A 144,179-nucleotide genomic window follows, 5' to 3' on the forward strand; every position below is an offset into this window, starting at 1 on the left:
AATATATCCTATGTAAGTAGTATAGGGTCAGTCAGTCTTCTTCCAGTACACACATAGTCTCACAAACAAAAACAAACACAAAATTCTATATTATTGTGAAAAAGGATGGTGCAACTAAAATACAGCAGGCACTGAATGAAAACTTCCTGCTATGTGACCTGCAAAATCAGTCTTTTTTGTCCTGTATCTAATGCACCCATGCAATCAAAAGTTCCTGAGTTCAGTTAAAAACCTCAGGTGCAAGCCAGCCAATTTCTTCAAGGCAGCTCAGCCAAGACATACAAAAAATGCCCAGCTCTCCGCACTGAAATAGAGCCTGCCTCACCTCTGACTCAGAGGAATTCCGGTTTCCCTAAAAAGTCTTCTGTCTGAGCTTGTAGAGCAAGCTGGAGAAGTTATCTAACATTTAATTATCAGTATACTTTGCATAAGGGTCTAAAACGGGTCTTAAAATTATTTTTTGCAGTTCAGTTGAGCCCTATGACAAAATATTTCTGTAAATGTCTTGGAGGGAAGCCTTCATATGAGAGCCAGTGAAGAAGAAAAATCCAAAAGGCAAGTGTGAACAAAAATAATAGCATGTAAAACTTCAGACGAAAGGGGTTCAGTCTTTTTGTGTAAGCACCAGGTACAACAAGCATAATTTCAGGATTCAGAGATTCAGGGGATTTTTACGCCCACAGCATACATGAACGTAGATCTACATATTATTCTAAGACGATAGGCTTCTCCCATACAGGCTAACTTAGACATAAAGGGGAGCATGTGCAACTGATGAGCAAGTGTCATTGGCCACTCTGAAGGGACTGCCCAGAAGGGTCCCAAGGTTGTGAACACAATGGCTGGGATCCATGGAAGCTGTGAGCTGAAGGACTGTGGTGGAAATCTTTCTGAACTGTTTCTCTACATCTGCCTTCCACCTGAGTGATTTTAGACTTTTAACCCCATGCATTGGTACGGTTGTCCTTTCTTCCTCCATGTGGTCTTCCTGCCCCTTTTCATTTAGGATGTATGACGAAGCATGTACATGCTCCCTAATTTCTGTGCTCTCACTCAAGGAAGTTAGAGAATATGCTCAGCTTTCCAGGGCCATGCATGGGTTATGTTGCTATGCTTTCTACAGCATGGGCAAGAGAAATATTACCCAGACAGGCACCGTTACCCAATATGGCACTAAGGAATATATCGGTGTGATGTACAGAACTGAGACACTAAGGAACATTCTGTGTAGGAGAAGCCATGCCATGCCAAAAAAGATTGGCAAGCCTGCTTGCTGGTGTGGCAATAGCAAAGCAGCTGCAGGTCCATTGGAATCTGCGGAATTACAAGCAGATTGTTAATTTTAATGAGATTACTCTAAGAATTAAAAACTTGAAGGGCTTTGGTGACCATTACTGAGAGCACTACTTAAGTCGGTAGGCCTACAACATGCAAACACAATTTAAATATAGGTGCTGCACAGTTAGACATACCGACCTTAAGTCCTTCGAGTATTTACAGAGCACTTACTTTACAAACGCGATGTTCTTACAGGCACTTGAGGCTGTGAAGTGTCAACAAATATTTATACTGCTGTGGAAAGAGCTCCTTCACACAAGTCGGGGCGTGGGAAAGCTTTGGAGTGCAAAGTAAATTAAAAACCCACTGTGTGTGTGTTGTGTTGCTTCTGTGCTCTACACTCTCTTTGCTTTGGCTGAAATCCAGGATGAAATCCCAACACTCTCCTCGAAGGTGGGAAAAAGCTGTTTATGGGACTTAGTCTTTTATCTCCTAGACTAGAGCTGAATAGAAAACAGGAAAGTTTTTCCATTTATCAACAGAAAACTGTTTTGCAAACAAAATCATATTAGTAAAAAGCTCTGTTTGCTGTCTGGAGAAATGAATTATAAAGAATGACTCCCTGTCACCTGGATGGAAATCCCATTAGCTGCAACAATTCACCAAATATGGTGAAAACGGTAATTTCACACACTGCTTGTTATTGATCCATAACTATCTGCTAAAATACAAGACAAAGGAGAGTTGCTGTCAGTGTGGAAAACAAAGAACCAGTAAGAAAGGAAAGCATGATCCAAGAAAGCTGAAATGACATGGAGTGGCTGTACCTACCAGGGAATCTGCTAAAATAAACCCCCCAAAAAACCAAACCAGCACCCTCACCTCAAGAAAATTAAAACCAAAATCAAGAAAAGTGGAGGCTGGTGGTTTCCGAAATGCTGTCACAGTGCTCTGTACACTGGGCTGCATATGTAAAGCATGAACACAACATGCTGTCTAGACTGAATCTGCGCTGTGATCTCCATGAGATGGTAAACCATGGCAATGTCATATCATGATTCATCGGGGAGTTGCATTTTTCCCTGCAGTGCACAGCCCACTAAGATAAATAAAACAACAGAAATATAATCCCCATGAGTCTCTGAGGCAATATAGGCAAATAAATAAGTCTTGGTTTTCAGAAATTTCATTTTTCAACCCCAAGAAACAAAAATTTCCACAGAAAACAGATGCTTTTTTAGTGAAAAATCACGTTTCATCCACAATCCAACTTTTCATCAACGTAGTTTAGATGAAAACTCTGACTGGCTGATGAATTTCAGGCTCATTTTCTCGAGAGGCCAGATCCACTCATGGTGTAAATCATCACAGTCCTATTGAGCTCATCACTGAGCTTACACCAGCTCTGACCTTACACCCAATTATAACTGAGTACATACAAACATTAGTTTTAATTGTCTGTGGTAGAAGAGAGATCCCTGCTGCTGAAGCGTAGCTATTTAGCAATAGTTCATTTCACAGTAGTTTAAAAGATGCAGACTTGGCTTTTCTCTGTGCCAACAGGCACAAAATAATAATAACTATATTCCTTATGGGAGTTAAAAAAAAGAATAAAAAGACTAAAAATCCAAGCTTAAGTGGAGTATTTCTTAATTTTAACAACAAACTTCTGAAATCTTAAAGTGTTTCTTCTTCAGGTGCTTTCAAGGGAGAAGAAAAAGAAAGAGCAAATGAAAGGGAAAGAATAAAACAGCCTCAGAGAGTGCAGCCTGAGGCTGTAATCCTGCTTTCAAGGGGAGACATTAAAAAGAAACCTCAGAAAAGCCTTCAAATATCAGGTGAAAGAGTATAAAAGTCATTTGTGCTGTTTTTGATGTGGTGCCCTGACGTGGATCTTGGAATTGGTTTTATCAGCTGTAATTGAATTGAGATGAAGGAGACCATTCACACCCCCTCCCCATCTCAGGCTGGAGAGCATCAACGCAAGGCAGCACACAGTCAATAGTCAATCCACTATCGACAGGGGAGAAGCCTGATTAACAGCCCCTGGCTTGTGCAGTTTTGCCGCTCTCATAGAGTGCCCATAAACATATGTATCTTTGGAAAACTGTCATATGTTTTCAACTTCCTGAAGAATTCTTGTAAAATATAACTGAACCACATTACCCTTTGTCCTGTGCTTTTATTCCACTAATGGACAAATTGGGAGGAGGCTGAGAACAAATGTGCTATTAATTACCCAGATGGCTTTTTAATAGAACCTTGGATGATTGCGCAGCCACTAAACATTGTCCAGAAATTTCTTAATAACGCTGGTGAACGAAGCATTCCTTGGGAGAGAATAAAGATACCATTGACCGAGAGGCTAAGTTATGTCAGGTTAGTTTAAGAGATAGCAGACAAAGGGTGTGTATTGTATGGAAGGAATGACAGGCCATATCCTAGCTGTTCGGCTCCTCCAGCAATGACAGATTTTCTAATTCGCTGCAGATTCTCATAAAAGTGGGTGGTCAGTTCTGGGGAACCAAACAGTGGACCTATTGATAGTGGGTGGGAGAGACATAATTCGGAATTAACCTAGGTTGATTTAATACAGCAGAGAGTCTTAGTATCAGCATAAAATTAGGATTAATACATTAAATGTTAGGTCAGAATGTTAAATCCCATTGTTGAAAGACTTACATGTAGTCAGTCCAGGCTCAATATGAGTATTTCAGTCAATCAGGGTTACTGGCTGGAGCGTGCCACTCTTCCACGGCAGGAATGATGCATGTAGAAATTAGAAACTGAAGACACTTTCATGCTTTCTCTGCAAACAGTAACTTTAAACATTCACATTTTTAATGTATTTATGTTCATGCTAGTCTTCCTTTCACCTGACATCAAAATGGATAAGACACTAACTGGCTCAGGCTTGTCTTAGCTTTCTTGGAATGATCTCACATAAAGAAGAGCAGTTCCTCATGTTTGCTGTGTATACTGCAGTTCACTTCTGCATTCACTTTCACAGAAGATTTTTGATACACCAAAAGCTGGATGGTAAATTATCCTATCTAGTATCATTGTAGTTCTTCGGGCAATAGGATTTGAACTCAGAAGGAAGAGAATTGGTTTGGCTTAGAGTTTTTCCTGCCAGTAACAGATATTAGAAAAAAAAAAAAAAGAAACCTAAACAGTTGTGAAAATTCTGATAACTGCAATGAGGAAGAGGTAGCAGTAAACAAACCAGATTTGATACTGCCAAACAAAATGCAATAAGTGAGTTGTCTGGTGTTGAGAATAAGACAGAATGCAACACGGTCACATAAAAAGAAAAGCACTGTATAAGAACAGATTATCTATGAGTTTTCTCAGAGTCCTGAAAACGGGGATCTTCACCTACTGTAACATTTAATAATGTTTGCCTTTTTGCTTCAAAAATTAGGATTAGTGGGAACTCCATGCATATTTTACAAAGACATGATATGGAGTCAGAGAAGCAGGAATTTCAGCAGCGTTCCCACTCTTTTGGGGCAGCTGACGGTCCATGAGCTCTCAGCATATTTCACAGACCACCAAGATAAGGTTAGAGACCAACAACCGTAAATCCGGCATGCTGGAGTCAATATACTGTTGTGTAAGTGTGTATTCTCTAAGCTAGCCCATGTCTCATGTGCTGCAATTGCTCTCCCACCTGAACTTTTGACTGCACAGGTTGCTTCTGCCTTGACTACACCATCCTCTGCTCACCACTCTTAGTTTTGTCGTCTCCTGCATGTCTGCCTTACTGTGCTTACGCTTGTGGGTGATGACGGCATGATCTCATTCTAAAGAAAAAAAGTTCCTGTTCACATAATTTCATTGCGGAAAACTGGCAGTAGGAAAAGTGGCTAACCCAGCTAGGAGCAATGGCAGGTTTTTATAAGGCCATCATATGTAGGAATTATTATTGGTCAAAATAATTGGTTTATAACTAGGGTCAAAATGGTGGTTCAATTTTCACATATTTCAGCATTTATAAGGACTTTCCCCCCCCCTTTTCTCATTATTTTAATTTCATTGTCATTTATTCTTTTTGCCTTGTTTCGGTCTGTCACTTTCAGCAGTGTACAATAGTCCTCCTGGTTAAGCCAGTTCTTCTGCTTTAGGCAGGTTTAATAGTATAAGTTAAGCTGTCACTTACTTGTAAAAATAGATTTATGCTTTTTTCTTTCTTTTTTTTTTAACATGCAGTGAGCCCATCCAATGTAGCCTTCACAGGTGAGGAGAAAATCTCATAAGAAGTTCTTGATGAAGTATAAATATCCTCTTGTGACCATAGCAGAGTAGCTATTACTTCTTTTGGATTTAAGAAGCTGATGTATCCCCATGCGTCTGCTGTATTTTCAAAGATATGTACCCTTCAGTCTCAGATTTTAGCAGGGCAATTGGCTGAAACAAAAAACTCATCCATTGAAACAAAAGATAGTTTTACTACCAATGCTGCTTGTTCCTCTAGAGTACATTAAGTGAAGGTTATGTTTTTACTTAAGGAACTCTAGTTGAATAAAAATGAATAACGCATTTTTGCTTGTACTGCTTTTGCTCATCTTGGTTTGTTACGCTGGTATTACAAAAGCGATCATAGCACACCTTTACTCTCTTCTGAGTAACAGCCTTTTCACATCTGGTCCACTCACTACTAAAACTGCTTTGATGTCAAAATAGACTGCACTATACTGGTCCTATATAAACAGCATATTCTTATACATTTACAAAAAAGAGTTTGTGTAGGCTGTATTACACTCATCTGCAGGTATGAAATAGCACCTTCTTCAAAGGAGCCATTTTATAGTACAGTTCACTGAAGAATCTCAGACTTAATGAAACGTGGGTCCCCAAGGAATGTGTTCGCCCAGGTTCCCAGCTGAGCTCTCAGAATCTGTAAATCCTGATTTACTGGCTTACTGCGAAAAGGATGAAATGCAGTGATTTTAGGCAGATTAGCCATCTATGCTAAAATAACCATAATGTTGAGGATCTAGACAGGGAAACCAAATGCGTCATGGCTAAACCCAGTCAACTCCCACATTTTTAGGCAGGCTGTAGGATCACTCTTTAGCTTTCGGAAGTAGGTCTGGTGTCATTACAAGCTGACCCTCCAGCAGGGATTTTACAGGAGTCCGTACAGTCCACCAGTTCCAACAAAGCAAGACACAAAGGCTATGCACACTAAACGCTTTACCTGGTGGTCACAGAGGTGATCCCATGGGCATCAGCACTGCCCTTCCCAAGATGGCTGGCCAAGGTCAGAATGTGGTAAAGAACCTCCACTCTGCTGGCTTTTATACATTTAAGTCTGATCCTTCACAATATTTTGTCATCGGTATTTCCATTTAATTGCAACATACCAGTGGGATAAACAGAGAAGCTGCGATCAGTCCACGCTGCAGTGTTGGTACTCTTCTTAGAGAAATGAGAGGCTCTTTGGTTTCCAGCCTCTCAAAGGCTGTGACAGAAAGCCTATCAAATGATGATTGTTCACTTCAGTAGTTAGAGCATTAGAGTAGAGACTATTTAAGATTTAGGTAATCTTAAAGATTCTTGCCTTAACTGTCTTTGTGAGCCCAAAGCAAACTTTATGAAAAATCCCTCCACAAGGAAAAAAAAGAAAAAGATAGGAAAGAAAACAAGAATGGCTAAGCGTGAAATAGCTTCTGAAAAAATATATATTTTGTTCTCAGTCCTTAAGTATCGGTTTTGAGCAGACAGCTACCTCTCAGAAACAGGTACTAGCACATAAACGGGAACTTAAGTACAACGAAGCATCAAGGAAAATACCTGCAGAGTGTCAGTTTTTCTTGCAAGGACAACATTGCTACTAATGTACAAAACAAAATATGATACGTGGGGTCAAGACAGAAGTTGCCTTAGCTCTAAATATGCTGGCAGTGTAACAAGCTAAGCTTGCTGTCTGCCAAGAAATACCTGGCCAATACAGTCTAATATCCTTTCTTGTTTTCTTTTGGACATATTTTTGTAATTGCTTGTCCTCAGGTACAAAGATGCTTACGGGAAGTCATTAATCTTTCATGAGACTATTCTACCATTTCTTAATTCAGAACAATAAAAGCTTGGAAAGGCATGCATTCTCATGTCACTGTCTACTTCAAGGGAAAGGAAGTTTTAATGGAAGATAAATCTGATCAAATGATAGCAAGAGATAATGAAATAACTGTGTTAAAGAGAGTAGTGTAACAGTGCAAAAGAAAAAGCCCTTGAACTTCACTCTTTTTTCTCTGGTACAAGACCAGATGGGCTCTGCAAACATCACGAAATATTACAGCTGAAAGTGGTGTGATTGGTCCAGGATTTTTCATCCTCCTCCCCCCCTCCCCACCTCATCTCATCTCACATAACCCCCCTCTTTTCCTCCAGATACAGAAGATAAAAACACTTCTTGTTTGCTATCTGAAGCAGGTGTGGTTGAACTAAATGTAGAGAAGATGTCCAGCTGGAGGGACCCATCAGCCAGCTGCCCAGTGCAGCCTGCTTAGATAAATACCACCTGTTTCTAAAGAGCAGGGGGAGAGAGGGGAGGAAAAACAAACCAAACTGTCACAGAGCTGAAACCTGCTGATCTTCTGGTGGTTGTGGAGATGCTTTTGTAGCTGGTTAGTCCCCAAACTCAACATGAGTCTCACAGAAATGAGTGTATGCAATATGCTTAATTTGATTCTGGACTGTGGTGAGATGCTTTCAGGCAATCAGGGGAAATAATTCAACCGATGCTCACAGCACACATATGCAGAATGATAAACATCAGCAGGAGGCACAGGGAAGGATCCACAAAAGGCACAAACAGCTTTACAGGTGCTTTATAAATCAAAGACCATGTTGAAGGAAGGCTTAACTAAGAAGATTACAGTCACGAGAGCACTGAGATGATTTATATTCCTTTTGTGCTTAAAATGTAGATTCTGCCTTGCTGTGCATCAGTAATATAACACAAACTTGCTGTCCCTATAAATAACAGCCTGCTTTTCTAAATCAGTCTGTACAAAATGTCCTGTACTTTTATTTAGAGAGTCTTACAGATGTGGTAATCTTTTGAACATTATTTGATCTGAAAGCAATTATTAAGCAGTGATTACAACACATCTGTACTGCTTATGGCCGTATATGAGTGATTCATTTGACTAAGATAGACTGTTCCCTAACACTGTGAGACATTTCTCTTTCTGCTCAAATAGCCCTGAGGCAAAAAACATTTTTTTCCTCAGAAGCAGGGGAGCACTGTGAATGTTCACAAGCACAAGATTGTACTCACAAAGCTAATTTGAATAGGACCGGAGAGAAATAATCACCCTTTTGAAATGTCTTTGTCCCCTCTGTTACCGATATTGTCGATGAAATTAGCCCTAACTTGGGGAAGCAGCATGGTCCTGTGCTCAGCATTAACCTGAGCCTGAAAATGTGAACTCTCTTCCACGCCTGCTGCTCTGCATGGCCTGTGTGACCTTTAGTAAATCATCTGCTCTTTTTCTGCCTCAGTTCCCCACGTATGAAATAGATATCCAGCTATAGCAAGGGAAACTTCATTCATATAGTCTGGATCTCATTTTAGGAAACTTACAGAAAATAGATGGAAACAAATATAAAGTGCAAGGGTTTAGGGGTTCAAAAGGAAAGTACAGATTTTGCAGGACCGTGGTTTCAGTTACACTTCCACAACTACTTGTAACACATGGGTTTTGTAGACCTGGATGACATTTTTTTCATATATGCTTTAGATAGTATGCATATATAAACAAATGTGTGTGAGTTACAACTGCTATATATCTAAAGTGTAATTTATATAAAATAAATGTCTTTATACAGTCAACTGGGCAACAGCCATTTTTTTGAAAATTTGTCTTCTTACATTTCTTTCAAGCCTTACCTTCTGCGGAGAGCTAAAACCCATCTCCAGCTTTGCCTGTTTAAGATGCAAATGTTCTGCATCTGGGCCAGGATGCTTCTGGGCACGTTCCTGAGAGGTGTCACCTACCGCTTTCTGTGCTCAGTCAGCAAATCATCAGAAAATCCTGGAAGAGAGGTACCAGAAAAGAGTGAGCACAGTTTTTGTAAAGGGAAGTCATGGCTCGGAAAACTATGACAGTACTTCAAATCAGGGACCAAGCAAGAGTAATAGAAGGAGAAGTTGGGATTAAAAAGTCACTTTTACAGCAAAGAAGGTCACCAGGGGCGTTCCCAGGGCTCTGTACCCTGTCACTCAGTGTACTCATAGATGAAGGGCAGCAAGGTCTGCTCATCATCATACAACTGCACGGAGAGTCTACCCACATCTTCAACGTTGTGCAACTCAGATCCCCCTTCTCACAAAGGATACAGCAGAATGGAAAAAGATTCAGAGAAAAGCAACAGGGATGATCAAAGGGACAGGAAAGTGCTCAGGCAGGAAACAGCAAGGACTTTTCAGCCTGGAAAATACATCTGAGGGAGGCTGTGATAGAGGTCTGCAAAATGAAGAGTGGCACGACAGATACAGATCAACTGCTTGTTGTCTCTTCCTAACCACAGTCTAAGAGGCATCAAATGAAATTACTAGGTGGCAGGTTTAAAGCAGACAAAAGGTGTATAGGTGTACATGCACAGCAAATAGCTAAACTTTGGAACTCCCTCCTACCCCATGTAATGAATGGTAAGAGTTTACCCAGGATTTAAGTGCGGTCCTTGAACCCCAGGGTGTTTTGCACAGATCTCACAACATATTTGTAATGGTTTCTTGGTTTTCTTTTCCCTTTCTGCTCGTTTTTATGTAATCATGCTAGATTATGCTTTAGCTACTAGCTGCACTGCTGAGCTGTAGCAGTTTGCTAGCATGTTGTCATACCTTCTGTTTCACCTTAGAAATTAAATTAATGGGGAAGATTAATGGGCACCATTCTGTGACCATCTGCACAGGTCAAGGGCACTCATCCTACCCGACCCTCAAGGCAGAATGGTGGGCACTCATCTGAGAGCAAAGGCTGCGGCTCTGGCTGGGCAGTCTGCACCATCTACCCCAGCAGTGGCTGATGTCTCCACTCAGACAGAGCTGCTGAAGGGAGAAGCTGCAGAGCAGACCTCAGGCCACGGCAAGTGCCTAGACCTTTCTCCTGGGGCAGGGACAGGGACAGGCGGCAGACCTGCCTGCAAAAGGTGTGCCCAGGTGGAGGACCTCCTGCAGCAGGTGGCTGAGCTGCAGGAGGCGGTGATGAGGCTGTGTAACATCAGGGAGGCTGAGAAGGAGTTAGATAGCTGGTTCCAAGTGCAGTCTGCAATGGACCCACAGCCCACGGCCAAACAGCCGGCACACACAGAAGGGAGAAGGGGCCAATAATGCAGAAGAATGGATGGTTGAGGACCATCGGTGAGGACCAGCAGAAGGAAGAGATTTCCCCAAAGCCTGAGGTGCCCTTGCAGAACTGTTTCACTGCTCTGCAGACTGAAGAGGAAAGATCCATCACACCAGGAGAGATGCTGGAGCTGAGTAAGGCAGCCCGATCCGCTCCTGTATAACAACCAGTGCAACTAAGAAAAGGCGACGGGTGATAGGCGACTCTCTTCTGAGAGGTATGGAGGCACCCATTTGCCAACCTGATGCACTCTCTAGAGAGGTGTGCTGCTTACTGGGGGCTCATATCAGGGATGTCACCGAGACACTACCAAGCCTCATAACAGTCCACTAACCATTATCTGCTGCTGTTGTTTCATGTGGGTACCAGTGATACAGCCAGGAGCAGTCTGAGGAGTACCAAGAAGGATTACAGAGCCCTGGGAGTGGCGGTAAGGGACTCTGGAGTGCAGGTAGTTTTTCATCAATCCTGCCAGTCAAAGGGAAGGGGTTTGAAAGGGCCAGTTGAATCCGGCAAATCAACAAATGGTTACAGGACTGGTGCCACAGCCAGGGGTTCAGCTACTTAGATTATGGGGCTCACTTTGAGAAACCTGGTCTCCTGGGGGCTGATGGGGTCCATCTGTCAGAGAAGGGGAAAAGCATCTTTGGTCATAGGCTTGCCAAGCTGGTGAAGAGGGCTTTAAGTTAAAGTTGTTGGGGGAGGGGAATCTCAATCCACCCAACTCCTACCAGTTTGATGCCAGTGCCAACAATAGTTTTCCAGAGCCTAGAGAAGGTTCACAGGTCAGCAGGAGAGCACCTGAAGAGCAGCACAAAGGAATTCCAGCCACCCCAGCCAGTAAGTCAGCCTCATCGGGGGCCCAACTTAAACACCTCTATGCAAACGCAGGTAGCAAGGGGAATAAACAAGAGGAGTCAGAGACATTTGCACGTCTGCAAGGCTATGATCTTATTGGCATCATGGACACATGTTGGGATGGAAGGATATAGGATCTTAGGAAAGACAGGCAGGGGAGATGAGGAGGGGGTGTCACCCTCTATGTCAATGACCAGCTGGAGTGCATGGAGCTTCGCCTGGGGATGGATGAGGAGCTGACCAAGAGCTTATGGGTCAGGATTAAAGGGAGGGCAGGGACAGGTGACATTATAGTGGGGGTCTGCTACAGGCCACCCAACCAGGAAGACTGAGAGGATGAGGCCCTCTATAGACAAGCAGGAGCAGCCTCACATTCACAAGCTCTGGTCCTCATGGGGGACTTCAACCACCCCGACATCTGTTGGAGGGACAACACAGCAGGGCATAAGCAATCCAGGAGGTTCCTGGAATGCACTGGTGATAACTTCCTTCTCCAAGTGACAGAGGAACCAACAAGGAGAGGTGCTATGCTGGACCTTCTTCTCACCAACAAGGATGGACTGGTGGGGAATGTGAAGGGCAGCCTTGGCTGCAGTGACCATGAAATGGTGGAGTTCAAGGTCCTTAGGGCACTGAGGAGGGTGCACAGCAAGCTCACTACCCTGGACTTCAGGAGAGCAGACTTTGGCCTCTTGAGGGATCTGCTTGGTAGAGTACCATGGGATAAAGCCCTGGAGGGAAGAGGGGCCCAAGAAAGCTGGTTAATATTCAAGGATCACCTCCTCCAAGCTCAGGAGTGATGCATCCCAACAAAGGAAGTTAGGCAAAATAGCCAGGAGGCCTGCATGGATGAACAAGGAGCTTCTGGACAAACTCAAACACAAAAAGGAAGTCTGCAGAGGGTGGAAGCAAGGACAAGTAGCCTGGGAGGAATACAGAGAAATTGTCTGAGCAGTCAGGGATCAGGTTAGGAAACCTAAAGCCCTGATTAAATTAAATCTGGCCAGGGATGTCAAAGACAAGACGAAAAGCTTCTATAGGTATGTTGGTGATAAAAGGAAGACTAGGGAAAATGTGGACCCTTTCTAGAAGGAAACAGGAGACCCAGTTACCTGGGATGCAGAGAAGGCTGGGGTACTCAATGACTTTTTTGCCTCAGTCCTCACCAACAAGTGCTCAAGCCACGCCGCCCAAGTCGCAGAAGGCAAAGGCAGGGACTGGGAGAATGAAGAACCACCCACTGTAGAAGATCAGGTTCGAGACCATCTAAGGAAACTGAAGGTGCACAAGTCCATGGGATCTGATGAGATGCATCCATGGGTCCTGAGGGAACTGGTGGATGAAGTTGCTGAGCCACTATCCATCATATTTGAGAAGTCATGGCTGTCCATTGAAGTTCCCACTGACTGGAAAAAGGGAAATATAACCCCCATTTTTAAAAAGGGAAAAAAGGAAGACCCAGGGAACTACAGGCCCATCAGTCTCACCTCTGTGCCTGGCAAGATCATGGAGCAGATCCTCCTGGAAACCATGCTAAGGTACATGGAAAATAAGGAGGTGATTGGTGACATCCAACGTGGCTTCACTAAGGGCAAATCATCCTGACAAATTTGGTGGCCTCCTATGGTGGGGTTACAGCATTAGTGGATAAAGGAAGAGCAGCTGACATCGTCTACCTGGACTTGTGCAAAGCATTTGACACTGTCCCACATGACATCCTTGTCTCTAAATTGGAGAGACATGGATTCAACAGACGGACCACTCGGTGGATAAGGAATCGGCTGGATGGTTGCACTCAAAGAGTTGCAGTCAATGGCTTGATGTCCAAGTGGAGACCAGTGATGAGTGGCGTTCCTCAGGGGTCAGTATTGGGACCAGCGCTGTTTAACATCTTTGTCAGCAACATGGACAGTGGGACTGAGGGCACCCTCAGCAGGCTGGTCGATGACACCAAGCTGTGTGGTGCGGTCGACACACTGGAGGGTAGGGATGCCATCCAGAGGGACCTTGATAGGCTTGAGAGTTGGGCCCATGTGAATCTCATGAAATTTAACAAGGCCAAATACAAGGTCCTGCACATGGGTTGGGGCAATCCTAAGCACAAATATAGGCTAGGTGAAGAATGGATTGAGAGCAGCCCTGAGGAGAAGGACTTGGGGGTGTTCATTGATGAAAAGCTCAACATGACCTGGCAATGTGCGCTTGCAGCCCGGAAAGCCAACCGTATCCTGGGCTGCATCAAAAGAAGTGTGACCAGCAGGTCGAGGGAGGTGATTTTCCCCCTCTACTCCATTCTTGTGAGACCCCACCTGGAGTACTGCATTCTGGTCTGGGGCCCCCAACATAAGAAGGACATGGACCTGTTGGAACTAGATGATCTGTAAGGTCCCTTCCAACCCGAAACATTATATGATTCTATGATTCTATGATCCTGATCCTGCTGATTATTAGTAATAATGATAGTGAATGGCATGTAATTTCTGAATATAAAGGACCAATAAATGCTTTATGCAGTGCAAATACTTTGATCTGCTAAACCGTCCACATCAGCTCTTAAAAAAAAAAATTGTTCTTGTCAGATCTGCATTATTCCCTTCCCCTATCACTGTAAGAAAATGTTCTGTAAGACACATTTGTAAGGGAGACTATTAATGATTTCCTTTCTCTGATGCTGTACAATGCGTTTCTCTGTGAGGAGGGTCATCCATTTTCCATTATCTTTTTTAATATATATGTATATGCAATTAAAAAAAGAATAAAAATCATATATACAGTTTTAATTTTGGACAGCTTTTACTCTCTTAAATCTCTTTAAAGTCATTGACTTAACCACTAATTTTGCCTGTACGAAAGTCAGTGGTCCAGATTCTAGTCTAATACTTAACATACAAATAAATGTACTTCAGCTTGGATAGTGTATTTTTCTTTCTGTTTTACCTGTGGCATGGTATAAAGGGAATTCTTTATACACTAATAGTGGGTTCATCTTTCTAAATTGTAAAAAAATATTTCCTAGAACTATGGCCCAATAGTCTGGGGCCTTCTTACATGTCACTTTATCTCTGTAATCTGACCATGTACTTCAGTTAATGTCTGTCCCATTTCTGTGACCCACTTACTTTACTAATGTTTGTGAAATAATGACTTTAGGTAACCATCAGCAGCAGCTGCATATAAATGACTTTTCTAAAATAAAGAAAACCCTATAGAAGTTTCCTATTGGCTTATTTTATTCCTAAGGGCCAAGGGCTAGATGTTGTGATACCTTATATGCTAAGAGTTTGTTTTGGATTTGAGAGATCTTTAAATGACATCTTTGAAATGATGTCCTTTAAAAGATGAGCTTTGTTTTCATACACACAAAAATAAATAGGTCAGAAAAAATACACCAAAAAAATTATCTGATTTGATTATAAAATGCAGAAATGCAAAAAGGCTCCTATACTACTTTGCTGCTTTCTAATTACTGTAATTCTGATGCTTTTACCGAGGAGAACATTCTCCAGTTTTCCATGTGGCATTCTTGGTTGCTCTAAACCACATATGCCTGGAACAAACAGCTCAAAGCTCTGAACACATGGTTGACTTTCTTGGTAATCTCCATTGCAGTCCAGCTGTTGTCTGTCTTTCAGACAACCCTGGCTCTGGCCAGTATCTTATAGGTTAAACAGAAAAAAAAAAAAAAAAAAAAAAAAAACAAATAAAAACAAAATCATGGGAAATGCTGAATATTTAATGCTTATTAGTAGTATTTAAAAGCTATCCAAATGACTTGCCTTAAAGGGAGACTAAGCTAAGTTGATCTGTTTCATGATTTTTACACATGCCAGAGAATCTTGTAAAATACCTCTTGCTCACTCAGACACAGTAGCTGATTTCACAAGATGGCATGTGCAGACTTCTGCATTTGGAGACATCAGAATTAAGCCTCTCCGGTCCAGAAACAGCTTACAACACAAAATGGGTATTTTTTTGTTCCTTAAGGTGCCTCTTTCTAATTCATGGTGATTTCTAATCTAAAATAAAGGAATATAATTTTAACAAAATAAACTCAGGGGCACGTTAGATTATCAACATGAGCTACAAAATATGTTTTGACCTTAATTAGCTATTGCTCTATTCCCCCCAAAATTCAGTGCTCCACTGACTACAGAGGGTTACCTTAATGACTCTCATGTCTGAGGAATAATTTCTGAGAAAATACTGTGACAAGTATGTCTGCATAGTGATTTACACAAAGAATACTCCTAAATTTTTGATTTGTTGCTAATTTGTTTAAACTTCCATTATATGGAACAGAAAAGAACTCTTGCTTTCATTTTGAAAAAGATCAATAAGTAGTAAAACACAAAAATTAACTAATAACCAGATGTCACCACTCAGAGGGACCCTGACAAGCTGGACAATTGTCCAGAGAGGAATCTCATGCAGTCCAACAAGGAGAAGTGCAAAGTCCTGCACCTGGGGAGGAACAACCCCAGGCACCAGTACATGCTGGGGGCTGACTGGCTGGAAAGCAGCTTTGCAGAAAAGGACCTAGGGGTCCTGGTGGACACCAAATTCAACATGAGGCAGTAGCATACCCTCATGGAAAAGGCAGTCAAAAGCCTCCTGAGATGCATTAGGCAGAAAGTTCCCAGCAGGTCAAGTGAGGTGACCCTTCCTCTCTAATCAGCACTGGCAGGACTCCTCTGGCATGCTGGCTCCAGTTGTGGGCTCACCAGTGCAAGAAAGATATGGACTGACTGGAGGGAGTCCAGCACAAGGTCACAAAAATCAAGAAGGGGCTGGAGCATCTCTCCTATGAGAAGACAGAGAGCTGGATCTGTTCAGCTTGGAGAAGTGAAGGCTCTGGAGGATTTTATCAATGTACATAAATACCTGAGGAGAGGGTGCAAAGAGGACAGAGCCAGGCTTTTTCCAGTGGTGCCCAGTGACAGGACCAGGGGCAATGGGCACAAACTGAAACACAGGAGGTTGCCTCTGAATATCAGGAAACACTTCTTCGCTGTGAGGGTGACCAAGCACTGGCACAGGTTGCCCAGAGAGGATGTGGAGTCTCCATCCTTGGAGATATTCAAAAGCTGTCTGGACATGGTCCCAGACAGCCGGCTCTAGGTGGCCCTGCTTGAGCAGGGGCATTGGACCGGATCATCTCCAGAGGTCACTTCCAACCTCAGCCATTCTGTGATTCTGTAAATGCTGACAGAAGTAATTACAGACCTTTGTAAGGCTTTTCGTCAGTTCTTCCCCTCTTATGTAGTAGACTAATAGTTTTATCTTCAATGTATACGTTGGAAAACAGTGATCTACAGTGATAAAATACCAGCCAGTCTCCAGAAAAGATAGGAATAGCACCCAGATCCTCTGTGTCCAAGGGTAGTGCCTTGTCCATCAAGCCAAACTGATGTGAACACCAGCCAGAGCAATGGACAATGGTGTTTGCTAACCATGGTATTTATAGCATGCATGATGAAAAAAAACCCAGCCTAACAAGAGATAAAGCTCAGTCTAAAAAGAGCTGAACTGTTTTCAAAGCTGATTTTGTGTTCCCCATGTGTTCAAAGAATGCCTGTGTTGATATTTATGCACTAGAAACCCACAAGAGCACAAGTGAAGAATAGTTTGTTTTTCATTTGAATGTCCTGTCATTTGGATGTCCCATCCCTCTCTTGTGGGATCTACAATTTTCCATGTAACAGGATGAAGTTCTGACTGCAAATGCTTCTTCAGAAAATGTCAGATTCAATGTTGGATTTTAACCATCAGCTGTTGAAAGTATTTGTTTATTTAGTTCTTTCAGCTTCTTTGCAAAATTAACACAATGAAACTAACCCAATGGGCTGAAATATGCTACCCATATTTCTAAGATTATTCTTGAACACTTGCATATTATCTATAGTTTTTACATGTTTGTAATTTTAGTCTTCAGTAACAGTGTGATATCTATAATAATATATTTTATATAATATATATAATAGATATCACATTATTAGAAATCATTATGCCCAAATGACCTAACTTATACAGACTTTTCTCATTTTGGGAAGAGGTCTATATTGTCCTATCATGTTTTACTGAGAATCTGCATTAGTTTACAGGGAAAATGAAGACAAAATATTGCAAAATAAAGAAACAGAATGTGTGTGTTAATCACAGTCAGCTAAATGTATTGATAAAGCAAAATCTAAAATGCCCTAAGGTTGGAATTTTATTTCATTCTGGTAAATCATACCTCCTAAAATGAAGCAATAACTAACTACACACATGTACAAGTCTGTGATAGGTAGGAACATCATTCAGTAGAAAAAATGGAAATTATTAAAAATTCCATCGTTATTTGCTTTGGTGGTATACAGGAAAATAATGTGACACGTTCCATTACTTGTGAGATGCTTTGGGCTTGGTTTATGTCTTTTCATTGCTGAATTCATGCAAGAGCTACAGAATCATTAAGGTTGGAAAAGACCCTTAAGATAATCGAGTCTAACCATTAACCTATCACTGCCAAGTCCACCACTAAACCATGTCCCCTAAGCACCACATCTACAAGTCTCAAATACCTCCAGCAATGGGGACTCAACCACTTCCCTGGGCAGCCTGTTCCAATGCTTGACTACCCTTTCAGTGAAGAAATTTTTCCTAATATCTGACCTAAACTTCCCCTGGCGCAGCTTGAGGCTGTTTCCTCTCGTCCTATCACTCGTTACTTGGGACAAGAGACCGACCCCTACCTCGCTACAACCTCCTCTCAGGTAGCTGTAGAGGGCGATAAGGTCTCCCCTCAGCCTCCTCTTCTCCAGACTAAACAACCCCAGCTCCCTCAGCTGTTCCTCAGAAGACTTGTGCTCTAGACCCTTCACCAGGTTTGTTGCCCTTCTTTGGACATGCTCTAGTACCTCAATGTCCTTCTTGTAGCGAGGGGCCCAAAACTGAACACGGTACTCGAGGTGCGGCCTCACCAGTACCAATTCTATGATTACTAACTGGCACATGTCAGCCCCTACATTTGGTACATGACACACACCTGGACTATTTGTTCCGAATGTTCTTTATAAATTCATCCTGTTTTCACAGAAAACCATTTCTGAATTGACCTTGGGTTTCTCCGACGATTTCTTCCTGGTTTCTGAATGGTTTTAACAATAATTTACACCACCAAACCCAGTCATCTCACCAGCTCTCTACCAAAAATGTACTTGTGATATGAACTTCTGGACAAACCAGCCACTATTCCTGACTGATAATCCCACTCTATAATTCCTAAAAAAAATCTGTGCACGCTTCCAGCTGCCTGATCCTAGCAGTTTGCCCGCAGTCCCATATGAAACCTGCACCTATATCACAATAGGGGGCAGATGCCAGCATGGCCAGACGTACCCCTGGCAGCTTATATTTAATTAGTTTGGGCAGCCATGGAAGCCAAGTCCAGGGAAACTGTGATGCTGTGAAATTTCTGGGGCTCTGGGCTCCCTTGAGGAGAAGATCTGGGCTGCTGTATCTTTACTTCTATCGGTACTAGAGTTAGTTTGATCAAAAGTGGTTGATCAGAAGCTCCCTTGTGCTACACATCTGACCACAAAGTATTCAGAGTTCCTTTACAAATACTATGGTAAAAGAAGAGGTAATTTTAAGGCATGGGAGACCAAGCCCAGGTCTGTTTCTGGATTTAAGTGGTCAGGATGATGTCTGACTATATGGCTTTCAGTCAGTATCTGAATGATGCAGAGGAGAAGCAATAAGTTCTTGTTTAAGCCAATAAGTTCTTGTTAAATCCCTGTAGCAATTGAAATCTTTCACCAAAGAGAAAACAAGCAGCAAATTGTCTCATTCTTTTTCCTGGTCTTTATGGTAAAGTGAGTTGCATGATCTTTAGCGGAGATGTTGCTGGAGTACATCATGGTGTGGAAAGGTGAAATGTGTCTAGCACAAGGCAGGGTAATCCATTCCAGACTCATGTGTAATGCAGGGGAAACAGGTGCAAACAATTGAGCTTGCTGTCAGTAAGCTACGGTGATCGCTTTTGATATCTTAATCGTTAGTTGATCTATGTGCAACATTGGCAACATCACTGTCATAGCTGACTGCCTTCCGCACATCTGTAAACCTTTTCTGGGTGCTTCTTGATGTGTGTGTGAGTCCACGAAGTCCTGACATCATGAGAAACTAAATTGGGCATGATTGCTGCCATTTCCGTTTTCCTGCTAGAAAACCAGAGAGTTGACAAATGTCAATAACTGCTAATAGCTCACTACTGTTTGTCAGATGCCACACAGGACAGGTGTGAAGAGAAAGCGGTGTGTACCTCTGAGCACCACTCAGCAACCAATTCATTTGTGAGACTGCTATCTAATTGCTTTTGCAGATAAAGAAGTTGGTGTTGCTTTACTCCATGACACCCTGGTAACCGTTCAGCATTAAACATGTTCCCGCTGTGTCTACTGAGGTCCAGCAAACCGTGCTGCAGATTTCCTTACAGATAATAACAATAGTTCGGAAATAATTTTTAGGCCATAGCATAACTTTATGTATAACACTATCAGCTAACAAATCAGCGACCTCCTCTCACTTTTCCTGCAGAAAACATTAAGACAATTATATACACCTAATTTACGACCTCCCCACAAAACATGACACTGAAACTGATGACACAGGCTGCTGTGGTGGGTGTTTCTAGTTCTAGTTCTGCCAGGTTACACCAGCAGGAGGACAGCAGGTTTCCATGGATTTGTGTGTTCTGCTTATTTAATTTCAGCTTATTCTTACAACAATAAAATGGGGTTTGTATCTCTACAGCCAGTTTGTGTTCACAGCAGAATTTCAGGTGCAAATTGTGTCTTCTCAAAGGTAGGCTTGTTCATGCAAAAATATAGCCAATGCTTTATATGTTTCATTAATTTCTTCAAGAATTGTTTTGGATCCCTATCTATTTTATATTATGATAGTGAATATTTTGACTAGCTATGAGACACATTTCAGTCACCGTTCAACTACTTCTTAACTGATTTTGAAGCATTTCTTGAGAATAATATCATCACAGGGCTGACATGCAAGTGGCTGATCTTTTATTTCATACTTTTATCAGTATCTGACTGCAACATGTTCGGCTAAGGATCTCATCCATTCACTGCATATTTCTTCTAACACATTCATTAACTTCCCCAAGAAACCAGACAAAAGAAGTTAATCAAGGCATTCTATTGTCACCGCTGTTTGATCCACTCTATTTTGTCTCACTGATCTAATTTAGGCAGGTATTCCCAGGCATCTATTTTCAAAACAGCCCCACAGAGAAGTGTTTCATGAAGATCTTGTATTTTCTGCCAGGGAATCCTTTCAGAAGACTTAGTTTTCAGAAAATGCCTACAGAATTTCTGTACCCTGGCTGGTATAACATAGTTATGGGGAGTATGCTTTGTGGGTTAGATCAGACTCAAAAAAAAAATTCCTTCTCTAACTATTCATCAATGAAAGAAGCAGATGGGTAGATAAAATCTACAATGCTTTTCCCATGTCATCAAAAGTAATCAGAAAACACAGATAAATAGTCTAGTCCAGTCCCTTATTAAAACTGGCAAAATCAAAACAGGAGTAATTTCAGGTTGTCATGCCTTCACTCATCTGACTACCCACTACATCCTCATTTCAAGGGCGGCATGTGAGTTGATTCTGTTGATGACTATGTAGGACACTTCATTTCAGTTGTTTCAGGACCAATGCACACTGATGATAAGAAATCTGTTGGCTCCAAGTATTAAGGAATAATAGAACAAACAATAACTCTAATTACACTGATGGTGAGCAAAACTCAACTTGCTTTGATGCATTACCTTCTCCATTAGTGTAATACCATAGCAAAGAATGACAGAAATTCCTACAACTGTACATAACCTATCTATCACCTTCTCTGTACTGTTTTATCAGTTTGGGGGAGGAGCAGCCAGACTTTATGGAAGAGTATCCAACACAGTATTGCTGTTCTTCTCATGGAGTTAGAAATGAGAGCTGGATCTGACTATGAGCCATTATTTAGTCTGCCTCCTTCCTCCCTCTCAAAGGAGGAACATTTGTATCTAAACAAGCCCTGAGACATGTTTTCTAGCTTGTCCTAAAGCCTTCCCATAGAGAAGATGTCTCCCATTTCTTTTCCTTCCAGAGTCTGTTTAGAAAGATACCTACCCCATGTCAGGACTCAAAGATTCAAGTGGAGGATTAACTATAGCCCCTCTGTTAGACTGTGTCATTTCCTAACCTATAAAACCAAATGGGATACCTTTGATTTTTAGAATTCATAACCCTTAGAATTTAGGGTTGGGGGTGGTGGAGATATAAGTTTCTATATATTTTATACATACATATATGTAGACATAATAAATAAATTAATTTAATATATGTATATTTACAGGTATATCTCATCAAACTTATTTAGAGGTAATCATAAGTGGCCTCCAATGCCTTCCTAATGTCAATCTCCTTGTAAACACCTACAGTTAGTACTCCTGCTTCCCCCATCTGCTACCTTAGAGAGGTAACTCCTTAGGACTGAGGATATATGTAATGTTTATGACTGCTAAGTGACTAGTGCTTTTCCATGTGCTGAAAAATAGCAAGTTATATCTCTGGGATGAGAAATGACGGTACTTATTTGCATCCAGATTTCACACCAACAAAATTTAGTAGTGTTGTAGGTGAGTGCAGCTGCACCCACATTGACACCTGTGGTGACCAGATGACCTCACTAATGAATTCAATTTTACCACTGTCATTCAAAAATATGCTCTTCCATTTCTTTTTTTCTTATTTTCTTTCCAGGAAGCTTTCAGAAATCCTCTGTCTTGACTAAGAAGCTGCAAAGTGATCTCTGCAGTCCCAGGAAGCTCATAGCTTACAGTTCATTAGAAAAGCGCTAACCCTGGTTTTGTTTGACACGTTTTCAAAGGCACAAAATTTTACCTATTCTCTCTTTCTGCGAGTTACACGTTTTTATGTCCTGCTATTTTTCTCTATTGGAAAGATTTAACTTCTAGTGGTAACCGTTTGGAGCACCTGGCTCAGAAGAGTAAAAGAAAGGAAAGCTTTATTTATAGAGGATGCCAGTGACTTTCTTCTGGCTGTGAAACTTAGCTCTGTCCATCTGATGCCTTTTAAAGCACAACCATGTGTGAAAAATAATGAATCTTTATAACTTCCTTTACCTTTTAAAACAAAAAGGTAATGTATTTATTTAAAAAGCTGTTTGCTTTTTTTAGACTTATATTTCATTTCAAAATATATTGCTTTATAGAATATGGGTCATTTAGGATGGATGCTGATAGGTAATCCAGTAGTATACCCCTCATAGTTCTATAGTATCATAATTTAATATTAAAGCATTAGAAAAACATATCTGGACAACATGATTGACCTTTGAAAGAAAAGCCTCATAAGACCAGAAAGAATTAATGTCATTATATGCAAAATTATGGCCATGTAGCAAGTCAAGCCCAGCTGTACTCAGTGACATAACGCCACGTGTGTGTTCCCCCATCCAGTCACGTCCGTCCTCTACGAAGTGTGCTGCAGTTTGTACCTAACCACATCTGCACTTTGGATTACCCACGGCACCCCAGTCTGGGTCTGCCAGCAGCCCACTGGCTCTCACCAGTGTGGAAATGATTCAAGAGGAGCCACAAGGCAAGACAGCTGACGGAGCCCTGGCCTGCTACTGAACAGGGGGTTTCTCCGCAGCAAGTGGTCAGGGAATGCTGCCAGAGCCCACGCTCTCTGCCAGCCCAGCGGCTGCCAGGACAGGGCAGGAGAGGGGTCAGAGATGGTTAAAAGAATTTACGTACTGCAGACAGGCAGGTGCAATGTTATGTTTGGCTCCCACTTTGGCTGAAAATGCAGTGGAGTGAATGAAGAGAGGTAAATGAGCAAGCAGGAGAGTGCCAGTACAATGTGTGTGACCATTAAGAGCCCGGTGCAGAGGGAACCAGCCCGGGCTGCATCGCAGCACTCTGCTGCTGCAGAGAGGCTGGGAGTGTTGCAGTCTTGGGGATCCACAGGCAGATCCAGAAATCTGGCAAGTAAGTTTTTGGTTTGGCAGCCAGCTTTATCAGATAGTCCCAATAACTCAAACTTACAGAGAGTAATGTCTTTTGGCACATTCAGCTACATGCGCCAGTAATGAGACATAATGTCTATATTAGAATTTGAGATGGAAAGATATATATGACTGATCAGATGTCTTCAGCGTAGACTAAAATACTTAGTCTGAAGAAGAGGCAATCAAGGCAGTAAAGACGGCAATCTGTAAAATCTTGTGTGGTATGAAGTTGAATAGGGAGCGACTGTTTTCTGTCACACAGTATACTAAAAGTAGGTGGCATCAAGTAAAATTATCTGGAATCATGTTCAAAACGAATAGAAGAAGCTTAACCCTATCCCTAGTAAAACCCTAGAACATAATGGATGCTGAGTGGTTACATGGGTTTAAGAACTGACTGTACAAACTCAGAGAAAAAAACTCCATTGAGGGCTCTCAGAAAACCAGACAGCTTGTCTAGGTGAGGAAGACCCTGAGCTGAAAACAGGCACTGGACTTATCACTATCTCTTTATTCTTTTACATTTCCGTAAGCATTCGCCATTGGACATTAGTGAAAACCGAATACTGGACTAAACTAACCTCTAATCTCCTGCTGTACAGCTTGCTATCTATATATTTTTAATTACATTGCAGGGAAAATGGGGGGACCAACTAGTTTAGCGGTTACTTGGCATTTCCACCTTTCTACAACAAGACCTGGCATCTACTCAGAACAACAAAAGATTTTCTAACATAACCAAATGTGGAGAAAGTAATTTCCAGTCCTCTTCCAGTCAAATCCAATCCTTTGGCCAACTTTTTGATCACAGCCTCAGCATTTGGCCTGTTTACGTGAAGAACTTTCTCTCTACTTTATCAGCTTGCTCAGCCAGGATCACCACAACTCTTCAGAAACTCCTGTATAGACAGAAAATGCCGAACACTTCAAAATTAAGGGGGCTCCACTGTTGAACTGATAGAAAGAGTAAGGAAAAGTCTTGACATTTATCCCCAAGACAGGTTACCATAGCCAGATATGCTTGTGCCAACATATAAGGAACCAGAAATGATCCAAAAAACCTGCAAAAAGGTTGTCCTTGACAGCTATAGCCAGGCTAGCCTTTACATCTGTAACTCGCATTGAGGAGACTCTGGAAAGAATGAATTGTTCTGGAAGAAACTGGATAAATCATGTTTTAAATTATTTTTGTGGGAAGGGAGCCCTTTAGTCTATTAACAAATGGCTTGCAAACTGACCCTGTATTCTATTTATGTATTAGCTGAATAGTTTAATACATTTCAGCTTTTTGTGAGTTGTTCCAAAACAGTCTGTCAATGGTTACATGAGTCATAGGTCATTGTTTCTGAGAGCTGATTGGATGACTGCAGTTTTTAATAAGGAGATAAAATGTGAAAAATAGCACCCAGAGAATAAAGCACTTAAAAAGGTCTGTGCCAAAAGATTAATCAATTATGGTGAAATGCTTTAGTTTGGAGAGTTACAGCCTTTTACGCTGTCTGAGCATTCGAAACACATGGGTGACATGACCTGCAAATAAGAGTTTTAGCTGGATTCACTGGTTCAGCTTGGACTGTTTTATATTCTACAGCCATATTTGGTTTATATGACTTGGATCAAAACATAAAGCATGTTTCTTACAAAACCAATTTTTCATTTACTCTAAGCCATTAATGGCAGACAGTAAATGCATGGCCTTGACTGCAGTTGATCTGAGCTGTTTCTTCTTGCTTCTTATCCAATGAAGAGAGGCTGCACAAGCAGCCTAAGTTTAAGAAAGACGAAAGTCCTGTTGCAAAACCGCACTCCCCTGACGGCTGGTGTATGAGTGTTAATGGTGCATCACTCCTGCCCCAGGCAGTATCTGCTGCTGTGCCTTGGATTTCCCTCCGAGGAGCCCCAGAGGTACTCACACACCACACAACGGGTGACTCAATGCAGGGATCTCCCTCCTGGGGCCAGCTTTATGAAACCAGTGCAAACCAAAGTATTCTTTTTCACCCCAGCAGGTACAAAATAGCTCTTCAGGAGCCCCAGTTCCTTTGCATTACAGCATCCAGCTTGGAGTTGCCAGTCCTTTCCCCATCCTTGCCAGCTTTGGTTCTTCCTGCCTTTGACTCAAAGGACACAGCTTTGCAACGTTTCGAGGGCTTGTTCCCCAGAGCAGTTTTGCTCTCAGTGCAGGCAGTGAGTCTCCTAGATCATCTGCAAGCACCGCTATAGCCTGCCCTCGGGATCACAGCCACACCACTTAGCATCAGTGATGGCCACAGCTGGCCCCCAGGATGCCCCTGTGAGCCATGTGCCCACCTTGGAAGTTTGTAGCCACAGTGCCCAAGCCGTTCATCCTCACAGCCCTATTGACCCTATTCCTTGAGCATCCTGTCTTAACTGCTTTCTGTCCTTGTGCCAGGGTTTTAGCTCGCATGTACGTGGTTGTTACGAGCCCTTTCCTCTTGTACACCATGAGGTCACTTTTCCAACAGCTCTTCCCACCTGGCAGTAGTCTGCAGTCACTCAGTAATGATTCGGGTTGACTACTACAATGGGGGCATCTATGTTAGACATAGACATCTATCTAATCACCGAAGTCAGATGAGATGAAGCCCTTCCCAGTCTCTACTCTTGGGTAAAACCGTGTTTTCTGAAGGCCAAAGCAAGCACAGAGGATATGCAGCCTGAGGGCCCTGGGTTTTGTTCAGCATCACCAAAGCAATCACTCATAAACCGTTATCTTAAAGCCAGCAATGGGTTTTAAATCCTCATTCAAATGCTAAATATTCAGGTTTTTGGCTTAAAGATTTGGTTCTTTGACTTCTAAGCCATTAAAAAGTCTCTCTTTTAACATGTCCTTCACAATTTTTGAGGACCTATAAACTTGGTGTTTATTTTAAATTTAAAGTAACTGGATTCTCATGAAACTCTCCCTGGGACTTTTAAGAAAAACACCCAACATCGCAACAGCAATCAGTCTTGAGAAGCAGTTACTCTGCCTTTCTGTGGCATTTAACTCTCACATAAATCACAACATTTGAACTGAATCTTTGACTCACTATTAGTGATTCCAGAACAAAAACCAGAAATGTAGTTGAAATTTAGGCCAAATCCACCACAGACTGAAGGAAATGGTTGTGAGATCACTTGCACCGCAGCGAGGATCCCTGGAGCAGGCGGTGGAAAGGATGCTTGTAAGTGCAGTTAGAAACAAAGTCAGTTATACTGACTGTCAAATTTATCACTTTATTTACAACCATACCTAGACTAAATAGATTTTTTTTTTAAGTGGCTGGTTGATTTTTAGTACCTGTATTGTTGGGAGCTGAATTTGAAGCACAAGGAAAGAAAAGTGGTCAACACTTCCTGAAATAAGGCTATTTTTCTATAAGAGCAGGAGGAAACAACCTCATCACCTGTCCAGGTCGTTTGTCTTGCACAGATCCTGGGGTCTTGTCTCATTCCTGCCAGTTGTATATCATACCTTTGGGACAAACCTCCCCTTTTGATTTGGAAAAAACCCCGCTGAGAAAGACTCTCCTACAATCTCTTCCCATGCCATTTCACACTGTAAGACTTCACATTGTTTTACATTAACTGGGATGTGTGCGCACACGTGAGAGAAAATTCTGTGTGACTTTTTGTGTTCATTGGTTTCAGAATATTCTGCAGCTCTCCAAAATATGTGCACCAAAGTGATTTTAACTTTTAAAGGGCCTTTTATTTAGGACCATTAAGTCACCTGGTGTCTGAATGAAGGAGCAGACCACCCAGTCCTTCAAACAGTTGATATCTAATTAGACAGCGGTTGTCCACATGAATTGGACAGAGGGAGAATTTGAATCTCCATTTGCCCTGAAAGCATCTGCTAGGTGCAAGAGCTGAGAGCAGGACCTGCCCTGACTTCCTGCTCCTCAGATCATGAGCTACGCACAGGCCAAAAAGACAGAACCTCAGAGCAAGTTATTTGAAGGAATCCATAGCTGCTCCCTTAGAGCAGTTTTCCAGCTGTTTTGCATTGGCACAGAAAGACAAGACAGCTAGAGCTAATGCCAGCTCAGATGCAGTATCCTGGTGAACACTGGGAGTTGTTCATCGACACTTTGTTTCTGGGAACGGACGGTGACAGGACAAAGTGGAGGATGAGCCAGCTACATGTAGGGTGTACGGTCAAACACCACATCTAGCAAATCTGTGGGTTGTAAAAATTAAGCCAACCATCCAAACCACTTCTTTTTACATGGACTTGCACCTATTCCTCTTTAAGCCTATCAGTGGATGGACTTATTTAACAGGCGAACACATGGGCTCTCTTCCTAGGTCATATCACCGCAGTGAAAGTGTTATGGTGCTGGGCACAGCAGGCATATCTAAGGAGAACATCACAGGGAAGTTATACTACTTGGAGGATTCCTAAATCCAATATACCACAGATCAGTGCTCCTTGGGATTTATGGGGCACACACAAAAAGAGCTGATGATCCCTACATTGGAGAATTTTCCCCCAGAAATCCTCCAAGGTTATGCTGAAACCTGCTTTGGGCCACCAGAATAGCTTTATAAGGACTTGGGGTCACATCACTGTGCACTTCACCTTTTGCTCTGTATTTAAGTAGAAGAAATGTGTGGCTTAGTTTAGCCACCTTTGTAGGAATGCTTGGAAATTTCCATGTTTTCTCCTTAAATCCATTTTCCTATTGTACCTTTGTACTCATTTTTATTAAGATCTTTGTTTTATTTTTGAGTCAAGAGATCGTATCCCTGGAGGTAGATTGCATAATTGTGAAATCATAGAGACCAGAGAAACAATCCCATAAGTACTCCCCAGGGCATAACCAACACGGAAACTGAAAAAAATGTTCTCCCAAGGCTGGTGCCTCCCAGACAGTTATAGCCTTCAGTGTTCTGACAGCTTCTGTCTTGTACATAAACCATAAGACACATGGCCTCTTTGCATCATTATTGCATTGCAGCAGCTTTTATTGCTCCATCATTGACACTAGAACTTGAAATGCAGGTTGGAAGTAAAAACTTTCACTGCTGCTGAAGAAACATGATGGTTGACCTGCCTTTCTCAGGTTCATAATTTTTTCTTTATTCTACAACTGCTCTTCAACCTGTTCAAAATTACCAAAAAGTAAAAACTTATCTGCCATGACCCAGGGAGAGCAAGAACAGCTTGAACAATGCCAAGGAGTTGGGTAATCTTTTGTTTTCAGAAAGATTCCATCTTTTCTATAGTGTGGTCCAGTATAACAGATGCATGAAAAAGCAGGGGTGGCACCTCTATTACCTGCCTAAAAAGATCATTACACCTCACCCAGTCACCTCCCTCCCCCTCAAATAATTTTATTTAACCTGACATGTCCCATATATGTAGCGGAGAGCAGCTGGATGACTCTGCCCAGACTTCTTTGTCCTGAGTCTGTTAGTGGTGAATACTCAGGGGGAAGTGAGAAGGCTCAGGTGGTGCAGGTCAGGTCAGGTGAGCCATTAGAAATAAGTCTATAAGTAGGAAGAGGCTTTCCTGCCCCAGAGCCTGCAGGATCAGCACAGGTTGAGTTGGTTTTCTTCACTACAGCGTCCTTCTGCCATGCCTTGTGCTGGGGAGAGACCCGAGGGCTGGTCAGGGCAACTGGTGGCACCTGCCTTGGCGGGAGGCACACCGTGAGAATTACTCTGGCTGCTGTGCAAAAATCCCTGAGACATAAACACCTTTCTCCCTGCAGCAAAGCCCCTTTTCAAAAAAAAAAAAAAAAAAAAAAACCAACCAAAAAAGCTGTTTGCATAATTTTTGACAGGCTAATTTTTTTTAATAATTCTACATAGCATGATTTATTTCTTTTACTCCAGCTTCAGATTGGAATTACGCTTTTAGTTCATGTTTCTCTATGCTTCTAGTGGCCTTTGGCCATGTACTCCACAGCCAAAGTTGTAATGATGGCTATAAATACCTAACAGAGAATAATTTGGCTTTCCATGCCAGAAGCCAGAGCCTGCCCCTGAGGTACCTTTGCTAAGGTGAAAAACCCTGCTCCCTTCCCAACCCAAGCTGCTCGATTTCAAAACCTTCCCAAACATGAGTGGGGGCAGCTCTTTGATACATCCCATCTATTTGCCACAGCAATCCGTCTTGTAACAAAGTAAACACAAGAAGATGTCAAGATGTCCTGCTTTCTCTGGTTAGCATTATTCACAGTAGATACGGTGTTTTCGTGAGGGGGTGAAAAGACTTTAAAACAAAAGGTAAAGTCTAATTGCGGCAGGTTGGAGGGTTATTTAGATATATATCAGTTTAAAGCTTTTGATATAACATTGTGATGTCAGCTTGGGTTAAACCTTTAAGATTTGACACTGGATATAATAGGGATAGTCCATCATGAGGAATGGGGTTTCCAGAGATCTGTAAGGTTAATCTAAATTATCCAGGAGATTAGCCCTGAGACAGTGAATGGTTCCACAAACATCACCACTGCTGTCCCAAGCAGCCATGTGATACCTTCAAACCTCAGTTAGCGTTTTCAAGGAGACTAATCCTGAGCTCGCCAGTGAGGAGAGGACATAATTTTATAGGTGAGGCTGTCACTCTCTCTCGGGGTGAGTTATGGGACTGGGCTGGCAGTGGAACAGGAGCATACAAGTTACAGGTCAAGCTCTTCAAAGACTGTCAGCTCAAGCAAATCCACTCTGCAAATTTAAAGCTCTTCACCCTGAAGCATCAAGCAATTTATTTTGTTTTAGCAGAGAAATAAGCTGTGACCCTGTTTCTTATGTTTCTAGCTACTATCTTTGGCTTACTGTAGTCATCATTCAACCACTTTCTGAGAGGTGTGTAGCATCGCTAACATGGAAAAGTTCCCAGAAACCTTTTCGGCACTTACTCTGCAAGTCCAAAAGAAAGATGCTAAGCTACCTGCTCTTCGACATCAGAAAGTGCAGTTTGCTATCTGTGGAGATTTGCTATACCGATTTCATTCAGGGAGGCTTTTTTAAAATTAACATTGTATGCCACTATTGAACATACGTACCTGAAAAACGACTGAGCATCATGACTGTGAGTAACATCTGTGTACGTCATTGCCCCCCTGCATGTGCCCACGTCCTATACACCCACCTGACACATACAGGTTTCTTAGTACCATATAAACATCTAGTTTTTACTTTTTGTCCCTAACTTGTTTTACAAATTACATAAGGAAAACCTGCATATTCTTCAGGTTCCAGTTGTGCAAATATTTGCTTCAGTGCAATTTCGAAGGAGCTCAATGGATTCCCACTGTTAGAAAGCAGGTTTAAATAGAGCTGCGGACACAAATAGGCTTGTAATAAATTAGGACAACTCAAAGCATGACAAGGACAACGTGAAATCATATAGTAAATACAGCTAAATTTTAATTAAGCATTCAAATAATACCAGATCCCCAGTTACTTTCAAAATCGTGTTTTGTTGATTATGAGCACTATTTCAGTAGGAAAACTAACACGGAGTAATAATTCAAATAAAAATAATGTATAGTTATGGAAAGATTCTGAAGCCAAGGACCGGTGCAGATGCTCTGATTATTTTTACTTAATTGCATTTTTAAAGTGGTGGAACAGGAATAAACAATGCGTTAAAATTGAGGTAATATTAAACGTAAGAAGATTAAAAACTTCTCTGAAGCCAGTGTTTTTTTATTTCAAGTGCCTACAACCGCAGAAAACTAGAGGCACACATAACAAAAGCCATTTTCTGTTTTGTTAAGACTCATCAAACTTTCTTGTTCAAAATGGAAATGATGTGCAAATCAAGGAGTAGGAAAGTCTGTTTCTTACTGAAGCATCTATGGGGATGTGCTGTCTTAACATTGCCCCTTCTAAAATAATTTTTCATATGAGAACATTTCACACTACTGGTACTCTGAGCGTAAAAAAGAAGGAGCAGGGAGACACCCATAACCATTCAGGCACGCTCGCATCTGCACCTCTTTGTCCTTGCTAGAAGTTTTGAAACATGCCAGTTTCAGCTGAGAATTGAAATTGTCAAATACCACAAAAAAAAAGGCAGTTGGTCACATTTCCAGCTCAGTTTTCCAAATTCAAAAAAATGTGGACAGGTTGGACAAGCTTCAAGTAAACACCCAAACAGTTCAAAGCAGAGAGGTAGATCCAAACCAAACCAAGAGCCTGGATCTGAAAGTTCCTGCATTTCATAGACACTTGGATCCAGATCCAAAAATCTCTGTGGGCCCCATATGTATAAAGGGATGAATCACAACCATGTCCAAACCACCTTTCTTTTCTTCTTCCTCCTTGAGCTCTGAAGATGTTTGAATCTGAAACCAAGTCTGAACACCGCTTCTTACGTCGTTCTCCAGTTGGGTGGTTGTTCACACTTGAACCTAAACACAGATCTTTTGAGGCTTGGCCAGCAAAAAACAAAGGTTTGAAAAAATACTGCTGACTTGGCTACGATCTCATGAGACAGCATAACTGTGTCTGCTCTGAAGGCCAAAATATTTCAGATGGCAATATGAGCTACTTTATTTTTATCAGTGAATGCAGTGGCACTAAGAGGTTCAGCACTTGTAGGCTTAGTTTTCCAAAAGTAACGAGTCATCTGGGGTTCTCAATTTGAGTCACCATACACTTAATTTTGAGAAAATGCTGAATAACTTAATTCTGAAAATTGGAATACCTCAGAATTACTGGTCTTTTTTTTTTTTTTTTAGCTTTAAAGTGTCAATTAACCATTTCCAGCAATATGAAAATGTTGCCACACTAGACGTTATTTCTGTAAAGAATAAGCCGTCTGCTGTTATTTTCTCACTTCTACGTAGTGAGCATTTTTGTAAATGATGTCTATACATTCTTTGAAAGAAAAAAAACTTTGTTGCACCAACTTTGTCAGATTCTGTCTGATATGTGAACAGCTGTATTAACTGCTAAAGCATGAAATATATTTAAAAAAAAAAAAAAAAATCAGCCTAACGCCTGGCTGCGGGCCCAGGTGAGGTGCGTAGGGAAACGGGCTGTACTAAACGCTGAGAGGGACAGCAAAGGCAGGTGCCCCGGCTGGTGCCACCGAGGGGCCGTGGGGGAGCAGCGCCCGCAGCCCCCGCCGCGCCCGGCGCCGCCGCCCGCCGCCGCCGCTTCCGCGGGGGGGCAGCGCCACCTGCCGGCCGGGGGGGGGGCGCAGAAACACCCCAACTCCAAAGCGTCACCTTCGTTCAAAACGTAACGAGAGTAGACTGTAAAGGATAAAACGGGCCCCTGTAACATTCTGGACGTTGCTGCAGGGCTGGCAGCTCCGGCATCGCTGAATCAGCTCTCAAAGCTGAATAGCAAACTGGTTGAGAAAAGCCCCAAGCGTTTAGGCAGCTCCCGATCAGGAGATGCCCACAGCGGGTGGGCTGGAGGGCTCCGCGGATTTGGGGCTTTAGTATGGCTGTGGGGCTTAGTATAGCCATGTACTGGCTTGGAGTGTAAATAAAAGTGGTTGTCTCTCCATCCCTGGAGGTATTTAGAAGACGGGTAGACGCGGTGCTCGAGGACATGGTTTAGTGGTGGACTTGGCAGTGCTAGGTTAACGGTTGGACACGATGATCTTAAGGGTCTTTTCCAACCTTAACGATTCTATGATTCGATGATTCTAAAGGGTATACATGGGGTACACTGAGGGTGCTATCTGGCCTCCGAGAAAGAAATACGTAAGACCAAATCAGCTGGATCAGCAGAGAACTTAAGATAGGGCTGGTTTATGAACTGAGACTCCAATTGTCTAGCAGGGATGAATTTACAGAGTGGACTCAGAAAATAAGGTAAATACCTGGTTTTACATGCTTTTGTCACCTATGTGTAACATACTGAGGAGACATCTTTAACTTCAGTGTTGGTCGATTTACAGTTTTCATCTTTGTTATTTTTTTGTTATTCTCCCTTTTTAAAATGTCTTTTCAGTACTCCAAGCAGTCATACAGTCCTTGCAGAAATACACAATGACAAAAAAATTGGTTACTACCCCAAAAAAGAACAAAACCTAAAACCTTCCCATATTTCTTTCATCATTCTCCTCCTGCAAAAAGAATGCTGTGAGAAACTTTCCTATGCTTCAACTGATGATCAGCTAACTTGGATTCCAGCAAATAAGAAATCAGGAGATATTTAGGATAGATAACACTTAGTGATATTTAATGATCACTGTAGATTAATCAGAAAACAATGTTGGGGCTTGACCGCATGTTTATCCACAGTGGAGTCCTGTTGCTGTATTAGTGGGTTGGCTCCTTCGGCAGCAGTGAAATATAACTTTCTTCAGAAGGTATTCATTTCAAGTGTGGGAACAAACTGAATGCAGGGACTGACTCAGTCTTTGATGTTACATGTGAGGATATTGTAGATCTCATCAAATGTAAACAGCTAACAAAGAATCAGGCATTTTTTTAACAGTAAACCGTTGCAGCCTTCTCTGGGAATGCCTGTCTGGAAGTAAAGTTCTTCAGAAGAAAAAATAAGTGAATCTAGACATGATTTTTAAATTATTTTTACTCTTCCTTTTTATTTTTTCTGCCTTCGTATTCTCAGCCATAATTATTTGTGTTGGTTATAAATACATACGACTGCCTGTCCACGGATTAAGCCAATTGGGGTGCAGCACTGGAAAACTGCAGTATCGTATCTGAAATAAATTGTGAGCTGAAAGCTTGATATAAAAAAAAGTTAGTTGTGGCTTTAAAAATTATCTGGATTTGGCATGAAAGCTAAAATTGTTGTGTCTGTGTTGTCTCCAGTTACTTCAGTTACATAGTTGGTTTCATGGACTCTCCAGAAGAAAACCAGCCATTGGGGTCTGCTCTGCTGCCAGTCACAGGGAGATGAGCAAAATGGTTACATGTTCATTTGTATTTTTTACTTGGGAGGACGTAATATGGCATTTATCTTTTTTGGCACTTCAGGTGTTGCTGATAGTGGACTGTCAAGAGAGGTCAATATTTTCATTATTAGACTGGTTGGTAGAATTGGCAAATGAAGCAACAAACTTACAGGCATGTAAGCCCTTCTTCAGAGATGAAAAAAGAATTTGTGGACCTCATTTTCCCTCTTCTTGGTATCATGAAGAGATATATCAAGTTATTGCCTCTCTCTACATAGCTGGCCTCACTGACATCCTTAGTCTATCATGCTATGGAGTAACCATAGTCCAGTTCCACCACCAGCTCGGTGCCTGGAGGATGCACTGCGACACTGGTGGGTGACCAGACTTTCCTTTTGTTCCTTTGCTGGAGAATAGCTTTGGGATACTGATCACAGAGAAGTCTAGCAGAGAAGTAATAGAGAAACAGAGCAATAAAGTGGTATTTGGCATATTTGGCTGGAGAGAGAGATTTTCCAGAAGTCCTTCCTCCTTTCTTCCTTGCAGCACTGCTTCTCTTCCCCAGTAAATTTCCCTGCTCCCTTGAACTCCTTCCAGCCACTTTAAGCCACCACCGCTATGACAGCCCTTTTCTGGGTGGCAGCACTAGCAATGACAGCAGATGAAGTGTCTGGGATACACTTACTCCTATTTGGCATGTCCCTCTTCCCTCCCCCTCGCTCTCTCTGCTGGATAACCTCAGATTCTGGTGTAAGGCTGCAACCAGATTTGTCCTCAATCTGTTCATTCCCAATTTCTCTCCCCAACCCAACTCATCTTGCTGGGGAACAGCAACACCATGGCAGTGGTCACAACCACTCCCTCCACTGCTCCACGCAGGGCACCCTCCAAGCTGTGGTCATGAAGCCAGGGTCACGCCAGAGGGAATGCCATTTGCTTCATGTGTAAGGTTAGGAAGATGCATATCATTTTGTAAGGCAGAAGCCTAGGAAGGAATTTAAAAGAAAAGAATGTGGGCAAGGGATCAGGAATTGCTATGCAAGATATATTGCAACTTGAAAACAAAGAAGCCTAAATAATAACCAGTGACATGCTGAATGCAGTTTTTAAATGACCAGGATGGTGCAAGTCGCCACTGCTAATACTGTCCTTTCACCCCTGTCCCCCCCGTCCATATGCACATGTACATACCTACGTGTAAAATCTCATCTGATTTACAACTATGCCCTCTGTTGAGAAGGATCTTCCCCGAAAAAGCTCAAGATCTGGTGCTATGTATTTTTGAAAGAGTACAAGCTCCAAAACACTATGTTACACGAGCAAGTCACTTTGCCCTAGAATAACGTTATGAACTCGATACCCCATCCAGAAATGAGACCGCGGTGAAATGAGGTGATGTGTTTTTTATGTGAAAGAATATTTGTACTAGATACCTGATTTTTTTTTTTAATTTTATAATCAGTCCTACTAGATCATTATCAAACTAAAGTAAACCTCTTAAATGCTCAATTTGTGTGCGTGTAAATGAAGCTATGCAGAAAGGCCTCGGGATAGAATGAAGTTTATGAGATCGTAAGTGAGCTCTATTTATAAAACTGTTTGGAAATGAAACAAAGAGTTGTTCATGGCTCGCTCTACACACACCATCATCCCTAACAAGCAGGCTGGGACACCGTACATTTGGGATTTCCTAGTTCAGAAGGATGAAAATATACAATTCCTGTGTTTCAATACAAACAGGGCTTTTTCTAGCAAATAGTCTGATTTTGCAATATACTGGAATATGCTGCAAGTGTAAAAGAATAGTGGATCAAGTTCAGTTTGTGTCAGGGAGTAAAATGTTGATGAGAAAATCCATATTGTGTTTTAACAGGCCTGATTTGTGCCTCTTTTTGTTAGGACATAATGTTTCATTGATATCAGAAATTGCTGGGACTATTTTGCAGTCTCCTTCAGATTTACAGACTTGACTCCACTATAGTTACCATGCACTAAAACACTATATATTTATTACTCCATGTCCTTGCACATGTGCATAATTGCTTGATAGAGAATTTATGTCATAAATTAACTATCTGAAGATGAAAGATTCGTTTTAAAATCTCAATAGGTGTGTGCTATGGTTACTGTTTCCTTTGGTTTTTTTATACAGAGTGGATCATATGATATTTAAAATAAAGTAATTGTACTAGATTTTTACCTGTGGTCTTGAGGAGCAGCGTGCAAACCCTTCCAGGCACTAATCTGTCTTTTTATGACCCAGTCTTTCAGCCCTAGGAAATGACTTTTTACCTTACTTCATATTCATAAGCTGAGCATCTCTACAGTGCCTCTATTACAGTAGGATCTGATGAGGGAAATTATCAAAATAAACCATTCTGGTGACACAGTTATTTTTGTCTTTAGAGCTTGCACCTGTTGAACTGCTAGCAAAAATTCAGTTAAGATTCAGACTAGGAAAAAATGTATGCCACAAATGCAGGTTTTTTGGGGTTGGGACCAGGGGGTTGGAACAAAGACAACTGGTATTTACCCTTTAGAAAGTTTACCCCAGCCTAGATAAAATATCCTTTAGCCTCCAATTTAATTTTCACAGATCTGTCTTTATTAGCAGGCATGCTTTTTGAAAAGATCTTTAAAATATATGTATGTATATACACAAGCTCAAACGCACATGCACATGTACAAATACGAAGTACTTGAATCATAGGTTAAAATGGTTGAAAATGTCTACTTTTTCTTTCTCCTTCTCAATGAGCAAAGCACAGTCTATGGAGGGGAAATTTTAAATTGTCTATATTTATTACAAGTGAATCATCAAAAAATGTTGTTTCAACCATTTTTAAGTTGTAAGTTTAGGAATTTTGAACAAAGAAATGCAGATTTAACAGTGAGTGTTCAGCAAAACTCATTAGAATCATAGAATCGTAGGATGTCCTGAGTTGGAAGGGACCCACCAGGATCATCGAGTCCAACTCCTGTCCCTGCATAGGACAACCCCAAAATTCACACCATCTGTCTGAGGGCGTTGTCCAAATGCTTCTTGAATATTGTCAGGCTTGGTGCCGTGACTACCTCCCGGGGGAGCCTGTTCCAGTGCTCCACCACCCTCTGGGTGAAGAACCTTTTCCTAATGTCCGACCTAAGCCTCCCCTGGCATATCTTCCTGCCGTTCTCTCAGGTCCTATCATTGGTCATCAGGGAGAAGAGATCAGCGCCTGCCCCTCCTCTTCCCCTTGTGAGGAAGCTATAGACCACGATGAGGTCTCCCCTCAGTCTCCTCTTCTCCAGGCTGAACAGACCAAGTGACTTCAGCTGCTCCTTGTACGGCTTCCCCTCTAAACCCTTCACCATCTTCGTGGCTCAAATTTGAAGCCGGCTTCCCAAAGAGAGAGCACAGCAGCACAGCCGTGGGCAATGGGGTCTGTGGCTTCCCAGTGCCTCTCAGTCACCCGCCATGCGTGGGCCCCCCCAGGCTGGTCCCTCAGCATCACCACAGCTCCTCCATGGCTCCGTGTAAGGAGTGGGGCACACCCTCACTTCCCAATGGGAATTACTATATCGCATCGCAGTGGTTCGGAAACTTCCCTGGGCACCAGAAGGTGCAGGTCCAGAGCTGTGGGAGCAGAGGGGGGTCTGGGCTCCAGTCCTCTGCAACTGCAAATGCTCTGTTGCAGAGGGAAAAGCAGGAGCGATGTCCTGACAGCCTCTTTCACGTACGGTCTAAAACATTTCCTTCTGTACAAAAATGCAGACAAACTGAACATGAAGCAAGAGACTTGTTTCAGGACAAATGAAGCTTTCCGTATATCCTAAAAATGATTTTTTTTTTTCATTTTGGTGAACAAAATGAGAGCACTTCATTAGAAGCTGAATTCATTTTTCTTTAAAAAATGAAAACCTTTTCAGCTGGGGTGATAAATTGCATCTCATGTCTGAAAAATGCATTTTCTGGCTTAGGAAAGTGTTTTTTTTCTCTCTCACTAGCTGGCATGTTCCACCATGCAAACAGCTTGAGCTAATATTTAATTAGGTAAATAGAACATTAGTGTTAGAGCAAGGGGGCTGGTCAAGCATTCCTGACTCAAGACAACCTCTTAGACACTCTGACCAGAAAGGAAATACCGTTACATGTGGGCGAATGAAAAATGAGATGTTTTATATGCAATATTATTTATTGTTCTATTTGAAGTTTGGATAACAATTGTAAACCGTGCGTGCGCATACATGTGCATGCACTTAAAATAAATCGTTAATGAAATCTGGATACAAATGCCGCTGCTGCTCTCCTTCTCTATGTATAGTGGACCTAGCCAAAACACAGTCCTCAGGTTTTCCAGGCCTGGATTGAGATCCAAATGTCATGGCTCGTGCCCACCCCTACTTCTTTTCAAGGAACTCATTCATCAGTGGTGTGGACATTTCCCTGGACTTTATTTTAGCTGCCAGAGATTTTTTGGCATTTTATAATAAGACTAATTGCAGTGCATGTGAGCCCCAAGGAATGAAGATGCTTCTCTGCTTTAAAATTAGTAGCTGTGACTGCCAAAGTGACAAGCAGAAATATCCTGGAGGGCAGATAGAAAGCTCAATGAGAGTTTCCACACAACCGAGTGCTGACTTTTTCAACTTAGCAAATATGGTTTTCCAAAATACTTGTCTGTCTTTTATTCCTACGGGGTGCTGCAGCTAAAAGAAGTAGAGCGAGCAATTCTTGGACTTAACCACTTGATTTCCTCTCTGATGAGCTTTCATCTCTCTCTTACTGCACAGCACAAGTCTTTTCTTGACTGTTTCAAATATTGGCTCCTTGGCTAATAAAATTTTACAAGTGATTTTGAAAACAAACAATACTATATTATCCTTTTTTTTTAAACTCATGAAATAAATATTCCATCAAAGAGACTTTTATGTTTCACAGTGGCAGTTCTCAAATGACCAGCATGGTATCATGTTCAAAACAGGGCACGGTCCATTTTTACAGTAGATTTACTCAATCACAGTTACTAATCGGATTAGTACTGCTTTTATGTCTGACAAATTTTTAAAAGTTGGGGGTCATTAAAGCACTTGCACATAGAGAGCCTGTGGTGCTGGGCTGTGTTTTTCCAGTTAACCATTTCTGCTTTGAAACAAATCAGATGATTTTTTTTTTAATGCGTGTAGAATCCAAGTTGCTCTTTTAGGTTGCGGTGCCGTTGAGTATTTAAATCCATTGCTCAACTTAGCAAAGCACATGCTTATGTATGGAGTTAAGAAAGAACATCAGTTTAAAAGGTAGGAGAGGCTGAGCGCTAGGGACTTTTGCATGCTATTATCTAAAAGGAAAACATTTACTTACGCCTTGCTCTTCCCTTTCAACCATACGCAAGAACTAACCCTTACCATCTGAATCACAGCTTTTGATATTATTCCTTCACAACTGCTGTCTAAAATTCTGATAAAAAATATTAGGGTTAGAATTAGCTGTCATGAGCTTGCAAGTGGTTTCTCTAAGAAGTTAAGAAGAAACTACCTGTACCTCCAAAGGGAGAATCTGGCCACCAAAAGGCCAAGTTTTGCTCAAGAGGCTGAACTCCAGTGAAGTCAGGGGGTTATTCCAGATCTTGTAGAAGTATAATACAGGCCTTGTTTGGATGCTAGGTGTGTATCTCCTACTTCAGCTGTTCTCGTGAATAGCACAGGAAAACAACTAGAAACCTTTTACTCATAAAACTATAGGAAGGTCCAATATCCTCTATCAGACAGCTGGCTTAAAGCTCAAGCAGAACTAGTCCTTTGTCAAAAAGAAAGCAGGCAAAGCAGACAAAAAGGGTAGAAAATGAAGCCTGATCCTTCATTTCTACTGGAAATTCCCTCCTGGAGCTGGAGGAGGGAGCAGAGGGCATACAATAACCGTTCCAATAGCTATTGAAGCATTAAAATGTAAGAGTGGTGCTGACTGGCTCGTTGCTGAACAGGCAGAAATGGGATGTAACATTGGTAAAAAACATGCAAAACATTCCAGGTGTAATACAGCACCAAAAGCAACTAACAGACTCAGTCTTTCCTTGAAAGTCAAGTCTATTTTAGTTTTAAAAGACTGTTACCAAAAGGCTGTCTTGCTAAAATCACCACAGATGCTAATATGGTTCCACTGCTGCCTCCCCCAATTGCATGCAGCTTTCATACAGCCATTGAAATGCCTTTATTTGCTCTAGTTTAGTAAGCCTGGAGGGTATAAGCAAAGATTAGATTTCTTAATGGATGAAGAAGACAACAATATTTAATTTTTTTTTAACATGAATCAATTATGCCAAAAGGATTTCAGTAGAAACAGATGCACTAGAATACGAAATGACTAAAACAAAAAATTGGATGAAATATAGTCTATGTTTGTATATGCTCTCTATAAATACTAACTTTATGAGAAAGCAAATGGGTTAGCATCAGCCAAGCGCAAGTCAGGAAATGATCAAATTAAATTTACACACCGAAGCCTAGACTCTGTCCCGTGGGTACGCTCATTGCTGTGAGATCTTTGATATTGATATCATATGCCATTTTCCAAACAATAAAGTGAAGTAGCATACATTTTTTTTAAAAAACTTAATTCACATATATAAATCCATATACAATGGAGTCTTGCTGCCTGTGTGTCAACTCTCTTCTTTGGAAAGGAAAAACGAAGTAAAGATAAAACCTAAAAGCTAAGGTCTCCTCTGCAAGAGTGCAAAGCTCTGTTGATTTCTAGAGTAACAACAGTATATAAATATAAGTCTAGCTTGCTATTCATTAACAGAGCTATTAGCTAGTCTGAGGAGGAGATTATTAATGCAATTCTGTCACCTTTTCGTGGTCAGGGAGCAGTTTCATGTTTTCTCAGTGGAAAGCAGGAGACGAGTCTCTCCTTTGTTCTACCCAAAATCATTAACTCCTCAAGAGCCTCAGAGCTGAACACCATCTGATACCTACAGAGATTATTTAGCTACCACTAATTCCTCAGCACTTCACAAATTAGCACAAATAAACTATACAGAGCAACACATTGACAGAGTTATACAGCTTCGAAGGAGTAATGATGTCTATTAACATAAGGCTGCTACTGTGAAGACACTGCAAAATACTGTATAAGATATGAATAATATTATATTAGCTGTTATAATATCATAATATCGTATTGTAATAGAAAGGTCTTCTAGCAAAAGTAAGGTTCAATGAGGTTTTGGCATTTGTAAGCAAAGGCAATGATTGAATTAACAGATAATCCCAATTAGAAAAAAATATTTTCTTCTGTGGCACAGCAGGTCTTCCAAAGGCTACTATTGAGCAAGTTGCCAAATGCATGAACAAAACCTCCTGGATCAGTAAGTTTTGTTTAAAGGAAAACTCACAAGATATGAAATTGATCTTTATTGTTTTGTCAGTGCAAGTTCCTCCACATCTTAAATCCCTTTTACGGCACCGTGTGAGAACACCATCACCACCATATACTGTGATTAGAGGGGCAAACTGACCCAAATAAGTAGTCCTTAAGCCGGGGCATGTTGAGAAATACTAACCCTGAAGATCCAGGAGCTCTTATGTAGGGGTACAAGGAGTAGGTTTCAGACAGAAAGTCACCAGAATTTAAATGTGTACTGTGATCCAAGGTCATCTTAAACTTCCAGAGTAATCAATGGAGACCTAGTCAATACAGTCAATGAAGCCAAGAGAGAAAATCACCTTATCCTAAGATAGATAAACAAAAGAGGCATTCGGTGTCCTAAAGAGAGATGTCTAGAGCTGTTTGAGATGCTCTAGGATACTTGGGACAGAACCAGGGGAGGCTGGGCACAAGACCTACAGAAAATCTTTGCCCTTCAGGAGCAGCAAATAGTTGCCAGGTGAAATATCCTGGGGCATCAAAAAGGTCACTAGACATACATGATTAGGCGACTGAATCCCATCTGTACTGGATAGTCAGTTGAAGAGCTCCCTAAGAAGCTCTAAGTTTATCGACTAGACAGCCAGTGCACATAGGCATTCACTGCCAAATTTAGGTAGACACCTAAATCCCACGTGTTGTGTCAGCTCCATAGTTTCTAGCTACAAGATGGATGGCCACATACTTCTTACTGCCTGAGTACACGGGACACAGAGCAGAGCAGAGGATAATCTTAGGAGCAATTACTTGCTGAACACTGGACAATGATGACCCTCAGAGAAGAAAAACTTTGAAAGCACTAACAACTTATGCATTTCACGTGTTTAAACTCTTAGCATGTTACTAGTCACACTGTCCCTGTTTATTTATTCTTTCCAAGCAAAAATAAACATCCACAAATCCCCAGGTCTATGACAAGAAGACACTAATAATATTCATCCATTTCCAGAAACAGGTGGGGTAAAAGTATTGGCAGTAAAAGTTTGTGGTAAAGATGGTCAAACCATTTGGGCATAAAGAATTACCATAGGAAGGACCCCACTCCTGGTTCATTTGCTAGGCTGTCTTTAACTCAGACCAGCAAGCCCTACAGTAGCACAACATTTTTCCATCAGCAGGTCAGGAAGAAAGGCATATTTCATGCTCACGTCGCTGACCCAGACCTCTGGCCGAAAAGGAGTGATATTGATGCGCTCTGGAGCAGGTTTATCTGACTTTTAATCAGAAAGCCATTAGCCTGACACAAGGGTCAAAGCAGGGAGTATAAAATGCACTGATATAGGAGGGATCCACGTGATTTCCAGAAAAGGCTTGGAAAAAGAGAGTCTGTGGCACTTCCTCTAATTATTTTTATTACCATGTTGGACTTCAAAACAGCAGCTCAGGAAGAGAAACAGCGAGGTAAAGCCTTGACCCCACTGAAATCAATGGGAATTTTATTACTGACCTCAGTAGAACAAAACTTGACTTTTTTCTAAGTTTAAAAAAGTGCCTGCTTGTTTTGAGCATATAAATATTGCAAGATGGGCAGTGATTTCAGTGAGACTGAGAAATCTCCCTCTGATCTCCTGTGCAAACCAGAGGCTGTCAGATCCAAAACATTGGCTTAGCTCGTTCCTGCTGGGCACACTTCCCTCGTGTCGGTCAGGGCCCTGACTGCACAAATTGGCTTTAATTGCCCTGACCAGCCTCACCTGGGGCCCCCTCTGCACCTTCTGCCCATGGCCTCAGGAGCCCCATTTAAGTTTGGCCCTGGGCTATTGACTAGTTTTCCTGGATAGATACTGGGCTTGTGTGGTGGGTAGGTTTCTCTCTCAACCTTATTTTTAGCTGCAGCTACTGGATGGACATCAGACCTGGGCAGTAGCCTTGTTTCTGGTCCTGTCTCCAGTGTTCCTGACTGGTGTCCCTGCTTGGACTTTGGACCTGAATCATTACTTTGGCTTGTCAGAGTCTGTCAGTTGAAGCTATCAAGCAGCAGGAGGACCCTGTTCAGGTACTGCGGGACTGTGGCGTGGTTATACGTGTAATGAATGACAATCATGGCCTGTTTTCTAGAGACAGCAAGATTAGTCATCATTGCTCCTCTGCTGCTCTGTTTAATTTCTGTTTCCCTAATAGGATACCAAGAAAGTTAGATTCAGCAATTGGAACTGAAATGTTCGAACCCCTGAGTTCCCCATTTGTTTTTTGTTTTGTCATTTTTACACTGACAGGGTGGTAGGTGGTTACTCATCTGTCCTTAATGTAGCTAGGGTGCTGCTAGCAATCCATTTTAATTAGAAGTTTAAAGTAATCATTAACAAATTAGACTTGGATGCTCGTTAAGATGTGGATCTCTGCATATGCAGTTTCCTGTCACACTACAACATTAACAGCACATCAAAGATTCTGGATGATAAATTCCAATAGCTGCATTATATGAAAAACCCACTACCAGTGGCAGTACTCCATCTACAGGCGCTGTTCTTCCATCCCTTATGCTTGTACTGGACTGGAGGTAAGCATCTTTTAGACTGGTGGTGAGGAACTGGGACAAGCTTGTGATAAAATTGTGTCTGTATTGAATAGCCCTCAAATAATTTTTATTCTGTGGTTTTTTTGTTTATTTGTTCCCCCCCGTTCCCCCAGTGGCTGAGTAAACTCACACAATCTCTTAACATCCACTATATCTATGACAAGAGCTTTCATAGCATACAAAACTGTCTCCTTTTGTTTTGAAAATGGCATATCTGTTTTATTTGATGCTACCTTCTTATATCACTACAGATAAGTAAATAGGGAGTGATTAATTCCTTTTCTGTATCAATAGCACTTTTGTAGACCTGTGGTATATCACCTTTCAGTTCACTTCAGTCTGAAGAGTTTTGATATAATTTGTTCTTTTCTGTGAAAGTTGTGAAATAGATTTGATCGTGCTTGTCTCCCTCTAGGTATCTTTTGTAATCATACTATATTCTTCTTCTGAGATGAGGAAACAAGAACTGCAATACAGTATTTGAGGTCAGCACACTGTGGAGTTGTAGAATGGCATAATATTGCTGTAAAAACAATCCCTTCACAAAAGTGTTGAGAAACAAAATGTTATCTGAGTTTGGAGTTCAGCTGGAGCTCTTCTAGCTTAAAAAGAGACCAGGCCTATGGTTCATCTACAAAGGCAAGTGATTTACTCAGTAACACAAAGAATTTTAAACAACTTGAACTGCCATCACTTAAATTATTATCCCATTCAATCAAACAACTCATCAGCCCTTGATCTGTTGGACCAAGTCTTGAGTGATAGGGGATTGAAATAGTCTTCTCTAATAATCCAGAGATTCCTACATAATCCTAGGGTAATTATAATTATTCAGGTCAGTCCAAACCCTCAGCCTGTATTTATGTGCCTAACCTTCACTGCTTAGCTACAGGTGTGCTGAAGCCCATGAGTTGAGTACCTCACTAGAACTTCTCTGGCTACTTGCTAGCTCCACTGAAGTCCTCATCTGGGGGAACTGGGGCAATTTAACCACAGAATCAAAACTAAAGAAGCTAACAATTCTTTATCCCACACTCTAACTGACATAAGTAGTATTGATGCCACTTTTTCCACATGGCAACTTTTCTAAAAAATTTTAATCTTCAAGTTCCTGCTACCTGACCTTTTTCAGGCTGACACTGGTTAAACAAAGAGCCTGACTTGATAGGAGAGGGTGGGTTGAAAACATGCCATTACCTGTGTTGTAAATTTTTGTGGATAAAAAGAGAAATTCTACCACTGGCACTGTCAACCTCCCATCTTTGTAAGCTGAGGGAAAAAGAAAACCTTGACAGTTAGAGGGGGAGTAGAGAGTAGAATGGAGTGATACGAAATGTTGCTAAAAAAATTTAGTCTGTGAAATTATTTTTGTCCCTGTATTACATTCCTTTCTTTAATAATCACTTAGCCAATTAAATCTCCAAAATGGAGAATGCTTTCTTCACAAACTGAACTTCTGACACTATTACCATGCAAGGAAATCATCATACCATGCCCTGATGCCTATTTGAAAGATTGCAAAGTCTTTTTAGTAATTCTGCTAAGAATGTGTTTCTAATGGAAACTGTTTTCCAAATGAAAATAGTGCCTAGATAAAGACAATCAACTGTGTGATGAATGCTAGAGCTGCTGATTAATAGTTTATGCATGAAGTAGATTAGTTGGTAGGCAACAGACCAAGGATGTCAAGGAAGGATTAGGAAAATGAAAAGCAGCCCCCATGCTTATGGTTGTTTATATAGTAAACAATAGCACCCCTCCCAGCACAGCAACAACCATCTGTTTTCATTATATACATGAATATTTTGTGGTGCTTCTTGCTATTTTTGTTAGTATTGTGTTTGCTCTGTTCGTTACACCAGAAAGCATCACTGGTAGAGATGCTCTTTTTGCAGTCAGCTATATTGCCTAGAGTAATAGGGGTAAAATACTTAAGATGAAACAAATACAGATTATACAGACATACATAAGCCAGGCTATAGGAACATATAGTTAAGTTAAAAAGAAGAGGTGCCAGAGACTCTGAAGTCCTGGAGTTACTGACCCAAACCAGTCCATCCGCGTCGATCAGCGAAGCACTGTGTGGATATTTTGGCTGAAGCACAGAGGCCCTTACTCACTTTTACGCAGCACCAGATCCGCACTAACAAATTCTCTGGGCCCAAGGTGCTCACTAAGCAGCTCTCTGCACTACGCTTCTTAATGCCTCCCTTCACAAGAGGTTTAGAGCCAGACCCCGTGCCCCTGCCTTCACAGCATGGTCAGTCTGTAGCATGTGTGGACACCAACAACCAATGAAGATGTGACTATTCAACCACACTCTATAGGAAGCTATGGGAATAGCAATCTTAGGAAGGGTCCTGCAGTACCTCCAACTGGAACTATGGAGGCTGAGATTTTTCACAAACCATATAAATAAGGAAGACTTCATCAGGCTTTTCTATTAATATTTAGGTGTTGAAAGCCTTGTAAAAGCTACAGCTCCTTCTGGCAATTGGGTCCATGTTATGTCTCCCAGTTTCACCTAGAAATGCTAAGTACTGTGGCCTGCTTGTGTGTCGCAATGCTATTTCAGGATCTGGGGGCTTTTCATGGTGTGCTTCCTTTTTCAGGCTCTCCCAGCCCAAAATTCCAAACTATAACTATATTTATCCTGTGATAACCTCTAGCAATAATGAAATATAGACAAGCATTGCATTTCTTACCTCATTTTCACTGCTTATTCAAGATATTATGTGATAGGAACAATTATTTTTTTTCAAAGACTTTTGATTGCTGCTTTCCTATAGTTACAGAAATTCCCCAAACGCAGTCCTGTTACAGCCACAACATAGAGCAATGTTCCTGGCTTGGAAGCCCTGTTGCCATCTGAAAACACTTCCTCTTTGCTTATTACCAGTACCCTTTCAAGATTATCACTGTCAAAATTAGGCGTTTTTAAATGTTCCTATTTTTGTCTTGTTTGCTGACCTGCAGATGACTTGACACCACTTCTGTCTGTCCAGATGTAGTACACTAACTTCTGAATGTTGCAGCTGACTGTTCCCTGAAGCTCAGATGACAGAGGACAACCCTTTTAGCTGGGGGAAATTTGGATGGATATGAAAGAAGGTGGAAGGGCAAAAGAAGACCTTTGCATCTGTTCGGATAAGCCACTAATTCAAACACATTTGCAATTGATTATAGATCAAAGAATGGTCAGCAGAACTAACCAGCATGTTCCAACACAGTATGTCTTCTTATCTCATCTTACACCCCAGTTGGCTCTAGGTGGCCCTGCTTCACCAGATGACCTCCAGAGGTCCCTTCCAGCCTCAGCTGTTCTGTGATTGTGACACAGCTGGACAGAAAGAGAAGTCATAAGTGAGTAATGAAATTGTTAGGGCCAGAAGTACAGCAATGGCATTGGTGTAGGCATGGGAGGATTAAGAAAGCACATAAAAGCAGGACAAGACCTGGGAAAATGAAGATGAGTGCACAGAAGCAGTAAAATGGCTGAAATGGGAGGTTGACAGACCTGAAGGATGGGTGGAAAAGACACTGGAAAAAAAGTTCCTGAAAAAGGTGTTACAGAGTCTCTGGTATAGACAGAGGTGGACTATACAACATTCCTTATCTGAAAGAAGAGGGGAGGCTGCATGGAATCATAACGTGTGGATGGGACACTGACACACACAGGGAAAAGATGTGGAAAAGTAGTTCATGTATGTACAACAATCAGGCCTGCAGAAGCAAGGGAACCATGCAACAATCAAATTATCTTTAGACAAGCGGCAGGGGTGAAGTGCAGCAGAAAAGCCCCAGTTCAGGGCACTTCTCTGACTGCACAGCCAGGCTATGCCCCTTTCCTCCTGTGCAGGAGCTGGGCTCCTGCCTTCTCCACAGGCATAAGCAGGGGACTAGTGGAGACTGAGCTGAAAAAGGGGCTGTATGCTGGAAGAGGGCAGGGACTAACCTGCTTCTTCCTCTCTCTCCCACACCTTGGTCCCACTTAGGTTGTATCCACAATCCTGTTGCCACTTGACTGCCCATGCATAGATTGCCTGGGCATCATGCAAAGGTGCTTATCAGTGAACAGCAGCAGCAGAGCTAACTCCTAAGAAGCACCAGATAGGCCTTAATAGAAAACGAAGGAGTGAGAGGGACAAAGTATGGGCAAGTCTCTTCTGAAATTATTTTCTAACTGCTTGTGATTTAAAGATATACCATGTTAGAAAATGGATGTTGTATGGGCTGTTTTCTCAAGCTGTGCTCTGACTGCCAGATGATAGAGCAATGGTGAATTGCACTTGCCGAGAACCTGCTTCTAGACCTCAGTAGGTGGTAGGAGAATCCAGTCTTCTAAAATTTATGAAACAGGCTTTTTTTTTTTTGGCATCGTACCATATTGAATTGATCAATTTATTCCCCTGAGCAACACCCATCAACTTCCTGAGATGAGCTACAGTAAACTGTATCAGTAACCACAGATTCTCTCTAATCTACTGCTGAGAAAACCCTTTTTTAAAACAAAAATTCAGATGGAGGTCTTAAATCATGTAGAAGTCCTGGCTTGGTGTATGGCTGTCTGAGACATCCATAAGATAGAACTGACACAATATTGATGGGACTTTTGTAAGCAGCAAATAAATCATTGCTTTGACAGTCACCTGTTTGCACGTTTTATTGGTAAATGGAAGCTGGAAGTGGAAGCCTTAGTATTTTAGTGGGATTCTGTTGCTTTCTTCCTAAGTGGTTGAGCCAAAAACTCACTCCATCCTTTCTCAAAACACCCAAGCGTAAGTAGCCACTAACCAGCAAACAAGGAGCCACTCGCCTTACATGTGGATTTTGGTAACTGCTGAGCCTCAGAGGTCCAGCCCACTCTGGTGGGGTAAAAACAACTATTGCCCATGACAAGGCCTGCCAGTTCTTTGTTTCTATTCTCCCATGCACAATCCCTCATTAGCAAAAAAACAACAACAACAACAAAACCAAAAAAACAAACAAACAAAAAAACAACCCTTGTGGTTTTGTGTTTTGTTTTTCTTTCTGACTGAGGAAGGCCACACTGGGCTGCTTTAATTATACTTCCAAATACATACATGTAAACATTATTCCTTTGGCTGGGAGAACATAAGTGAGAGAAGGCTTTTGGAGCTTTCATTTCTTTTTTTTCAAAGAAAGGCATAAATTAGTTACTGATAGTTACAATTGTTGTTCATGTCTGATTGTAATTATAGACAGTAAATCACTAATTATAATTTTATATTCATTTTTTCCACACAATAGTCATTCTTGTTTGAAATTGCCATGCTTATTTCTTTTTATAAAATTCCCCAGACTGTTTAACAGAACACAGTAGAAATGGACATGCAATGTGAAAAACAACTTTGCTTATATTATGCTTTTTTAGAAAGCTGTTGATTATGATAACTGTTTGCAAAAGCGCAAGCTCATTACCCTATGCAAATTCTGATAGTGTCATTTAAGAAGTTATTTATAAGAGACATCTTCCATGTTATGTGGCCTAGCCTGTTTTCCCTTGTGTTTATGTAACTCTGCCATTCAGCTTTGCAGACTGTAAGGTCACACTCAGTTAAGATCATGTAGTCAATGCCATGGTAGAGAACCCAGGGAGAATTCACCAGGGGTAAGGTCCTTCCACTTTTCTTCTTAAATGAGAAAATGTTATAGGGTCATATCAGCGATTTGCACCTCAGCAACACCTAATACAAGTTGATATGCATTTAACTTCAAAATACTTGAGATGGTTGCTTGCTACACTGGAGACATTAATACTGAGTTTCAGAGGAAGGTTACTTATTTTAACATGCTGTTCAGAAATGGTCCAAAGGTTTTAATAAGGCAGTCTGAAACATTAAATGTAAGCCATTACACAGAAGCAAATGACAGTCAAAGGATCTCAGCATCTCGGAGAAGTCCATGTCTATAGGAGAAAGAAGATGCATTCCCACCATTCACTTTTTAGCTTTTCAATGGTTGAAATAGCCGGTTAATATCCCTATGCTCCCTATATAGACAATCTGAAGAAAGATTCTTACTGGTAATGTACTGGGGTTCTGCTACATGTGATAGAATTACTATGCAAAGGGTCAGCTGTATCACCTAATTTTAGCTACCTAAACTGCATCCTGTCGACATTCCTTCTGTAGTCAAGGGGAAAAGGCACCTCTAAAGGAAGATTCATTGCAACCTAAATAGGTGACAGGGTAGACAGGATGAGAGTCCTCTGGGGGTGATGCCCCCTTCCCCCCCCCCCTTGATTATAGAGGACCCTATGCAACTTAACATCCAATTTGAATTAATTGCGTATGGCAGACAACTGAGATAAACACCAACCTACAAGTAGGGGTACCAGTACCATTCAGATAATGCTGCCACACACTAGTGACTGTGGCAAAGCAGCACAGAGCCATATGAGGTTCTGTTTTGCTGTTTTGGAGTGCTGACAAAAGCAACTGACAGCTGACTGACTTATCCTTTTAAACCTAAGTTTAGAAATTACTGTAGCCCAGCAAAACACAGCCAAAAACAGCTTGGAAGAGACCTGTAGTATGTAATCTTTCTGTTACTGTACCTATTGTACCTATCCCAGAGCCCAGATTACAAAAATTACTTTCTTCTCACTCTGCCCTTTTATACAATTCAAACAGTATAACAAAGACCTGACGGATTACAAAACTATCAACAGCACACAGTCTCTGTCATGGCAGTGGCACGTATCCCCACACAGCATACCTTCAACCAGGCAAATGCATTTCTTCTCTCAGCTGAATAATGCAATGTCCACTAAAGATGCACACCTTCATGTAAGACAAAGTTCTGGAAAACCCCAAATGTAGGCATAGCAGAATTATAAAAAGCCAATGGTGTTTTCCTGAAGTCTCTCAAACTTTTATGTGAACACCTAGCCAAATTCTGATGACTAAATGTTTGCCATTGAAGAGGAGAAGCCTTTTTCTAGACCATGGGCTGAATGTTCATAGAAACAAATCTCTGAAGGAAGCCAGGCCCTAAAGAAGGCAGGAGCTGAACTTCATCTTACAGTGAAAACCAAACACCCAAAGGGCGAAGAACAGATAAGCCAATGCTTCTGCACAAAAATATTTGTGTTACAGTGCATTGAACGTGAGTCACTGAAAGTCATGATGTTGTAAAAAAAAGACAAAAACTGTAATTATGATATAAAAATGGGATTATAGCCTGTGGACACAAGAAGTAATCCATCTGATACACTCAGCAGTAGCTAGAGTACTGCATAAAGATACCAGTCCTGCGCTTCAAGGAGGATATGGTCAACTGGAAGAGAAAGCAGCAGGAAGAATCGTCAGTCTAGAAGGCAAGACATACATGATTAAGCGGTTTCATGTGTTTAGCACTCAGAGAAGTCTGAGAACATGATAAGGATCTTCAAATACGTGAAATACTGCTTCACAGAAGAAGGAAACCATCTGCTCTGCAAGGTAGGGAGGACAACAAGGGGCTCAGACTGCAGTGAAAAGGCTGGACATAGGAGGCTTCTGACTGACAAGACTGTAGATTTGGGGGAGATTATGTGGGACATTGTATTTTTCAGAACCAGTTAGAAAACTACTGCCAGGAATGGCACAAGCACAGTGGTCCTGCTATAGGACCAACTACAAAATTATGTTTGAGGTCCCTTTCTGCTCTCCTACAGTATAACGCACTTAAAGTTTGACCAAATGTGTGGAGTATGTTATGTGGAAAATGGCTGAAAAATGCTAGCTCCAACTACCTTATTCACTATGCCTTCCTCTCCGTCTTCATGCCTTCACCTTTGCAAGTGACCTTCAAACATGTAGCTTTGTCATTTACTTTCTCACAGCAGCCAGGAGCTGTCCAGGGACATTTAGCCCTTGATTTGCAGCAGTTGACCTGCTCACAGAACAAAATGGGTAACCATCTCTTTTCCAAGATGTTTGTAGGCTCCCATTAAAAAATACTTGTGCTTAATCCAAGAGATGTAAGATCACTTATAAGTGCTGAGCAGACAAAGCACGACAGAACTTTACTACCAACTTTTTGTTGCATTCTGGTTGCAACAGATATATATTCATCTAAGTATTGTTATCCTAGACGCCTGGACAAAGTGCCAGTAGTAGTAACAATAATGGTAATGATGATCAAGATTTTGTATTGAGATTAGCAAAATCACACTAGAGTTTCTGAGGCATGAATGTGCACTTGAAACTCTTCCTATCCTTTCTTATTCTGCTCTATTATTTACAGCTGTGTTCACTGTCAGAAATAAAAAATGTGCTAAAAATAGAAATATATATGGAAACCAACATACGATCATAGGAAGGCCAGTGCAGTCTGCAGTTTCAACAGGTATTAGCAGGCTAAGGTAAGTTTGAAGCATCACTCCCTGTCCCACCAAGGTCTACATTTCACTAAGCTAGTGAACGTAAGGCTCACATAGTGGGAATCTTCAGTGTGAGTTGTATTTGCTATATGTTAGCTACTTGGAGATGAAAGAAGACAATTTTGTGGTGAAGATGGATTCCAAGGAGTTCTCTGCACTCCATTCAAATATTGATTGGACAGCCCATCTACTTTGCTATTCTTCTGTTAAAAATCAGTAAAATGAAACTAAAGTGCTAGGAAGTAGAGAAGAGCACAAAGAGAAAATTCTTCAGTTGGAATGAATGACAAGCACATGTATTGCCTCGGGTTCAGACAAGATAAGTTGTTTAACCTCTTGAAGCTTATCTTTTTTTGGAAGAATATACACATGGTGAAAACTGTGGGCAGAATGTAGATAAGCCTAAAAAACAGCTACATTTGAGCTGTGTGCATGTTTCTACACTGCATAATAAAAATAAGAGATCTTAGTTTTGAAACCGTCTTTGAGATGTAAGACTCTATGGTAGAAAAAAGAGCTGGTACTTTAATGTCTAAATATACAAAGTTTAATGTTTGGGCTTGGGGCTTTTAGAAAGAAATATATAGTACTAGTAACAAGCAAGAAGTGGAACTCAGTACTCTGAAGGGTTAAAGTGAACTTTAGTCTTCCACCGATCACCCTCTGGTACTGTGTCTTCATAAATTTCCTCCGTTTATGGAGTGTTTTTGATGGCAGGCAATTCTTTGTTGAAAGTTAAGTGCTCTTTTATATGAATAAATAAAGAAGGCTTTGGTTTGAATGAATACATTATTTTGACAAATGTTTATTGGAAACCCAATTATGGCTTCATAAATCAGTGCTATCTGTGGTACATCAGGTGAGCTCACCAATGCCATCAAATGGCACGTTGAATATTAGTAGGATAATTAAAACAATTCTGTTGAATGTTGTCCCTCTTACCCAGGTCTGACAGTAGTCAAAACAGGAAGAAATTGTTTATTATTTTTATTTAACTTATTAAAATACTTCTTGTAAGATGTAATGGACATACTTAACAAAAAAGAAAAAAAAACCATTTGTTTTCAATTTGCAGTTAGATTAAAATGACAAGGTCAGGCACAATGCATGAACTGAGTGGCAGCTGAATTTTAAGAGTAGACAGGGAACAGAAAGGATATGCATGAAGTCTATTGCTTGAACTTTACACCTAGGTAAAGTGGGGTTTTGCTTGTTTTGTCTGAAGTAGTCACTGATGATATGAAATGTGTCTAGAATCAATTCACACACTTCTTTATCGTCGCTGCTACAGTGATTCTGAACTAGAATGACCAAATGAACAAGAACCCATTTTCTAACTATGAAAATGAAGGGAATCAGGTGAAAATTTTGAACTCAAGGTCAAGAAGAAAGGGAGGATGTTAAAGCTGAAAATAAATAAATAAAAGTCTACAGGGAACAAGCTAACAGGAATTCCCATCTTTTGAGGCCCTCTGATGACAGCAAAATGGAGACATTTACAGTATCTGTGGCAGAATACTGAAGATCTGTTTACGCTTTATGAAAAGAATCTGCATGATTTCCCAAAGGATCATTTCCCAGTTTTAGGATATGGCTAAATCTATACCCACTAGGACTTACAAGCATAAAATAGCAGTTGAAACTTAAGTAATTGGGTTTGGTGTGTATTTGTATTACCGTGGTCTAAATAGCCACATCATAGATGCCTTTCTTACCGACTGAACTTCAGTATAGCATTCTTCTCAGTGGCACAGAAGATGGGATGAGGAGACATAAGGAGAACAACAGAAGTCAGCTCAACATTCAGCTTTTCTCCCATGAAAGAAAATGAGTGTTAGGAGTTGGCTGGAGAGATGGCACTGAAATACTTTTAGTTGGAATTTGTCAGTTCACTGAAAGGAAAAAAAAATCACCAAGACAAATTTTTTTGGTTCACCAGAAATTAACCTTCTTCCAGAGCAACTCAGGCTCCAGATTTCTGCCATCTAGCAGCAGGCAGACAACCTGGAGGCCCCAGCGCTGAAACTCCCACACTAGGACTTCTCAGAAGCTCATGTTTCCCCAGAGATCTGCTTCTCAGATAATGTACAAAGTCTGAGGTCTTCTTCCAAATAATGGTTAAATGAAATTTTGAAATTTTCTGCAAGACAGATAATATTTTCCCTTTTCCACCCTACCTTACCATAGTCCCTTCCCAGGATTTCAGATGAACAAACAATAAAAGTGTGTGAACCAATACAGGGATAGTCTTCACTGTTTAGGAACCTATTTTTTCATAGCAAAATAAGAGTACATTCAGCCTAAAACCAGGCATGCATTTTGCTGCCAAGGGCACCATCACCAGTAATAAATACTCTGTAGATAAAGGAGACAGAACTTGGGGCAATCATGGTGCATGACGCAGGATGGAGGCTTGGGCTTTTTCTCTTACTTACGCCGCCTTTGCAGGGCTGACAAATCTCTTTTCCAGAGTAGAGAGAAGTGAAGGTGCTGCTTTATATATTCATTTTAGGAAAACTATTGCTTAGGTCTCATGGATTGTGCTTTTTTATGTCGTAACTTCTGGACCTACATTCTAGTTACCTCTAAGTGGAAATGAGGGATTTTAGAAGTAAATTCTTCTTACTACGCTGCTTTTTCATGCGTATCCTCAGAAAGGCAGACCGTTCAATCCAAGCTATGCACCTAGAAATTAATTCCCGTGAATAGGATTAAGGAGACGTAAGTGGTTGGCCTGGTAAAGAGAACTATGGCAATGAAACAGGAAAGAAACGTTTAGAAACTTCCCTGAGCTCTGCTAAGGCTGGAAGGGTAACAAGTAAAAGGCAGTCTGCAGTCCATGGACTTGACACAAGAGGCACAGGACACAGCTCTTCAGCACCCTAAGTGTCAACCAAGCATCAGCCCTTCCCCCAAAGTTTCAGGGATGTTTGCTGTCAATCAATAATGCTAACAGATTTGGTTCCTGGCAAAGTTTATCAGTTTTTCTTATCTCTAGTCTCTTTTCTCAAACCCTGTTTCCTCCCTTTGCCTGTGGCTACTCAAACCGCAAATGTGAATTATTGGAAGGGGAAAGGAGGGGAGAGAAAGAGCCCCAGTTTTCATAATTCAGATTTAAAACCCAGCAGCTTGGAAAGACTTCCCTTCAGATTTTATTTCTGAAGAAGCTGTGGCTATCAGCCTTATTTCCTTTGTTGTTGATTTAGCATTTGAACACAGGACTGAAATATTGTCTAATTTCACTCTGCCTTCTGCCAAAAAATCTTGATGGACAAACTGGTTATTCCATCAATTCCCAGCCCCTGTGAGTGCAATGCGTCAGAACAGTTGCTTCTCTTTTCTCCAGTGACAAAGACAAAAGAAGCTGCACCACTGCATACCTTTCATAGCCCCCTATTTCAGTGGAAACCAGCATTTAAAGTATTACATCTTAGAGCTCAAAGAAGAGGAAAGCTTCAAGGAAGATATTTTTTTCCTTTATATGCAAGACTCCTGTTGCCATCCATAAATCACTCAGGCTGCTATTATCATCCAGAACAATAAGCTGGCATCGCCCCTGAATACAGAAGGTTGTGTAAAAGATTAGCAGAACAAAAACAATAAAGGAGTCATTAAAACACCTAGAAGATAAAATGCTTGAAAATATCTCCCCAAATTTCCTTGTGGCAAGACAGTCATTGAGCCATAAATCAAAGTTATTCTTCTTCAGGGGATATTTAGGGAGAAGGGAGCACCGTTTGTAACTATGCTTAGCTAATGAAGAACTGCAGCTCTTACGCTAACGGGGAGAAGCAGATAACTGCCCTCAATTATTTCAAATGCACTCCTCTTTCCTTCCAGCAAGAAAAGAAAAGCAAGCCTTGTTTTTAACAGAATCGACATAAATTAATAGAATGTGTTTTTAATGCTAGCTTTCATTTGATTAACTTTTAGCTTTTCCTATGTTTTATTTGCATTGCTAAAAACTAAAACAGTGGATTGTGTTGGATGGATAGATTAAATTGCTTCTTTTTCAAAAGTAACTTTGACCAGCACATAAAGAAATATTCATGTTATAAAGGCTTTGTACAGCATCACAGAAAACAATAGTTATTCAGAGCCAATAACTCTGGTCCATTATGTAGTATTCAGTGATGATACATGAGAAACAATGACAGAGAAACAGACTGTCCAGCAAGTATTTGCTTTGAATTCCACACAAAAAATCTATACGGTTCATTGCATTATGAAATTTTGAAATCTACCAATTTCCACTCTATCTTTTCGTCCTGCCTCTCCATCAACTTCGTCTGAACATGTCTGTGGTCTGCAATAAGCAGTGGGATGAAAACATCTATAATAAACAAGAAGAAAAATAATACCTAACACCAGACTAAGAATAGTTAGGATGCTTACAATTGTAAAATGTATTTCCTTGACAACGGAAGGTTTCCAGAACATACATACGAACAAAATACCTAGTGTTACAATAGTGTGAGTAGCATAATAAATAAAAGTGAAAACTTTTGTTTTTCTCCCCTTTATGTTAAAAAAGGTAAAAATCAGAATTACTCCAACAACAGTTCTGTACAGATATTCCATCTTCTTAGATTTGCAAAATGTTGTATGTTGTTTCAAAGTCCAGGTGAAGCCACAGATCCAAAGAAATACCAGCAGAATTACAGAACTTCTGACACTTAGTAGAGTGATCAGTGAAATACTGAGTATCCAAGAAGTGATGGTAAGCAGTTTATAGAAGAGATACACTAACTTTGGAAGCACATGAAATTCATCTTTACCAGGCAGAGATTTTCGTAATGATATCTGATAATCAACCGTTGAAAAGGAGATACCACAAAAAGACATAATAATGGCAGCATCTAAACAAAACACAAAGATAAATGTTAAACCGAAGAAAAAGATACTTATTTTACATTATAATTTCTGAATGAATTTTTGGACAAGTTCATGCTTTCTTAACACTTTCTTTATACCAGTTTTATATTTCCTCTGTGCTCCTGAACAAGTCACCTTAATTTTAAGGCTCAGTTTAGTTACCTAAATCTAGGCATCTAATGCTGTTTGGGATGCCTATGTTATCCTGCCCAGCCTCTGGCCATTGATGGTCTTGCCTAAGTTGTGTGTCATGTTTGCCATCTCCACACACAGATGACTTAGAAATTCCAGAAGCATTGCAAATAGCCCATAAAAACTTAAGTTTCAGCAACTGATATTGACTCTGGGGTGTCTATAATGCAGAAATCTATAACCAAGACTTTACCCTTCACATGGTCATATTTAAGATGAGATTCATCTGACCATTTTGTCTGAGTACCTAGTGACTCCATGGACTATGAAGGAACACTAGACAGCAGTGCAGGTCTCTCCATTTGGTTAGATAAATTCCAACCCTGAGTAAGTCAATGTCTTGCCAATAATGCTGCTAGCTTTAGAGCTGGAAATGGTACAGCTGCTGTCTTGCTTCCAAGAGTTGAACCAGTATCTCTTCATCATATTGCATTCTGCAATGCTGACATATCCTTATTTTTTTCTGACTCTGTCCCTCATCTGTAACATCTGGATGATGGTAGTGACAGCTCACAAGGCTGCTCTAAATACATTACTGATTTCAAGATGCCCAGCTAGTAGTGGGAAAGAAACTGTAAGCAAAAGCACACAAAACAAATTGCTCCGCAAATGACATACTGATTGTATTCAATAGTTTATTTTCAAGTGATGTATCATTATGTTTCTTATTAGATATTATGACTTGCTATAGTGAAATCTTCCTTCTCATAGATTTAGCAGAACATCTAGTAGACAGAAATTCTAACTAAATGCAAAGTAATTATACAGTGGAGTGTATGTTTTCCAAGGTATGTTTAAAATGTTATCCAATCACATAAGTTACCTTTTTAGGTAAGATACTCAACTTGCAAATTAAGGAGAAAGGCAGACTCACATTGACAGAAATTATTTTTGCCGTGTTCCATGAGGATGTAAATCTGGACAAAAAGCTGTGGTGTGGTCTCAAGAAAAGTCTTGAACAACCTGAGCATGTTAATATCAGTCACTACATCAATGGCTTGTTTTTGAATGAAGTTGGGAGGGTCTGTTTCTGATGCACCTCCACTGCTGTTTTGTTTAAATGCAGCTTGGCAGCCATACTTCAAAGCAAACCAATACCTATAAAAAAAGGAGACTTGATTAGACAACACTTCTTAAAAGCGCAACTCAATAAAATGATATAGCCTACCAACAATTTTTCCCATTTCATTCTCCATTCACATTTTATCTTTGAATGTAATCCAGCACCTTCTACTAAGAAAAAATTTAGTCCAATATCTGTCTGGTATCAGTGGTATCAGATAATCATTTATGACCAGTAATACAATGCAATGTAAAAACTGCTAGAACAGAATGACACTAGCCTGAATAAAGATTACAAGCTTTATTTTGTTAGGTTCTTATTTCTTTAAAAGTACCACATTTCTGAAAATTCCCTTAGCATCTCTTCTCAGTCTCTCTTTGACATACCCATTCACTTTCTTTGTATCCTTTTAAGGGTATTAGTGAACATCCAGCTGTGAACATCCACATCTATATAAGTATAATATGGATCCATAAGCCCCGAGGATAATAACTGATGAATTGCAAACATACAACAGGCTTTAAAAAAAAAAAAATCACTACAGAGTTATTTATAAATACTTAAGAAGACTTTCATTTCAGAATATTATTTTCAAGACATATGGATTCCTGGGCTGACAGATTCTATTAATAATCTGAGTGGTTTTACATGAAGAAGTGCTAGAAAGGCTGGATCAGATGATCCTTGAGGTCCCTTCCAACCTGGTATTTTATGATTCTATTCGATGATTCTATGAAGCCATTTGCCTTGGCAAATGAGTGCACCTGAATGACTTTTAGAACAGTTCCGGTTTATTTTCAATTAAGCCTAAATGAACATTTCCTCTAAAAGAGCAGTAAATACAAAGATACATGGAACTAGTTAGTCACGACTTGTGTGCGTTCTGTGTGGTAAAGAACCTTTTCTGTTCAGGATATCTCTAATGCTTTGCTTAGAGATAAATAAAATCTAGCTCATTTTCAAGACTTTCGCCTCAAGCCTGGAGGTGGACATAGCACTTCAGAGGAGAGAGAACGCTTAAGTTTTAATCAAAAACCATTTTGATAATTAAGGGAGGAACCAGCTATTGTACAGAGTAATCTTTACAGCTGTGTTTAGGAAAACAGGATGGTGGCTACAACCTGATGTAGGACTAGAACTCCAGCTGCTGGAAATTATAGTATTTCCACTGTCCCTAATGGACTCACACACAGCCCTGGTGAATGATCTGACTCATTGCTCTAGTGCTTTGGAAGCCAAGGGAGGTAGGTAATCCTCCTTTCTATAAGAGATTAAATGGGGCAATTCCAGAAGAATGGGTTTTCACAGCTAAAGACCTCTTTCCAGTCGAACTGTTCAGCAGCAAAGAAAGAATCTTTTGGCACTAGCCAACAAATTAAAGCAGGGAGAACTATCCTCGTAAGTATGCATGTAAATCCTATCTTGAAGCAAAGCAATGCTTGCTCTCTTCTGCTGCTTACTTGACTTCAAGTGGTCGGTAGCACTGGCTGTGCAGATTGTAGACTAAGCCTTGTAACTCTGCAGCACCTTAACAGGCACTGTCGTTGCTAGTAACGTGGCATAAGCTTTGCAAGGCCTCAGGACTGAGGTTTGTCAGTCTCCCTCTGCTTGAAGTTTTCTTGACCTGGCTATGCCTTTGTTTTACTTGGTTTAGCTTGGATTTTCTGCAGAAAAATTGGTGATTTCGTCCAATTGATCAGGTGGCTAATTTGTTTTACTTTTGTTCATTTTTGTGTGGTACAGCCATAGTTTTACATAGGTAACAGTGACAAGGAGATATTCTGTATTGAATGAGATATTTATGACAGACATGATGACGTTGCTAAAGGTATTCCTCTCCACAGAAGAATTTAGTCAGTCGGATTGTGAAGATTACGTCATTAATTCAGATCTGTTTTCTTGAGAAATCAAGTAGAACACCACAGGCCATCACCTGGATATCTTACACAGTTGTACAAGCCTGCTAACGTGCAGACTGAGAAAGGCAAGGTCCTATGCCTTAGCTTCCCTCCTACTTCCACTCCCTAAGGCTGCATCTGACATGATTTCAAGATTCATGTTGAAGTGCCACAGGTTCCCGATTCCCTGATCGTCCACAGGATCTGACACACTACGGATCCCATGAAACCCATGCCGTTGCATTTCCTTCACATAGAAAACAGGGGGCAGCAGATCATTAGACACCCAGATCTCATCCCAATGTGACATTGGAGCACAGTCCCCTTCTGCTCACCAAGGGAGCTAGGAAGAATTCCTGGCTCCTCCAGGTGTTAAGAGTTTAGCACCTTCACCGTATTTAAAGACTGAATCCTTTGAACACAGGTGACACACTGTCAGGGGTTCTTCCAGAGCTCCAGGTGAAACAGCCGGGATTTGCAAGTCCTGGGTTAAATGCACGCTAGAGGAATCATGACTTATTCCCTGGTATGTTAAGCCTGTCAACCATAAAAGTGAGAATTCCCCAGGATTTCAACCTAGAAGCATCAATAGTAGATGTGGAGCGGTTATGTTACTACTGAGGAGCCCTAGAGGAAGATTCTTTGCTCTCTTCCTTGCAGAGATTCATAGACTGCATCACTGCCATTCAGGCCATACATCAATTCTGTGAGCTGGCTCTAGATCCATTATTTACTCACAAAGGAAACTGTTTTCTACTTTTATGTTTTTGTGTATTTATCTTACTGTTCTCTGAATAATCACTCGTAAGCAAAGAACTGAACTGTTTGGCATGACATCTGTACCTTTTTCGGTTTATAAAACAATTAGGATTCCAAAACATCTGGTTCTTGCATTTGAGATGTAAACATCTGGAGAGTTTGCAATGTTTTCAAGAAAAAACAATTGGGTAGACTGATCTCTTAGTTGTCCGTGGACTCACTCACCAGAGCCTGTGTTTGTCCAAGCAGCAAGAAGTGGAAACCAGCTGCACAAATTCGGAGCTGCAGAGCTCACAGCTGAGAAGGAGGATGATACACAAGGCAAGAACCAGACATGTTGTAAAAGGAATATTGCAGCTGGATGCGCACCTGAAATCACTTGTCAGTTTTCAGAAGCATATTCCTTCTGAGTGTGGTACACTAGGTTTACATTGTTATAAGATGGTATGCTATAGTATTTTTCTCTAGTTGTAGCGATTTCACTTAGTCCACTTCTGACTTTGAATACTGTATAAAATGCATTGTTTTTTCTAGAAAAGTCCAAATACTTCCATTGCTTTTTGACTCTGCATTAAGTGAGGTGGTATTCCCTGAGCTCGACACACCTATGTCACTTACTGTAGTTCACTGTGACAAATCTTTTATCTTTTAAGAGTATTTTGAGCTTACACTCCCATGCCCATCTGCCCATTTGGCATGCAATGTTCAGACAATTTAGGAAGGGCCCATAGCCAATTTTTAAGCCTAACATTGGACAACTGCATTCACAGCCAAGGGCAAAGTTCAGTCTGTACTAAGGGATAGATCAGACTCACATTTTCTCTTTTATCAAGCCCATGGCTCACCTAAACACTGTGCCTGCTATATGAACCTATCATAATTATATTCCTGTATTAATATATCTATTGCCATGGCAGCTCCATGTTTCAATCTTCATAAACTGAAAAAAGGCTCTTAAAAAGCTACTTCAACTGGTATAAAAATACATTAATTAAAAGTATTAGATTGGTTATGTATTTTAAGTAGACGTACATATTAAACAGAAGGTGAAAAGGTTATGGGTAGTGTGTCATTGATACAGACAACTTCAGGCTTGCCATTTACTTTTTCCCCTCTAAACTCATTAAAGAGGATCTTTTTTTCATTAATCCAAGGTATATAAGCTACTTGGAAGCTGATAGAGTAAAAAATCACAATTTCTTTACAGCTGGAATTGTCATACGTGAACAGTAAAGCATTATCAGTGTTTCTAAATATCATATTCACTTTGATAGGAAAGAAAAGGTTTCTGCTTTTGTAGTGTTGCTTTGTGGAGAAGGCAGATGGTAGGACTCGTACTTGTTATAAACACTCATGGAAACACAGCTCCACTGTCACTCCTACATTTTCATCATCGTTTCATAAGGGATGAAGTTTGCATCTGGTCTTCTGTAAAATTAGGAAGGCTTTGGCTTTCCAAGAATGACTGGGAATTCAGAGGTGACAGCTACTTGGTTTTGTTGCTTCACAGCCTTCACCTGTCACAGGCAAACTGCCTTGACAGTGCTTCCATGTCACCTGCTTCCCCTCAGATTTCCACTGAGGACTTCCCACCACGATCCCAGTACTACGCTTCATGTCCCATCTCATCAAACTACACTGATAAAGATTTGGTGCCATTTAGAAATTCATGCAGGGTGTGAGAGACCTGGCAGCAATGATTGTCCATTCTAAATTCTGGCCACGCAGTCACAGTTTGCAGCATCGTATAATCCTTAATCAAAGGAAAATTATTCTCTGCTGCATGTTAAACGTCTAACTGTCAAAAGGCTTGGATTAAGTCCATGAAACTGATGCAACTAAGTCAATACTTAGGACAGTAAATTTCTATTAAGAAAATGTGATCAAGAACACATTATTATGTAACCTGTAACTCACTTAAAGTGGCATTACGGACTTTCCATTTTTAATTGACTCTCTGTTTTAATTGACTCTCTGTACCTCACTGAATGGTATCTTAATTACCTTTCTATTTATTTTATGCTGTGGAACTTCTTGTTATACAAATAAATGGCTAGAGGGAAGTTACCAACTTCAGTCCTACTTTTTTGACCTGTTCTTGGTTTGAGTGTGACTTAACAGGTGCTAAATCTGTACCAGTATAAACTGAACATCGCCTATCTTGACTGAATTTTTCTCATTGCCTTTTAAGAACGTGTAATGAAATAATCCCAGGTTCAGCAAAGCACTCACATTTACTCTGATGTCTCATGGATTTAGAATTCATCTTTGCAGAGACATCTTTTTCATCTGCTCCTGTTCAAAGATGCAGGGCATCTTGAGCCTACCTTTAGGCATCAAGAGACGCAACAGCAGCTGCCAGTGTCACAACGGCTGCTGCCTGTATGGTGTTCTGTTCTGACAGTGAAGGTTATTAATTGCTAAAACTTAGTCTTCCTCGGGTGTCCTTGACTGATGCTGCAAACTGCTACACGTCAGTAGACTCCAGAATTCATATGGTGCCCCAGGGCAATGTTCCCTTTTTCCACATTCACTGACTGTGTTATTGTCTTAATGTTGACTGTTATGCCACAGTCTGCTCTCAATTCTACCAGCATCTGTGTGACCCATTTAACTGGGTCAAGCTGAAAATAATTTTAGTCAGTATAGCTAATATACACTTTACCAACTTAATTTTGCTCCTTGCAGAGAATAACATTTCATACGAAATATAATTCTAAGTCTACATTCTTTCCATTAAAATAAACTAAAGTCAGATATGAAATAATTTTAATTTCATTTTTTCTCTATTTTTAATATATGTATGTACGTAAGTGTATATACACATATTATTTCCATGTATATTACTTAGCATTGGCGGTGTGATAACATAACCGGACGGATTCCCATTGTGCTGTGCACTGTACAAACATAACATAATGAAGTTCCCTGTTTCAAAGATGGAGCAAGAGGTATAAAAGACATAGGAGAGAGAGAAGAAGGGAAAAAAGAAAGGAAGAAATGAAGGAAGGTAATTTGGTAAGGTCACCTCTTATAATTTCAGGCATCCTAAGTTCACTGGCCAAGTCATATTTACTGGCTAGGCCAATATTTTTCTCTCTAGTGAATGGAGAATATAGGTTCCTCCCCCAAATGACCTTCTGGAGAAGCTCACCTTAACAAGTGTGACCCGACTCCTGACAAAATCTATTTTCATCCACTGACTATAGAGATAAGCCTGAGAGACTCATTGTCTAAATTAACTGGATAAATGAGATGACTAAGAAGGAGGACAGGAGGGAGTTGTACATGGATACACCTAAGAAAAGACCTATAATAGGAAGTATACAATAGTTGATCACAAAGGTACAAGCACAGATGTCAGCTTGCTGTTATCGGTTTATACTTTAAGTACGCATTATCACACTGTTGAATTTTGAGGAGTGGCTGAAAGAACTTTGTAATTTATACATATCAACTTGGAAACTTTTTCCAAGCGTAAGTGGCAGCACAGGAGAAAATATCATTTGTGCAATAGAGAACAGGTGACCAAGTTGACAACACTGTCAGTACAAAGGGCAAAATTATGTTTATTAGATAATAAGCCACTCAGAGAAGATGAGGCTAATTCTGGGAAGGAAGCTTCAAAAATTATAGAAATTCATGGTAAGAGGTATTCATTGGAAAGAGTATTAGTTCAGGCAAATCCAAGATTTGCCCGTAAAAGCAGCATTTTGAACAGATACAAGCACTGAGTCAAGATTACAGTATCTAGAGTTGTAGATGATTGGAGCTTGGATCTGAATTCTGAAAGTCTGTGTTGAAAGGAAAGATCTTAGAGATAGGCACTAATCAGCAGGAAATTTTAGGGGCAACCTGGGAGTGTAAAATCAAGCCAAAGGTGAAACCCAAATTACAGTCCTGAGCAGATTAGAGAGAATGAGGTCATGGAAGAGAAAGGAGAAGAAGGGAGGTTTTCGGCCAGACATTGAAAGAACGGCTTCTGCCATTCTACATTGTGGTTACTGGCTTAACATTTATCATCAGTTATCAGAAAGAGACATCATGGCTTTAACTTCCTGGGGAAGAAACAAACTCAGAGGGGCAGGTTTGTAAGTCACGAGCACAAGAATGGCACCCCCAGCCATTCCTGAAGATGAAAAGCCTTGGGGACAGACAAAAAGGAGAGTGCCACAGTGGGCCCTGAGACATCGCCTCTACAAGGCAGAACCTGGTAGAGTCCCTGTGGCCAAGTCTTGATGTATCTCACATGAGCCAACCCATGTCCATGGATCTGGTTAGTGAATAAGAAATCATCCAGAAAAATTGAGGAAGGATTTTATTTTTCTTCAAAATGTAGTATTTCTAAGTTTTTCTAACACCTGACACCAGAAAAGTTAAACCTGTTCAGTAAATACTCCTCTGTGAATTCTAAAACTTCAGGATTGTAAGAGGAGGAGGAGCAGGAAAGTAAAGCTGATGGACAAAAGGAAAAAGAATATTGAGGGGCAAAAGTTAATTGTGACATGTAAAAGCTCCATAATTTTCCTTAATCCATGATAACATCAAGTGAATAAAACATGCTTGTGTGGGGGATTTTTACATTGACATAAATATACCTTTCATCGCTGTCCATAGATTGGTATAGGAAGTTAAAGGAGGCATTTTAAAAAAGTATTTTATTAAGTGTCTCCAATAAGTCTATATTCACTAATGTTTCTTGCATGTTGCTTACCCAAAATAATTAAAATGCAGGACTTTTCACCAACACCTCTCACCTCAATTTTAAAATGGAAGTAAAATCTTGGCACAAATTATCTCTGTAATGATAATGATAATTTTATAGCAAAGCCACCACAGAATGTTAAGCGTAAGGTTCCTGTGACCATTAGCTCAGTCCCTGCAGGAAGTACTGCTGCAAGTATTCTTACTAACTATTCAACTATTCATGTCTTTCCCAAATTTGTTGGTTTTTCTACATACAGTTAGACTCTCAGATTCAAAAGCTACCTCTTACTTCAGCTGTCTCACCTGCTTAGCGTAATCAAATGAATTCTCTTCTTAACATCACTTTAAAAACTTACCTTTATCCGTTACAACAGTATTACTCTGTAAAGCAAGCACTTTTATTAAATATACCTTATCAAAAGTCTGAAGAATCAAATAGAGATAGCCTGTGAATGATAAAAATTATTACTTACAGGTAAAATGAAAGAAGATCTACATTTCCATCAAAACCTGACATAATTTATCCCTAGCAGAAGCAGACAAAAATCCATTTGCTTACATGGAGCAGTAATTGCTAAGGCCAGAAGTGGTTTTGTCCCTGAAGCCATGTTAAGCATTTCTTAATAAACTGTCTTAAAGCAATACAATTTCTTGTTTTAAAATAAATTTTAAAATGTGCTTACCTTATAAAAATTCCACACTGAAAGAGATGAAGTAGAAAAATCCATTTCAGCTTCCCAGTATCAGTACCTTCCCAGTCATTTTTAAACCACTCATAACTGAACACCTGAGTTATTAATGATGAAAGACCTCTAAAACACAGTATCAATATACCCCAACAATATTGTCCTTGACAGAAATATTTACTAGCTACCCAGAAGTCCACTCCAATATCAACTACATAAATTATCATTCCACCAACTAGAAAAATAAAATTCTGCTTCGTAAATTTCATCATGCATTAGACTGTCACTGTTGTCATTCTCTCCTCACTTCATGTAAAGGAAAGTCAGAATTAATCTAAATGCTTTCCTACAATGGTGGCTTTTTCCTGATGATACCACCTGCTTATAGTGCTTTATACAGAGGGAAGTTGGGTTATGCATTTTTATTATGGCAAAGGGACTTGCATTTTTCTGGATTCTTGATTTAAATATTAAATTAACTACACTGATACATGTCTATTCTGGAGAAGATAAATGTAAATTGTCTTTTTAATTGGTGGAGTCATTCTTCATTACTGGTTCCTAAAAAGAAGAAAAAAGGAAGATCAGCAGTAACAATATTTTCGTTTAAAGTATCATACAGCAGTTCACACGACCATTTAAACAAGCAAGTACAAAGTGCAGAATGTACTGAGATATCTGTGAACAATCAGCCCAAGAGAAGCTGCACCTCTGAACCTTCTGAGGTCACCCACTCTCCCAACCATGGTGACTCTCCACTTACCAAGCAACCATTGAGATAATTCCTAATAGCTGCAAAATACTAAGAAACAAGCTTACCTCTACTAGTTTTTAAAGCCAGTTTATGGAAAAAAAGATTCATTCCTTCCAGAATTTTCTTAACTTCTTAACTTTCCCTTACTGTGCAAAGCACAAAACACTGAGAAAAATCCTGTTTTGAGTACACACCACTGTATCAGAGTACATACACATTATGTCATTTCCAACTGTGTTACCGCATTTGTGTGCATACGTCTAGTGGTTTTATAATTTCTGCTTGTTTTTCCATATGCAGCAAGAAAGTGCTGAATAGGATTGCAGCTCTCCTGTTAAAGAGACTTGTAAGGAGCCAGACCTGAACCAGTCTACACCTCTGCGGGAAATGTCTCCCAAGCTGTGTGAGTCGTAGCTATACACAGATGACCTAGCCACATTGTCTATTACAAATGGAATTAATTCGCAGTCTGAACTACGGTTACGTTGCCTAACATCACAAGGATTCTTGAGACCTGTTTGAGTAGTCCTTACACATCTTTTCTCTGTAGATCTATGGTATTTGCCAGGTGAAACAGAAAAGCTATAAGGCAGTACATCCTTTGTCTCATTCATGTCCACCTCTGCAAAGCCATAAACATTAAAATGGCAAAAAGTCCCTTATTTCATTTGCATATCTTAGGAAAAAACTGCTGGCAGCAATCCTAAAGGATGGGATGCAGGACATGCCAAAGCACCAGACTGGGGCTGGTGCCACTGCCAAACAGCAGCAGACAATACCCGGGGAGCAGCCCTTCCAGGGAACTCGGGGGCGGGGGGGCAGGGGAAGGGCATGCGGAGGCAGGTCTCCTTTGGATTTTTGAGAATTTAGGCACGCTGCCACAGAGGAATGAAATGAGACAATTGGGTAATATCCCACGAACAAAGCTTTTGAAAGGTAATGACTATTCTTCGCTTGTGTTGACTGGGCTAGTCTATGCTGTGACCCAGGTGCAAATGCAAAAAAAAGAACTTAAGCTCTTAATTTCGTAATGAAGACAAGTGGGAACATAACAGCCTAAAAAGGTGCTCGGTATCTAAACATTATTTTTTGGATCTGGGCCTTAGCTCTTTCTAGCCCCTTGTTCTATCTCCTACTTATGTTTCATGTCCTGCCCCAGAAGAGGTCAGAAAGATTGGGCGATCTTACAGCTGGGATAGCTGGAATCCTTTTGCCGTTCTTTCCTATCCTTTCCAATAAAATACCACTGATCTCTTTCAAATCACTAATGCAATTTATATCCAATTCACAGACAGATTTGGGGAAGTAGACTTTCATGCAAAGTCCAGCATAAACTGAACTTTGTGTATGAACGAACATAAGAGTTTATTACTAGGATACATCAAAAAAAAAATCCAAAGGAAATTGTATTTACTCTATATAAGAACACCAAGTCATTCTGCAACTTGATGTACCACCTTTGTCAAGCTGCATCCTTTTTTGTGACAAGAACATTATGCACGGTTTTTAGAATAGATTAAAAAAAAAAAAAACAAAAACCCAAACAGGTTCACCATTTGACTGTTGCAGGAAACACAACAGTAAAAGGTAAGTCAATAACTTTATCCAAACAGAAAGTTCTTTGGATAGGCGATTTATGGCCGAAGTAGGCAGTATACCAAGGTTCACATTTAATGAGTAATACTGTACTAGACATTTGAGTGGCAAGGACTAGCCTCTAATTTTGTACCTGAAATGAATAAATACGGTAACTGGATTCCTCCCTCTTTACAACCTCCCTATCCTTTTCTATCTGAGCACTTCACAAAGAGGAATTATCTCATTATCATATTATCCCTGATAAGAAAGGAAGTTTTACAGGCTGTGTCCAGACTCCTCTGAAACAACAGCACAAAGAGTAGCTGTGAGCCAGGTGATTTCTACTTCTGACACGCATACTGTCCAAACTGCTGCCATGCTGGCAGTCTGCAGACCTGTCTGGACACCTTAGGGGTATATGAAGCCATCAAGTAAGCTGAGATAAATGAGGAGCCACACATCATTATCAAGTATGTCAGCTTGCTCACAGTCCCATAATTATCTTGAATAAGGAATCTAGTCTTGAAAGAGCCTTGGAATGGCTAGTAAGACACAGGGTTTACATTTTGCTCATGGTAACCTAAAAAAAATCTGTCAGAGACTCACAAATCTGTATTGCTGAATGTCCAATGTCTTAATTCCAAGCCCAAGCCCAAATGCCTGCTCACAGGTGCATATGAAATCTCTGTTGAAGATCTCAGCCCTTAATATCCCCTATTTTTTATGCATGATAGCACTCCAAAGAGCACTATGGTCTCATGTACCAGGTGGGGTACAATTAAGTGCTACAGGAGAGAGTGTCTTGTATCACTCAGAATTATATTGTCCCCGGTCTTATTACACATATGAGATCTAACATGACAGGAGCAAGAAGAGTAAAGTGTCTGTCAGCCGACATAAATATAAGCCTGCTCTAAAAACTAACGTATTTTTACAGAATCATTTTGTCATAAAGCAGAAAAAATAAAATGTGATTAGCAAGGCCTTCAGTTCTCACAATGCATTTAAAATGCTATTATAAAATGCAGACTTACCTTAATACTGGCCATGGACAGAGACTTTTCACTTTAAAAAATTGTAGATTTGCATATTCACAGGTTTCCCATCCATACTTTTACAAGACTTGCAATCCAAGAAAAGTTGAACGGCTTACTGATACAACAGAAACTGAAACTAAAATCATATGGAAACCATGTGACACAGTTAATGATTTGCTACCTGTCATTCTTATGAATAAATTATAAAAATTCTATTCTAAAAATTTGGTCTAGAAGACCCTGTCTATATTTAATACTAAGCTTAATATATTATAAAATTCCCTTCAATAAATTCATTTCACACTTTACTCCATAAAAGTAAAAAAAAAAGTACCACTTTCCCTCTGTATATTTATATATCTGTGTATGCATGTTCAAACTTAGACTTTAGTTTGTTAGACATGTTGAGCAAAAGCCAATAGATATTCATGGAAACATATATGTGTATATGTGTGTGTTTATGTGTATATGTTTGTTTATATATCTATTTGTGTATTTATTTGTATACACATCTATATATCTCAAAGATTTATGAAAAAAGAACAATCTTCTTGGCTATAGTTGAAAACTTCAGTACAACGCACTTTATGTACAAAAAGCTGTTCTGTGCAATGATACATGAAGAGACTGCATGTGTCCAGGGACAAGTGATTAGAATTGTTTTCCTCTGGTAAAACTTCAGGTGTTTGCAAGAGTCTGATCCAGCTGAGCTATCGGCACTCAACATACAATTTTATGCACGTTTAAAAGAGCTGCAGGGTACAAGGAACAGGTGCTGTGATTCAGCCTCTATGACTGTGCTGCACAGGATGATGCATGCCCTCAGCCAGAGCAGTCTATAGCTTTTCTAGCTCTTAGGACAGGAGATACAATCCTACCAGCGTCTTCATAGCGAACATAGTATCAATGCTTGCCTTTTCTTGTGCTCCTTCCTGCTTCCCCCTTGTAGGTTAGAAACATCCTAATCCTATCTTGCAGTGCTTGAAATACCATTATTTTCATGTCAGCACTTGAAGAAGAGAATCAACGGATCAAGTCAGTTTTCCAAAGCTATAAAAAACAGTGTCTGAATCCAAAGCAGTACTGCAGAATTCCTGGTTCAATTACAGATGGTTCATTCCTGCAAGACAACGCATTGAGAAAATACCTTGGGACATCAGCGGGGCAATGCATTATCCATAACGGCCTTCTGAATAAATGCAGCAGAGGCCTTTCTGCCTGTGCAGAATCATCTCGGTGATGATTCAAAGATAGCAGGCCTACTGCGTGCATGCCCAAGAAGCTCTTCATAGTGGCTGTGAGCATCATGAATGCACTAATTAAAAAATGTAGTTGTATATTGCTCCACAGTAAAATCCCGGTGACTTCAGAGAAGCAGCAGCTCAGCAATTACAATGTCACCTGTTCTGTCCTATAAATGATCAAATGAATACAAGCACTCTGTCAGAATATAGCTTTTGTGGACAATATTTCTTTCAACGTTGGACTAAGCCATTGTGTGCTTTTGCAGCAAATTGAACATCTGATATGAGCATAAACCTGTGTAATCTTTGCCAAGAAAAACAATTGTGATTCATCCTGCCCATCCTTTCTTGTATTCCCCTGACTTGATTGTGCTACTTGCATAAAATCTACTGGAATGGACTGGACCACTGGTTCTTCACAACCTTCAGTTCACTGGGACCTCGATGGACGAGACTGCAAGAGTAGCTGCAGACAAGACAAGACTGTGGCAAACTGACCGTGGACTAGACTCTCTACATTTAGCAGGTTTTACCAAGACTGCCCCTCTCCATGGATCTCGGCCATATTTGAAAAGTGACTGCCCTCCAGTACAACATAGATTTCTTTTAAATCCTAAAAAATCTTTATTGATCTTAGTCAATGAGTAATATCATTCCTTTATGTAGGAAGTATTTTGGTCATCTAAGATATGTTCTCCCTGAATTATAAAAATATACATAATTTAGCAGCAGAGCAATAAATACATTATATACTGAGTTTGGTATGCAGTTTTAATTTCCTATAGCTCCATCTCTGCTTTTTTAAATTTGTAATAGGCTTTGCAAGCTGTTTGCCCAAATAGTGACTAAACTCCTACAGCTTTAAAGGAAGGCATCTTAAATCAGCCAAGTCACAATCTCATTGCGACCTTTGTTATTATTAAAAAATGACAAAAACTATAGCATGGAGAGAGAAATGAGGTTTGTGTATGTGATTCTTGGAGAGTAAATCAAGCAGCTCACGAGCTAAATTACTGGCTGGATGATTTATTTGTTTTCTAGTTAGACTTGCCGTCAAAGAAAGCACATCTCTAAATTGTGACAAAGCTTGTATGGTATTCAGTACACATCTTGTTATTTGCTTCCAAATGGGGTAGGAAAGATCTTTTTTCTCTGCTTTGATTAGTGTTAGCAGGACATTGGATATTTTATCTTTGGAACAGTGGACTTATTCCAGACATTGGAAACTAAGGACTAGGACAGAAATAAACAGGATGAAAGGTTGGCCTGAAAAACCTTGGGATTTCTGAAGATTCATTGTGTAAGTGTCTTTACTTTTGATACTTAAGCTTTGCAGTCAATGAATGGTTTTGCTACTGGTATTAATGGAAGTTACAGAAGAAAATGCATGGCTTGAAAGAACGTATTGGCTAATGACTTCACCTCAGTGAAATAGATTCCCCTGCTTCTTCATGAATTATTCCAATATACTTGTACAAGCTGTCAGCAGTTTTCTACCACCGCTGCTACTTGGTACCCTGCTACAGCAGAACCCCTGGTCACCTGTCTAGTGAACCCAAATGTTGAAGTCACATGGAGTATTTATGCTCTGAGCAGCATTAACATACATATTTTTAGGAGAATCTCACAGTCACGGAACCACTGGAGGTCATCTGGTCCAATCCCCTTGCTCAAGCAGAGCCACCTAGAGCCAGCTGCCCAGGACTGTGTCCAGGCAGCTTTTGAGTATCTCCAAGGACAGAGACTCCACAACCTCCCTGCGCAACCTGTGCCAGTGCTCAGTCACCCTCACACTGAAAAAGTGTTTCCTGATGTTCGGAGGGAACCTCCTGTGTTTCAGTTTGTGCCTGTTGCCTCTGGTCCTGGCACTGGGCACCACTGAAAAGACCCTGGCTCTGTCCTCTTTGCACCCTCCCTTCAGGTATTTATAAGCCTTGATGAGATCCCCTGAGCCTTCTTTTCTCCAGGCTGAACAGTCCCAGCTCTCTCAGCCTTTCTTCATGGGAGAGATGCCCCAGTCCCTTCATCATACCCCTTAATCATCGCCTACAAACCCGCTGATCTGGCTTTCTACATTTTCTACACAGTGCTGCCTCTTAATGTAGGAATCTTGCAGCCTATTTTCCCTCTGTGAAACCTGCTTCACTTCTTTTAGGTTTAAGGTCTCTTTACTTACCTCTGCACCAGGTAACAAACATAAAAACATAATGAAACTGAAAGAAAAATTCTGCAAGTACCAAGAAATATATGAATATCTTACTTAAATATATGCCTACCTTACTTAAATATGTCTTATAAATAGCAGCTAGAATTGTATTAAAATAACACAAAAACCTACCAAACAAAAATCCTCTCAACAAGACTTTCACATACCAATGTCTATGAAGATAAATATCTTGAGAAATTTTCTATGATTCTATTCAATTGATTCTGTCTAATTACCACAGAATTACATGCTCGTGCTTAGGTCTATTAGGCTATTACACAGCCACAGTGGAGGGGCATTTATCTTCAACGTTTATGCTTAAAATGGGGAAGAAGGCCAAATGCCAGTACTCAAAGGTTTCTTGAGTGCTAAAAATGCAAACAGTGACTTTGTGGGATTTTCAGAACTACCAAACTGCAATTTATGTATCTCATAGTTGTAGAAAATTAATCCTCCATCAAATATGACATTGTGTATCACCAGCAATCTCACTTTAGGTTTATTGAAACTCAGCTTTTTTTTTTTTTTTTTTTTTTTTACTGGTAGTCTAACATTCCCTGCTTCAGAATATTTTTCTCCTCAAAATTTTGTCATAACAACATAAAACAGTCAGTGAACCAAAACAACTTGAGGCTCTACATTCATATTTGCTTATGCCACATTAGAGAGTATAATAGCAAGACTTTCGCTACGTGCCTATTAACCCCTGTAGTATAAGAGAAACAACAGACTTTTTAAACCGATGGACTTGTGCAGGAAATTAAAATGATAGTCAAAGAATGTGTACTTCGTTCTCCAAAGGCACCCGCTGCTGCCACCTACAGACGAAAGAGATTCACAGCTCCTGCCTAATACTAGAAAATATATTTTTTTACTACAGGACAGTAACAGCAGTAATAGGTATTCCTCAGGGAACAAGTCTACAGTTCCACAAACAATTCTTAATTTAGGAAAAAAAAAGTCTTGTGATGTTAAAAATAACTGGCACCTTACTACTTCTGAGTTAGCAATGACATGTAAAGCTTCAGGTAAATAATTTCAGAAATCTTCCCTAAACTTTCAGGATTTTCTTAGAAACAGGAAACCACTGAACTACACACCTTGTCTTTGCTTAGGTCGTACCTCCTTCTAACGACACAGCAACAAAACTTTACCTAAGGACTGAAAATGGGTTGAAAGTGCCACCAAATAGGTACACATGTGAGCTACAAAATCAGCAATAATAGGGTACCTCATGATTAGGTAAGTTCAGCTCTAGTCACAGTTTCTTATAAACCAGTATACAGGAAAATGATACGGGAACAGACTGGAATATTGCATATAGGGCTGTCTTTCTTACTTCAGCAGCATACCTGCACACAAAAAGGCTTCTTTCCTTTGACCTGAAACAGCCTTTCTGTTGCCTGTAGTTCGTGCTTTGATGAGCTTGAAAATAAAAACCAAATGTAATGGTTTTATATCTCAAATAAGTAAAGTTTTGATTTCTCAGATAAATCAAAGAAATTGGCTTGGAGGCCTAAATATAGGGATGGCCAGTATCTGTACTGTGGCAGTTTCCATCTGTGGCTTTTGCGATGCCTGGCAATTAACAGCTGCCATCGAAGTCCATGCCCAGGAGTCAATATTTTTAATTGCTGCATACTATAGGCCTGCACAATGTACTGCCAGCAAGCCTCTCGTGCATCACAAAGCAAACTGTTTGGCTGAATGGGTGACTGCAAGGTAATGCAGTGTTTTTGTGTAGTAATGTTTGTGTAGCTGAAGGGTTAGCTAGCACTTTAAGTGTACTAACTGTAGCTAAATTAGCACTGGTGAAAAAGCCTAGAGGCAAGCATGCTGTTGTTCCCTGGACAGTGAAGATGCAGTGCTGCTGTCTGACCGGGCAGCTGAAAGGCACCATTTGTCCTCTGACCTTGGAGGCCGGCTGAAAATCTGGAGTTGTGAGTCGATGCTAGCAAGCGCGGCATGGCGAGGCAGGTCGCAGGGCCTACCGCAGAGCTGCCTCCCTGCCTCGTGCCATCCTCTGCCTCGCGCTGCCCAGGAAGCCAAGCGTGCCAGGTGGATCTGTGGCAGACTGAGAACCAGCCATGGGGGAAGGAGAAGAGAGACGTAGTGTCAGAGTGGGGAACACCAGTTTGTCATCCACAGCAAGATGCAGACCTTTGTTAGTATGTTGAAGCCTTTAATAGCTCATCTCCTGGCATGTATTGCATGTATTACTTGCCCACATTAGCATTTAAGCAAGCCAAAAAATTTAAACTTTGAAGTTTCATGAAGTTACAAAGTTCTGTTGAAGCCACAAAGATTTGTTTTTCAGTTCCATGCTGTACTCCGAGTTGTTTGTATCTAACAGGTCTTTTGGAAGCTTGCATTTCAAGATCATGTTTGGGGACTTCTGCCCCTTCAGAAGACAGTGGTAACCTGTTCTGTTTGCCCATGCAAATCCTAGAAATGGCCCCAGATTACGTATAGGGGTTGCAACTCTGAACATGAGCCAGCAGTGTGCTCAGGTGGCCAAGAGGGCCAATGGCATCCTGGCTTGTATCAGGAATAGTGTGGCCAGCAGGACTAGGGAGGTGATAGTGCCCCCATACTTGGCACTGGTGAGGCTGCACCTCGAGTACTGTGTTCAGTTTTGGGCCCCTCACTACAAGAAGGACATCGAGGTGCTGGAGCGTGTCCAGAGAAGGGCAATGAAGCTGGTGAAGGGTCTGGAGCACAAGTCTTCTGAGGAGCGGCTGAGGGAGCTGGGGTTGTTTAGTCTGGAGAAGAGGAGGCTGAGGGGAGACCTTATTGCTCTCTACAACTACCTGAAAGGAGGCTGTAGCGAGGTGGGGGTCGGTCTCTTCTCCCAAGTAGCACGCAATAGGATGAGAGGAAATGGCCTCAAGTTGTGCCAGGGGAGGTTTAGATTGGATATTAGGAAAAACTTCTTCACCGAAAGGGTAGTCAGGCATTGTAACAGGCTGCCCAGGGAAGTGGTTGAGTCCCCGTCCCTGGAGGTATTTAAAAGATGTGTAGATGTGGTGCTTAGGGACATGGTTTAGTGGTGGACTTGGCAGTGCTAGGTTAACGGTTGGACTTGATGATCTTAAGGGTCTTTCCCAACCTTAACGATTCCATGATTCTATGATTTTAACTCTATTTTCATATAATGAAAAACCATTTAAGCAAAAAATATGCTACCACTAAACACTTTTGTGCTTTGTATTGTTATGATCACCTTATAAATTTACATTTATTTGTTACAGGTAATATATAGGGTCTTACATAGGTGTAGAACAATCAGATAATATTTGAAATTCTAATATTGGTAAAGTTGCCCACAGTAATACTACCTGTTTTAATTTCAGGTTAAATTATCTTTATTCTTCATTTACAGGTACTTTAAGGAGAGAACAAGTCTGCTCTAATTTCTCTAACAAAGCCAGTTGAAAGGCAATTAATCAGGGGTTTCAGAGAGGACACTGAAAGCCAAACAGGTGAATTTCAGCACCTTGCAGGATCTAGAAAGAATGCTGTTTGCGAACACAGTATTACTACTTGGATGACAGTGGTAAAATTTCACGGGGTCACAGAGCAGCTGAGGCTGGCAGGGACCTCTGGAGGGCATCTGATCCAATGCCCCTGCTCAAGCAGGGCCACCTAGAGCCAGCTGCCCAGAACTGTGTCCAGGCAGCTTTTGAGTGTCTCCAAGGACAGAGACTCCACAACCTCCCTGCACAACCTGCGCCAGTGCTCGGTCACCCTGACACTGAAAAAGTGTTTCCTGATGTTCGGAGGGAACCTCCTGTGTTTCAGTGTGTGCCCATTGCCTCTGGTCCTGGCACTGGGTCCCATGACAGGACCAGAGGCAACGGCCCTGTGACAGAGCCTGGCTCTATCCTCTATGCACCCTCCCTTCAGGTATTTAGATACGTTGATGAGATCCCTTGAGCCTTCTCTGCTCCAGGCTGGACAGTACCAGCCCTCTCAGCCTTTTCCCATAGGAGAGAAACTCCAGTCCCTTCATCATCTTAGTGGCCATTTGCTTGACTCTCTGCAGTAGCTCCCCAATTTTCTTAAAAATGTTGAATCCTAGATAGCTCCTATATGCCATACAGGAGCATATACAGCTCCTATATATGTTGCAAGTGAGCACGTTCTCAGAATATACAGAAGATGCAGCTGTTGCTACCACAAGTTCCTCCCAGCCTCTCACTAGGCAGCAGCGAGGCACCGACCCCTCAAAGGAGAACATCGCCTTTATTGCCCTGAATTACCGCAGCGTTTGTTCCCGGAGGCCGAGTTTTAAGCGAAAACCCGCGGTGGCCTTGGGCCGGGAGGAACCGGCTGACTGAGGGCGGCAGCCGCCCCGCCTCGCAGCCGCCCCGCCTCACAGCCGGGCGGAAGGCCCCGCCGCCGGCCCCGGGAGGCGGAGCAGGGGGGGGATAGCGCCTTCCGCCTTCCCGCCTTCGGTGGTGGTGTGAGGGGGAGCCGGAGCCGGGTGGAAGTGGGGGGAATTGTGGGGTGCTGCTGCAGAGATGGTGTCGCTGCTGCCGCGCATCGAGCGGCTTTCGTCGCGGGTGGTGCGGGTGTTGGGCTGCAACCCGGGGCCCATGACTCTGCAGGGCACCAACACCTACCTGGTGGGCACCGGGCCCAGGTAACGACCCTGCCCGAGGGCGGGAGAAGGGGACGGGGACGGGGCGGCGGCGGCCGCCGCCGCCGCCGCCCCGTCCCCGTCCCCTTCTCCCGCCCCGCTTGGGGCCTGTGCGCTGCCCCCCGCTCGGGAGGCGGCCACCGGGCTGTTCCGAAATCCCTTAACTAGGGTAAAAATGAGGAGAAAAAAATAAAAACTACAGTAATAAATTTTCGGGACGGGTGCCCGGAGGCGGCTTGGGCAGGTGGGGTGTGGAACCTCGGCCGGGGAAGCGTGCGGCTGAGGCGGGGAGTTCTGTGAGGGAAGCGGGTGGGTGCCGGGCCTCGCCGCTCCCCGGCGGTGCTAAACGGCAGCTCCTGCGACCTTGCCCCGGAATTGTGAATGTGTGGACTAAATTTATTATTTTTTCCCCCTTTGTAAGTTGTTATGCCACGGGGATAGAATATCATGGAGGGAGGAGGTGGCGTCTGGAATATGGAAACATCTGTTATTACCACATTTCCGTGCAATGCTGGGTTCTTTTTTTAGCATTATTTATCTGTCACACGAGCGCTCTAAATTGTCTCACTGTTTTTTTTTCCCCCTCTCTTTTTTCTTTTTTTTTTTAATGCATGTGTAGAAGAGTCCTTATTGACACTGGGGAGCCAGCTACTCCTGAATATATTGGCTGTTTAAAGCAGGCACTGTCAGAGTTCAACATCTCAATTCAAGAAATTTTAGTAACACACTGGCATCATGATCATACTGGTGGAATACCCGATATCTGCAAAAACATCCCTAATGGTAGGACAGAGATTTCAGATATTGTTGAAAATGTTAGATACATGGCAAGAAAAAGCTTTTACTGGGTACTTCTGTGCAGATTGGCTGGATTATTCTTCTGGAATCTCCATATAAACTACATGTAATTTCATGATACTGTTGCAGTGTGTAGAATGAGAGCAATGAATAATCTGAATACTGTAGTTGTAGCACTACAGTTTTTCTTCAATACCTGTGCATACCTTCATAGTGAATTTTTCTTACGTGTGAATAATGAGAACCTAGATTACCATCAGCAGTTTACATGATAGTAAGAGATGTGAGAAGAACTTGAATGTTCTGTTCCAGCCAAGGCATTCACAGTTCATGCACAGTTCAGAACGATAGACGCTGAGGGAAGTTGCAGGTCAAAAAGCCTCCATCCAGTGTTAGGCAAATGTTGAATGGTGCTTCTGTGACTCATAATGGATAACGTGAGCGTAGAAATCTTAGTGTTTTTGTAGAAACTGGGGGTTTTGGCTCTTGATGCATCAAGAAGGAACATTTGTAAAATAAAATAATTACTGACATTTCTTTGTTAATTTCCCTTGTGCTTTTTCGTCTTCAAAATTGCTGTTGGGACAGAGTACAGTATTCAGATTCAGTGGCTTTCACTCTTCAGTGCTTGTGGCTCTAGAATAATGTTGCTTTATAAACATAAAGTTACTGTACAGAATTTCTTGTTTCTAGTTTTGTATTCATACTGTGTAATAATTAATAGTACTTGTTCAAAGAGTAGCTTTTCTGTGGAATTAGCTTTGTTAGTGAGAAATTCAAAACATCATTTTCTTTGCCTTCTTTAAATAGACTCTGAATATCGCATCTGTAAGCTTCCGCGTGTCCCTCACTGTGAAGAAATAATAGAAGGAGGACATAAATATTTTTATCTTAAAGAGGGAGATGTGGTACAGACAGAGGGAGCCACACTCAGGTAAACACCAATTTCTGCAAGTTTGCTGGATCACTTTTTTCTTCAGAATTCTGACACATGTATGTATCCTAACTTCTAATGATTGGCAATCCATACAGCCAGTCTTTTCAACATTTACGTGTGTAGACTTCCTATCATGATCCAGCAGAGTACGTTTATATGAAGAAATTGTTTTTACGAATGAAGATTATTAGGAATTAGCCTTTGGGTTTTGGCCTCAGCAGAGAAATTAAGAACATTTCCCTTCAGAAATATTTCCTCTGGGAAAATCAAATGGGATTTTACATACTTTCTCATCGCTCTAAGTAGTTTATTATTAAAATTGATACTTTTGGGGAAGTTTATGGTAGTCTGGATGGATTATTTAGCATGCTTTGCTTTTCACTTTAAAAATATTTCCTAAGGAGACACTAAAACATTTAATACTTAAAATGTTAAATTTTAAACCTTTAACCTGTCAGGTTCTTGAATTTGGGAGGGCTTCTTCCCAGAGAGCATATTGCCCGTCTTGTTAGCGTGAACGAGTCTGAAACAGAAAGCCACTCTGCCTCACACAAACACACACACACAATGAAAAGATCTGACGATTCTGTTTCCAGAGTTCTTTCATTAACAAGGCATTACTCTTCTAAGGACAAATTTTGCTTGTTTTCCTCAGTTTAGATGTGAATTATATCCCACGTGTAGAATATGCCAGTTGGCTGATTGGAATAAAAACCATAAAAATAAAGGATGTATTTGACCAAAAGCATTTTATTTTGTTAGTGTAAAAAAAAATACATGGAGAGTATTATATTGAATATTGGAGACCTATCACTACCTTAAGTGGCCCATGTTTGGACAAAATCAATTTAGAGATGGAAAACAACTTGTTAAATTTGAATCCAAGTAAGACAGGGGTGGCACATTTTGAAGTTTGGGGTAATGCAGCCAAACTTTATGCTTGGTTAAAAGCAGGTATTCTCACCTGGTTAATTCAGTAAACACCTCAAGGATACTCTTAGATCCACCACTGTTTCCAAAACAGCAGTGTCTGCATGTTAAATTTTAGTTAGCAACCTTCAAGTTTTCAAGGTGTGCCAGGCAGCGTTGGGTTCTTTTTCCTTTGTTTTTCCATGTTAGTGGTTAAGCTTCCTGGTAAAGTTTCATCAGGAACTGGAGAATGCCACTTCCTATAAAGGCAAGATGCAACCTATCAGCTTGATTTTTATGTTGCCTCCACAGGGCAATGGCTTACCTGCTTTCTGCTGAACTCAGTATTCAGTAAGAGCTCGAAGTCATTGCATCAGATGGTGCTGTGCTTCTGGCCCCCCAGCCCTGCACTGACATGGCTGGGTGCGGTTTAGCGTTGGCCTGTGCACCACGCTTGGCGCCAGCTCTGTCAGTTGCTGAGCACTGCTTTGATGCATCTGCCATTAATTCACCAGATTCTGATGAATTTCAGCAGTGATGCTGGTCTGAGTTGTGTACTTCCCGTTTGAATCAGCCTCAGCATGAGGCCTTCTGCCTTTCCAAAATTGTAGTGAAAGGACACTGCGGTGGAGCTCCTTAGTAGCTCAGGTTACTATGTATATATATATATATATCTACTGTCGGTTCACCCTTTGCTGCATTCTAATACAGTACTCATTCAAGTTGTGGGCTCCTAAATCCTTACCATTCAGATGTTTAATGACCTGCACATAGAACAGCTAGAAGACCATGATTCCTTGTTGTATCTTACAGCTCCATTACACTGTATCTTGGAGCTTTCAGGGAAAAATAAATTTCAGGAGACAGTATGTTATCTGGGTTGGGTCCAGAAGTTTATAGTTAATTTCTAAAAGGATTGACAACCTCTTTTGCTAAGTGCAAGGTGTATGTCAAGAACTTCACACATTTCAATCTGGAAATAACGTCGATTTTTCTCTTTTAAAGCTTCAGAGCAAAGATCTCTATAACACAAATTCTACATGACTAGCCAGCTCCCTTAATGCACTTTTATTATGATGTGTCATGTAAGTAAAAGTGTGTTAGAGATGATGATCTGTGTTCTCTACATGATATAAGAAAATGGAATGGGATTAGACAAAGTGATACCCTGTTTACGTTGACATTTCAGCCTTTTTTGGTCTATTTTTTTCTGGTTCTTGTTATGGGCTACTTTGTAAGTGTATGATTTTATCATTATTTGTTTCTAGCTCCTGCAAATGAAGCATATATGCTGTATGAAAAACTTATGCTTTTTGTTGTTCTTTAAACAGAGTTTTATATACGCCTGGACACAGTGATGATCATATGTCTTTACATCTAGAAGAAGAAAATGCGGTATTTTCTGGTGACTGTATTTTAGGGGAAGGAACAACAGTAATTGAAGACCTGTATGATTACATGAAAACTTTGCAAAGGTTGTTACAAATGAAACTAGATTTAGTATATCCAGGTAAGTGGTTCTATTTTTAACTGCTCTGTTTCACTATGTAATTTTAAAATATCTCCTCTAAGAATTTGAGAACCCTTGTTACAGTCAAACACCATTACAAACGCAACAGTTCAAGTTCATTACTTAATATATGTCCAGTGCTAAGCTAAGCTGACTTTATGGCATGGTGGTTTGCAAGACTTGAAAATTGTTCAGTGATAGATATTTTTCCTTCCTGAGATTTCTCCATTTGAGGGTGAATCTTGTGCTTCTGTGCTCAAAGCCTACAGAGGCAAGAATCTTTCACTGTTGGAATCATATAGCAAATTTGGTTTTCTTATATTACTCTATCCATGCACCTTAATGTTACCCTGGGAGAAAAAATAATAGCTGTTCTTTTGGTCCTTTGCATCCTCACATACACTGCCAATGTGAGTAACCTAGTAATGGTTTTTGAGAGAGATGTCTGTCCTTTGCAGTACAGATTAATTACAAATTCATCTTGGAAAGCTGCAGAACTGTCAAATGGTTGTCTTAGTTAATGGCTTAGCTTAAATTTGAGCAAGAGCCAAGAGGCCAAACATCATGTTCTAAAAATAAGTTGCCAATTCAGTCAGTCTATGACTTTGCTTTAATTTTTTTCCTCTGTCTCCCCCAGACCTTGGGAATGCATTTACTTTTCATATAAACCACGTGTCTATTTGACGAGACTGGATTTTCAGAATTCATTATGTAACTAAGGTTCTTCATGTGCTTTTTTCAGAGCTAAATCTCAGGATTTTTTCTGACTTTTTCTGTTTCATCGTCTTCAACTTGTCATTCTGAGCGGCCATGTCTACATTCTTGGTTCTGTATTGCTCCATTGACCATCTCTGTTTAGCCTACATAACCAAATCTCTTTTGTGTTCATTCTTAAAATATGCTTCTTTTGAAGTCGGTGTGCTTTAACTGCTTTAAGATCTAAGCATAAAAATGCTATTTAAGAAAAATATCATTGTAGATATTCCATGGATGTGGAGGCCGACAGAAATAGTAACTTGCTCATAGTTATTGACTTAACTACTGGTAAAGCTAAAAATATTTTAGCCTCCAGAATCTTAATCTATTGATTAATCGAATGTTCTGCTTCCTTTCTTAAATATCTACAAAACGCAGTCTGTTCCTCTAATTGCATTTCTGCCTTCCAAAACCCCATATATGCCAAATTCTATTTGGTTTATCAGTTTTATCTGTTGTATTTCACTCTCTCCTTAATCATTATTTATCTAGATTACCCATTCACCAAGGTTGAATATTTGTCCCATTTATCTGTAACTGTTTGCTACGCTGTTTTAAGTATGCTCATGCTGTACTTGCAGTTAGGAAGCCCGTCAGATATTATGCATTTTCAGTGATGAGTAGCTAAGTATTGAGATGGTTTGGAACTAACTGTCTTTTTTTATTCATGCATCACAAAATGTATGTGCCACTGTGTAAAAGGTAACTATTGCGCAGTCAGAACAGTTGTTTATACTATTGGTATGTACTACAGTAACATGGTAACTATAGCAGAAGGTAATTTGCTTTACCAATACATTCTATATAAACTCAGTACTTTGACTTTACTGCAATTTTAGGTCTTCATAATTCTTGAACTGTTTTTCTGTTCCATATCCATGCTTTAGCACTCACATTGCAGCCTCAGAATTAGATGTAGGGGAGCATGAATTTTTGTAACAAGCTGACTGCTGGCGAGGTGTGAGTAGCTGAATTTTGCCAATCCTTCCCCTCCCATGTTTCTTTTTTAATTTAATGTGGAAATGACTTCAGGCAGAATACTCATGACAGTCTATTTAAAGCCAATAGTTGATGAGAATCCTTGGGACCAGAAAAGGGCGGTTTAGTCAGCAGAGGGCTCCCCATCCTGTAATAATAAACGATGTTCCGTGATAACATAGAAAAAAATGGTACTGGAGTTAGGAATTTGTGCAAGATTTCATGAGCCAATTATTTTCTTCCATTTTATCCTTTCTGCTTTAATTTTTCGTGTATAAAGTAAGAGAATGTATCTTCACAGGGTGTTATAAGAATAAAAACTTACTGTTTCTGATCATCTGGGCTACACAGAGGTCTGAAATAATATGAAGCTGTCTGATATAAAGTCCGAATTATTGGAAAGACAGTCATAATTTGAGAAATCTATTTCAAATGCTCAGAAACATTTATGCAGATATTAATTGACTTATGGGTGAAGTTAACTGTGTTGCTGTCCCTGAAAAATTATGAATGGGAAAGATCCACATCTGGATTTAGTTCCAAGCTATCTGACACCATTTTAATGTATGTCTATGCGTGCACGGTGGCTAGGGATCAGATGATGTAGTGGATCTGAAATGCCTTTAACTTTGCAAAATGTGGGTTCCATTCCAGGTACTGACATTGGTCTTGTAGTCTAAGCCAATTAAGTCACTTGGAAGAGCAGGGACTGGTCTTAAGACTGCCTTGTGATTCCATGTGCAGGCCTTAATTTTGAATACTTCAATGTGACTTCTGTCATTAGAGAATGCAAGAGGATGGACAGTTACCATTACAGTCTCTGCTCTGTATATCTTAATGTGTTTTTTCTAAATTTAAACTTTCGTTTCTATAAATGGAAACATATTTGCTAGAGATACTGTTATATTTGTAATTTGTTTTGTAAGGAGCAATAGCTTCAGATTAAAGGTCTTTGAAATCATTAAATATATGTGCATATGACATTATAGTTTTATAGTTACATGTTACATATCTTTTATTTACATATTATCTTTCCACAGGTAAGCTTCAATGTATATTTAGTAATTTCAAATCTACTGAAGTGAGTGTGTAAGTTGAGATATGCATAAATACTTTGAATTGCTGAAGGATAGATTCCTTTGACACTTTTTTATTTCACAGATATTCAAAACATGAAAAATTAGTTGCTCTTTTTCTGTAAGCTGCCTGTCCTCAGGCTAAATAACCTCTAATTTAAAAAGCCTTAAAACTAAAAACCCATTTAGTCAGTTAACCCAAAAGTACAAGTAAAGAATATGATGATTATTTAAAAATAGTCAGAGAACCTCAAAAGAAACTGTTTTGGATGATACCAAATAACTTCTACAAGAAAGCTATTTTTTTACAGTAGTTTCTGTTGTAGTCATTTTACAAATTACTTGGTGTTTAGACTGGCAGAGCTGGAAGTTGGTGCTGCTACTCCAGGTGAGGTATACAGGCAAAGAAATGGGAAACCTGGCTATAAAAAGCATGTGACGAATATTCATGCAAGTAAATTTCTCTATAGGTAAAACATTAAGTTTAATTTCTGTGCATGTAACTCTCATATCTGAAAAATATTTTCATTTCATCTGTTGTTTTAGTGTATCATGAGGCAGTATTTGAATTTTCTACAAAGGTTAGTGCTTTACCGGTTAAGCCTTTTTCAAATTTGATTTAAAGACCTTTCAGTAAATTGAATGTTTCTGATCTGCCACAATAAATCCAGGAAAAAACATGTGTGTTTTTTTTATTAACCAGCCAGACATAAAGTGATATATAACCTTCCTTGTGCATTGCTTATTCCTGCCCTGACACGTTCAGATTGGCTTACTAATTTGTCTTCTATTAATTTTTTTTTATCATACTTATGAAAATATGTTCTTAGGGGAATAAGGTGCAGTGTGTAAGTGAGTTTTGAAGATCTGGAAAATTTATCTGTCGCAACTAAAGATGTTACTTCTCTCACCTTTGTGTTTGCTGGGTAGCCCCACAACAGAACAGTAGTACATGAGTCCTTTGCCTCAGCCACTACTGTTCAAAGGCCAGTATCAGTTTAAATCATCAGTATCAATATCCTTTGCGGAGAGTGAGACAGGCAGACAGAGGTGATATAATAATCTGAATCTCATCTTTCAAATCTGTTCAGCAGTGAACTCCTTTTCTTTTTCTTTTTTAAATAGCCTAAAGTAGTCTTTCCTTGCTTTCCTTATCCCATCTGAAGTATTTGCTTTCCCCAGTCAGACTTTTCAGATCCTAATTCTTCCTTTCCATCTTAACGCTTTTCAATTGCAGACTGTGATGCACACATTCAAACTTAATTTTGGCCTATTTATATGAAAAAAAAAAAACCCAACAAACGAAAAAACATGCAAAGAGTGTCTTACAATTTAACGTCAAGGGTACTCTGACAGGGTGGTATGTACAGGTGCTGCTCCCTTCTTATGACTTTTAAGTCTACCGGGGTTTACATAAGAATGATTCAATTATTCAATAGCATGCTTAATTCCAAATTTAAGTAATAGCGCTCTGGTACATGTGTTTTGATTTAGGTCATGGCCCAGTAGTACGTGATGCAAATGCTAGAATCCAAGGCTACATTTCTCACCGACTTGCACGTGAACAGCAAATTCTAAATGTTTTCCAGAAGAATGCTGGAAAATCATACACGTCCTCGGAGCTTGTAAAGATAGTATACAAGGTAATTGTTGATAAAAAGTTTTTAGATCAAACTAAAGAAAATTGAGGTTATGTTCATAAAATTGTATATAACAGTTTAAGTATTTGAGTGAAGACCACAGTGGCTTTTCAAGAGAGAGCAGGTGGCTGTTTAGCTCCTGCAGTTTTCCTGCCTGAACAACTACATTTTTGTAAGTACACAGCCATTCACATGTTTCTGTAAATCTGTCACTATATGATAAGAATTTTTTCAGTACTACTAAAGCTTTCATATTAAAAAAAAAAAAAATCTTCCAAAGCTTTTTGAAGATTCACAATTTATTGAGCTAGTTTTCTAGTGAATTTTCCTGCCAGACTCATGTTATTTGGAGAAGAACTTTTTAATTTTCAAAAAGAAGGCTTTGCTTTTAGGAAGATAGTGCTGGAGAGTGGGATTTTGAGAAATGTTACTGGTTTTTACCTAATGAGCATTGGGAAATTTTAAGAGACATTTTGTCCTCCTAAAGCTGTTCCATTTTTAAATTGTTTACTCATTTACAGATACTAATTATTAAAGGATATTTAAACCCATGCAAATATTGTCATGGAATAGAAGTGATAGGTATCTGTGGAGAAATGCATCTTTAAATTTGTCTTTAAAAATGCTCAGCTACACTGACAACCCAGTGCAGACCAAGCTCAGAAGAGCACAGCCTTCTTAGTGCTGGCCAAAGTTGACATAATACAAATGGATAATGCAAAAAATGAGCAAAGTAAACAAAAATGTGTTATTAGGCTACTAGTTTAACTGGTGTAAAATTGATTTACTCATTTCAGTTTGTTGTCATTATATGACTAACTGAATGTTCAACATGGCAATTCAGCGAGGAAAATCTATGTTAGTAAACCAGGAGTTCCGTATATTGAAAAAATAATTGGGAGATATTTAAACAAATACAAAATGCGTATTTGTGTTCCCATTAGGACATCCCTGAAAATTTACTTCCAGCAGCAGAGTGTAACCTCCTAGTCCACTTGAAGAAGCTGGAAAAAGAAGGAAAAGTGTGTAAGTTGTGGATGGAGGGGTGGAAGGCAGGTCATTTTAATTTTGCTTTTCTATGTACTATTTCTCATAATATTTTAATGCATTGTTTCCTGGGAAAAATATGTATTTTATGGGATTACATTTTACGTTTCTGCCTTTTCTAAATATGTATCATTATATATATGTGTTCTAGAGATGGTTACAATCACGCAGTGTAAATTTTTGCAATTTCTGATTAGTACAGTACTTAAGTAGAGCAACTATATTTAGTTTACAGTTTTTTCATTTTGCCTTTAGTTTTAGTGAACAAGGTGAAGTATTCTATTTCTGTAATGGCATGCGCATTCAGAAACGTTATCCAGCCAGAAGCTAAGGAAAATATTTATTTCTGTACATTACGTAACTGCACCCAGGACTGTCTACTATTTACTTACTTAATTATAAGTAAATAATTACATGAATATTTAAAACCATTTCAGATTTTCAGCATTTACCAACCTGAATAACAACATGAAATTAGTTTATTTTTTCCAAGTTACCCCCTCTGTTTATTTTAATGATAAATCAGCTACTAGGTACTAATTGTTTGAACAATTGAGACTTAATTTTTGTAGTTCAAATAGACTAAAATCACATGAAGACATTCATTACTGAAGATCAGAAACTTATGTCTTCAAACATATTACATGCAGAATGCCATGGAAGCTTACCAACATGATACTTACTGCATCAACTTTTAAATGTGATCTCAATTCTTGGTTATTAACATACATTATTGACCTCCACATTTCTCCAGTTTGGCTCCACAAGATTCCTCTGGGGTGTCAGATGCTGTTGACCATTTATCCCTTCACTGCTCAAATAGCTCAAGCAACAGCATTTTCTGTTTAGATGAAGTAGTGGATAAATTAACTTTCTCTTTAAAGGTAGACTTGCAATCTTCCCTACAGAAGACTGTGTGTATGCATCTTAAATGTCCAGGAATTAATTTGTCTGAGTAAGCTAGTGACTTTTATCTTTTAAGCCAGTTTTTTTGTTGGGGGTTTTTTGTGCTTTTTTTTTTTTCCCCCAAAGCACACTTTTCATGCTTACTGGACAAAAATAGCTCAGCTTTCCTCAGAAATCACCTTTGAATTTTGAAGAGACAGCAGATAAGGAGCTTCAGTCAGATATCTGTTCACAAAGTAGCAACTGCTTGAAATTATTGGAAAGTTTAAATAACTAGAGGAGATACTAATCAGAATAATTGTTGTGACTGGAGGTCCTTGATTCATCTGTGTGCTCCAGCTTTCCACGAAGCACGAGAAGTGCCCTTTAAAGTTTTTTGGGTTGTTTTGTTTTTATCTTCAATTTGTGCTCAGAGAGAAAGAGGAAAGCAATCTCATCAGAACACTTGGGGTTTTTCTGTGCTGACCTCTGCAGTGTGGAAACAGTTGTTAAATTTTTAAATACAAGCTTAGACCCAGATCCATGATAAACACTTACCATCGTGTGACCTTTGTCAGTTTTTCAGTTCAAATTAAGGACATCTGTTAAGGAAAATGGATTCTGTTGGTTCTGAGCCTGTAGCACACAAATGCTTGCGTACTCATGTTATTTGGTTTTGATATGATATCCTTTCCACATAGCCTGAGTTGCAGTATTTCAAGTTTTGTTCTCATTATGAAAGACTTGAGTTGCAGTCGTAACACTGTCTGCTTCATTTTCACACATATCTTTCCAAAGAAACATGTCGTCAGTATGGGTAATGAATGTGGGAAGCGTATTACAATGTTACAAGAGAGCTACTCCATGCAAATTATGGCCAGGTGCTCTCTGTTGCAGTCATTAAATCACCACTTCATTCTAGGGCTTGCAGTTTATGTTAGTACCTAACTTCTATAATTTCAGTTAGGAGTGATACTGCCTTTACAGATTTGCTTTTCTCACTTTAAACAGAAAAATAATGTCTTGTGTACAGGAGCATGGCACAATATGCGCACGTAAGCTTCCTCCCGTGTTTGGATCTAAATATCTTGGTCATTGTTTCACATTTTGAAAACACAGCTGATGAAGAGATAAAAATAATTTGACTGTTCTTAATTTAGCAGCACAGATTTTTTTTCTCTAAAGTTCATAAATTTCAGAAAATGCAACAAATGCTTTGCTACCTCAAATTTCTTAATGTCTAGAAATGTTAATATTCTGAACTTTAAATAACTGTAGGATCATTAAACCCTTTTTTATTAATCATTCTTTATATTGCTAGGTTACATTGTGAAACAGTTAATGTTTATCACCTTCCAGTAAAACTCAGCACTGGCCTGAAGGAAACTATTCCAATAGTTTTAATAAAAAATGACATGTACAGACATACATATGCATGTACAGGTTAAATTTGAGATAGTCTGATGTTTATATGTAGCATCTAAGTGTTAGTTTGTGACTAATTCGGTCTTATTTTCTTAACAGTACCTGAGGCGTCTCCCAGCTTCAGATGGAGGAACAATTTGTAAGTTACGCAAGATTGCTCAAGAATATTTTTAGTCTGCACGGTTGCTGAATGAAAAAATATAATGATGAGCTCAGACAATATGTAAAATAAAAACTAATTCTTCTTTCTTTTTTTTTTAAGAGGTGGTAACAATTTTAAAGCAATGTTACAGTCAGTTAACTAATGTTTTTCATATTCTATTTTATGCGAATTTTAAAAATAACCTGATAGGTGCTGAGTTCATAAAATGGAATGAGTGTGAAGAAATGAATGTTACCTCTGTTATAAAATACCCAGCTTTATAATCGGTGGCAGAAGACAAATAGCAAGGTCTCATAAACTTGATATTACAATATTATAAAGCAATATTATAAACGTAATAAATCAGATATATAAAAATATCTAGTAAAAAGAATAGATGTTATTCTAAACCTGTTTTCATTTGCTTGTGCTTTTCAAAAAGAGATTTTCTAGTAAGTTACCAGTACATTCTAAAAACCAAGTTATTTTTGTTAACAGATGTAAATACTGGGGTTTATATTCCTTTTCTAATTTAACTGCCTGTGCACATCTTAGCTGGCCGCTCACTGGAACAGGTTTTAACAAACGCTGAAAGTAATTCCAGACTTCTGTGTTTTCTGGTGGAAACACCATTTCTATGGAATTCATTCAAAGGATTCATTAATTTCAACTAATCAATATCAAAAAATGCAGAGTTGGAGCAGACTCTTAAATTCCGTATCTTATATAATTCTGCAAGAATGGGATTAAAAAGCTGTATAAATTGAGATATGTGTTATACACTATAGGAAGTTAAGTTTGTCTATCACTTTATAACTAACAAGCTTCAAGTTTTGCTGTTAAATCCGTTTAAACTAAAAATATTTTAACTAAAGGTTGTATTTGGTTTTAAGATACTGTATACTGTATTAAAGTACAATGAAGATTAATTTAAACTGCAAGTTCAGTTCTCTGTGTAACTTAAACTTTCAGAATAGTGTATAAATATTTGCATTACTTTGTGTATTCAAAGTGTGTGAAGCTTTTATGACTTATGCCCTTCTTTTAATGCTGGCTCAACCTTAAAAAAAAAAAATCAGATATGAGATGTTTGAAAGTACCAAAGACAAATATATGTCCTTGAAAATCCTTGAAAACCTTTCACCATTCAGTCCTGTACCTTCATTTGTGAAACATGCGTATGTTTGGGTATTTAAGGCTGTATTGGGTTTGCGTGGCCAGGTTTTGGTAGTGGGGGAGCTACAGGGTTGGCTTCTGTGAGAAGCTGCCAGAAGCTTCCCCCATGTCCGATAGAGCCAATGCCAGCCGGCTCCAAGACGGACCCGCCGCTGGCCAAGGCCGAGCCCATCAGCGACGGTGGAAGCGCCTCTGGGATAACAGATTTGAGAAGGGGGTAAAGAAGACCTGCGCAACTGCAGGTCTCCTAGTTTTGCTTCCTTTTATATTTTCTATTTACTTGCATTTTTCCATTTCAGCCACTTTTTTTTCCCCTTCTCCCACAAACTTCATTTTTTTCAATTCCTTTTAGATTGTTTCTCTCTTCCTAATTACTCAGAAGCTTTTACATGGATTTCTTGCTATTAATAATCGTTTTCCTGTAGCTATTTTATTAATTTATACCTTTATTAATTATTACCTTTTCCATTGGTAGGAACAAAAAGGTAATTACCACTGTTTTCTTTTTTAAAACCTTAATTCACATGCTCTGAATGATGTCATTTTGCTTCAGGAAAACAGAAAGATCAGTGACATGGCACAATTTTCTGTCACGAGGTCTGAGAACCTAAGCCAGCAGGAAGCTGGTATGAAGAGGTGATGTCTCATTAACTTTCTGAGGTAAAGAAGAAATCTGCTGGCAGGCAAAACGTCACTGAACCATTTTCTTTTGTTCTACTATACTTCGTTTTCAAATACACAGAAATGGCTTTATAATTCAGTTGAAGTATCGTTGGAATTTGCAGGCAGGAAAGAAAGCGAAAGGATACATATCAGAGACTTCCATGTTCCGTGCTGTGCTGCAGCAAATGCCTGACATTCTTAAAAAATCAGGGAAACTGCAGTTTAACCAGACTTGTCATTGATGATCGTGTGTGGTGTCTCTGGAATATTAAAAGCAGAGATGGCACTGTTACTAAGATGTGTATACAATACAGGATACTTTTATCAGCTATGACATGTTGTTAAAATCTTAAGACTCCTTGTTGATTATGAGATCATAAATCAGAAGGAGTGTTTGTTTATTTAAAAATAGAATGGTAATGTAAGCTATATGCCATGTGTGTATAAAAACGGGGATTAGCCTGTTTACATCCCTTGTATTGAATACATTCATCCGTGCAGACTGCATTAAAAGTTAAGAATAAAAACAGGGGAAGGGGCAATTTCTGTGTCATCAAGCTAGAAGGGCGAATGTCATTTGCTGGGAACAGAAGCTGGAAGAAGCACAAATTGCATTTCCAGCCTTCCTGCCAGCTAATTTTAAGATTCTGCCCTGAGAGGCAACATTATTTATTAGGTTTAAGATGTAGCAAAGAAGTTTGATGGTATTTATAACCTTTTTGTGGTCTTCTATTCTGTTTCTTGCTAACGTGCTTATTTACATTTCGTTTAAAACGTCGTTCTCGGTTATATCTTTAAGGATGTTTGATGACGAGTGAATTCAGGAAAGGTTCCCAACTAGGAAGGGCATTGTTCTCTTTGTGTCTGTGGCTGCGGGTGCAGTAGTACGCTTGCCACCGAATCCTCCACAGCCTGGCCACCTGAAACGGTGTATGGGGTTTGCGCGGCAAGGTTTTGGTAGCGGGGGGGCCACAGGAGTGGCTTCTGTGGGGAGATGCCAGAAGCTTCCCCCCATTTCAGACTGTTGGGAACTTCCTTCCTAAATGACGGGATCATTTTGAGGCCTAGTATGTCAAAATATGGACATCTGGAAAGAAACCTGGGAAACGTAGACCAGCAACCCATTGGCAAGAAGCAGACTGAGGGCAGACAGTCTCGGGTGTTTTAGATCACCCCACTCTGCCTAAAGAGCTATAGGAAACATCACGGGGTAGAAGAAGGAACTCCAATCCAAGGAAGGTGTGGGAACTGTTCAGGTGAGGCAACAGGTTGCCTTGTTTTCCATTTCAGTACAGCAGTTTACACTGTATCGTCAGGACAAACACACAACCAAGCTGAAACCACGGAGCTCTGAACCTGTACGAGAGGACTTTGAGCCAGGCACCCGAGGCACTTGCTGCTTATAGCTGGAGAAAAGGGTGTCTTGTCCCAGTTAAGTCCTGTTTGTTATGTTCTGCGGAGACGAGATGACCTGATTTCTTTTAAGGCTGAGGTGGGAAATAGATGCAAGACTACACGGCAAAAAGGATTCTGGTTTTTATCCCACCGCAACGTACTTCACGGGTGCGGAATGTTACATCCGTGACTACACGGTATGCAGTCGGGGATATACTTTCACATTGTTATTGCTGAAATAATGTTGTTCTTACTTTAGACTTAACAAAATACTGGTGTGGCCAGGGGATGAAGAGATCTCTAAGATATAAAACATCTTGGGACTGAAATATGAATGCTTGTGCTGTTTAAACTTTTATATTTAAAAAAAAAAAACCTCCAACTGTGAAGGGAAAAATTTCTGTAGCCTTTTCTGTATTTGTAAGTACCCCGGATCATCTCTGAATACCAAGTATCCCTGTCTCCCAATTTAATAAATTCATACAAAACCTCTGAGCATCTTCACGGCTGATGAAGATGTTTCACAGTTGAAAAACCTGGGCATACACCAGTCAGTCAGCTCCATGACTCGCTCACTGCTCCCTATAGTAGGAAGAAACCAACCTACCAACACCAGCTTATACAATGTATTTGGTGCACGCTCTCCATTCCGGCAAGGCAAAGCCGTACCGAATTGTTGCATCTTAACCTCTTCCCCTGTATTCATTAGCTGCTGGCAGCAAAAGCTAAACTTCAGCCATGAATTACTGCTTTTCTTGATCTGTCTTCTCCATATAACCATTGGGAGCGTCTGTCAGCCAGAAGCTTTAATACATAAAAGTTGTGTGAATTTTGGGGGGTTTGAAGGACAGCTCAATTTGGCCCGGATGTTTTCTGCATCAGTGTTGATTTCTCAGACCTCTTCATTCATCTGGTTTAACCTGGTTAACAGCGGCCTGTGATAGGGTTGGGTTTTTAATCCACATCTAGCCTCCCTTTTAATCTCTCCCCCGACTTCCCGGTTAGAGTCACAGAATCATGCTTTGGGATGGAAGGGACCTTTAAAGGTCAGCTTTTCTGCCCTTCTGCTTCCATGTCACCAGAGCCCTTGCTGCCGTTACCGGGATAAGGTATGTTATTTCTGGCCGGACGGTATAACGTAAGCGGCCGGGCCGGCAGGAGCGGGCTGCCCGCACGGTGGAAGCCGTGCCCCGCGGCTGCGCCTCCGCCGGAACCCTGCGGAGCCCGGGGAGGGGGCTGCCCCAGCGCGCCCTTCGGGTGCCGCCTTCCAGCCGGCGGAGGGCTGGCGGCAGCTAAACTTCGCCGCAGCTCTAGGGGGAGGAGAAAAATCAAAGGTGAACCTGGATGGCAGGGGGTGCCGGGGGGAGCGGAGCCTGGCCCGGCCCTGGGGGCACGCACCGCAGCGGGGGCAGCCCACGCCGACCGCCCTGCTTGCCCCGCAGCGCGGCCGCCTTCTCCGCCACCCCGGCGGGACCCAAGGCCATTTTCTGTCGTCGCTGCCTCGGTGGGAGAGGGGAGCTGAGCCGATACCCAACGCGGGCTCCGGGCTAGCGCCAGCGAGAAGCCGGCCGGCGCTGCCGGGCACGCAGCACTGCTGCCCGAGGCGGCACGGCTCGGCTCTGCCCTGCCGACGGGCCCCGGCCCGCACCCCCAGCCGGGGCGGCCTCCGGCGGGCGGGGAGGCGCTGGCGCGCCGCCGTTGGCCGGTTTGAACCGCGGGGCGCTGCCCCTCGCCGCCCCCGGGGCGGGAGCGGGCGGGCGGGCGGGAGGCGCCCCGCCGGCCGGCAGGGGCGCTGCTGGCGGCGGCCGGCGGCGGGGGCTGCTCCCTGCGGCCGGGGCGGGGTGAAGCGGAGCGGCGGCTGCCATTCCTCGGCTGCGCGGCCGCCTCCTCCCCCTCCGCCTCTTCCTGGCCGCGGCGAGAGGAGCTGTGCTGGCAGCGGGGAGGCGGCGGCGCCCAGCTCCCTGCCCGCCATGGCGATCCGCAAGAAGAGCAACAAGAACCCGCCGGTGCTGAGCCACGAGTTCATCGTGCAGAACCATGCGGACATCGTGTCCTGCATGGCCATGATCTTCCTGCTGGGGCTCATGTTCGAGGTGAGGCGGCACCGGCGGGCTTCGTCCCGCTTCTCCCCCGCCTCCGCCGGGGGGGCTCTCGGCGCAGGGCGGGGAGGGCGCGGGGGTCCCGATGCGGCCGGGGCCGGGCGGGCGGCGGGTCGCTGCGGCTGCCTCTCGGCCGGCGCGGGCGCCCCCCGGCGCACCTGCCCGCCCGCCGGCCCTCCCGCCGCCGCCCTGCGCGGGGAGCGGAGCCGACCCCCCGCCCCGCCGCACGGCCGGAGGCGCCGGCGCGGGCGCCCTCCCCGCCGCTCATCCTCGCTTCCCCGGGCCCGGCCCCTCCGGGAACGCCCTCTTCCCCGTCTCGGCCTGGAGAGGCGCAGCCCGTGGCCGCCGCCGGCTCCCGTCTCCACTCGCCGCCTATGAGGGGAGGCCGTGCCCTGCCGCCGCCGCCCCCCGCCCCGCAGCGCGGCGCCGCCGTGAGGGGACGGGGAGAGAGGAGGCGCCTTTCCCCCCGCGGCGGCGGGGGGAGTTCCCGCTGGCGGCGGGGTTACGTGGCAGTCGGAGCGCGGCGGCCGGGGGAGGAGTGTGCGGGGGGGCCGAGGCCCAGCCGCCAGAGGCGGTCGCCCGCCCGCCCGCTCTTTGTGTGCGCGGCCCGGCCGGGCCCCGCCGGCCCTGCGGCTCCCGGCAGGCTGCGCGGCGGGGACGGGGCGCCAGCGGGGACGTGTACGCAGGGCCGCCGCGCGGGGGCTTCCCCTGCCCGCCCCCCGCCGCCTGACGGGGCCGCCGGGGCTCAGGGCGGCTGGAGGGGCCGTGAGCCCGCAGGGGCGCCGATCCGGGCGTCTCGGCGTCCCCCCGCCTCCTCCTCCTCCTCCCCCGTCGGAGATGGGGTCGGCTGCCGCCGGGTTTGACAGCGGTGGAGGGGCGCTCGGCCTCGGGCCTGGCTGAGGGCCGGCCCCGCCGCTCGGGCGCGGTGGCTGCTCCCCCGTGTTGGACGCAGTAATTGAAGCTCTTCCTAAATGACGTGAAAAGTTAGTGAATTCTGGTGGAGGGGTGCGTGGGGGCAACAAAGCCATGGGCTTGGCCACTGACCTAAAGCGTGCCTGCTTGGCTCTTCTCGGGTACCTTCTGAGAGAGCTGGAAGGGTGGTGTATCTCTGTGACTTCCAAAATGTTCTTGGTTGTCTCCCAGCAAAGCAAAACGCATCCATTTTTGTTGGCTAAACGTTTCTGGCTTTTCGGTATTTGTTTAGAGCTGGGGGCTTTTTTATTGTATGGGTGGTTTTCAGAGTAATTTTATCCAGCTGTTGATACTGCTCAGCACCAGAGGCCAGTGGAGTTAGGGGAAAAAAAAAAAATATATGTGGAAAGAAAAAACAGGGCAGACCAAGAAAGCTGTTATGTTTGGGTTTACTATCAAAAATCACCAAGACAATCCTTATATGGTGGTTTTCTGGGGACTGAGGTTAAAGAGATGGACTTAAACCATTACCTTTTACGCCTACTTCTGGCTTACTGTATTTACAGTATTACTGGTAGGGTTGGAAGTTTTGGGGGGATTGGATGTGCCAAAGTCGGGTGTTTTTTTTTTTTCTTTCCCCCCCCCCCCTTTTTTTTTTTTTTATCCAGGGTGTTTTCTACCCCAGCGTAGAAGGGCCATATGCCTTCGTTGGTACAGATGTGGTATGGCTGAGAAGATTTTGTTTTAATTTTTTAAATGCTTTGATATAGGTCTTGGAAATTGCCTGCTGTGGTTAATGTTGGTATGGTAAAGTGTTTATACTGCCTGACTTGTGCAACTGAGTTAGGACTTTGTGAGCAGCTGACAGAGCCTTCAAAGGGCAGTGCTTTGAATTGTCCTCTGAAGGCTCCCTTGATGAACAGGGAGCCCAAGGCGACTTCACTAATTCAGGCAAACTAGCTGGATTCCCTGAAGTTATATGGAGCGAACAGTCCACTGTGTATTCAGGGATTCCTAGAAAATCTAGGGCTTGTTTACAAAGCACTAGTTTTAAAAATAAATAAATCTTATTTCTTGTGAATGATAATAAATGCTGGTAGTAACCTGACCATTACCTTCGGATACTCTAAGTATCTTTCCAAGATTCATAAAGGAAGTTTTTTTCGTTTTTTGTCGGTCCTATAAATGCAACAAGGATGGTAGGTTTTTACAGCAAACGATCAGATCATAAATATTGTAAAGCGTGGTTATTTTCCCCCTCTCTGTTAAGACATGTTGATTCATGTTGGGATTCAACAAAGATGTGTTAAAGTGGAAAATTAATTTATGCTTATTGACAGATAAGAACTTGTGCTCCTGCTTATTTATTGGGGTTTTTATAGTATCACCACCACCACCACGCCCACCAAAAAATAAGCCTTTAGAACAAACTTCCCCCCTGCCTTTTATTCATTCTGCTTTTTCTTACTGTCCATCATAAAGGGGTAGTACCACTACTGCTAAATTTCATTTCTTTTGCTTTACACTTCTTGCGGGAGGATCCCCAGGGTCAAAAGAATGCTAATTGTATTGAGTTGGTATGCAGCTCGCCTGAAGTGGTTCTCCGTTCTTTATGCCTTTTCTCCTTTCCTGTCCGCATTTTCCAGATCACCCACAGATTTATGAACATGACATTAACTTCCAGATTTTTGACAAATTAAAAAATAGTTTTAAATAAATTTTATTCTCAGCCTTTTTATTCTGCATGCATCGTGGTCTAGGGATTACATGATATTGTACATTCTGTTAATGTAATAATACAGTATGGACTGGAGAAAGAATTGCAGCATGTGTCGTCATTTTAATGTTGTAGAAAAAAGTATTTGTGCATTTTTAAGGATATTTCATTCAGGAGACTGCGTATTCTGTAAACAAACCTGTAGAGATCACGCCATGTGTTCTGCCTTTGGAAAGTCAGGTGAAATGGTGTGATAATGGGAGTTGATCAGTTTTTATGGGAGGGGACAAACGTGCTGGGGAAGGGTGCTAAAACTACGGGCAAATGTTTTCAGCTTAATACAGGTTATTTCAGTGAGAATTTATAGCACTTTTCTTTTTTCTCTTTCAGTTCACAGCAAAAGCAGCTGTCATTTTTGTTACACTTCAGTATAATGTTACCATTCCTGCCACAGGTATGTATCTTGCAGGAGGTTAGTTATCGGTCAGTGTATTCAGACAGTATTAGTATGCCATACTTGCTAGGCTGAGGGTAAGTGAATTTGTCAATTTGAACAGTTAATAAGCAATTTTCAAGGAGTTCACTTTATTTTTAGTAAAAGTCCATTTCAATTAATTAGGTTAGGGACAGTGTTTCTGTTCTGCTGGATTCATCATCAGTGCTAAAACGCCATCTGACTGGTAGATAAGCTCACATTAATTCTTACTCTGGTTTTGCAAGTGACAATCTTTACTAGTCAAAGCGGGGTGATAGTTCAACCTAATTTTATAGTCCCCTTGCAGTGCATTTGGGTAAGCTTCCTAAGTGCACTTAAGATTTCATTTTTATAGTACATCTTTCGAGAATCAAATTTAGTTTGTGATGTGATGGAGAAGATGGCTGTAAACAATCTAGTGACCTAGCTCATGGTGGCAGTTTAATTTGGCTTCTATTTGTTCATCTGACTGCAAACTACTTCTGTCTGAAAGGTTTCATTTTGAGAAACAAACTTATTAGCCACTAAACTGTATTGGTGCCTAACAGTTAATTCTGTTTGTCTTCTAGAAGAACAATCTGCAGAAACAATCTCGCTCTATCACTATGGCATCAAAGACTTGGCTACGATTTTCTTTTACATGCTTGTAGCAATAATCATACATGCTATAATTCAGGAGTACGTACTGGATGTAAGTACCAAATATTAATTCCTTTCATCAAGATAATTGTCAGGTTTTAATTAGACTTTAAGACTATTAGCTTAAAAGTAAACTTTTGCATTAAAGCTTTTAACTGTTAAAACATACACTGAAACTTTTAGATGTTCTAATGCAGTTTACAGGTAAATGTTAAGCACTACAGCATATAAATAACAGTGGACTTTCATTTCAGAAAATTAACAGGAAAATGCACTTTTCAAAAACAAAGCATAGCAAGTTCAATGAATCTGGGCAACTTAGCGCATTCTACCTTTTCTCCTGTGTTTGGGGAACAAGTATTCTTGTCTCTGTAAGTATGAGTTCTCTTCTGTTTGTATTATGACATTTCAAAAACTTCACTTATGATGATGATAAGTAAGTTTTCGGCTTATTTTTCTGTTTTTAACTGGTTTTAATATTCAAGCCAGGACAAGTTTAGGGATTCTGTGTAAGTTGTAGTCATCACAAAGTATCAAGTCCAATGGTGTTACTGTTGCTCAGTCTGAGGTAATTTGATTTGCTGTCAACTGAATAAGATAAAACGTTTTAACTCTACTATGGTACTTATTCTCTGTAGTTTTTCTGTATTGGCTGATTAGCATAAAATAAATGTTAAAGCGTCATACATAGCATTTTAGCAGCCTAGGGAATTGGGTGTATGGACAGATTGCTGTAGGCTCAGGCGAGTGTGTGCTTTCAGATGACATGCGCTTTGCTAGGGGCTGCTACATGTACGAGCTTAGTTTCAAAAGAGGGGAAGAGTATGATTTCTCCCCCCCCTTAACATAATGGCTCCTGAAAAAACTCTCCTTAGTTAAGCTCAAAGCTTGTCAGCAGTTTACAAGGGAAGACTTATGGCTGTAGTGATGCTGAAATAACCTCCTTCTCATAAGGACACTATCTTGAATGAACGCTTGGTTTGTTTGGTTGCTTTTTATTTTTCTAAGCCAATACAGCTGTCTCTTTGTTTTTTGGTGGTTTGTTTTTTGTTTGGTTTTTTGGTTTCTTTTTTTGTAAAAGGAAATGCATTGGTCTGCAGCTTTTACTTGTGTGTGTACATGTGTGCATGTTTGTATGTACACAAGCGCATATACATAAATATAAATAAATGTATATAAATAAATACATACACGTATGTATGTTCATTCATTATTTCTGACTAGCAAGTAGCATCTTTGAAGGTTTATTGGGCTTTTTTGTTTGGTGTTTTTTTTTTTTAGGAGAACTATATATCAGATCCAACCTCTCTGTGGAGGGACTATCCGCACACTCTGATTCCGTAAGGCTTCTTCGTTAGAGGATTGTTGGGGAGAGGAGGGAGTGTTTTAAACTTAGGGTGTATCACATGCAATCTGTGTAGAATAAGTAGCCTGTAAAACTGCATTAGTCACTAATGTATTTTTGCTCGCATTTGTGGAGGAACTTGATTCTCTGTCAATTTGTAGCAGACAGAGTTCTCTTTCTGCAGGCTATTATTTAAAGAATTAAGTTTTGCAAGCTTTATTTATCTTAATGATTTTGTTTCTAAAAAGATCTTTTGAGTTGGCTGGCTTGAAGGTTCTATGTTTTTCTTTCTTTAGAGACAATGGTTAAATGTGTTCACTAGAAAGTTTCTGAAATGTTTTAAGTTCATTAATGAAAAGTAATATTCTTCAATTCTTGCTGTATTGTACAGGTTTCAAATGAAGTTTTTCTACATCTTGCAGTTGGCATACTGGTTTCATGCTTTTCCAGAATTGTACTTCCAGAAAACTAAAAAAGTAAGTTAAAAATATAAATCGAAAGAACTCCAAACAAAGCGACTTGAACAGTGGAATAGTTAATTTCTTTTGGACTTCCACAGTAATGTGTTACCTTAGGTTTCCTACCCTGTTCTTTTTTGTGTTACCCATTTTTCCTGATGGAATTTTGGGCACTCAAATGTCCGTGCAAGAAGGTAGTTTTTTTTCTTTTTAGTTAAATCCTATATTTCTAACTGCAGTAAAATCGCTGCCTATCTGTTGCATAAATAAAAATTACTAGTGTTTCTCATCTACTGAAAGAATTTTCCCTTGAGCAAATGAATGTGAGATTTTCTTTTCAAACTCTTTTTTTTTTTTTTAATTGTTTCTTGTAATTAGTAGTCTGAATAGTCTCATTGAAATCTAGAATTGCTTCATGAATCATGATACAGGTGTAGAATATAAGCAGTGAGTTATTTGGTAAATCCAAGGAATGTTAAACTCTGGGATTTGATTTAAATACTAATGTCCTCAGCAGAAGTTATGGTTAGTTGTATATCGAGATTTTTCAATGCTCAATTTTTAACAGCATCCTTTTCTCCCTAAAAGTTTTCTCTGTTGGGGTTCTCAAAACACTGAGTTTACTCTAGATTTTTTTGTAGCACTTTTTGCCTTCCTGGACCAATTTAAGTAGTCTCTCTGCATGTTTTTGCTCAGACTCGTTTTGCATATGCAGTTTTCTTTTTAAACTTTTATGTTTTAAGTTCTTGAACGTGGCTTTACCAAGGGCAAATCATATTTGACTAATTTAGTGGCCTTGTATGGTGGAGTGACTGCATCAGTGGATGAGGGAAGAGCTACTGATGTCATCTGCCTGAACTTCTGTTAAGGCTTTTGGTATGGTCCCCCACAGCATTCTTGCCTCTGAATTGGAGAGAGATGAATTTGATGGATGGACTGTTAGATGGAGAAGGAACTGGCTGGATGGCTGCTTCCAAAGAGTTACAGTCAGTGGCTCAACATCCAAGTGGAAACCAGTAACAAGTGGTGTTCGTCAAGGGTCTGTATTGGGACCAATGCTATTTAATATCTTCATCAGTGACATAGACAGTAGGATTGAGTGCACCCTCAGCAAGTTTGCAGATGACACCAAGCTGAGTGGTGATCCTGTTGATTTGCTTGAGGGAAGGGATGCCATCCAGAGGGATCTTGATAGGCTTGAGGAGTGGGCCCATGTGAACCTCATGAAGTTCTACAAGGCCAAGTGCCAGGTCCTGCACCTGAGTCATGGGAATTCCCAACTTCAATACAGGCTGGGCAACGAAGGGATTGAGAGCAGCCCTGAGGAGAAGGGCTTGGGGGTACTGGGGGATGAAAAATGGGACATGACCCAGCAATGTGCTCTTGCAGCCCAGAAAGCCAACCATATCGTGGGCCACATAAAAAGCAACGGGCCAGCAGGTCAAGGGAGGTGATTCTGCCCCTCTGCTCTGCTCTGGTGAGACCCCACCTGGAGTACTGCGTCCAGCTCTGGGGTTCCCAGCACAGGAAAGACATGGACCTGTTGGAGCAGGTCCAGAGGAGGGCCACAAAAATGGTCAGAGGGCTGGAACATCTCTCCTATGAGGAAAGGCTGAGAGAGTTGGGGTTGTTCAGCCTGAAGAAGAGAAGGCTCTGGGGAGACCTTATTGCAGCCTTTCAGTACTTAAAGGGGGCCTATAAGAAAGATGGGGAAAGACTTTTTATCAGGGCCTGTAGTGACAGGAGAAGGAGCAACGATTTTAATCTGAAAGAGGGTAGATTTAGATTAGATAGGAAAAAATTCTTTGCGATGAGGGTGGTGAGGCAACAGGTTGCCCAGAGAAGCTGTGGATGCCCCTTCATTGGAAGTGTTCACGGTCAGGTTGCACACGGCTTTAAGCAGCCTGATCTAGTGAAAGATGTCCCTGCCCATGGCAGGAGGGGTTGGACTGGATGATCTTTAAAGCTCCCTTCCAGCCCAAACCGTTCTGTGATTCTGTTGTTGCTCTGTGACTAGACTGCGTCTCTGCTGCCAGAGTTCTGCTTTATTCCAGAAAATGAAACATACATGTTACATAACCATAGGTCTTTGTTCAAGAGCCGAGAAGGGGCTTGGGAAAATAGTAATGAAACGCTTTGTTTTCACGCTGATCAGGCGCAGTATAAACACTGATGTTTTGCAGATACACTGCAGCTGATGTTCCCATATTGCGCTAATGATACCTCTCGAATTTGACTTCATGTCCAAGCGTGGAGTTTTTCTAACGTAACTTCAAGAAAGCTGTCACAAGTGGCAGAAGTGCTGTGTATTGAACAGTAGTGCTTTACTGGGTCATTGCTTGGAATTTTGGCCTCTGTCTTTCGCATTAAGTTTTAAGAGTGATAGTTTTTTGAGGTTTTTTTGTTTGGTTGGTTTGGTTTTTTTAGCAAGTTCATAGTTGATGTTTCTTTCACCACAGTTTAACCTCTGCCATCTTGGCTTCGCTGCCTTATTCCTTCCCTTGAAGGAACTGGCTTCTTTTACTCAGGTCTAGTTGGCTGTACTGCTGACGTAGACAAGAAGTTCTTAACTCAGCTTTCTGTATAGTAGTGTATCCCTCCACCTGCGTTATTCCCGTAGGCCTTCAGTCTCTGACAGTTCATCTAAGCAGGCAGCATGGGCTGTTTAAATGTTACCTCAGTTCTGAAGATAAAGTGCAAAAGGCTCGTCCTGGTAGTACACTGAGAAACTGAGCAGTTGTACTGACTATTCGCTAATTTGTCTGAAAGACCTCTGTTTTTGTTTTCTTTCAGATTGTTTAGAGTAGGTCTTTCTCTATGTTTTCTTGCTCTTTGTGTATGTGTGTGGTGTTTGCTGTTGTCACAAGTGTTTGATTCTGTGCTTTTGTTGGCTTTGAGGTGGAGTATTGCATAACATAGCATAGATCTTACAAGATTAAATTCTTAGGCCTTTTTTTTTTAATTACATGTATACAAGACAAAGCTGGAGCCCCTTGCTTGAAGTTTAGGGAATCTTTCCAAAAAGTAGGAGTTTCTTAAGCACAACTGAATGTACTCTGCATACCACTTCAAGACAGATTTTTATTGCATGCTTTAGTGATTCTTCTGTTCACAGATGGCACCTTCTGCTTTCCATGTGCGATGTGTTTATACTTGAATTCATGTCTCTTCCTTTTTATTATTCATGTCCATGAAGTGTTCAGTTGAATGGAGCTGGCTAAAACCTAACTTGAAGTGTGACCATGTGGCTCAGCATGACCGGTTAATAACGTCGTTCTCTGTATTTGCCAGCAATACTGTGCCAGAACCTTGGATGATCTTGAATTTTTAAAATGTGTGTCAACACTTGGAAACCTTTTCATTTTGGTTCACAGACTTATTTTATTTCTGTAGCAATCTGACAATCTGATGGGCAGCAAACACATGGAACTGTAGGAAGTTACCTGATGATACAGTAATGCATACCAATTAAGTATTGTAATAGCTAGTACAAATCCACAGTAGTCATATCAAATAAAAATGGGACCTTTTAAAAAGCATCTTTTTGATGTGTTTTCTTACAATAGTGTATGTCTAAGATACTGAACGTTATTGGTAAGTAAGCAATAAGTTTTTTGTGGAATTAGATGATCTAGGCTGAGCCGTTAAGTGCCAGTACAGGCCACGTTAAGGTAGCTGATAAACCAAGAGGAATTTCCAAGACTAGGGAAGAGTTTGTAATAATATGTAACATTGTACGATAATGTATAATGTTGTGTATAACACATAATTACTTTTTTATTCCTAATAGGAAGATATCTTTCGCCAGATTGTTTACATTGGACTTTATCTCTTTCATATTGCTGGAGCCTATCTCCTGAAGTAAGTCAGTTGTAAACTTTTGCTGGCTTCATTCACTGTCTTAAACATCTTAACAAAATGTCTGAATTTTTTTTTATTATTTGTTTTGATAGTCTGACCCATCTTGGACTTGTTCTTCTGGTATTGCATTACTTTGTTGAATTTCTTTTCCACATATCCCGTCTTTTCTACTTCAGTGATGAAAGATACCAGAAAGGGTAAGTAGTCTTTATCTTTTAAATTAATGTAATTTCTGTCTCAAAGCCTTGTACATTTAACTAACCAGAAACCAAAATTACAAGGAAGTTCAAACAGTGTTTTCTTAGAGGCCACAGTTCTCCAGACTAGTTTTAGTATTTATATCTCTAATACAACTATTTTTTTACCTTATTCGCCTACTTAAGTAAATGCTAGTAGCGGTATAAAATGAAATAAAATCTTACACTATGTACTAATGTTAAAAAAAATGGTAGAGAAAGGAACAGCATAGGTTGCTAATACAGCCAGTTCTGTAGGAACTAATAACGTGCTTATCTTCTAATAGTAACGGAAAGCGCTTTCCGTTGAGTTGAAATTAGTTTTCAAAGCATACTTCTGGTTTGTAGAAAAAGATTGTGAGGCAGGGCTTTTCTTGCTTTTTGTTTTCTATAAGTACTAAAAATACAAGACTAGGATAGGTGCAAAATAATGAATTTAGGTAAGTTCTTAAATTTCAAATTAATTCACAAGTTGAAGAGTAAATATGTGCATTGTTAGTACTTGTGTTGTGAACAGAAAATTGATTTAGTGTTTGATGTTTTTCTTTGTAGATTTTCACTGTGGGCAGTTCTTTTTGTTTTGGGAAGGCTTCTCACGTTGATTCTCTCAGTCCTCACTTTTGGCTTTGGACTGGCAAGAGCAGAAGATCAGCAGCTGAATTTCAGTACTGGAAACTTTAATATCCTGGCTGTTAGGTACAGTAAACTTGGAACGGTTCTTAAGCATGAGCTGTAAACCCGTGTTAAAAACACAATATAAACAATATGGTATTAATGCTAGTAATTCTGAATGGTTAGGTGTTTTCATGCAAGCGATAGGATCAATAGAAATAGCTTCTGTGTAAGGCACAGTGAAATGAATTGAAGAATTTACAGTCTACAGCTGAGAAATCTAAGTTATTTTTTGTCAGAAAAAACAGAATTAAGAGGAATATCCAATTACAGAGATTACTTTCAAATGTTTTAGAGTTAGTGAATTGAATTCTAGATATAATTGCAGTGAGTGCATCTATAGAGGTCAAGGCATTATGCCCAGAGCATCTTTGCTCCTGGTTGAAGATTCCTACCTCTTTCTCTGCCTTTATTATGGCTCCTGTTGCTGCTATGTGATGCAGAATGTTCAGCCAACCACGTGGCCTTTTTCTGTACTAAATCTGGAAAAGGAAGTTATTAAAACATTGACAATGTCAGCATTACCCTGCACAATTGATACTCGGTACTCCAAGACTCTCTTAAACCATTTACAGCTGTTACTACCTGGTACCTTGAGAGTAATACTGAGAAAGGAGAAAGCAGAAAAGAAATCTAGTGCTTCCTACTTTTGATGGAGGGGCAAAGACTTCACTCTCACTGTATATCTAGCTTTGTTCAGCTGTGCTAAGCCCAGTCACCCTGTGTGAGCAAACTCTTGCCTGGCTTCAAAAATGGTTGTTACTAGGAGGAGAGGAGGAAACTCAGGAGGGAAAAAAAAAAAAAGCTCTGAACCTTTACAAATTCATGTCACCTAGAAGAAATCACTCTAATGTGTTTGTGGAACTTGAGTAAAAAGGCAGTTTATGACATACAAAAAACTATCTGAGGTGGTGTTCAGCTTTCCTTTTCTGCTTGAATAATGAGATAAACTTAGTGATAAACCTTTACCTGTGTTTTGTTTCTAGAATCAGTGTGCTGGCCTCCATCTGCATGGCCCAAGCATTTATGATGTGGAAGTTCATTAATTTCCAGCTTCGGAGGTGGAGAGAGCATTCTTCTTCTCAGCCTCAGTCGGTGAAAAAGAAGTTCGTAACAGCTAAAGGAAAGACCTCCAGAAAAGAACGAGGTTTGTATTTTCAGTTTTCCTGTTGGCTTGACTTCTCAAAAATAACTTTACGTAATGGGGAGCCTTTTTTTTAATATAATTGCTAAAGAAACATTTTATGTTTCACTTGCAAGTGACATGACTCAGTTATAGAAACAGTATTGGTGAATATTGTTGTGGGTTGTTTGTTCGGGGGTTTTTTAATTAAAAAAATTTGCTATATATTAATTGTTTGATTTTTCTCTTCTAATTGACTGAATGAAGGAATTACCATTTCTTAGTTAATGCAACATGAAATTTTTAGTATGTCTAATTTTATTACTTGAGCAAAATGTGTCATGCTTATGTTTTGTTCCCATATAAAAAGGGAAGAGACACATTTTTGGATCTGTTCTCATAATCAATTACTTCTAAATTTTTCTTGCAGTTAATTTCAAGCTTGATTTTCATTGTCACTAAACTCTGAGGTTTTAGGGCAAGGAGATGGTTTAATGATTCAGTAAATAAGCTTATATGGGGCTGTTTTTACTAAAAACAGAATTTTGATACTTCTTTTAAGGGGAGGTAATAACTACTTACTACTCTAAACCTACGTAGAAGCATTTGGAAATGAACTAATGACTCCAGGTTTGACTTCTTGATTATGTCACACTCTTTTTATGGAAAGGGCACGAAAGACAAACTGAATGCTTTTTCCTCCAAGGAGAATTTTGTGCTCCATTTTAAAAAAAAAAAAAAAAAAAAAAAAAAGAATCCCCACACTTTACACTTCAGTATTTCTGTTCTACCAACAGTTAAACTTCTGTGTATTTAATTGCTAGCTTGAATAACTTCTGTACTTTTTGGAAACTGCTTGAGTAATTTCAAAAGCTTATTTCAGCATAATCCTTTGCTACCAATCATTTATTACCAACCTGTTCCACTTTTTGATCTATTGAACATAACATGTGTGAAGACCTTTTCCACTGAGAGCTAAGATTTGTGGTCAGAGATCAATTCAGTGATTTTTTTTTTTTTTCCAGGTTTCTTTGTTATTAAAATCATGTGCTTTAGAGTATTTCTGTATTACCTTTTGATGATTTGTAATTATCACAGCTTGGCTTTTGTGTGTTGTTGGGGGTTTTTGCTTTCATCAGAAAATCCAGTTGGAGATTTTTTTTAATTGAGTGAAGGTAGTTTCCTGTGTAGGTGTCCTACTTAATCAGAGCTTCATGTTCATTGTGCCTTACTATGTTTTTCGTGGAATTAATTTAAATCTTCTATGACAAACATTTTTAAAGTGTAAACTTAAATGGCATTTTAATCAGTGAGTCAAAAATGTAGTGGCTTTTAAAAATCTCTTAAACTATTTCATTCATGTAATTTGGTGAATTTGCTGGTTTTCACCAAACTTCAATGGAGACTTGCAAGTGGTAAACGAATAGTGAAAAGGACAGTTAATTGGACTTGTGGTTTAATTCACAAAATAATTGAGCTATGCCTGCCTTAAAGACTGGGGAATCTTACAGCTTATTTTAAATGGAAAGAAAAGAACTTTAAAATCCGAAAGGTTAGTGTTGTTTCAGATTCTTCTGTTTTGAAGATTCCTGTAATGTTATCTGTTCAGAACACTTGCACAGGATGCAGCAAGACAGTGTTTTTGAAAGAGTAATATATTCAATTAAACTGTTCAAAACAGGCTTTTCTTTTTTTGTGGTTGGATGGATTTTGGGAAGCCAGGGCACAATAAAACGTGTTACTTTTAGACTATGCCAAAAGCAAGAAATGACAGTAGAAAAATCCTACTGGTGATGTAGGTGGAGTACCCAGGCACATGCTGATTCTTGTTCTTTGCTTTACTTTCACTTGTTTTGACTTAACTGTTTAAGAAAATATGATTTCAATTAGCTGGCTTGGATCTAGCTCATTGTTTGTAAGCTTTTTGATTTAAGAATAACACACACTTTTTGAAAAGTATCCAAAGACCACCTTGTGTAGGCTTAAAATGGTGTGTTGTTTACAACCAAGTACGTTCAGTAGACTTTGACTGTTCCTATGTGACTAATTTGGCCCGTGTCTGGTCTCATTCTCATGTATGTTTCTGATTTTATTATTTTTGTTCTAGTTGCTTGTTTGCATAAATGGGAACATTTGGGTGTAGTGGGGGAGAGAGGGAGATCAACGGGGGTTTTTTGTGGATTGGCCACACTCTGTGGTGATCTGCAACACATCTGCAGATGGAAAACGTTAATTTAACCAGTTATTTGTACAAAAAACCTGTAACAGTTGCTTGAAGTCAGAATGGTACTGTAAGTCGGAGCAGCGATGTTAAGCAGCAAGCACTATAGCTGGCTACGCACTCTGCTCTTCAGATCTGTTTTAGAAATATGGTTACTGTCAGGCAACACCTCCGCTTCCTTGGGTTGCGGTGACACTGAATAAAGGGGACACTTTTAATTCACAATGGTATCATGTTGCTCCATTTTACTCTAAGTTGTGTGCATTATAAATCCATAGATTGTGGGTCGTTGTTCTAGGGCAAACTTTTGCTATCAAATAGTCACTGTGGTACTTGTAGAGAAGTGGGATAGAAGTAGAGAGTTGCAGCTGGTAACACGTTCTGGCTTTGTATTCTTAGATAGGTGCCTGGTCTTGTGCTTGAACTCTTTCCATGTACACATACTCATGTCAAATCTAACTAGTGTTTTACTTCTGTCCATCTTATCTATGTAAACATCTTCATCAGAACATAAATGAATTCTATATGTTAAAGCATATACTTAAAAAATTGTGTGTGTATGTGTATATAAAGATTTCCTATATATATGAAAAGTTGGTAAATGTTAAGTGAAGGAGTGTAATTTTAGCAAGAATTAAAATATTAAATAGGTGGGATGAACAATAAAGACCTATATCAGGAAATTGTGTGTATACTGCGCGTCTCCAAAATTTCACAGGATCTCATCTACAGGTTGAGTATTTTACTTTCAAAGACAAAATCTTCTAAAATATTATGTAGCTGGTCTTGATTTTCAGCCTAGATGTATATAATGCACACATTTCAGTGTCTGGCCATGTCAGGAAACTGGACTTTATTGTAGTAAACTTTAAATTTTGAACTTTGTAAAAGCTTCATGATACTGTTTTATTATGAATGATAATGATGAGGTTTAACAAAGAAGATACATCAGAAAAGAAGTTAAAAGACTGTTTGTATGGTACCTATAAAGTGTAATAAAATATAAAGCGTCTCATTGTATTTGAAAAATGTTTTCTTCTTCTTTCTAGAAAACGGAATAAATGGAACAGTGACCTCAAATGGAGCAGACTCGCCTCGTAGCAGGAAGGATAAATCCTCGTAAAACTGGGTTTTATTAAGTTAATTGACTAATGTCCCCAAAGAATCTGCTTTTTACATGGATAGCCCTTCAGCACTAGGGATGTTATGGATTAAAGAAAATACAATTCATGGTTTTTGATTATTGCTGTTGTTTTGAGAAACTTTTTTTAAAAGCCATTTTGACTAAGGAAAAGGTTTATCTGCCTTCAAATACTTGAGGGGGGGGGATACAACACTTTTTAAATAACATTGACACTTTTTTAAACATTTATTGTGATGAAATAACTTCACTTAATGAGGATCACTGTTGCAATGTATTGCTTCCTTCCAGTTTTTGTAATCTTGGTGATATATACTGTTCTCCCAACTTCACTTTTTCCAAGTTCTCCAAGAAGTATTGCAAAATTGAAGTAAAAAGTTAGTATGCATTTTCAGATACTCTGGCTTTTCAGTTAATTACCTTGATTCAAATTTACAGTTCAAATTGGGATTCCAAGACCACACCAATAAACCTCTTTATTTTGTAGTTATTAGCTACACAATGTCTGCTCGAAGAATTGCCCCATATCATTAAAACAAAACTGAACTAATTGGAAATGTTGCAGAGTCTTATTGTTTGTTGGTTAGAAATCTCTTACAAGGAACAAAAACCCTTTTTGAGATGTAGCTTTAGCACTTGAAAATTAGAAGGGAGCGCGTACGGTCATAGAAAGAGTTGATTTGAGTAGCACTGTTAACTCCTGTCTTTGCTTTTAAAGTGTAGGTATCTTGGAGAATTAGTGTGCGTTGGACCTTCTTTGAAAACTTGTCTGTCTGATTTTAGAGGTTGGAGGTTCTTAATAATGTGATGTTGTGTTTGTTTTAGGAGGCATTTAATGCTCCATGAAGAGGGAATTTATTAGATAAATGGATCAAGTTACGAGAAACATTCCTTTATTCTAACTGCTTTGCTTTGTTTCACCTCTGTTAGGAAATAGTTTGATTTCTCCTATATATATTTTTATGAAAAAATATTTAAAAGCTACAACTTCTTAAAAGTGATTTATTGTGCCCTTTGCTACAACTGGAAAACTCTTAATTTAAGAGTTTTTCCATTATCTGTCGTTCATAATTGTATTAAATGTGAAGCTTTGTCCAGTTAATTTTCCAGTTTAATATGCAGTTAATGTTTCCTCTGTACCCTTTTGTAATGGGTATAATTCAACCCATTTCACTTGCGAATGAGTTAGAGATTTAATTCAGTCTTAAGAAGAAGTTGCTAAATTAGTCTTTCAAGTTAACCCAAGTATTGGACTGCTTATTGATTGAGAGGAGTAATTATGAGCACTCAAGCTGGTAAATAAAATAGTTTTAATTAAAACCCGTTATTATAGTTGAGTTTATACCCAACAAAATAATAAATCTGCATTCTGTATCTTCTACAGTTCAGTTGCTTATTATACAGAATAAATGTTTCTAGTACAAAATCTTCACTGCAAGTAACTATCCATTCTTCAATTGTGTAGTGCTATTTAGAGTTTTTGCAGTATAATTTATTATGTTTCAGTCACAGTTCCCGAGTACTTGCTTCACAGCTCCTGAAGTGGACTTGACAGACTTGGGCTTGCTTAGCTTGAGCACTCTGGGGCAGCATACCCTATAATATGCCCAGTCTACTTCGGTGGAAGTAGCGATACCGTGTCAAGTGGGGAAACTCTGAATCTAGCTGATCTGACCATGAAACTGGAAAATTGGAACTCAGAAATGCTGAGGGAATTGCGTACATTCAATACTCGCGGCACAAAATGATGTTTCATGTCTGATGTTTCTAAAAAGACCTTCATAGGTTCTGTGTGCCTTGCTCTCGAGTTGTACCTTAAGCCAAAAGGGGTAAATTTTTAAAGTTTCTAGTCTGGTACGTTGACTCTAAATCAGTTTGCTTGTGATATCTGATTGTACTGGGGCTGTCAAAATCATGAAAGGTGGAGGAACAAATCACAAAGGGAGCATTTAAGGTACTTCTTGAGATCTTTAACACTTATTGGAGTCTGAGGGTTGTAATAGTTGTTTCCCTAAGGCAAACTGTTTCTTGTAAACCTCATTCTTTGGCGCAGTAGTCTTGAAATGTAAACTTAAGGTTCACTTCTGAAAACTTCAAAAGAGTATATTTTTGCCTGTTAATACTGACATTGTTTTTTGTCTCCTTTTGGCCTTATGAACGTTCTTGGCCTTTAGACTTTTAAAAAATCACTTTTGTCTCCACAATGGCTTAATCTTCATCCTTGCCTTATAGGAGTTGTTGCTTTCTGCCAAGTAATAGAGAATAATTTCAGTTGTTGTAGAATTTGGATAGAGTGTTGAAAGCCAGTATCTTTTGTCTCTTGTGTTATAACTAAACATACATGTTTATCGTTTTGGATGACGCAAAAGCAGTAAGTTCTAATTTTCTACCTTGGAGTGGAAACCACCATGAATTTAGAAGATTTTGAGACTTCTATTTCCAGTTTGATATTACTTGTTTTGGCATAAGATTACTGTTTGCCCGGATACCTCTTTTTGAATTGCTTAAAACTGATTTTCAAATGTTATTGCATTTTGGCTCTTTGTAATCTGGGATTCAGCAAGCTGGAAGAAGATTAGTTGTCTAATCATGTTTTCTTAATTATGGAATCAGGAAAATTAGAAATGGAAATGACTGAAGAGCTCATTATATTTCTATGCCTAATAAAATAATTTTTGCTTAGGCTGTAGTAATTTATCCTGGTCAATTACCAGGTCCCACAAAGAGAAGGCTTTGTCTGTGTAGATGGATTTGAATTGAGTAATTCACACAGACTGTGGATAGGGTTTATTGGGTTTGATTTTATTTTTTTTTTTCTTAAACGCCCTCCTCCCTGCCCCATCTCGTCAGAACATTTCAAGACTTACAACAGATGATTTCAAGCCTTCCCCCCCCCGCCCCCCAATGCATGTTTGGTTTATGTGCCAGAATCTACTATCAAACCCAGTATTCTACTTTTATTAAGTAATTATATGTAGCTTCAAAGTACAATCAAGGAATGCAGAGCAGCTGAAATTAATTTTCAGGGTTTTTGTTTTTATCTGGGCACTTTCTCCTCTTGACTAGTTGCAAAGATTGATTTCTCTTGTGTGAATTACTCATGAATGTGGCTCTTTGGAAATACTGCTTTTCGGGTCGTCCCATGCCCAAACTTAGGAATGATCAAGGGATTTGCTGTGCAGAGAAAATGCATAGGCTGTTTCTACTGACATTAGAATATGCCAAAAGTAAATTAAGTATGTTGAGATAATGCATTTAGCAAAACAGTAGTTATTGGTAAGCATTTGATATTTTTCCTAAATACTTTGAAAATTTTATTTGTGTTTATGGACTTATATTACCCAGAATTGCAATAAGCAGTTTGGTACTTTGGTACAAGTAATCAGACTTCCATAAAAAGGGTTAATAGACATCTGCAGGCCTTTTGCTCTTTGCAGATTTCTGACTAACTGCACCTGAGGTGGTTTTGTTGGGGGCAAAACTTGATATTATAAGGGAAGGGAGCATTTTCATGGTCATGCTAAGCTGAAAGTAACGTAGGTCGCTGCCAGAAGTGGGGTTCTGTCCCTTGCCTTGTCTGGCACAAGCTTTTCTGGTTGCATGGCGAGCTAGGTCAGGGAGCTGGTGGGGCTGAAAACTAGCTTGTTTGCTTAGTTGCTTTTTCCACTGGATTAGTTGCCCGATAGTAATCCTGGAGGTACTCAAGTATTTCTGTATAAGCAAAAAGGAAAGGTGCAGGAAAAAGGTGAATCAAGCTCTGAGGGAACTACCCCTTTCAACTGCACCTTTGGTTGAAAATTACACTTAATTACAGTATGATTTGGGAGATCTTGTTGAAGGGCTTCCAGTCATCAATACCAGAAGGGAGCTGGTCTCTCTGGTAGCTCCTACATGCCAAACTGTTTAAGTGTTAATGGATTTTGTCAGATATTGTGGGGGAGGGAGAAATACTCAGTATGCTTTACTGTACTGAGATATGTTTTATCTGACGTAGTTCTGGGGTTTCCAAGCAGTGCAAGATGATACTGGTGGTGTAGAAATAGGAATTCTGAAAATGTAGTTTCTCTTGGATCACAAAAACAAGATTACTTTCCTTAACAGCCAGGAAACTACAGCGCTTTTGGTGTGGTATTTTTCTTCCCTCCACATCAACCCTTTATGTATTGAAGTAGGTCTTCCAGAGAGCTTTGCAAGAATCGCACTGTGTGCCTGTCTAGGTGCGGGGAGGGGAGGGGAGGGGAGGGTTGTTTCGTTTCTCTTATTTTGTTTTCCTGTTTTCAAGAAGTTCACCAGCTGATTCCTAGGTCATACTTGGGTTTGGTTCCATTTGTGACTCAGCCCTTTGGGCCTGCGTTGTAGAAGATGGAGACTGGCAGCTTCAGTAGGGCTTCCTATGTAGCGCTGGTCATTGCTGTCCCAATTGTTCTCTATGGAAAATGTCAGTATTGAAGGGATTTGAAAACTTAAGTAGAGACAGTCATGATATTTGTAACGTTTACAGGCCGATGAGAGCCTGCATACAGAGATACCGCATTCCAGGGGGCTGTGGTTTAATGCCTGGAGGCTGTAGTAATAGTCATCGTGTTACGCAAATACTTGGGTTACTTCTTGCGCAGGGTATAAGAATATCCTACAGAATTAAGGCTTGGGGAGAACATAGGAGATCCTTCAAAAAGAATAAGACTCTTCAAGGGACCGACAGCCGTTATCATCTGTTCATCATATTGTAATTTCTCACACTGTTAGTTGTGGATTATCTTGAGAGCACTGGATTAGCCCATGCTTGTGGGGTTTTTTTTAATACTGCAGGTTGTTGCGGTGGCTGGCTGGTGGGTGTCCCCTCTTCTCATTGCTCCCCAAACTACTCAGTTTAGGATCAGATAAGCCTAGCCCTGTACTCATTAAGGAATTTGGCGTGCTCTTCAGAACTAAAATAGAAGCAGTGCTGGAGTGTTTCTGGATCAGACATCCAAGAAACAAACACATCAATCTGTCAGGTGTCATCAGAACCCACTTAACAGGAACTGAAACTCTTTAGGATGAATACGTTACGATACACCTTCTGTTGCAATGTAGTGTTTGCATATAGCTCACGGCCAGATAGCAAGTGCCTTTGCGGGTGAAACAGAACTGCTGTTAGCGTTTACAGCTGTCGGTTCCCCTTCTGCGAACGATGGGTGAGGAGTGCTGGGCTGCAGCTGCAGTAGGCTGCTTTCTGCCTTTTAGAGAAGTTCTTTTGATGTTGACAAGACAAAAGGCAACAACTCTTATTTCAGGTTTAAAAAAAAATATATACTACCTAGTTTTGAATCCAATACACTTGCTCTTAATCTCTTTCTATGTGTCCTGTCACTTTTATTTTAGGTCTCCGCAAATACTTTATTTTTATCCAGCTCAAGGCTGGCAAATCTGTGATGTGACTGCCAGAAATGACAGCTCCTTTTTCTTCTTTTTGTGTTTGAAACTTTTTGCAGAATCAGAGCAGCTGAAGTGTAGCTTTATAATTTGATAGCTTTTCATTATTCATTCTTTGTCCTTATTTATTGTGGTTAACATTAAAGGTCAGGCATTGTCATGCAGCACAACACAGTTGTTACTTCTTCATTCCACACCCAAGAGTGTTAGGCGATTTGATATACTGAGGTGAAAAAATATATCACTAAGTCTTGACTGGTTTAGCGGAAATTGGTATTCCTGGATGGTTTTGTTTTCCATATTCCAGTTCACTGTTACTGCCTTTCTCATTTAGGAAACTGGGCACTTAAGATCTCTGAATCTCTAGACTGCAGTTTTGCTGTATTCAACTTGACAAATTATGGTCTAGAACTTGAGCTTTGTGTCTCCTTCTATCAGTTATAAATGTTGAAGAATATACCTTGCATTGTAATTAACTGATAAAAATTCAGCCCCCATACTGTAATGGGGTAGGAATTTCAACTCTTGAACGCCAGACTAGAAGCCAAGCCAAAACTATCTTGTGTTCTCACGCAGGTGATTCCTCCTGTTTGTTTCTTGATTAATCATTATCTTTGTTTTGTTTATTTAGATTGTAAGTTCTTTGTGGCAAGGGTTGTCTTCTGTGCGTGTGTGTGTGCGTGCGCGTGTGTGTACCCAGGACAATAAGGCCTGGAGCCCCAGTCTGTGGAAGCTGTAATAAGCAATCACCTTGTTATTGTTTTCCTGGATATCATAATAAAGAGTATCGAATTAAAACCGTGCTTGAATAGTCTGTTACAAAAATGGAGGCGTGTAAATTGCATCTGGCCTTGCTTACAGTCCAGCAGCATCGGTAGCAGAGAGATCCTGGTGAAGGACAAAGCCGATGTTCTCTGGGGATATTCACGTGAACCAATGAACACAGAGCCAGGAGATCCTAGGCTGAAGAGAAATGGCTTGTGACTCGGGCTGGAGCCGGAGCTTGCACAAAATTACCAGGAATTCCAGGTTGAGTTTCTCGCCTCCTGTCAGCTTGAGAAAAGGCATTGGTATTCCCTCTCGGGAAGGTGGGGCTTGTTTGCTGTAACGCTTGCGCCGTGTTTAGTGTCCTTTGAGTAGAGCTTTCAAGCTTGAGAAGGGTAACCACCAACCTAGAGCATACCGAAAGGTGCACTGGGTGGTGTCTGGCGTGGCCTGGGAGCTTCCTCTTCGGATTCAAGCAGCTCCCCTCTCTGCAGCGAAGTGACTTTTAAAGCCTTTGCAGGCTTCAGCTTCCCTGATACGGAAGGGTAAAATTTCATCCAATCTGAAATGGAACCTCTACGCTGATCCGTTGGGGATGTAGGCGAGCTGGTAGGAAACTGGGGACTGTTACCCGAGTTTGGGAAAGTTGGACTGTTCTTGGGAACCTGGCCGTGAATGTTACCTTCCCGTGGGGGTGATTTGCCGCGTGGTGGAGGGGTTGACTACAGACCCCAGAATCCCTGTATTCAGTTCACCTCAAGATACATCAACTATTGAACTACTTAATCATTCTTAAAACCTTCATTCGCAACTTGTAAATCCTCAAATTAGTTGAAAGAAAATGTTAAGTGAAGGTTAGTCTTCCGTGAAGATGCACCTGGTTCTTGGCTTCGTTGTTAGACAACATAGCTTAAACTGTAACTTAAAAAGAAATTGTGTTAGAAAAATCAATGAAAAACACATAATTGTAAGAACCAGAGCTGCCTTAGCAATGGGCATACCCACCAGGTGACTAACTCAGCCGCAGCTGGTGAGGACAGGCAGGTGCTGGCAGGTAAATGGCATCTAGGACGATGGTAACAAGTCCTGCCTTAGCTTTCCCCTGCTGCACCTCTCAAAATCGTCTCACCCTGCTGCCACTTTCAGAATGATCTGGCAGATACTGATGGGAAGTGGGGCAGCCGCCGTCTTGTGAGCCAAAGTGTGGGATGAGTTTGGGATGGGGGCAAAACAGCCGCTAGAGGCCACCACAGGCTTTGTCAGCTGTGTTTGCCTTTCGGTGGCTGGTAACCAGCAAAAATATAACCGGAGGCCCATGGTTTTGCTGCACTTTCAGCAACAATTACTTGGTTCCTTTTAGGTAGTAACTCTGCTGTAACTCGGAAAACTGAGCATTGAATTAAATGAGACACAGCTCCTTGTAGGTTTGGATCTTGGTGGTGACATAGTAATAAAGCCCATGTTATACTCTGTAGGCCTTGGAAGATGTCCTTATTCGGACAGAAGCTACCTCCTCGCTTCTGGTTGAGAGAGCAGGATGAGGACCTCCAGTATTAAAGCCTTATCTTAACTCGAAAGCGCAACATCTTAGATTAAAAACAGTGCTGAGAATGCAAAGTAAGCCTCAGATTCCGTCTACTGGCTGCGTTCAGTTTTGTAGGCAAGTACGCGGTGCTGCGGCAGATGCTGGTTTCTTTGCTTATTCCTTGGGGTGGGAGGAATTACAGAAAACCTGCTCTCTCTATTCCCACCAATTTTTGATGCTTTCAAAGCAAAGTTATTGTTAGAGGCGCTTATAAAATTGTTTCCTGCACTAGGAAGAAATGTCAGCTTTTATCTGCCAGTTGGAGACCCTTATTTTGTGGGAATGTTGCTTGTGGATATCTCCCTGTAGATGCTGCAGCAGTTAAAGCAACGTCTCAGAAAATATAAATTAAAATTTGCAGCTTATTGATTTTTGTTTTCAACAATAAGGAAATGTCTTGTTCCGTTAGCATATGACCCCTTTTATATAGAGGAAGGTTTTGGGGTGACACTGGAAAACAGCGTGTGCGCGATACACTAATTTTTGTTGTTGTCTTTGGGGTAATTTTACCCTAGTCTGCCCAGGGGAAAAAAAAAAAAAAAACCAAAACCAACAAAAAACCAAACGTGCACCGGCTTTAAGCTGTTCTGGGCCCCGGTAGGATTGCTCTTGCTGCTGGAAAGCATTGCAGTGCAGGGTAATCTAGCCCTGGAAGAATAATAAGAAATATGGCTCTTCTTCAGGAATGTCTTGGGACTTTGGTGGAGTCTGGGCAAAGTTTTCCTGAGCATCTGGATTTGGGTAGTCCTGGTAAGAGATGGCAAACTAGCTGAATCATGTTATGAGCTGTGAATGTGCTTTGATTTGTAACTCATTAAATTGCCAGTGACGGGTCAAGTGTCTGACTGGCCTGATCACCGGCTCAGTATTGCTACGCTGACCTCCGAGGCGGACGTCGTGCAAAAAGTCAATTTGTGTGGCTCCACGTCTATGGAAATGTGTTTGAAAATGGGTCGCAAGCCTTGCAGTGCTTACACTGCATAGGTACGATGGCGAGCACTCTCCTCTTGCTCTAGCGATCGCTTTTGAGACGAACGGCTGCACTGAGACCTGCAGGACTGCAGCAGGAGCCGGGAGCTGTGGTTGTGCTGGAAGCAGTCGATCCCCTCAGGGCTTGAATGCGTACCCCCATTTCCCCACCACCAAGCCTGCCCTGCTTCAAGAACTTAGGAGATTTGAAATGGAAACCTTTTCATTTATAGCGATAAATGCAGCTGAGCAGCATAGGGGATATTACAAGCCTCTAACTGAACAGAGGATAGCGTATGCCCCACCCTGGAGAGAATGATGTAAATCATTCTCATTCTTGGCACTGGTATTTAAATTTTGTTCATAGTATGCCATTAAAAAAACTTTCAGACGTCGTAAAGTGTCTGTGCTGTCAAGAAAACTCTCAAAGCTTTCTAGAAGAAAATTTTTAGAAGGTGAAGGAAACGGTGTCCTTTCTAGATGCGGCACGAAAGGTGCCATAGCTCTCTTGACCCTCTCTGCTCCTGCTGTCTCGCTCTCTTCTCTTCCCCTTCTCTGCCCACAAGTCAGCAAAGTCGTGAGAATGAGCTGCAGCGAAGGCTGAGAGAAACTATGGTTAACCCTGGAGGTTCCTCTTACAGGGGACTTCTCGTCTCCACAGCTGTGAGGCTCCTTTGCAAAGTGCTGCTGTCCTGCACAAACCCGGGAGACCACATGCGCCAGTGTGTTGCCTTCATGGCTCTTTAGGGAAGGGACACGAGACTGAGAGAAGTGTCATCCTTTTCATCCACCCAGTTTCTGGCAGTCATCAGCTTAGGGACTTCTGAAGCATCTGGTTGCATCAAAACTTTTGTTGTTTTTTTCATTTTTTTTATAGGCACCACTGGAAGTATTGTGCATGCATTTGTATAATCCCTCTTGAACCCATTTAAATACTTGGCATCCACAACACTCAATAAGTTACACAATTTAACTATGCCTTGTTTGGAAAAAGTATTTCCTTTGGCTTGTGTTTTAAACCTGATGATTTCCTTGTGTGAGTCTCAAGTAGTGAATAATCATTCCCTCTTCATCTCTCTCATACTACACATGATTTTATAGACCTCTCTGTTTCAAGCCTGAGGGTTCCCAGTCTACTCAGTATTTTCTCGTGCAGAAACTGTTCTGTACATCTGATTCTCTGTACTGTCTTTTATGTACCTTCTCTAGTTCACCTAAATGCTTCATCTTTGGGCTTATATGTTATTTTAAGTTTATTGGGAAGTAGCTCTTAACAGTTCATTCACTTCTACATCTGATTTTTTTTATCTTAAACCACATTTTTCTGATACGCATTTCACATCGTCTTAGCTGGGTTTGCTGCATGCTTTTACGTGTTGGTTGAGTTGCGTAACTATATTCCTAAAACAGTGAGATCCTGAGATGCTCGTTTTAGAACATTGATCAGTGATACAATCGTTCCTCACAAGGAAAACAAACACGGAAACAAAAAGCTTTATCTTGAACGCAGCCTGGTCTTCCCTGGCCACGCTTACTCCCTAGTGGCCTGTTGGTTTTGTTTGTAGCGTAGTGCCCGTGCCGTGGTGGTTCTCTGTTGTTCTTGCTGATGCTATTAAAACATTTTTCAAATGATGCAGGAAAATGCTTTTCAACAGTAGCATTTATATGCAAGTATATGGCCTAAACTGGCCATTACACCTTAGTTCTGCACTATTTCAGTAGCAAACGCTGGACGTTTCAAAGGTCTGGGATCATGAGGTCTTGAAAAAAGGCAGCGTAACAAATTAACCCCTTTTGGCAGGAGTGCTGCTGGCCTGCCCTCCTTGCTGGGAGTAGCTTGGATTTCTTTCACCGTAGATCAGCTAGTTCTTAAAGGGTCATAACTAATCACAAGACATAATTTTTAGAAAGAAAAATCTTCAAGATAGAGCTACCTTATTCGTTGTTATGCCAGTTTGGTTTGTCCTTTCCCCATTTTATTACCTATCTTTGTCCATGGTATTGTCATAAAATGTGAAGTTGTTCTCTTCCAGTGAGGAGCTATCTTTTGGAGCTCAGAGCAGTATGGTTTGATCAGCCCAGCATCAGCCTGCCAATACTCCCGAGGGCGGACTTAGATCTGATATCAAACTGAGTTGCTGCATAGTATGGTTAAGGCGTTACCTTGAAAACCATGACGAGTTAAGATGAATCTTTCTGAATCTCTCTCAGTCTTTTTGTGAACCTTGAACTAGTAATTTTAAATTTTCTACCTCTTTCTCTTTGAATAGTGGATCATATTTAGCTCACATAGATACTAGGACACGGACTTAAGGATCTGTGACCTACAAATATATTTTATCTGCTGTGCCTTGCAGTTGCTGCTTTAAAGAAAACTGGTAACGCGTTGGGTTAGGTGTTTGGCCAGGTGATTCGGCTTCATGGGGAAGGTTGTCAAAAATCACCGGTAACTTCACAAGCAGATTTTCCTACTCAAGACGCACTGCGATTAAAACAAGATGCTGTGCTGTAGCACATTGGATTTTCCATACTTTCAACCAGAGTCCTTTGACCTGGGTATCTGAATGACACCATGAGTTAAAATAGTGTGTTCTGCTCTAGAATGGCTAACGGCCCCAGGACTTGCATCTAAATGGGATAAAAGATGATCCGTGTATCAGACAAGGAGAACTGGAGAAGCAATACCTTCTCATCTTACAGGAGAAGAACGGGAGCTGATGGTCCAAAGGCTTCTGTGGTACCATGGGCAACCGAGCCTGAATTACAGTTCAACCACTGGATGTGTGCATTGGGAACGTGGCCTTAGATGCATTGCTAAAATTCATCTGAAGCCAAAAGATATGTTGATATTTATATTTGCTTTTTTTTTTTTTCTTAAAATGAACTAAAAAGAAGAACTGAAGAAGGCCTGAGGTTTGAGAGGCCTTCTCATAACCCAACCCTAGAGACTGTGAAGTGCCAACGTTTAGATGAGCTTGCAAGTGCCTACAACAAAAAGAAGAACTTTGTTCTGGAAATCACATGCCTACGAGGGAGCTGCTGACTTCAACACTCGGGCTCTGAGGTACACTGTAGCTATTTATACTGCTCCAGAAGTGTCCCCAGAGGACCGAAAACTTTTTCAGGGTTTTTTCCCCCGCTCTGGCACACAGTCCCTTTTCCATGCCTGCAGCTATGAGCAGCGTTTTTATCTAGGCCTGTAATTTGGTGCAGTCCGGGACTTCCAAGTTCTACAGTGCCCCTATGGTTTTTGGCAGCGGCGGAGTTGCTAAGCGGCTGAACCTTTTGATCTCCGTTCAGACTGCAAATGAACATTTCATCTAACACCTCCATACCTGTGTTCCCCAGAACAATCAGACTCTTGATTGCTGCCTCCCTCCCACCTTCCCTCCCTCCCAAACTGGAGTACAGCAGCTCCACAATGGATGACTATACTTCCAGCAGCGTCTGGAGGACTATAAATAGCCTTAAATAAATGCGCGTAAGGATCCAGCGTATTGTCTGAATGATCTAAAATTAGGTTGCTCTAATGTTTGTGCATCAGTCTTCCTCTGCTGCAGGAAAATGAATTTCTTTCTAAAGTATTTAAGCTTGAATTATGGTTCCTTAATGATGGGGCAGGGTGGGGAGGCTGTTTGAGGGGAAACTCCTGTAGGGATGGGTCTAGTTTTCTTAAAAGAACGAGATCAGCTGCAGCCACTACTGAGGAAAAAAAGCACCTACAAGTTCCTAGAAAGTATAGGCGTACAAAGTTGCAGTCTGCTCCCAAAATATCACCTTTATGCTCTCTTTATTTTTCTCTTTCAAGGACATTTGGACCTTGAATGCACCAAAGAGTTTGAAAGCAATTTACAGAAGGTGGGGTGGAAAAATCCCAGAGCACACATTTGCTTTTTTGTCTGGGATTAAATGACATTGTATGTCCTATGCTCAAGGTATTTTAATTCTTGGTCTCCAACCATTCTTTGCAACAAATAACAGTAGCTATGTATTTTAGATAAATTTGAATGTTTCCTGATATCAGCTGGAAATACCCAAGTTAGCTCTTACTCCTGTGAATATTACTCATACTGTATAATGAAATAAGGCTTTCTTGTTCAACTAACTTGCTATTGAGTTAAAAGAGAACACAAATTTCAGTAATTCCATAGTCTTCTATGCCCATCTTCACACTGCATTGTTTTTTGGGGGGAATTTATTGTACAATGATATTTCATATAAGAATTCTAATATACTTGGCTTTTTATGTAAATTGTGATTTGTAAGCAATGAAAGCATAGAAAATAGTTCATTGTTCTGTTTATTAAATTGCAGCTTGACTGGAAGTAGTACTGTTTGGTTTATATTTTTGTCTTTGGGGACCTGCTTACGCAAGTTTATTATGCAGATCTGCATAAAGAAGGGTCCGCTGCATTGAGGCAAGAGGAGAGGCATCCTCTGTTTCGCTATCAAGTTGGAAACCACGACGAGGGAGGGGGCTTCAAGCCACTAGAGTGCATTGGTACAGCTGTATTAAACAGCATTAATAACACATCCCGTATATACTTACACGTGGTAAGGGACTGTGTCATTACGCTGTATGTTGGACTTATAATGGCCATGCAGATGAATTAAAAAATAAATTGTTGAGGTCTCTGGACCCACCCGAGTCTTGAAATGCTACCACAAAGTCTCATATAGGATTCTGCACACCCTGAGAAGAGATTTAAGGGGGTGTGTTAATCCTGTGAAGGAATCCAGTAGTTTCACGTCTTTAATTTCCAAGCTAGTCTGTGAGTTTAACTCTTCGTTATCTAGGGGGCAACAGTTCAGTCAGTGTTTGGATATGAAAAACTCAATCACTTACACCCTCTTTCGTATGGATCTTCTGCATATCAGATCCCTGGTAAGTTTTCTTTCCTGGTTTTATCAGCCTTTTGAGGGAGATGATAAATTTTTTTTGTGTAGCCTTTTAACACAGAGATACTAGGTGAAATTGTATATCCAATATTAATTCTGTGCATGGTGTATTATTATACTCATAGTTTTGCATGTGTGAACATGCATGTGACTGCGCATTGAGCTGCAAATTTAGGCGAATAATCCTTTCTTCGATGAATTTTGATGGAAAGATTTGAAGTACCGCTGAGTTAGCAATAGTTAGCTTTAGCCACAAGAGGGAGCGATGTTTATCCTCATTGGGAACATTGCTGTCACTGGAAGGGCTCAGCACTTACTTACAAGGTTAAAAGTCTTTATTTTCCCTTCTTATCACTGTTCTGTCTTCGTTTCTCTGCGTCTCTTGGCGAAGTGCACGATAAAGAGAATGTTAAGTAAAAAGCATGAAGCGCAACATAGTTGATCGCGAACCTCCAACTACATCAGCTTTCACCTGGAAGTTGCAAAGTGGTTTTGAACAGTACCCTGCTTAATCAGCGCCGAACCTGCAGCCTGGATGAGGTATCACTTATGTCAGAGGATTTCTCTAGCAGAATTGAAAACTGTAGCCACATCTCCTGAGTCTCCAGAGCTATGCTTTTCTCTGCAATTGCCTTCTGCTCCCTTGGAGGCAGCAATTGGAAATATAATTTTATTTCATAATTTACTCGACAGCAAACGAGTTCAGAAAGCAAATGACTGTATTTTGCTGCTGTGTGCTGCTGGTGCATTTTTTCCATGTTGTTTGTTTTTTTTACCCCTAAAATATTCTAGTTAACCTATTAAGAAATTTAAGTCCTGGACACTGGACTTTATTAAGTGAATCCTGAGCTGGGATACAAACACCTGCCGAGGGGAAGCCGAAAGGGCTAAGAAGGGGGTCTGGTTACCTCCACCAGCTATAGGCTAATGAACATACATCCAGTTGTGCAATAGCAGTCATAAAACAAAGCAAAATGGGAGCAGCAGGTGGAAAGCAGCTAGTTACTGTGGGGAGATGTTGGAGATATAAAACTTGAAAGAGAAAAAGCAAGAGCAGTGTGGAAAGGAGGGGTGAGGAGCAAGGAGGTTTGGCAGCTGGTCAGGGAACTGCTAAGGGATGGGAAGGAGAAGTCTTCTGCTGTTCAGCTCGAGGTCCCGTGGTGAGAAGCTGGCAGGGAGGGCTGGCGTCCCCGGCTGCTGCAGGGAAGGAAGTGGCTCTCCAGAGAAGAGGTGTAAGGGCTGGGGAGCCCGAGACTGGAAAGTGGCCTCACGCCGGTCCTAAAAATCCTCAGATCTTGTAGGTATGACAAAATGGCTGCTATATGTATCCATGTGGTGGATATAGGTTGGATGACCACCTGCTGACTCCTTATCTAGCCCCTTAATAAAAAAAAATCTCTGTGATCTGGCAGCAGATAGTGATATGGTTTAACAGAAACCTCTTATCATCATTATGTACTCATCCCAGATCCACCTAAAGAGTTTATGTATGCTTTCTGAACTTACTAAATGAATAAGGCTTAAGTAAAGTTTAAAAGTGATGTTACAAATGAATGACACTGCCATTCTTGTGTTTCATTTTTCTTTATATGCCATTTTGCATTTTGTTTTCATGCAATGGCACTCGCTTGGGTTTCTTTTTTGGTTTTGATGTATCCTTCTGTTGATTGCAGGCTAGAGAGCTTCTGTAACATTTAGACATTGCTCTCTTAATAGCAGCCTTATGGAATCATAGAATCATTTAGGTTGGAAAAGACCTTTAAGGTCATCAAGCCCAACCATTAACCTAGCACTGCCAAGTCCACCACTAAACCATGTCCCGAAGCACCACATCCACATGTTTTTTGAACACTTCCAGGGACTGTGATTGCACCACTTCCATGGGCAGTCTGTTCCAATGCCTAACCACTCTCTCTGTGAAGAAATTTTTCCTAATATCCAACCTAAACCTGCCCTGGTGCAACTTGAGGCCGTTTCCTCTCATCCTATCACTTGCTACTTGGGAGAAGAGACCGACCCCTACGTCGCTACAACCTCCTTTCAGGTAGTTGTAGAGAGCAAGAAGGTCTCCCCTCAGCCTCCTCTTCTCCAGGCTAAACAACCCCAGCTCCCTCAGCTGCTTCTCAGAAGACTTGTGCTCCAGACCCTTCACCAGCTTCATTGCCCTTCTCTGGACACACTCCAGCACCTCGATGTCCTTCTTGTAGTGAGGGGCCCAAAACTGAACACAGTACTCGAGGTGCAGCCTCACCAATGCCAAGTACAGAGGCACAATCACCTCCCTGGTCCTGCTGGTCACGCTGTTCCTGATACAAGCCAGGATGCTATTGGCCCTCTTGGCCACCTGAGCACACTGCTGGCTCATATTCAGCTGGCTGTTGACCAGCACCCCCAGGTCCTTTTCCACCGAGCAGCTCTCCAGCCACTCCTCTCCAGGCCTGTAGCATTGCATGGGGTTGTTGTGATCCAAGTGCAGGAGCAGGCACTGAGCCTTGTTGAACCTCATACAATTGGCCTTGGCCCATCAATCCAGCCTGTCCAAGTCTCTCTGTAGGGCCATCCTACCTTCAGGGAGATCAACACTTCCACCCAACTTGGTGTCATCTGCAAACTTACTGAGGGTGCACTTGATCCCCTTGTCCAGATCATTGATAAAGATATGAAACAGAACTGGCCCCTGTACTGAACCTTGTCACTGTCCACAGGTTCTCTTCTCTGGCAAGAATGAGACATGACAGGGACTTGCAGCAGCACAGCTGCAGCAGCCCCTGCTATCCTGGTGCAGCCTCTGGATACCCAGCAGTGTCCTCTTCCTCTGGAGGACTTTGTGTCTTTTTGGGGGGGGTAAAGGGAAGGGCCAGGGGCAGCTTGGTCTAGGGGGTTTTGTATTCTGGGTTCTTACAAGTGCAGCTGGTAGTGCTCCATGTTCTTTCCAAGATTTCACAGGGGTTGTATAACAAAACCATGAGGGTCAGTTAGTTTAAAACTCAGTTTTCAGACAATAACAACATATCTGAATTTGTTGCTTGTTATCTTAATATTTTCCTGCTATAAGATGAACATGACCACTGAATTTTACACTTTGGCCATGCCTGGAATATGAAATGATGAGGAACAAATACACCTTTGGCAATATTCTTAGGGTAAGTAAGGCTGTAGATGGTCGATTAGGCTAGAGGATTCAGTAGAAGTTTAAGTATTTGTGTATGATAGAATTGGCAGCTGTTGGAGGGTTTTATTACAGGGTTTGATCTAAGCTATAATAAGAGTCTGAGCCTGGAAACAGAAAACAGTCCTTCCCATGAACAAAGCTCTCTGTGCGTATTTGACAGCCAACATGACCAAAAATGTTGGAACTTCCCAATGGGTGTATCCTGAAGAAGGCTTTTTTGTAATGCAACCAGAAATATGCTTTAAATCAGAAAGACTGGGCAGTCTTGACCTGTTTTTCTTTACGTGGATGTAGTAGAGAAACTTGGCCTTAGTCAGAAAATCCTTTGCACAAAAGCTCGTTTTATGTCTCTTGCTAGCTGTTTTGCTGATGAATTATTTTTCCCTATATCATTTCTCATGGAAGCTTGGTTGCTTCAGAGATGAATGGTTACTTCAGTTGCTGTTCTCACTTTTACAATCCATTTGTAGAAAACTAAATTATTGTGGTAGTTTGTACGTCTCCGAGATTTTTCTGAAAACACAGGTCCCCTCCAGCACCACTGGACCAGGGAAATGTTGTCCTTGGTCACTTTGATATTGTTACAGGCATCATAGTGTGGCTTTCGTCCTCATAGGGAAGGCAGTGGTGAGAGGGAGAAAAAGCAAACAGGAGGAGATCTCCTGATTAACTCTTATCGTTATGTTCACTGTATGAATGTGCTGGTTTCTAAAAAGATAGAGGCAAGCTAGACTTTTACTGTTTGTTGTTCTCTATGAAATACTAGCTTTGATTCACAAACACACCACCAGAAGGTTCCTGACAGCATCATTTGGAGAACATGGAAAGGATTAATGCTGTTTCAGAAATGTTTTAGCAATTTAGGAAATGTTATGGAGGAGAAACTCTTTCTAGTGGAATAGTCAAGAAAGAGAGACGGAGGAAATCAGGGCTGAGGTACAGGTGCCGGTGACCAGAAGGCTGCATTTAGTTTGGAAAACAAAACATTATAGGTGCAGCATTTTGGTCCCACTGGAAAACAAACACATTTAAAAAAAAAAAAAAAAAAAACCAAACCAAAAAAACAACAAAAAACAACCACAAAAACCCCATCCCAAAGCAAAAAAAATACCCGATGGGTGACAGGCAAGAGAGAGTTAGTTTCTGTACTCAAAGAAATCCCAGCTCACTTTTAGGGATGCTGAAGAAATGTTAGTATGACGAGAGCAGTGCTTCTGTGGGGGAAGGAGGGATCTTTCAAGTTCAGCTTTGCCAGTCCCATGACTTTAAGTGCTTCTGTTGTGCTCGGACATCCTCTTTTCTCTTGTTTTAGAGAGATGACATGATCAAGGAATAAAAACATATTTCATAATATTGCTCATGCTACTAAAATGCAGCTGTGAAGTGCACAACCTTTTTCCTGTTTGTAATGAAAGATTTCCAGTAGTGTGTGGTCAGTCATTACTAATGAGACATCAAAAATGCAAAGAGAATAACAAACCAATATTCACCGAAAAGCTTAGAAAAACAAATTCTTTGTATTTATAATTGCCCTTTTAATTCCAGTAGAGCTCAGGGAGTTTTAGTAGCAGGAGGGTTATTTCACCAATGACTGAATCACAGCCACTTCTGCTTGAAAGAGCAGTATCATTTTGACAACTCAGAGCTTTATTGCTCAACAGCTTCGAGCAGGAAGAGGAGCCGACAGTCATCTCGGAGGAGGCTGAGGACAGCTTTCCAAAGCTGGAGCCTGGCCAGGAGTCTGGGCTAGGCTGTCTTGCTGAGATGCCTGTGCCAAAGCCTTTCCCTTCACCCAAAGTCATCTCACGTTTTGGTCTCGTTCTGTAAATTCTGTTTTTCTAAAAACACTCTTCTTGAAAACCTTTTTAAAATACCAGTGATCTAAATATAGGACTTGAAATGCAAAAGCAGGGAATTTGTTTTCCCCAGCCACTAGGTACTTCTGGATATACTCATTTTAGACATGTTGTTCGAGTGTCAGTTGGATGCTTTGCCCACTTTATTATTTATCTGCTTTAATACTGTGACTATCCTAGCTGATCTCCAGTTGTTGTTCAAAAGTACACTGAACCGAGTTGCCCTCTGCTCCAGTCCTAGGCGAGCAAACGCTTATAGAAATTGTATGAATGTTAGATAGTTTTGCCTGTTTTCTTCTTGTTCCAGTCTTCCATGTTCCCAAGTATATAATCTTACTTTGTACATTTACACCAATGGAGCAAACAGCTGGTGTTAAGCCTCTTAATGCCCCCATTGGCTTGGAGATTACACCTCTTCCACACAGGGGCAACCTACAGTACCTCAAAATACAACTTGCCCAGAGTGGATCTGGGAATTGAACAAAGACTTATGTTTTATCACTACGTCAAACTTCTTTCTTTCCCTTGTTTTTCCTTTTACCTTTCTTTGCTTCCCTGTTGGGTCCCAGTTTGAATCCCCATATAAGATCTTAGATTTGATGGGATTTTCTACCTAGGATTCCAAGTGAATCAACACAGCTGTACTGCTTCAGATGGTTTGGGTTGGGTTGGGTTTTTTTTTCAGTTTTCCAGTTATCTAAGCTTTCCCAGGTCTTCTAGTGTTCTAAATGCTGAAGAGTTGATTCTATACAGGGTATAAAAGCTACAAAAAAATATAGCACCTAAAAGCACTTGGTGTGAAGGTAACAGAAAGTCTCCAAATTCCTATACCTGTTCTTACATTGCTGTATCCTTTCTGAGAACCAGATCTGGCTTTTTAAATCTCCACCTCTTTGCTGCATCCTTCATCTCTGCAGAGATACCCTACTTAGGTAACTTTCCGCTTACAGCAAAACAGCCCAGATTCCTGTGCAGTGTATCATCAGCCTCACTCAAGAGGTGATGTTAATAAAATATCGTTACGATGGTAAACCATTATTCTCCATCTCTCTTTCACTTTAGAGTCCTTTTACTTTGTGTTGATCAACTTGCAGCCTAGATTATGTTAAGAATATTCATAAAAGTAGACTGATAGGACCTTTCAAACTGTAGTAAACTGAAAAAAAAAAAGGTTCAGTTTTGTCACAGCAAGGAAATTCCACGTTAAGAAGTGTTTTCACTTTTGGTAGAGAGAAAGATGAGTGTTTTGCATCTGTTGAGGGTCTGGCTGTCAGCAAGGTGATGGAAAGGCACCTCTCCTCTGCACTGCAACTGACTCAAAGAATGACCTAGGGATAAAATTATTTAACTGCAGGTTCATACACCTGGCAAACCAGTGGTTGGTATCAGTGATGCTGAGGGAGCTGGCAGAGGAGCTCGCCAAGCCACTTTCCATCATTTACCAGCAGTCCCGGTTAACCGGGGAGATCCCAGCTGATTGGAAGTTAGCAAATGTGACGCCCCTCTACAAGAAGGGTTGGAAGGAGGATCCAGGGAACTACAGGCCTGTCAGCCTGACCTTGGTGCCAGGAAAGGTCATGGAACAGATCATCTTGAGCGCCATCACGTGGCACGTCTGGGACAATCGGGGGATCGGGCCCAGCCAGCATGGGTTGATGAAGGGAAGGTCCTGCTTGACCAACCTGATCTCCTTCTATGAAAAGGTGACTTGCTTGGTGGATGAGGGGAAGGCTGTGGATGTTGTCTACTTGGACTTTAGTAAGGCCTTTGACACTGTCTCCCACAGCATTCTCCTGGAGAAGCTGGCTGCTCACAGCTTGGATGGGTGCACTCTACGCTGGGTTAAAAACTGGCTGGAAGGCCAAGCCCAGAGAGTGGTGGTGAATGGAGTCAAATCCAGTTGGCAGCCAGTCACGAGTGCTGTTCCCCAGGGCTCAGTGTTGGGGCCGGTCCTGTTCAACATCTTTATCGATGATCTGGATGAGGGGATTGAATGCACCCTCAGTAAGTTTGCAGAAGACACCAAGTTGGGTGGAAGTGTTGATCTCCCTGAAGGTAGGAAGACTCTACAGAGAGACCTGGACAGGCTGGATCGATGGGCCAAGGCCAATTGTATGAGACTCAACAAGGCTCAGTGCCTGCTCCTGCACTTGGGTCACAACAACTTCATGCAACGCTACAGGCTTGGGGAGGAGAGCTAGAGAGCTGCCTGGCAGAAAAGGACTTGGGGGTGTTGGTCGACAGCTGGCTGAACATAAGCCAGCAGTGTGCTCAGGTGGCCAAGAAGGCCAATAGCATCCTGGCTTGTATCAGGAACAGTGTGGCCAGCAGGACTAGGGAAGTGATAGTGCCTCTGTACTTGGCACTGGTGAGGCTGCACCTCGAGTACTGTGTTCAGTTTTGGGCCCCTCACTACAAGAAGGACATCGAGGTGCTGGAGTGTGTCCAGAGAAGGGCAATGAAGCTGGTGAAGGGTCTGGAGCACAAGTCTTATGCGGAGCAGCTGAGGGAGCTGGGGTTGTTTAGCCTGGAGAAGAGGAGGCTGAGGGGAGACCTTCTTGCTCTCTACAACTACCTGAAAGGAGGTTGTAGCGACGTAGGGGTCGGTCTCTTCTCCCAAGTAGCAAGTGATAGGATGAGAGGAAACGGCCTCAAGTTGCACCAGGGCAGGTTTAGGTTGGATATTAGGAAAAATTTCTTCACAGAGAGAGTGGTTAGGCATTGGAACAGACTGCCCATGGAAGTGGTGCAATCACAGTCCCTGGAAGTGTTCAAAAAACGTGGATGTGGTGCTTTGGGACATGGTTTAGTGGTGGACTTGGCAGTGCTAGGTTAATGGTTGGACTTGATGATCTTAAGGGTCTTTTCCAACCTGAACAATTCTATGATTCTGTGATTCTATGATTCTATGCCTATTGCTCCCAGCTGCAGTCAGATGCTCTCTGATGCAGAACGATGACATGTTATGTCTTAAAGATGCAGGAAATGGGACTCACAGGCCACAGAATTCTGAAACTTGCTGAGGACTTGTGAATGCTTTCATTTTTGTCGCTCTTCTTGATGCCAGCTGCCTTTGAGCTGCCTATTTATCTGCTGCACTAACTGCCAGGCCAACTCCTTAAATGCTCCTTTTAGGATTTCAGCTTGGGTTCACAGAAAAATATACTCAAAAACAGTTATGATTTTTTGAAATGTCTGAATCTTTGTGAAGCATTTGGAGCTTATTAGCAGAAAAGCATTAGAAGCAACTGTGAAAGTATTAGGAAACAATATTGTGTAAAACACAAAGCACAGCACAAAGCTAGGACCGGGACTCTAGCTGTGCCATTCACTCGGTATATGCTGTCAGCCACCTTTCTTTGTTGCCTACTGTACAAAAGAGATTTTTTTTTCCCACCTTCAAGGTATAAGAATTGTATTTTATTTCGTATTTAAGACCAGTAACAGGGTCACCCAAAGGACTTTAGAGACCTTGGACCTCCAAATTCTTGACCGCAATCCGGGGGCATCCAGACCCCAGATGGCACATGGCACATACACCATGAGTGGATCAGGTTGGCTTCATCACACCAAAGATGAAGGTTCTCACTGTTCACAGGGAGTCCAGTGTCAGGTTTGTTGCACATGGACAGATCCATTTAGTAATACAATTCACTTACATGTATCCAGCCCAATCCCCAGAAAAACAACCTGTTCCTAACAGAAAAGCTCTGTCCCCTGTGCGTTTTGTGTGCCACGGGTTTTTTTGGTCATATACTGTGAAATCATGTAGTACTTGCTATGTCTGGCAGCTATCTTGCCAGTCATGGAAGGCTCTCCAAATTGGTGGTCAGGCTCTAGATTTTGCCAAGCCCTCTCCTTAAGATGGCACTGCTTAGCTAAAGAGCCTACATAGCCATGCGAGGGCTAATTTTTGCAACAGGAATTTTCCATGGCCCTTACCTCAGGTTACTGAGAAGAGCCATAGCTCTTCTACAGTCTTTTGCCATGCTCCCATTGCAAAATGGAAAGATTTTGAGATTTTTTATATATATATAATTTAATTTTTATATATATATAAAGAAACTAAAAAACAGCCACATAACAAATGAAAAGTAAAACAAAACATAAAAAATGTAGGAGGAAAGCCTATCAAAAGACTATGTGTGTGCATATATGTATGTGTGTATACACACACAGCTTTCTGAATGCTTTCTGGATACATCCCGGTCACAGCTACGATATATTCTGTGAGTTTAGGTTGGTTGGTTTCTTTATGGTGTTTTTGCATCATGTGTGAATAGTACTGTTTAAAATAGGTAGCTGCTATGGGTCAGGAAAGAATTTCTTCAGAATGACACGGAGAATTTCTTGGCAATCTGTCTCACTGTTAATTTTTTGTGAAGCTGTTAGGTTTGGTTTCTTTTTGAAAACCACCGGTCAGCCCAAAAGCAGCATGTCAGAGTTTGTGTACTGTAGATTTATTGTCTTTCTCCTTGTAGAAACCTTCTTATAAGCAATGGGTGCATGTATAGATGTTTAGGTATAGATTTAGGTAAATCATATTTCAATAACTTTTTTTTTCCCTTTAACAAAGTAGTTCTGTATTTCATGAGGCTAGGGATCACTTTTGCCAAGGGACTGTTTTTTGCCACTTGTAAAAGTCATTACCCCGTTGGCTTCAGTCAAGATGGCCAAGTGCAACATACAGAATTGCTATTCTGTGGAAATGTGTTTATTTTTCCAAGAGGTGATTGTGGCTCCCAAAATAGCTGCAGTATGACTGTGTAGTAAATTTTAGATTTGCCAGTCTTGGCACTATCCTTCTAAACAATTTATCTCCTCCTCCATATTATTTCAATGGTATCTTTAATGAGTATACTTCTCAAGCAGTCGCAAGGGCAATTTGAGGCCACCTCATTTCCTGGTAAACATCCAGTCTTCAGTGAAATAAGCTCTTCTGCATTTTAAGTTGTGTGCAAACTTTTACTTGCATTTATTATCACTTCCTTGGATTAGTCAGTGGATATTATAGCAGCAAGTGAAAAAGAAGACGTTTATTTTCTCCAATTCTTGGGGGAGGAGGGTAACGGGAAGTAAAAGCATAACGTGTATTTTTACTTCTTTTTTAGTATTAATATTGCTAAAGTGGGTAGTGCAAAGCAAGCTTGATTGCTTTTATTGTAATAAGACCATTGGATGTTTTCAAACAAAAAGACACTGACAGGTATAGAAAATTGCTAGAAGTTTTGTCTGAAAACCAGGGGGAAATCTCAAAGCACTCATCAGTAATTGGGAGAAAAAATATATTACAGGGATGTTGCATCATGAACAAAGCATCAGAACTGCAGAGAAGGCAGAAGAAAGGCTAATGAAACACAGGCACGCCAGCAATTAGGGGGCTGCTCCTCCTTGCAGTTTGATTAAGGTTGTGAATCCTGACTAAGTCACGCTTTTTATTAAAGAGGCATTGTATGGTATTGTCCCTACCTGCGGAGTGGTCTCATTAAGCATTTCCCTCAGTGGGACTCTTGCGTGGGCTCTCTTGCTTTAAGATGCTCATCTGCCACAAATTACCGCACCCTTCATGCCTTGCGGGACAGAAGCAAAGGTGTCCTCTGAAGGGGATCTATCCCTTGTCCTGCCAGGGGATGGAAAGGGACAATGAAAAGTAGATTAAAAGAAGCAGTGACTGTCTTTGGGAAGGGTGGCCGGTGGCCTGCTGAGAGCAATGGGAGGTGACAGCCATTTTGAGAGGAGACTTTCCTCAGTGGGGTCCCGTCCAGAGCCTGAGAGTTTGGGTCTGGAGAGCAAAGGGCTGCGAGGCAGAAGGAATTTTCTGCTCATGAGCTTTCAGTGCTTTTCAGCTCTGTAGGGAAGTTCTGAACTGCTCAGATACAATCGCTTGGGACGGGGCAAGTGTGATGCCGGGTGGTGTCTTCTGCAAGGTCTCATTTTAGAAATGAACTTTATCTCATGGTCTGCTTAACCTACTGTTCTTCTCAGAAATAAAGTAACAGTCCTGCTGTTATTCTCCAAAAATCGCTTCTGGTCCTGAAGACCATTGTGGGAAAGACATTTATAATTGAAATACCACAAAAATCAAGTTGTTGCTTTACAGATAACGTAATACTTACATTTATTCATGGACTGCCTCTGTAACACCAGTTAAAGACAGAGAGCAAAGTCTTCAAGTCTCCATAAAACCAAATGTTTTCCACCTTTCTATCTTTTCAGCTTTAATGCCATGTTGTCCTATATAGTGAGTGAGTTATGGTAATTAGTAATAGAAAAATCCTTTAAAAAAATCCTGAAGGTCTGACTTATTTTTATATCAATAAAGCTTCTATAATTTCTTGGCTGTCTTGTAGCTTCAGAGAAAATTCAGAGTACCAGCAGAGTAAGTAAGTGTAGTGTGGGAGGGGTTCAGCTGAAGCATAAATTAACTGTATTTCATTTCCCCTTAATAAAGAATTTCAGTTTTTCCACAGCTAACTGTATAATCAATTTGCTCCCCTGCTGGCTTGCTAACTTGCTGTTGGCTTTGCTTCAATAATATCAAGCCTGTAATGAGGGAAATGGGAGGCTCTAATCACACAGAGGAGAAATAAGCAGCTGCGATTGAACGTGTAGTTTAGCTGTGCAGAATTTTGCTGCAGCTTTTATCACTGAAGAGCTCAAATACGTTTCCCCTCATGCCCGCCTTGCTTTGTGTACTTGTGGAGCAGCGTACTCCACCAGACTCATTAATCATGTTTCACTGATTGGGTGACACTAAATACTTAAATCCTATTCAGTTTTCAGCAGCCTTCAGCTTACTCCTTCTTCTCTGTAAAGTTTTATCTTTAAGCTGTACTTGCGTAGCCAGGGTGCATCGCAGCTCTGCTTTTCTCTATTAGTCATGTGACATAGTTTTGTTTCATTCTGCTGTAAAATTATTAGTCAAAGTATACTTTAATTGTAACATTATTGTACCACAAGTCTGGGAGAGATTATAAAGAAAAAAAAAAAAAGGTATAATAACTGCTGAGTTTGTTTTTCCTGCCTTCGCCATGCCTAGAAATTATACCCTGTGTTATGGGTTTGTTCGGTTACTCAGTTGTAATTCCACATTTTTTCCAACACTTTGGATATACAAGACACAAGTTAAACATACAAGATAAACAAAGATTATCTTTAGTCACAGTATGGCCAGACAAAAGGCTCTTCTGAGCTAGCAGTCCCCACCCCTACGTTTCTATTTCTGCTCTTCATTCTAAATGCTCTACTTCTAGTTGCAGATAATCTGCCTGGCAGAGCTCTGCAAAAAGAAAAGTCTTTGTGTCAAATTAAACATACTTTTGTTTTGTTTTGTTTTTCTTTTACTTCAGCATTCGTGGGGGAATGACTTCTGCTTCATATTTGGATTTTTTAATTTTTTTTTTCTCTGCTGGTGCAGAGGAGGAATAACTGAGGGGAGGAGGTGGGATTAAAGTTCAATTTTAGTTTTCTGCATCATTTGGTCTCATTTTGACTTGTGGCCATGTGATCAGGCGGCATTCAGTGCAAGGAGAAGCAGAGTGGGGGAGGCTGAGCCAGTGTCAGAAAAGCTTAGAAGAAAAGTAAACATCATTAATGAAAAATGGATTCTATTCACTTTTCTGCTTTTTTTTTCTGATTATGAGTATACAATTATAGTTCATAAACAATTTCTTGTTGCTTCCCGTGGTGTTTTGGAATCTCCTATGTGCAGAGTCCTGATGAAAAAAACTTTTTTTTTATTGCACACCAGCAACAAAAGTCAATATTGCTGCAAAGGTATCTGTCTGTTTTTTATGTCATCAGAGAGTCCTTGATGTCATTCCAAAATATGTGCCCAGTTTGTGACGAAATGTTAAAAAATGAAGTCATGTAAATGTAATGAGGAAAACAATCTGGTTTTGAGTTAGAAACGGGATGAAGCTTACTGTTGATTCTATTGCTGTAGTACATATAGCAGTGCACAAAATGGTCCTTTTTTGAGAGGAAAGCGATCAGAACCAACAAAACCCACCCGTCACCTTTTTCTGTGGCTTTGAACGGCTGTCACGCCGTGTGTGCACGCATGCGGGTACGTTGGCGCATGGGTGCGTGCTCAGGTATGAGGAAGCTGACAGAAGGTGGGATGCCTCATCGTCTTCTCGCTCTTGCAGACTCAGAGGACCACGCCATTGCCCACGGTGCCAGAGCTCTGGTTATTCCACTGCTGTATTTGGGCTGTAGCCATTAAATACAGTCCAAGAACAGAGCATAGAAGAAATTCTGCTGGCTGCAACCTGGCAGGGTGAAGTCCTGGAGGTGCTACTCAGCGCTCAACAGAAGCTGGAGGTGCCATGCAAGAGGCAGTCTGGTTGCAATGCAGGGATGAGCCAAGTACATGTGCTTGTTTCTAATATCATGGGCAACTGCCAGAGGAAGAGGCTTTAACGAATGGGGGATCCTGAATATGTGATGGCGAACCTTCTCTGGTGGGGTTTTGTGTGCTGGCCGGATTGAGCACACCCAGTCTCACTTTTACTTTGTTTTCTAGTTGAATCCCAAGATTTATGGAGCATACGAGGCTTTCTGTCTTGGCTCAAAAAACGGAGTTGCATTGCCTTTTAATTCTTGTGATTCACTGTTTTCAAATCTGAGTGCATAAAATAAAGGATGAGAAGCATGTTGTTTTGGTTTTAGCACTTCAGAAAGGAAAAAACAAATCAGTTATTGATGAATTTTTCTATTTCTCCCTCTGCATAAAGCAGAGTGGTTCATATTACAAGATGACTACTCCGAAATTTCAGAGAATAAGAGCAGCAGTGAGGAAAAAGTGCACACAGACTCTACTGGGGCTATAGTAGTTGTTGTTATATTTATTAGAAACTAGGCCAGAAATTCTCTGTGATCAAGGCAGTTGTCAGCAGAAACCACTACCTTAAGCTCTGGTTGAGAGAGAAGAGCTGGAAAGCCTTGAGATAGAGACAGGGACAATGCGATTTAAAGGAAGCTTTGGCTGGATGAGGAAGTACCAAGGTCTAATGGTAGCGGTGCTCTCTGCTAAACAGTGAAGTTTGTGGCTTTCCACTTCAGATGATTGAATGTGATTTGAGTGTCAGCTTTCAGACTGACACATTTTAAAAACTTTGGTCAGAATTCTTGTGAAAAACGCAGATAATGGACCCCCGGTCCTCATGATGAATATTGCTCATGAAATAATTTAAGAATTACTGAGAGGACGTACTTCTGAAAGGAAAGCTGCCTGTCTTCTCCTTTCAGACCTTGGCTCTTTTGTTGTGACCGATGGAGATACCGTTTGGCAGGAGGCCTTTGCAAATGGAAGCCCTTCTCCCCGGGAGCAGCGGAGAGAACCACAGCTCATTTCTAATTTGCCACCATTCTTCTGCAAGAGACTTTGAATGGTTTCTGGCTGGAATGAATTGACTCAATCAAGAAATATACCCATTGCCAGCCCCTCCTTTATTTTTCTTCATCATGTTTTATGTAATGTTTCCAAACTTTCGCTCTCGTAACATTTGTGAAAGGGAAAATTCAAAACCTCTTAACAGTTTAATATTTTCTTTGCAACCTTTAAGACCTTTTCTCTCTTTCTACCCTTCATTTCAGTTCATTCCAATCTATGCCAGCGTGCTGCTGTCTTCTGGGAATGAAAACTGAACCAGATTTAGCTAGCGAAAGTGGCTTTCTCTGCTCTATTAGAAGAGAAACGCCACGGTAGCAGCCTGAATTTTACATATTTTCTGTGCTACTACCTCAGGTTGTGAAACCTCCTCCGAATTGCTGTCTAGTGTCACCTGCAGGGCTGCTCTGGCATGCCTGCTTCCACCAGCTCTTAGCCTTCGCTTTACGGACTTTGCCTGTGCTCTCCCTCTAATACTTTTCAAAGCTTGCTATTGTATTTTCTTCCAGTGTTTCCATCCTCTCTGGTTTTTGTATTATCTCCATTCTCATTAATACCATCAGAACCTCTTATTTTACCATTACGTGATGTGATTAGCATGTTGTTTACAACACGCTCTGCCATTTTATTAATGAAGTTGCTAAATGAGATGAAACGAATTTATAAACTTCCTTAAGCTTATAGAGAGCTAAATAAACTCAAATACTCACTGCTTACCTTTCTGGTTTTTAAAGATGGCTTTAAATGTCTTTCAAGCCGCATAAGCCAGCTTGAAGTCACTGTTTATGGAAGATTAACAGGACACATCACTGACCCTGACGCAAACCTGTGAAACAGGCCCTGCTATTTCATGCGAACAACCTGGCTGGGGACTACAGGCGTTACTTCCATTTTTAAAGCATTTTAAATGAGATTGTGTCATTAATTTTGTTTAAGCAGTTGATACTTTTTTCAGGTGTATCACGCTCCTTCCTGCAGCTTATTTGGATCAAGAGTTTTCTCTTTTGATCTGCTGCCTTGCAATAAAAATCAAAGCACTCGAGCATTTCCTTTGTGAGGTTATTTGTGATGAGTATCGAAAAGGTACGCTGAGGCTTAAGTGTTTTCCAGAATACTCCTCAGTAATTCCTGACTTTTAATTTAGAAAATAGACACCCAAGTGACTACAGCTCCAGACCGTGGGCTGTAAAATCCGCTTGATGCAAGGATGAGGTAAAAGGAAGATTTTAAGCAGACCCAAATATATGGCCTGATACATTTTTTGTCTGATCTTAACTTTCTCCAATACATATTCAAAAACCTTTGAACAATTGTATCTTACTTTTTCTGGACAACAGTCTTGAAATGCATTAGTATTTTTTGTTGTATCATCATGCTTGAACTATTTTCTTATTGTGCATATCCTACACACTCAAATATGTTAAAACCTTCTCAAAGGCTTACCTACAGTTTTCCGGCTGAAAAATAAAGAGCATTGTAATAGTAGTAATAAAAATATAACATGTACCACTTTATAGTGTTCTACAGAAATTAAAGCACCACGGTACCCTGTGCTATTAGTATTAATTGCAGCACCTTATCGTGGTAATGTGGTAAGAGAGAACTTCCTCGGCGTGACAGAGCGGTGTGGTTACGCTGTCAGACTCAGAGGTATTGGGCATTCCTGGCTTTTAGTTTGGTACTTTCCCAAAACATCTAATAAGTCTGACAATGGTTTGTGAGTTAGTGAATATTCTGCCAGCTGATGCACTGGGGAGGTTGCGTCTCCTTCCCAAAAACAAGTTGGATTTTTTTTCTTTGTAACTTTATCAGATAGGATGCTGCATCTTGGTGTTTCTTTTGAGGAGGTGTGACTTATGTGTTAATACTCATTTTTGGACATTCCACTATATTCTGTTTGCCCAAAATTTTCTCTGGACTCAGTCAGAATATTCATCAAACTTTGTGAGGTTATCTATTTCCTGAAGGTACTTTCAGGGCACAGTTTTAACAAATTGCTAGTTATTCTGTGTGCCCCAGTTTTTGTGGAAACATCAGAGGGGACCTGATTTTCAGAAAGCATTGAGGACAGGAGAACAGACCACATTAAAGTTTCAAGCACCTTGAAATTACCAGCTGTTAAACCTTGGCCATTACTGCATTCATTTCCCCAGATCGTACTCTGTACTTTGCATATCATCTAGCATAAAAATAACGAGCATTTTGTCTTGCTATATATTTGCTGCAGAAAGCGTCTAATTTAATTTTCAACTGATGTATAATTCCTGTGCTTTACTGGATTTATAATAACAATTTCAACTGTGTTAAAAATATGTAAATACCAATTTTAAATCCCTCACTCAGTTGATTTTATCTTGCCTATTTATCTTATAATCAAGTGTTTTTCACTTTGTTTTCGTAATTTGCTTGGTATTCCTGTGGAGAAACTGGAGTTATGATGGTCCCCCTATGTTTCCCCTTATGCTTATTTGTTCATATCAACTTTTTTTCCTTAGGAAATCAAAGTAGTTTCACTGATCCCCTAAAGATACCTTGCTCTCCTATATACTCTGCTTTCTGCACAGTGACTCGTTGGTTGATTGGTTGTTTTTTTCCTTTTGAAATTTATTTAATGCAGGTATAATTCTTTCTTTGACTTTCATCCTTGGAGATGTGGCTTCTTGTTTAATTTCTAATGAAATTAAACATTCATGTCACAAAACTTGCACTCAGTAAAAAACAAAGATCTGTTTTGTGTCTCAAGTTATATTGTAGCATTTCAGTGAAGGGCTTGGAGAACTGTTCTTCGTTTCTTAAAGGAACTGTAAGCCAACTCATGTTACACAGGGTTTTTTTTTACTGTCCATTATTTTGTTCATTTTGAAAGATGATATCTCAGTTTTCCATGTGAAGTTTCTACGTTCCTTCTCCAGCTAACCTAAGAAAAATATGGTGTTTACTTTAAAAGATTTCAAAGTCTGGGCAAGCTAAGATAGGGAGACACAAATCCGTTTGCATGACAATATTATACTACAGGCCTGTATATTCTTTTCTTCATCAGAAATGGGATTATGGCACGAGTATACAGGATTTCTTATCCATATAATTTGATGGCAGGAAATATTAAAATTAACTATAAACTCAATTTGCAGCTTGTCTTAGGGAGGAAATTGGGATATGACTGGGTAAAATACAGATTGCAGACTAGCAGCTAAAAAACGTGGATTTGCAGAAATAGAACGATTACATAAGGTTCTCTGTCATTTTCTTTCAGTAACATTGAATATAATTACCTTACCATTTATCTTAGTAAATGTCAGGTTCCTGAGCAAAGCTACATAAACACAAATTTTTGTATCCCTTAAAAAAAAAATGAAGACACTTCAACTAACTATAATCTAGGTGAAGTTTCTATGCCTTAATTCGTGCAATCAAATTAACTGAGGAACTGAAGTCCAGAGAAATCAGTTATTACTTTGTGGAAAATTCACTTCTACAAACAGAATTAGTATTTTGTTAATTTTTTAGAACAAGGAGGCCCTAATTTTTAAAGGTGCTGAACCTCTTCTAATTAGTTTGTGAGTGAATTAATTGCTTACGGAAGCTATTCTATTGAGATACAAGGAAATTACAAAACGGGCTTTGCTGCTGCGAGCCCCATCCCTGTGCCTCAGGCCCGTCGGCAGCAGACCCGTTTTCCTGACACTCATTTTAGGCCTGTTCTCTTTCCGTATGAAAAGCCAAAGTGGGGGCCTCTCGGTACTGACTCCTGAGGCTGCTCTTCCCAGGCGTGCTGCCTGGTACTCGAAGCCATGTGGGTTCTGATGAGATGCACTGCCTATGGGAAGCAGGGGGGGGTTGTCCTTTTGTTACCATCATGTCAGGCTTTTATTTTATTTTATTTTATTGTATTGTATTGTATTTTATTTTCCCCACATCTGCCTGATGCCCAGGTTTCAAGAAAAGAAGTTCCGCAGGAAAGCAACTTCTTTTTTTTTAAAGCAAGAAACAAACCAACCTCAGAATTTGTATTATTTTGGTATTGTTTCTTCACCCAATTATTGCTTTGAATTGCCAGTAGTGCAATGATATTTTTTTTTCTGGTGCCTGTGAGGGACTGTTGAGGTTGAGTGCTGGCTTTGGAGGGCTGGGGGACCACGCTGCACTTGCCAGCAGCCAGCGGGCACCGGCCCCCGCCACCCCGGCAACACTTCCTTCCCTCGCAACACCTCCCCTCTGGCCACGGTTGCTCGAGATGGGAGAGAAAGCAACTTCTCTGTGGAAAAGGGAGCCTGGGGATTTTTTAACACTCTCGGTGAAAGAGGAAGTAAAGACCAAGAGAAGATAGCATGGAGGCAAGGACTGTTTCAAAGGAGAGTGGCTGGGGCAAAAGGAGCACATCGCTAGAAACTGTACAGGTGCAAATCTAAGAGGTGTAAATTTGTGCCTCAGTCCTGGCTTCTACCAAAATGGGCCCCTTCACCCAAGTGGTAAATAATATCTCATTATTCTAGCTGAGAAGGTCGAAGTAGTTGATTAGTTCTCTAAGTCAAATGCTTGCATTGCTCTTTTCACCATTAAAACCATGCTGGGATTGCTAGTTTATGTCAACGTTGGCTTCCATAATTGTTTTGTTCAGAAGTTTTACAAGTGCATTCTTCAGTGCCTAAAGATTTGCCTGACTTAAAATGCCTGAGCACCTCCTGCATCTGGAACCCTCAAACACACGGGGGTTTGGATGTGAGGGTAGGGCTTAATTTCTGGTGTATAAAACACACTATGCAATCAACCATGAAATTGTACAGATGTACCGTGCTTTTTAATAGAGTTAAAAACATAGTATGTTTCGGGAATTTTAAGCCTTCAGTTTGGAGCTGATGCACTGCAAGCTGTTTGGCTTCCATTGCCCTTGCTTGTAAGAGTGTTTTCTCCAGAGTGTTATTTATACTTAAAACAGGCAATAAGTAGCAGTATCTATAGGAAGAGCTTGCAATGCAGAGAGAGGATTGCTACTGGCTGGAAAAAAGCGTAGGGTATAGCCAGAGAAAGGTTGTCTGTGGTCTGGTTTTAATGCTGTACAACTTATTTTGCTTTATGTAAGTGATGTCAGTGCTGCAGTTCCATCCCAATGCATGGGGCAAGGTAAGGGTTTTGGCGTTCATATAAAAAAGAGCTGACGTAGGGTTTTGGTGCAGATTTCTACCTACCTGTGTGTGAACCAGTTACACAAGAACTACAAAGCGCGCTTTTTTTTTTTTTTTTCCCCAGTAAGTGGTGGTTGCAGACACTATGATTTGAGGTAGGGCGAGGTTCCTTTCTGCTTGTATTTAGAATAATACTTGCATTTACAAAACACATTATAGGGTTGAATCTTCACACTGTTTCTCCTGGCAGCTTTTTTTCAGTAAAATAATACTATATTTCAATGTAGATTCTATCCTTATTGCAATCTGTACAGTATTTTCTCATATTTTTCCTGCCTGGATTATAGGTAGGTAGGTCTTAGAGGAACATCTGAAGTTTGAGAATC

At 40.8% G+C, this 144,179-nt stretch overlaps 3 protein-coding genes across 11 annotated transcripts; 2 read left to right on the forward strand and 1 right to left on the reverse strand.

Moving 5' to 3' along the window:
- Positions 1-56,953: 56,953 nt before the first annotated feature.
- Positions 56,954-67,352, reverse strand: XKR9 (XK related 9). The gene is made up of 3 exons (XM_009461679.2): positions 66,916-67,352; positions 58,680-58,903; positions 56,954-57,597 (listed from the first exon to the last, which is right to left on the reverse strand). Exons 1-3 carry the CDS (start codon positions 67,188-67,190, stop codon positions 56,954-56,956), a joined length of 1,143 nt encoding a protein of 380 aa, XP_009459954.1. The 5' UTR covers positions 67,191-67,352.
- A 10,832-nt stretch (positions 67,353-78,184) lies between these two features.
- LACTB2 (lactamase beta 2) lies at positions 78,185-94,208 on the forward strand. Of its 8 annotated transcripts, XM_087751607.1 has the most exons (9): positions 78,185-78,382; positions 78,999-79,162; positions 79,988-80,111; positions 82,355-82,533; positions 86,838-86,986; positions 87,928-88,009; positions 90,440-90,479; positions 92,212-92,318; positions 93,612-94,208. In XM_087751607.1, exons 1-8 carry the CDS (start codon positions 78,261-78,263, stop codon positions 92,267-92,269), a joined length of 918 nt encoding a protein of 305 aa, XP_087607733.1. In that variant the 5' UTR covers positions 78,185-78,260; the 3' UTR covers positions 92,270-92,318; positions 93,612-94,208. The 8 variants fall into 8 exon arrangements, with proteins under 8 accessions (XP_087607733.1, XP_087607707.1, XP_087607751.1 ...); XM_087751581.1 differs by lacking the exon at positions 92,212-92,318; XM_087751625.1 differs by lacking the exons at positions 92,212-92,318; positions 93,612-94,208 and adding an exon at positions 93,121-93,137 and having other exon boundaries at positions 87,928-88,035.
- A 1,320-nt stretch (positions 94,209-95,528) lies between these two features.
- Positions 95,529-116,833, forward strand: TRAM1 (translocation associated membrane protein 1). Of its 2 annotated transcripts, none has more exons than XM_087751656.1 (11): positions 95,529-95,809; positions 98,835-98,898; positions 99,489-99,610; positions 99,813-99,929; positions 100,840-100,898; positions 101,295-101,379; positions 105,152-105,222; positions 105,315-105,419; positions 106,011-106,154; positions 107,117-107,277; positions 110,524-116,833. In XM_087751656.1, the coding sequence occupies exons 1-11, from the start codon at positions 95,687-95,689 to the stop codon at positions 110,595-110,597; spliced, it is 1,125 nt and encodes a 374-aa protein (XP_087607782.1). In that variant the 5' UTR covers positions 95,529-95,686; the 3' UTR covers positions 110,598-116,833. The 2 variants fall into 2 exon arrangements, with proteins under 2 accessions (XP_087607782.1, XP_087607791.1); XM_087751665.1 differs by lacking the exon at positions 95,529-95,809 and adding an exon at positions 96,659-96,798.
- The last annotated feature ends 27,346 nt before the right edge of the window (positions 116,834-144,179 follow it).

This window comes from Nipponia nippon, unplaced genomic scaffold (genome assembly GCF_047370975.1).
Source record: "Nipponia nippon isolate SJK-2023a ecotype South Korea unplaced genomic scaffold, ASM4737097v1 scaffold_1, whole genome shotgun sequence".
Classification (NCBI taxonomy): domain Eukaryota; kingdom Metazoa; phylum Chordata; class Aves; order Pelecaniformes; family Threskiornithidae; genus Nipponia; species Nipponia nippon.

Coding starts and splice junctions, on each gene's coding strand:
- LACTB2 (XM_087751581.1), top strand. CDS start 78,261: ATGGTGTCGCTGCTGCCGCGCATCGAGCGGCTTTCGTCGCGGGTGGTG. Junction 79,163..79,987: donor CTGCAAAAACATCCCTAATG/GTAGGACAGAGA, acceptor TTCTTTAAATAG/ACTCTGAATATCGCATCTGT. Junction 86,987..87,927: donor TTGTAAAGATAGTATACAAG/GTAATTGTTGAT, acceptor TGTTCCCATTAG/GACATCCCTGAAAATTTACT.
- TRAM1 (XM_087751656.1), top strand. CDS start 95,687: ATGGCGATCCGCAAGAAGAGCAACAAGAACCCGCCGGTGCTGAGCCAC. Junction 105,420..106,010: donor GATGAAAGATACCAGAAAGG/GTAAGTAGTCTT, acceptor TTTTCTTTGTAG/ATTTTCACTGTGGGCAGTTC. Junction 106,155..107,116: donor TTTAATATCCTGGCTGTTAG/GTACAGTAAACT, acceptor TTTTGTTTCTAG/AATCAGTGTGCTGGCCTCCA.
- XKR9 (XM_009461679.2), bottom strand. CDS start 67,190: ATGATGAAATTTACGAAGCAGAATTTTATTTTTCTAGTTGGTGGAATG. Junction 58,904..66,915: donor CAGTGTGGAATTTTTATAAG/GTAAGCACATTT, acceptor CTTTTTTTATAG/GTATTGGTTTGCTTTGAAGT. Junction 57,598..58,679: donor CAAAAATAATTTCTGTCAAT/GTGAGTCTGCCT, acceptor TGTTTTGTTTAG/ATGCTGCCATTATTATGTCT.